The sequence below is a fragment of the Moschus berezovskii genome, chromosome 6, assembly GCF_049115385.1.
Source record: "Moschus berezovskii isolate FMDL1 chromosome 6, NW_MosBer_1.0, whole genome shotgun sequence".
Classification (NCBI taxonomy): Eukaryota; Metazoa; Chordata; class Mammalia; order Artiodactyla; family Moschidae; genus Moschus; species Moschus berezovskii.
Window position 1 is genome coordinate 46,065,025 of NC_142465.1, and position 144,179 is coordinate 46,209,203.

Sequence of the window (144,179 nt, forward strand, 5' to 3'; positions counted from 1 at the left end):
CAGCCAATGAGGGGCCTGAGAGGGAGGAGCTTGGGGCTGCTCCGTGCAGCTTGAGCGTCTGAGGGAATCATCCCCAGTAGACGCGGTGGAGCCTGAGCTCTGAAGCATCTGTCACAGAACAAAATTTTTAAAAATAAAAACAAAAACAGAAGAGGAGAAACGCTGTAAACTATGGAACGCTCTAAAACTTTCTGAAAATTTTGCTGGGGATTCCTGTGGAGCATGATATTTTAAAACCAATTATTTTTGAAGCCGGTTTGGGTAACTGGGAAAATGATATATATGCTAAATGCAGCAGCTGATCGAGTGAAATGGACCAGATCAAGGGCTGCTAAAAGGGCTGCCTGTGTGGTAGCTGCAGCATATGCCCTGAAAACCCTCTATCCCATCATTGGCAAGCATTTAAAGCAATCTGGCCACAGGAAGAAAAAAGTCGCTTATCCGGCTGCGGAGAACAGAGAAATACTGCATTGCACCGAGGCCACTTGTGAAAAACCTTCACCTGGAGTGAACGGAGATTTTTTCAAACAGCTACTAGAACTTCGGAAAATTCTCTTTCCAAAACTTGTAACCACTGAAACAGGATGGCTCTGCCTCCACTCGGTAGCTCTAATTTCAAGAACCTTTCTGTCTATTTATGTAGCAGGTTTGGATGGAAAAATTGTGAAAAGCATTGTGGAAAAGAAGCCTCGGACTTTCATCATCAAGTTAATCAAGTGGCTTATGATTGCCATCCCTGCCACCTTTGTCAACAGTGCAATAAGGTACTTGGAGGGCAAATTGGCCTTGGCCTTCAGAACTCGCCTAGTAGACCATGCCTATGAGACCTATTTTACAAATCAGACTTATTATAAGGTGATCAATATGGATGGGAGGCTGGCAAACCCTGACCAGTCTCTTACTGAGGATATTATGATGTTTGCTCAGTCGGTGGCTCACTTGTACTCCAATCTGACCAAACCTATTTTAGATGTAATCCTGACCTCCTATACACTTATTCAGACTGCTACATCCAGAGGAGCAAGCCCAATTGGGCCCACTGTTTTAGCAGGGCTTGTGGTATATGCCACTGCTAAAGTGTTAAAAGCCTGCTCTCCGAAATTTGGTAAATTGGTGGCTGAAGAAGCTCATAGAAAAGGCTATTTGCGGTACGTGCACTCCAGAATCATAGCCAATGTTGAAGAAATTGCCTTTTACAGAGGACATAAGGTAAGAAATTAAGATGATGGGTGAAATGTGAGATTGTTCAAACTGCCACTGCAGTGCCGGATACCATCTGTTGTATTGTTTTTGTGTTCATTTCTTTAGCATTTCGGATTCTTATGACATTTAAACCTGTATTAAAATTTATGCTTTGTTACCCTTTTTAATCATAAGCTGTTAAACAATTATATGTTAAGTGAAAACTTTTCTAAAGTTTCATGAGAATAACATTTTCACCACTCTAAAAAAGTCTACTTAGCCTCAGTTATCCAAACATGCTCAGAATTATCTCCAAAGAATTTTCTTAAAATTAAAATCCTAACTAAGTAGATGGTTCTAGAACACTGAAGAAAAATATATGTTTAGAAGCTAAGTAAACATGATTCCCCTGAGATGGGAAACTTAGGATAGTATTGTTTGTTTATTTTTCAAAAGAAAAAAAAGTGCTTTCATATGAGAAGACAAGTGTGACAATTTTGCATGACTGGTCAGTGATGGATTTCCTTAGTTCTAAGAAGTATAGGAGAGTGACTTACAAATGGCATTTTCATTGCTCATCATATTTTGAGACAAATAAAAAAAGATAGTGAAATGAAATTTTGCCCAGTTTTGAGGGAAAAGTGAAGATTAGAGATGAAGAAAGAAAAAGGAGTTACAAAATATTTTTATATATTAAAGATTTTCAACATTTAACAGGTTCTGGCGTGCTGTGATTCATGGGGTCGCAAAGAGTCGGACACGACTGAGCGACTGAACTGAACTGAACTAGAATAGTTAACCTAATTATATAAACTTGCAGTCCATTTAAGAATATTAAATATGACAGGAATCTTTAAGGTGATACACCTGAAATCTTAATACAAATGATCTGGCAAATGAAACAGTAAATTATTCTAAAGTTGAAATGGCATTATGATTATGAAGCAAAATCATAGGTCTCAAAACCATCAATTATTTAAAAAAAATTTATAGTACCATTCTGAAGAAGAAAATTTAAAGCAGATTTAACACTTATATTCCCAGTTGAAAATTGGCTACATACATTGTATAAGTCATATTTATTTTGAATCATTGAACTCAGTGATATAAATTATAGCAAGCTGTAGGCTTCCTGTATTTAGACAAAACATAGTAAATTGAGTGCTCAAAAGTGGAGTTAATTACACATATACATGTCATGTGTTTATTTTCACTTATTTTTGGTGTGATCAAGGACAAGGTTCTAACTGTTTATTCATGTTTTATGGATTATCATTTAGTGTTAACATCTTATACAGATAAGTTTGAAACCATAAGTATAAATCACTTGTCTGTATTTATATTTAACATTATATATACTAAATATCAGATATTTAAAAAATAATTTAGATGTGATTACAACTGAAATAATGGCTAATTCTGACATAATCTGTATTTATTGGTTGTTAGAATCACAGATAAGAGTATACTAAGAAAGAGAAAATATGAAATTATCTTTAAAGAAAGTCCTCAAACATACATTATTTATTTTTATAGTTCATAGTAGGTTAATTTTTATCTCTTTTTCTCTCCATAGGTAGAAATGAACCAACTCCAGAAAAGTTACAAAGCTTTAGCAAATCAGATGAACCTCATTTTATCCAAACGTTTATGGTACATCATGATAGAGCAGTTCTTGATGAAGTATGTTTGGAGCAGCAGTGGACTAATTATGGTGGCTGTACCTATTATCACTGCAACTGGCTTTGCAGATGGTGGTAATGACATTTACACTTAATATTAAATATATGCTTCAGATTAATTCTTTTTTAAAGTGTCACTGCTTGAGTTGTGTGAGTAAATTGTGTAGCCATCATTCTATAGTCCTTAATGGTCAGAAACAATGGGAAACTTTGAAACATCCAATAATAAGACCAACTGTTTAAAAGAAGTGACTCAAAAGATCTTTCCACCTCTGCAGTATTTCAGAAAACTCTGATGTAGTGTTTTGGGGGGTTAATCTCAAGCAATTTCAGTTATACTGCCTAATAAAGAATGATTCTCTAGTTTATGTTTAAACTCAACACAAATTAATACCTTCGTGAAAGAGTATAATAGTTCTCACCATGTATTGTAAATTTCAGTTCTGCACATAACATGCTTTTAGTCTATCAATATTCTATAACTGGATCTGCCCTGATTGTAATTTGAAGAGTTGGTTGACTGCCTTAAACAATCAATAATACTGTTTCAGGGAGTGCTTCATTCCATGGAACAGAGTTTCCTCTTCTTGTAGGTAGTATATTAGATAACTTCCTATTTAGTGGTATTGAGGGGATAAGGGTTGTAAAGTTGCACGTGTCTAATTCTATCTTATTACTGTTTCAGTGGGTTTTTTTTTTTTTAGCATTTTTCATCCTTTGGGACAACTAAGAAATGTAAGGACAAGGAGGACAATATTAAAATGTTATGTAATATTTGAGATGGGAGTTTGGGTCTTAATTGGCAGGACAGATGTTATTAATTAAAAAAGAAGAATTTCCCTGTGTCTCTCCAAAGTAAAACATTCACCTTCCTCTTTAAAAACCATTTGACCAAACTTGGTGTTAATATTGAAGGAGCTAGACAAAAACATTGGCTTTGTGGTGAGACAGAGCTTTGCTCAACTCTGCGTTTCTTCTTTTGGCCTGTGTCCTGTTAGTCAAGTTAATTAAACTATCTTAACCTCAGTTTCCTCATCTGTATCAGATGTATTCCTTTGCGTATCAGAAAGACCACTTCAGAGTGCTGTTGTGAGGGTTTAGGAGAATAATGTATCAAGAACATCAGTGTTCTTAATACATGGTGATAATTATTGCCTAGAAAACAAATGTCAACACTAAGAAAAATGTAACAGAATTCACACTATTTACAGTTATTTTTGGTATAGAATTAAGTATTAATAATTGTTTGTTTGAAGTCATCCAATAAAAACAAAAAAATTACCATGTGCTTTAGCATTTTAAAACAGTGCTTTAATGCTTTACCAATTCTTACAAAAACACTTGTCAAATTTGAGTTATTCTCAACTAAACTTATTCATTTTGGTAAAGTAGAATTTGTCAGTCCCTTGTGATAAGTGATACATAAACCAAATGTACTCTACAGCTCAACTGTCTAATAGACAATGTATTTAGACCATGAGGAAAACTGAATTTTACCTGTTCACTTAATGCTTTCAAAATTTGTTTTAATCGTTTAAAAAAGTTTATATTGAAAAAGGCATTGTTAGTATTTTAGATTTAATCTTTTCATAATGAAATAAAATAAATTGCTTTTTCAAAAGAGTATTAGAGAAAAAAAGACACAAAACTGTACAGTCTTAAGATTAGTTCTACTAAGAAATTTAGCAAAATTGTCAAATATTCAAAGTGAATATGTACAAGTTTATGGATATTTTAAAGGTTTGTGGATAAACTATATTAGAAACTACCCCAATAACAAAATTATAGCATTGTTCTCTTAGTCTTTGGAAGAACTGATCTTATTAGAAAACCTTGGAGTATTCAACATAGAGCAGAGAAAATGTAGCTATTAATGGTGACAAATTAAGACCACAGAGACCAGTAAGAAGTAAACAATGTATGCAAAAAATCTAACAGTCTTACTTCTGTAGATGATGTAATAAGACATTTAAAAATAAATACTGTGAATCTAGAAAGTACCATGGTAACTTAAAAAACAGCATTCAAATTTTAGATTGAAATTATGATAATAGTCCCATTGATGCAAGTGAAACAAAATAATTCTTAAAACTCTTTTCAAAAGAAAGTTTTATGAAAAGAAAAGCAATATAATAATTTCATCGAAGAATAAAATGAATTCATATGATGATATTATTATGAAAATATGCATCAGTATGGTAATTTCTAAGATTACTATATATATCCTTATAATATTTGTATGTATATATTTACTAAATATATTTGACTTATAACGATATAATACATTAAAATATTATCATTTTACTCAGACAAAATAATTAATTTTTTTTAGATAATGACATTATTTTTGAGGCTTTGGGTCTTGGAATTAAATACTATGTATTCTAATCTAGTCTTCGATCTTAATTTATGCTTAGGCCCTGAGTTGTCTCTTACATTAGAGATAAATGAAGTGCATGATACTATATATTTTAATGCAAAATAGATTGGGAAAATGGGTGAATAAGAGAATAATAGCAAAGAGAAAAAGGAGAAAAGGTAGAAAACAGGAAAGAAAGAGAATAAAGGATGAAACAGGCTACTGTTCAAATGTTGATTGCTATTTTATTCATCCTTGAGAAAGTTACAGAAACTTTATATGCCTAAATTTTCCTTTCTTAACTGTAGGAATAATAAAGTATTTTAAGAATTGTTAAGAAATTATATATAACATATTTAATGTGCCTTGAAACAGTCCATGGCAAGTAGTAAGAATTTAGGTGGAAGCAATGGTTAATGTTTATTATATTCTTACTCTGTGGGCTCTGGTATCAGATTGCCTGGGTTCAAATCTGGCTTTTTCGTTTATTAGGTTGTGACATGGAACAACTCATTTAACCTTTTTGTGCTTCAGTTTCCCCATTCTAAACTGGGAGAAATTATAGCAGAGTTGTTATGAAGATTAAAGAAGATCACATGTGTAAAATTTAGAACAATGCCTACATCATAGGAATTGTTCAGTAGATGTTTGCTGGTCTGATTATTATTGTTAAAGGGCAAGACATTTGAAAGTGATTAGAAAGTTGGTGGTAAAGATGAAGATAGGAGGAATAGCCTACATAATTTTGGCGGGAGGAGAAAAGAAAAATAGTTGTGTAGTAGATTTATTATACCATATAGCTACAACTTTTAAAATCTTGTGGTAAGAACAAGATGACACTTATTAATATATTGAGGTTCACATTGCAAAATTGCATATTTTATCGTGTCATTTTCACATCAGAAGAGGAGTTTATAAGTGATCTTGTCAGGAGCCCCAAATCTGCCTAAGGTCACACAAATGGTTAGTGAAAGCACTAAGGATAGAAGACTATATAATTCCTTGTGCAATGCTTTTTTTCTCTTTCACTGTGCTGTCTTTATATTAACTATATTGGAGCTTACTCTATAAGGGACTTACTTGAGACCAAGTAATCGTGGGAGCAAATCATTGATAAAGAGGGATTGATTATTAATTACATATAATCTGTTATTTTTATAGAGGACAGTAGTCCTTTATTTGCTTCGCATTAAGAGAAAGACTGAAATTATGTGAAGGAAATAATTACCTGGGAGCTATAATCTCAATTGTTTTAATGCTATTGACCACTTCTATTCATATCAAGAGCAATTCTAAAAAGGCTAGGAAAACTACTTATAAGTCTCTGCTGCCAGACCTTATTACAGGCACCTAACAAGCAAGGAAGAGAGCAGCTAAGCCACTGGTGCTGCCAGGATTGGTAATCAAATAGTGTAAGGTGCACATCAGAAGTGGCGACTGAGAGGTACTGCTCTTAGGAATGGAACTAAATTCTGCCCATCACCCTAGTAACATGGGTGATGTTTTCATCCTCAAAAGTGTACCTGCAACGAGACTATATCTAGGCTCTTGCTACATTAGCATGTCTCATTCTAATGTCAAATTATTTAACTAAAATGTTATATTGTAGGTCAATTTAGATATGATAGGTTGCTAGAATACAAAGAAGAACTATACAAAAAAGATCTTCATGACCCAGATAACCACGATGGTGTGATCACTCAGCTAGAGCCAGACATTCTCGAATGCAAAGTCATGTGGGCCTTAGGAAGCATCACTACGAACAAAGTGAGTGGAGGTGATGAAATTCCAGCTGAGCTATTTAAATCCTGAAAGATGATGCTGTGAAAGTGCTGGACTCAATATGCCAACACATTTGGAAAACTCAGCAGTGGCCACAGGACTGGAAAAGGTCAGTTTTCATCCCAGTCCCAAAGAAAGACAATGCCAAAGAATGCTCAAAGTACCACATAATTGCACTCATCTCACAGGCTAGCAAAGTAATGCTCAAAATTCTCCAAGTAAGGCTTCAATAGTACGTGAACCAAGAACTTCCAGATGTTCAAGCTGGATTTATAAAAGGCAGAGGAACCAGAGATCAAATTTCCAACACCCGTTGGATCATAGAAAAAGCAAGAGAGTTCCAGAAAAAAGCATCTACTTCTGCTTTATTGAGTATGCCAAAGCCTTTAACTCTGTGGATACAGACAAGCTATGGAAAATGCTTCAAGAGATGGTAACACCAGACCTCCTCACCTGCCTCCTGAGAAATCTGTTTGCAGGTCAAGAAGCAACAGTTAGAACCAGAGGTGGAACAACAGACTGGTTCCAAATTGGAAAAGGGTTACATCAAGGCTATGTATTACCACCCTGCTTATTTAACTTATATTCAGAGTACATCATGCGAAATGCCAGGCTGGATGAAGCATAAGCTGGAATCAAGACTGCCGGGAGAAATATCAGTAACCTCAGATATGCAGATGACACCACCCTTATGGCAGAAAGTGAAAAGGAACTGAAGAGCTTCATGATGAAAGTGAAAGAGGAGAGTGAAAAGGCTGGCTTAAAACTGAACATTCAAAACTAAGAAGATGGTATCCGGTCCCATCACTTCATGGCAAATTGATAGGGAAACAATGGAAACAGTGACAGATTTTATTTTCTTGGGCAAATTCACTGCCGATAGTGATTGCAGCCACAGAATTAAAAGATGCTTGCTCCTTGGGAAAAAACCTATGACAAATCTAGACAGTATATTAAAAACAAGAGACATCACTTTGCCAAGAAAGGACAATCTAGTGAAAGTTATGGTTTTTCCAGTAGTCATGTATGGATGTGAGATTTGGACCATAAAGAAAGCTGAGTGCCAAAGAACTGATGCTTTTGAACTGTGGTGTTGAAGAAGACTCTTGAGAGTCCCTTGCACTCCTAGGAGATCAAACCAGTCAATCTTAAAGGAAATCAGTTCTGAATATTCATTGAAGGACTGATGCTGAAGGTGAAACTCCAATACTTTGGCCACCTGGTGTAAAGAACCAACTCATTAGAAAAACCCCTGAAGCTGGGAAAGCTTGAAGGTGGGAGGAGAAGGGGATGACAGAGGATGAGATGGTTGGATGGCATCACTGACTCGACACACATGAGTTTGAGCAAGATCCAAGAGTTGGTGATGGACGGGAAAGCCTGGTGTGCTGCAGCCCATGGGGTCACAAAGAGTCGGACACGACTTAGTGACTGAACTGAACTGTCCTATTGACCAATCATCGTAACAGCAATTATCAATATATATCAGACATACTTTTAGCTGTAAGTAGCTATGCATCTGGAGAAGGAAATGGCAATCCACTCCAGTGTTCTTGCCTGGAGAATCCCAGGGACAGGGGAGCCTGGTGGGCTGCTGTCTATGGGGTCGCACAGAGTCAGACACGACTGAAGCAACTTAGCAGCAACAGCAGCAGCAACAGCTATGCATCTAAGTAGTTACACTTGTAAAGTATAATACATATGTCAACAGGACATAGTCATTAGTGTACCACTCAATGACTTGTCATAAAGTTAACACATACATAATCACCACTCAGAAGAAATAGAAGCTTACCTTCATCCCAAAAGTCCTCATACCCTTTCCCAGTCCTATCCTCATCCTAAGGCTCCCACCCCCATCCCTACTTACTCCTGCCCCTGCCATGCCACATCAAAGGTAATTATTTATTAGTATTAGACCATTTATCTGCTGGTTTTGGAATCTTCCATAAGTAACCTTGTATAGTATGTATAAGCATTCTAGTTGTTCCATTCTTTGTCGATGTTTGATGTCAGTGTTTTTCACTCAGGTATTTTTCATTTTAGGCATATGGTAAGTTTGTAGTGATACTTCATTGTGGTCTTTTCATTTCTTTGTTGACAGATGAGATTAAGCACTTTTTTTCATTTGTTGGCCATTTGGATAGCCATTCTTATGAAGTGTTGATAATTTTTTTGATTAATTTTAGATTGTTTTTAAATATGTTTTTTCTCACTGATTTGTAAAAGCTGTTATGTATTCTGTAGTAAGTCTTTTGTCAGACACACACGCAAAATGTCCAATATTTTTCCCAGTTGATTCTTCCTTTTTCAGTCTCTTAACAGCTTGTCTAAGTAATCATTTTAATATAATTCCATTTGTCAGTTAATTCTTTGTGGTTAATGGCTTTATGTCCTGTTTAAGAAATATTTGTCTAACCCAAGGTCATAAGATATTGTCCAATTTTATCTCTTAGAAATTATTTTTCATTTCACATCAGTCTACTCAAAATTGATATGTGGTATGATGTTCAATAAGGCTGTAAGTTTTTGCTGAGATTTTTCAAGATGTCACAGGTAAAATATAAATAAAAAGAAAGAAACTCAAGTATAAATCAAAGGATAAAAGTACAAAAGAAGAGCCTGCTTTTTCAACTTTTAAAAAGTTAACAATTTTCTTAGAACAGTTTTCGCTTTATGGGCGAATTTATCAGGACGTACAGTGTACCTCCCAGAGTTCCCCCTCTTATTTACATCTTGTGTTAATGTTGCACATTCATTACGACTAACAAGCCATTATTCACACATAGTTAACTGAAGTTCACAGTTTACACTAGGGTTCGCTCTTTGCATCGTACAGTTCTACAGGATTTGAGAAATTATGACATAACCTTCGTTTTAAAATCCTTTTTCATCTTTTCAGTGAAATAGCAACTGATGTGACTATGTTTCAATGTAAACTTATTATTATCAGGCCTGAAAAGTACTAATAAGATGAGAATATAATGCTATTAAATCCTTAAATGCATAACTTTTGAAAAAATATTGAAAATATTTGGTGAGGAAAATGAAATGTGTCTACCTAGCATACAAAAGAGGTGAGGGCTTTAGGTTGTGAGTTTCTATGTCTAACAGACACTAAAAAATCTGACTTTGTCATAGAAGTCACATAGTTCCCTACTGTGTGTATGATAAAACACTCCTGCACTGCTCTTAAACCACCTGCTTAAGAACAATTAGTAGAATAAAAATGTCAGATGAAGTCTCCAGAGCTATTTGTAATTTTGTTACAAATTTGCAAGTTTAAAAGCTTGGAGAAAAACCAGTAGGTATTAGTCTGCCAAAGTAGCATAGAAAGTACCATCCTATACCAAACTGTTTGCGCTAGTGTTCTCTCTTTAATACAGACTGGCAGTGAAAGCTGTTATTCAAACCCCTTTTAACCCAAATTGATAAAATCTCATAATTATTTTAGGTTCTCTGAGTCAAAACTATTCTTAGCGCTTTAACTGATATAGCAATCACTATTTTGGTAGCTTGCTGAGAATCCTTTATTAATTTTTTGTGGCTGTCTAAATTTTGTCACACATTTAAATATTCTTAAGTATATGAAGATTCTGTTCCCAGTTTATCCAATCTCGTCTTTCTTGTCTTAGTTACACTAACTCTTATAGCCTTTCTTTGTACAAATAACTTCAAGGGAAACAAAAATAATTCTCTAAAGCAGTGCTCAACAGCCAAAACAGGAGGTTCCCATGAATTCATGGTTATTCTGATTCTCAAAATAAAATCAGTGCTTGACACCAACCAATACTATAACTTGACCAAGTTATTTATTCAATTGGCATTGCTTGGAATTTCTGTTCTCTGAGATATTGCTTATGCTGTACTTGCGATCTTTTAAAATTGTATGCAGTCTTCAAGCCCTCACTCACAGTCTATTTCTCCATGAAGCTTTCCTGTCTCTTGCAGCAAGAAATTATATTTGTCTCTTTCAAATGTATCACAATAACTCTCCTCATAGGTTGCCCTGCATTGTTATTTGGGAACTTGTCTTCTCTCCTACCAAACTGTAAGCTCTCTAAGGAAACAGTTTGAAAAGCACATTTAATCCTTGCATGTCCTGTGGCACCTTGCCTAATTTCTTGTAAATCTTGCTGTTCAGTAAATATCTGCTAAATGAATTTACCTTCTATTATGCATGGATCCCTTTCAAACTCAGCTGAGCTGTCTATGAGCAAGTAAAGGTGAAAGTATCTGGTAATTATATCTGGGCACATGTTAAATATTTGCATTGTCAGGGAGGAAAAAAAAGTCCTTTTTTTGCTGAGATAAATCCAGGTGAAATAAATATCAAAGTGGCTATGATATACGGCTATATTATTCTATTTTCTTCATTCATTTATAGCTTTCAATTTAGAAATTTGGTGATAGTCTGTAGAAAGACTGGATAGAGAATCAAACTGATGGCAAGATAAAAGTAATGACCTCGAGAGAATAATTTTGAAGAGCAAGACTAAACTGAGTAGATATAAAATGGCAACACTTACAGAAAATAATAATGTCTAACATTTAAGAGAAATTATTATAAGCTACAGATTAGGCTAGCATGGAATACTATGTTCTAAACACTCTGGTGAGTACTCGGAAGAATGAATAAAATACAGTTTTGCCCCTTAAATAACTTATAGTCCACTGGAAAAGCCAGACAAGGATTTCCAGGGAAACCTGTGTTAAAAAGTTAACTCTTTAAGAAAGAGCTCGGCAAAAAGGGAAGTATATTAAAATCAGGAGAAATTATATATACAAATACTAGAGAGTAAACAGAATTTTACATGATTGGGTGTTGCTGAACTGCAGGGTGAAAATTGAAACAAGTAGACAGAGGTAGATTATGATGGTCAGCTACTTTGCATTTCTTTTAAAATAAATCACACCAGAAATATTTGCTTAGATTCAGTTAGTGGTTTTTTTATTGACTGAATCAGTAGTATTTTATTACCTAGCTGTAATAGAGCAGGGAGTTGGAGTTGGTGATGGACAGGGAGGCCTGGCGTGCTGTGATTCATGAGGTTGCAAAGAGTCGGACACGACTGAGTGACTGAACTGAACTGAACTGAACTGAAAAGAATGCTAAGTGAAAATTGTCTTAATACCTATAGATTTAATTCTTCTAACTCTCCTTCTAGAAAAATAAGACAAAGGAAGATTTGAATAAAATCTGGTACAAATACTATATTTGTAATAATTCATTAATTTCTAGGAAATCCTGATACTAATGAAAAGTTCACATATGATTGAGTCACAGCTTGAATCAAAACTCGGTATAAAATAAAACATTGTTACTTAAAAAATTCAATAGTTTTTAATTTGCTTTTAGATCTAGAGGATGGTCAGAAACAAGCTATGGTTAGTGAACGGACAGAAGCCTTTACCACTGCTCGAAATTTACTGGCTTCTGGAGCTGATGCTATTGAAAGGATTATGTCTTCATACAAAGAGGTACTTGCATTTCTTGTCAGTTTGATTTAAATAAGATGTATGAAAATCAAGCAAAATTGTAAATTAATACGTATGTTTATTATTTTGAAAACACCTATTCTCTAGCAAAAACTGCTAAGAGTATAATCAAGATAAAGGACAAGTCCCAAATGTATTATCTTTCAGTTTTTATACTCTCAATTGTCAACAACTCTTTTTTTATCTGTAGTATAACATATTTGTTTTTTAAATTTTACTGTGAGGACTTTTGGTATGCATTCTGGAGTGAGAATGTCTAAATTTAAATTCCTGCTCCAGTGTTTGCAAATTATTTGAACTCAACCTGTTTGTGTCTGTGTCTTCATTTGTAAAATAGGGATAATGAAGATGATGACTTTGTCAAGTTATGATAGTAAGCACTTTTATAAATGTTAGCAAATAATATTACTTATATACCTTTCAAACTTTTACTTATCCTTAAAGTCGACCACATGTAAGAAACCCTTTTGTGATTCCATTTTCTTTTTGAAGCCTCGGTCTTCCTTCTGTGTGCTCATAGTGCATCTGGTTCTTTACCACATTATAATTGTTTATTCCTGCTTGAGACCCTGAGTGGAAAGCAGGAATTATCTTATTCATCTTTACATTCTTAATATCTATTTTAATGTTTGGAATATCGTATATGGTCAGTAAATGTTTCCTGAAAGAATGGTAGTACGATCTACAGATAGACCTACAGATATCACAGGGTTAAGATTAAAAGTCGTTCTTTTCAACTCAGATATTAAATAATATTCCCATGGATAGTCATTCTTGCTATTAATGACTCCTGTGGCTGTTGTATCAATATAGATTGCCAGAGCATCATTATAAATTTATCTGCCTATTAAATTATCCTTGAATAAATTATATAAGATAGTTGCAGAGTTTGTGATTTGCTGACAGAATTTTTCAGTCTCTTTCAACAACTGATTTATTGAATTTTTTTTTAAAAAAGATAAAACCAGTTGTTTAGGGCCATAAAGCAAAACAGCTCAAATTTTTTTTTCAAATAGTAATTTGATAATCTGGAGACATAGCTTTGAGGGTAGGTTTTTTTATCTAATACATTTCTTATTAAAATTAAATGACAAATCAAAATTTTATACAACTCACATTCAAACACTTTGCTAAGTCACAGAGAGAATATCAATTTGTTTTTCTAGATTGTCTGCAACACAAGAAATGATTGCATTTTATTTTATTTTGACTGTATGTGAATTGAATCATAGAATTTTCACTTCTAAAGAGTGTTATTATTGCTGTGCAAGTACATGAAAACATCATGGTTTTTCACTAGCTCTGAAGGGAACAAGATTTCTTTTTAAAGAAACCCCCTTTTATATCTTGAAGTAATTTGTCGGCATTCACATTCTCTCTTTTTTTTTTTTTTTACACTCTTGGCCCATTCAACTCTGCATCCTGGTATACTAACTCAGTGCCTCCTGCCTTTTTTAATTGACCTCCAAATATGTTTAGATTTGTTTTACACAAATATATTTTCCTAGATTTCTTTTGGATCCATATTTTGTTAATCCTTAGCCCTGTTTACCTCTACTTGGGAACTCAAAAAATTCTTCTAGGAAATGTTTTAGAAACTATCCTATATAATAAGTATAACAATATATAGAAATGAAATACTCATCTAATTATAGACCTCTCACATGGTAGAGACAAGTGGCAGAAGGCTTTTAGCAATAATACCTGTTCATTCCTTGCTTTAGTTTTGTATTCACAAAAATCTTACACAAATATTGGTATTATATTAGTCCACAGTTTACTGTTTAAGAGACATTTATTAGTGACATGCCTTGCTTATTGATACCAATATCCTACTAAACAATTCTATAAGGGAAGGTTTTTCATTGCCTCCTTTACACTGAGAAAGATAGTCAAAGAGGACATGAATCACCTTTCACATGAGTCACCTTGATAAAGAAGTGTTCTTTTAATAGAAAAGTAGCAGAGATTCAACCTAAATTGGACAACTGGCAGAATAGGAGCAAGACACCATTTTATTGAGTCTTTTAACTAAAACAAAGATTTATCTCATTATCTCATCTAGAAAAAAGTCATATTTAATATTTCTCTTTGGGCATATCCATCATGTTTGGCTTGAAAAGAAGCTGAATCTTGGGACTTGGACTGAAAAGAATTTAAAGTTTTTCACTGAGCTGACTCAAGGTTGATATCTTCTAGCAGGGGTAAATTTAGGAATTTTGCGCCTAATTTAGGAATTTTGATAATCACTTTGACTTAGAAACATTATTTCTTAAGAAAAAATGCATTTTTCTTCTTAAAATCTTCTATTTTAAATTGAAAAAACATATCAAAATAATTTCATTGAATGAATTTAAGCTTTACACAAAACTTCTAATTTCTGGAAACCAAGTGTTCATGTAAATGGAGCCAAGTCAAAAAATCGATTGAAAGATTTTGGAAGATTTTTAAGTCTCACTAATATTCTGAAATCTTTACATGTCACTCTGAATCCTGACTTGAAGAAATAATTTTGATGAGTTTTATAATTCCAATCAAGCTTAAGCTGTGAACTTGCTATGCCGCTTCTTGGTAAGCTTTTTAGTGCTACTAGTTTTAGTTATCAGATATACTTACCTATTTTTCACATAATAAAATAAAACCTTTAACATTAAATCAAGAATCCTATATGATTGCATATTTGTTTAAAAGTCTGTCTTGAGTATATTAACTATTTTATATCACTGCGTTGGTTTTAGATAACTGAATTAGCAGGCTATACTGCTCGAGTATACAACATGTTTTGGGTTTTTGATGAAGTAAAACGAGGCATTTATAAGAGAACTGCTGTCTTGCAAGAGTGTGAAAACCGTAGCAAGGGTGGAACTAACATAGAATTACCCCTCAGTGAGACGTTGGAAATCAAAGGTATTAAACTCAAATGTTTTTGTACTTCTATATTTTAAGTGTTTATCAACAGAACCAAGATATTTTAGAAGATAGCTAAGGAACCAACATTTACTTATTTAAACAGTTATTCCTAAAGTTAGTGCTGTATTTTGAGGAGTAGTGACTAAAATTATCGTAAAAAAGACTATGCTACTTTTATTTAGGACAAAATGTCTAGAATAATTTCTGGAAACTGTACATATTGCAGAATGATTTTTTTTTTTTGCTTTTAAAATTCAAGTAATAGAATTAGAGTTAATGTTATATTGTTCTCCTTTATTCTATCATTTGATTTGGTTATTATAGTTTTAAAGATTGTGTTTTTCTGTCTTTGTTTCCTTTCTGCAGCATTGGTATTTTTTCTATAGGAAAGTTTAATTTAGAGAAATAAGTAGTTATAAGCAATGTAGCTGATACCAGATAGAGTTTATCTTTGCTCTCATTTTGATGTCAGCATCATATTATTGTAGAATAATATTTCTGGGAAAGATAGTCCAAATAGATACATCAAAATGTGCAAGTTTACATTAGGCTTTGTTTTAGATATAGATATCTATATTTGCATTTATTTCTATAACTTATTACTGTGAATTATCTTTATAATAAATTTATCTGTTATGTGGCATTATACTTTAAATTATTTAATTGGCAATAACACATGATACCTTTTGAAATGTAAACTGTTCCTTAACTTATAGGAAAAGTTATTGATGTGGAGCATGGAATTATTTGTGAAAATGTTCCCATAATTACACCAACGGGAGAAGTGGTGGCTTCCAGACTAAACTTCAAAGTAAGATGATATTCAAGAATCTTCTGATTTTTGCCAACACACTAATACAAAAGAACTCAGAATTCTTGTACCTTATATTAAATACTTGGAGGAAGCATATGGAAAGGAGGGGAAATCAAGAAAGGTAGGCATAGTGAATCAATTACAGAAGCAGTTACTTCCTCAGAAAGCAGAAAGAAAGAGAAATTTAATTTCTACTGCTTTATTGCCTGGTTGAAAATCAAATTACAGTACCCTGAGAGCCTAAACAAGGTAACTTTGGGGAGCAATAGGAAATTTCCTCAGAAATTAATATCTAGAAATAGATTCTAATTTGTTTTCCTTATAGGAATTACTCAAGTAATACAAGCCTGTATTGTTACATATTTACTAAAATATGAGAGAAGAGGTAATCAGCAAGTTTACATTAAATTTATGTTTAACTTATATTTTCATTAACTACATCTTCTATTAGGAAAATATAATCAGAAGAGTCACAAATTTGAATTTAGTTCTTAATTCTATTGAGAATAATAGTTATTTATTGTTTAATACTCTGTCTTGATTATAAAAACTAAGGTGTAAAGATAGCTAATAAATCTGAGACCCTGATTTAAAGCATTATAAGATTCAAATATGCTTTTGGAATTCAAATGCAAAATAATTGGTTGATAATTAGAATGAAGTTATCTGCGCTTAGTTCAAACAATGACATGATTAGACCTAATAACAGAATTAGAAACGTGACCATATATGTACATTTAATGATTTTAATGTGAACCTTAGTCTAGGTTTAATAATTTAAAGATATATTTGCAAATTCATTAGGCTGCTGAAAGAGGATAAGAAGTACTAAACAGGGGGAAAGTTTGTGTTAATAAATGTGAGAGAAATTGTGTTTTAACTGCAATTTGGTTGGGCTCTGTTTTTCAATTTATAGACCTTTAGAGCAACAATATGGAGAAGGCAATGGCAACCCACTTCAGTACTGTTGCCTGGAAAATCCCATGGATGGAGGAGCCTGGTGGGCTGCATTCCATGGGGTCGCAAAGAGTCAGACACCACTGAGCGACTTCACTTTCACTTTTCACTTTCCCTACATTGGAGAAGGAAATGGCAACCCACTCCAGTGTTCTTGCCTGGAGAATCCCAGGGATGGGGGAGCCTGGTGGGCTGCCATCTAAGGAGTCGCACAGAGTCGGACACGACTGAAGCAACTTAGCAGCAGCAGCAGCAGCAGAGCAGCAATAAGGGGCCTCCCCAGTGGCTCAGTGGTAAAGAAACCTCCTGCATTGCAGGAGATGCAGGAGATGGGGGTTCAGTCTCTGGGTTGGGAAGATCCCCTGGAGTAAGGCAGGGCAACCTACTCCAGTATTCTTGCCTAGAGAATCCAATGGACAAGAGGAGCCTGGTGGGCTACAGTCCACAGGGTAGCAAAGAGCCGGACACCACCGAAGTGACTGAGTCACAGAGTAGTGATGAGTGCTAATGATGCAACATAGTCTTAAATAGATTTAACATGAAACCTTTGAAGAGTCCTCTGTTGCATATTTAACTATTTATCAATACTTTAGCAATTTATATTTTATGGTTTTTGCAACCTAGAGGTTTTCATCAGGTTGGATTTCATAATATCAATTCTGGTTGCTCCATTTATTAAATAGAGGAAGAGTCTTGAATTCTGCCACCTACTAACTACATTATTGTGGACACATCGCACTCTTTCTGTGAAAAATTTCAGAACTCAGTATATTTTTATATAAAATGAAGTTTTAAATCTAGTGAAAGTGTCATGAATTTGGAGGTTGTGCAAAGTTATATATAGTATACTTTTATGATAATTGTTTATTTCTAAGTCAGACAGTTTTATTGAAAGTCTCAGGTTGCTAAAGTATAATAGAAAATTCTGTTCCCACTACATGGATTAATAAATAAACAGGTTTCTAGAGGAAAATGTACTCTTTTTTATGTTTGCCGTTTGGAATTGAAAAACCATTTGGAGAAGAAAATTTTGGTAAATGTAGGAATTATTTTGCCTAACACTCACTGTTTACTAAACATTAAAAAACTTATGCTAAAAATAATATGAATGTAGAAAAGTCTTCTATAAGACTCAAAATGTGTTACATTTCTGAGAATTCCCAGTAGAGAATGATTCTATTAAATATTTTGCTGACATACCTTTTGTCATGGCACATACCTTTAAAAATCATTTAATAACTATATATGCTTCTACAAAGTTAAACTTTCTTAATCCTCTTTCTATTGAAAGAGCAGTGCAAATTTCAAAAATAATTCTTTCTGGGTTCTTTCCAGGATATTTTTTAAACTTTATTCTATCAAAATAGCATTTCAGTTTGGCTACAATTAGGGAGAAAAAACATCTGCAGTTAGATTTTATAGATTCAAGCTTACTCCCATCTCATGTCCTTGTGTTAGCTATCTTTATTGCCTGGAATGCTCTTCTGCCAGATCTGACTGGTTGCTTGTTGTCAACAGGCTAAACCAAAATATTACCTCCTCAAAGAGGACTTCCCTGAAGCACCTAATCAAAAGAAGCCCCACCCCACCAGTTTCACAATGCCACTGTCTTTCCCTAATACATCATCCTTTTTTGCTATCACAATAGCATTTATAACTCGTTAATTTTTTGTTGTAATCTTTGCCATTGAAATGCAAGCTACACAAGAACAGAGACTTTGTCTTGGTCAGCACTATATCCTCTGTGCCTAGAAGAGTGTCAAACACATGTCAATATTTGCTAGGGAAATGTCTAACTACTTAGAATGTGAATTTGAACCATTTTTGCTTTACATGTGCTTATTACATACATTATTAGTTATTTTACCTAACCTTCATATCAGCCCTTTTCCCTCCCATGCTCCCTTGCTCTCCCCACTACCTTCTTTCAACAAAAAGATTTTACCTTATGTTATACACAACAAATAGGTAATGGATATATATGGAACTGGTTCCTTATACTGACTTTATACAAGTAATATGATGTTCTTTTACCTTTGAGTATTAAACATGATGTATTCTACATCATGGACACTAGATATTTGTATCTATACTGTATGAAGCTACTTCTACAGACATACTGTAAATTGCTGCCTCTTGTATATTCATGCTATATTAATTTTTAAAATCTTTTTCTTAAAAACGTATATTTTATTGAAGTATAGTTGACTTTCAATGTTTCAGGTGCACAGCAAAGTGATTCAGTTATACATATACACAAATATTATTTTTGAAATTATTTTCTATTATAGGTTATTACAAGATATTAACTATAGTTCCCTCTGAAAAGAAAGTGAAAGTTGCTCAGTCTCATTTGACTCTTTGTGACCCCATGGACTATACAGTTCATGGAATTCTCCCGGCCAGAATACTGGAGTGGGTAGCCTTTCCCTTCTCCAGGGGATCTTCCCAACCCAGGGATTGAACCCAGGTCTCCTGCATAGCAGGTGGATTCTTTACCAGCTGAGCCCCAAGGGAAGCCCAAGAATACTGGAGTGGGTAGCCTATCCCTTCTTCAGCGGATCTTCCCAACCCAGGAATCCAACCAGGGTCTCCTGCATTGCAGTTGTATTCTTTACCAACTGAGCTATGAGGGTAGCCCATACTATATAGCATAGTTCCCTCTGCAATACGGTAAACCTTTGTTGCTTATTGCATATCTATTTTCTTAATTAGAAATCTAGCATTCAATCCATACAAAGTCAAAGAAGTGGAATCAAAATGTTATAAATTTTTTAGTTAGGCAAAAATTTGAAAGTTTAAAAAAAATTATATATATATATATACACACACAAAAGCTTTTCAACTATGCTTAATAAAGGCTTGAGAAAAAACATCAAGAAAAAAAGTAGACATGGAAAAGTGATAAACATAAACTAAATGAAATGGGAGCACTGGATATGAAATAGAAAAAATGAAACAAACTAGATAAAAGTAAAATATCATCATATAGTCCAGTTGGTTTTAAACATGACCGCTCATTAGAAACGTATCTGGAGATCTGGATAAAAAAAGCAGTGCAATACCTGGGCATTTGTAATTTTCAAACGATTTTAAGATAATTCTGATATGCATCTGGATTTTAAAAAGTGATTGCAGTTTTTTCTATTAAATCCTAACTTTGGTGATATAGAATTCCATTATTTTTCTGTTGACCAATCATGATACAATGGTATTAAGTGAGTAATGGTTACATAGTCACAATAATAAAAAATAATTATCAGTTTTCACGGTCAGTATCCAGACAAAAAATAAAAGAAAATTACAATTGCAAGTCATAATGGGAACATGAATAACTTAACAATATTAAAAAAAAAATTTGTTCAAATTGAGGGAAGAGGTGGTCAAGCAGAGTGTGTGATAATTGGAAGTGCATACATGCACATGTTTTCATCCGCCCAACCAGTCTGTGTCTTTCGGTTGGTGCATTTAATCCATTTACAAAAGTAATTATTGATATGTATGATCCTATTACCATTTCTTAATTGTTTTGTTTTGTTTTTTTTCTGTAGGTCTTTTCCTTCTCTTGTTTCCTGCCTAGAGAAGTTCCTTTAGCATTCATTTTAAAGCTGGTTTCGTGGTGCTGAATTATCTTAAATTTGCTTGTCTGGAAAGCTTTTGATTTCTCCATCAAATCTGAATGAGAGTCTTGCTGGGTAGAGTATTCTGGTCTGTAGCCTCTTCCCTTTCATCACTTTAAATATATCATGCCATTCCCTTCTGGCTTGTAGTATTTTCATTGAGAACTCAGCTGATAGTGTAATGGGAGTTCCCTTGTATGTTATTTGTCGTTTTCCCATTGCTGATTTGAATATTTTATGTCTTTAATACAATTTTGTCAGCTTGATTACTGTATGTCTCAGTGTGTTCCTCCTTGGATTTATTCTACCTGGGATTCTCTGTGCTTCTTGGACTTGGTTGACTATTTCCTTTCCCCTATTAAGGAAATTTTCAGCTATTATCTCTTCAAATATTTTCTCAGATCCTGTCTCTCTCTCTTCTTCTGGGACCCATATAATGCAAATCTTGGTCTGTTTAATGTTGTCCGAGGGTCTCTTAGGCTGCCTTCATTTCTTTTCATTCTTTTTTCTATATTCTTTTCTGCGGCAGTGATTTCTACCATTCTGTCCTCCAGGTCGTTTATCAGTTCTTCTGCCTATTATTTTGCTATTAATTCCTTCTAGTATATTATTCATCTCTGTTTGTTTATTTTTTAGTTCTTGTAGGTCTTTGGTAAATATTTCTTGCATCTTCGCCATTGTTTCCCTGAGATCTTGGATCATCTTCTCTATCATTATTCTGAATTCTTTTTCTGAAAGTTTGCCTATCCCAACTTAATTTAGTTGGTTTTCTGGGGCTTTTATCTTGTCCCTTCAATGGGGACATAACTTTCTGCTTTTTCATCCTGATTAACTTTCTGTAAGGTGGATTTTGTTTAGCTGCTAGGGATTGCTTCTTCTTGCTTCTTCTGTCTGCCCTCTGATGGATGAGGCTAAGAGGCTTGTGTAAGCTTCCTGTTGGGAGGGATTGGCAGTGGGTCTTGCTCTCGAGGACAGGGCCTTGTTCAGTAAAGCTTTAATCTAATTATCTGCTGGTGGGAGGGGTTGGTCCCTCTCCCTGATAGTTGGTTCTAAGTGATCTAGCCCTGGGGTCTATGATCTCTCTGATAGGGTTAAACCCCAAGAGGGCTTACACCAAGGGAGACCTTCTGAACCTGCTGCTGCTAGTGCCCTCATCCTTGTAGTGAGTCCCTGCTGACCCAGGCCTCCACAGGAGGCCTTCCAACTCTAACAAGTAGTTTTGGTTCAGTCTCCTGTGGGGTCACTGCTCCTTTTCTCTGAGTATTGGTATGCACAAGACTTTTTTTTTGCCGTCCATTACTGGAGTCTTTGTTTCCCTCAGTCCTGTAGAAGTCCTATAATCAACTTCTACTGGCCTTCAAAGCCAGATTCCCTGGGGATTCCCAGTCCCTTTGTCAGATTCCCCAGACTGGGAAGCCTGATGTAGTAATCAGAACCTTCCTAACAGTTGGAGAACTTCCTTGATATTATTGTTCTCCAGGTTCTGGGTCACCCACCTGGCAGGTATGGGATTTGATTTTATCACGATTGAGCCCCCCTCCTGCTGTCTTGCTGTGGCCTCTTCTTTGTCTTTGGTTGTGGGGGTTCTTTTTTCAGTGAGTTCCAGCATCCTCCCCTCGATGGTGGTTCAACAGCTAGTTGTGATTTTGGAGCTCCCATAGAAGGGAATGAGCACGTGCCTTTCTACTCTGCCATTTTGAACTGGAAGCCTATAGTCATTTTTTAATCACTGATTATAAAATATCATTTATTTTAAAAAGTAAATACAATTTCTGAATTATGTTTCTTTTCCTTGATCTTCACAATACCTTTTAAATAGCAAATTGATAACTTCTTGATTCTATTGGTTGGAATGGGAGCTCATGAAATTTATTGTTTAAATTTAAATGATAAATAAGATGAAAGATTCTAAGAAAAGTATCAAATCAACATGGATATGTTGTTTTTTTATGTGTGTGTATATTTGTTTTAATTCATCCATAGGCATTAGACTATATTACAGTCCTCGTGCTTATTTCTGTCTTAATTTGGTAAACCTATCTTCTCTCTGTGTGAATAAAGAAAAATTAGGTTCATTTTATACTTATTATGTTCTTGGATCATTTGTATAATATTTCAGACTACTGAACTAAACAACCCAGCCAGCTCTTAGAAAAACTAGTTTGTAGCTAATTAACTTCAACTTACAAATACAGCAAAGTTGTATTTTAATTAAAATAAGTTTCATCAAATATTAATATTAAATAAATTTATTCTAATTTAAATTAAATTTTTGCAGTTTCTTATTCCCACATGATAATGTTCCTTCATATCTGTGTAATGTGTGAAGATAAAACCTCAATGAAAATTTTGGGAAGTGAGTGCTCATTTCAAGGAGATCCATTATCTTTGGAACTGGACTGTTTTATGATGCTTTTAGCTTCAGAGCCAAATTTGATATTCTCAATCCTGATATATTTATCTTTGATTTATTTTCCTAGGTTATCATGTGTTTAAAAGTTTTTAAAAATCACTTTTAAATGCTGACAGATGAAATAATTTGTAAATATTGTAATTCCTAATTTTATTTCTTATCGTAGGTAGAAGAAGGAATGCATCTTTTGATAACTGGTCCCAATGGTTGTGGGAAAAGTTCTCTCTTCAGAATTTTAAGTGGACTCTGGCCTGTATATGAAGGAGTCCTATATAAACCACCTCCACAACATATGTTCTATATTCCACAAAGGTGGGTAAAGTTTTTTATAGCACAAGGAAAAATTTTCTTTTGCTTTTGAATTATCTTGATTCCTTAAGCTCTTCTGCAAGTAATCTTTCAAGCATTTTTTTGAGAGAAACTATTAAGGAAATAAATATTATCCTAAAAAGTTTTATTACTTCTTTGACTACAATAGTTTCCAGGAAAATACCAATTCTTTTCATTTTCACTTCTCATTGTAATGAACATTCAAAAGACTATAGACGTTGGCCTCAAGAAATAGTAGGCTAGTCCAAAGAATAATTATATTGCTTTAGATATAATCTCTATTATCTCTTCTCACAGAAATGAGTGGTACTTGAATAGTATGCTAGTCTTTTCATAAAGCTGCATATATTTATATGTTCTGAAATTGTTCACTTATGTTTTTAGAGCCTCTGTATAGTAATCTTTATCACAATTCTATGTAATTAATTAATGATTTAGAACTACTTTAATTAAAATATTTTACTTTAAGAATGAATATAAAAGTAAGCATAGAAATATTTAAAAGATTGTTTCATCTATAATTTTTAGCTATCTTCCTTCATAACAATGTACAGATGTCTAAACAGAAACTTATACCTGAAAATTTGGAATATTCATTGTGGATGAGACAGTGAAATTTAAAGAAACAGATCTCATGTTCATCCAACCCAGTAATTTTTCCCACCTTAGGTTAGGTTGACATCATAAAAGTACTTCTACCGTGCTAGAGGACAATTCTGTGGGGCCTAATCAAGCACCTATGCTGGAATTATAGTACAGGAGCAAATATAAAAGTTCCATTAAATGTGTGCTATCACATCTCTTTTGTTCCTTTTCTTTTGTCAGAAAATGTTTGTACCATCCTGCCCACTGGACTAATTTTTAGATCTTATATTACAGCTATGCAGATGAGTTTTTGTAGGACTTTTTCCCTGAAGTAAAACCTATCGTAGTGGTATTAAGCTATCTGAAGTGTAGAATGATGAACTGTATTAGCAATAAGAACATATTGGATGTGAGCAGTGCTGTGAATACTTGTGTTTAACACAAAATAGATAACATCTGTGATACCAGAATTATTGAATCTTTCTGTCTGTGCTTTAGATTTCTTTTGGGAAAGCTTCTGGATCTGAAAACTAAATAGTAGTGCCAAAGTTTAAGTTTCAGGTATTAATACATTAAGTAGACTGATTTTGATTTTCTATTTATGTTATAAAGCATAAAATTGTGAGGAAAATATTCTGTTATAGCATGGAATCAACTCCTTTAATGCAAATAGAATAATATACATAAATTTTATGTTTTGAGCTATTTTAGATTTCATTTATAGTATAAAAACAGTTCTTGAATATAGCTATAACCTGAGCAATAAAAGACATTTCCAAGACTAAGAAAGTTCCTAATTAACAAAGTCATCCTTCAGAAATGAAGGAAAAAGACTTTCCCAGACAAACAAAAGAGGAGGGAATTCATCTCCATTAGATCTGCTGTACAGGAAATGAGAAGAAGAGTTTTTCAAATTGAAATGAAATGATGCTAATTAGTAGCATGAAAACACACAAAAATATACAGTATTAGTAAATGTAAATATATACTCAAATTCATAATACTTGAATACTGTATTATGGTGGTGTGTTAACTATCTAACTCTTAGTATGAATGTTAAAGGATAAGAATATTAAAATTACTATAGCTAGTATAATTTATTAATGAACACACAACATAAAAAGAGGTAAATTGTGATGTTATAAACATAAAAGGGGGAGACTAAAAGGGTAGAGGTTTTATATGCAATTGAAGTAGTTAATATAAAACTTGTAAAATGTTTTATTTATGCCTCATAGGAACCACCAGGGTTTCCCCAATGGCTCAGCAGGTAAAGAATCATTCCGCAGTGTAGGAGACACAGGGGACTGCATTCAGTCCCTGGGTCGGGAAGATCCTCTGCAGGAAGAAATGGCAACCCATTCCAATATTCTTGCCTGGAAAATCCCATGGACAGAGGAGCCTGGCAGGCTGCAATCCATGGGGTCGCAGAGTCGGACACAAATGAGCATGCACAAATGCATAGGAACCACAAAGTACAAACCTAAAGTAGATTCACAATAGATAAAGATAAGGGAATTAGAGCATTCCACTATGGAAATCACCAATTCACAAGGAAAGGCTGCATGAGAGGAAGAAAGGAACAAGGGACAAAGCACCCAGAAAGCAATAACATGGCATTAGTAAGTCCTTATCTGTCAATGATTAGTTTAAATGTAAATATACTGACTTATCCAACCAAAAAACATAAATGGCTAGAAGATATACTTTACACTGGTTACAAGACAACCACTTCAGCTTTAAAGACACACATAAACTGAAAATGAAGGGATGGAAAAAAGGTATTCCATCTAAATGGAAACCAAAGGAGAACAAGGGTGGTTACACTTATATTAGAAAAATTAGATTTTAAGCCAAAAATGCTAAAAAGAGACAAAGAAGGTCATTATACAACAGTGGGATCAATTCATCAAGAAGATATAACAGTTGTAATATATATGCACTCTATATCAGAACACCTTAATATATTAAGCAAATACCAACAGATCTGAAGGGAGATAGACAATAATACATTAATAGCTGGGAACATCAGTACCCCACTTTTGACAGTGGATAAATCATCCAGACAGAAAATCAACAGGGAAATATGGGACTTGAACCATATTTTAGACCAAATAGACTTAACAGACAAATATAGACATTCTATTCAACAGCAGTAGAATACACTTCTCAATCATGTACAGAACATTCTCTAGCATATTTTATGATATGAGACAAAATAAATCTTAGCCAATTTAAGAAGACTGAAGTCATACCAAGTATTTTTCCCATCATAATGCTATGAAACACAACCTATAAGAGGAGGAGGGCTGAAATTTTTACAAATATGTGGAAATTAACACACTCCAGACCAACCAGTGAGTCAAAGAAGGAATCAAAAAAGAAATTAAGAAATATATTGAAAAAAACGAAAATGGAAACACAATTTATGAAAATCTATGGAATATGGCAATAGCAGTTCTGAGAAGGATGCTTATAGAAATAAATGTCTAAATTAAGAAAAAAAGAGATTTCAAGTAAACCTAATATTTCAAGGATCTAGAAAAAGGGTAACAAAGTCCAAAGTTTGAAAGAGGAAGGAAATAACAAAAAGGGAAGAAATAAATGAAATTGAGACCAGAAAACAAAAGGAAAAGATCAATTAAAAAATCAATAAATAAATGAAATAGAGACCAGAAAACCAATAGAAAAGATCAATAGAAACTAAGAAATAATTATTTGTAAAAATAATATTAGTGAACTTTATCTCTGCTAACAAAGAGACAAAAAGAATAAATAAAATAAGAAAGAAAAGATGAGAGTATTACCACAGAAATACACAGGATCATTAGACTACTATAATAATATGAACAATAATGTGCCACAAAGTAGAAACCTAGAAGAAATGGATAAATGCTTACAAACAGAAAATTTACCAAAACTGAATCATGAAGAAGTAAAAAAAATATCAGTAACAAGTACGGAAATTGAATCAGTAATCTAAAATCTCCCCAAAACAAAAGCTAGTTGGTTTCTAATAGTTGTTCAGTTGTTAATTTCTGTCTGACTCTTTGTGACCCCATGGACTGTAGCATGCCAATCTTCCCCGCCCTTCACTATCTCCGAGTTTGCTCAGACTCATGTCCATTGAGTCAATGGTGCCATCCAACCATCTCATCCTCTGTCACCCCTTTCTCCTCTTGCCCTCAATCATTCCCAGCATGAGGGTCTCTTCCAATGAGTCATGGCATCAGGTGGCCAAAGTATTAGAGCTTCAGCTTCAGCATCATTTCTTCCAATGAATATTCAGGGTTGATTTCCTTTAGGATTGACTGGTTTGATCTCCTTGCAGTCCAAGGGACTCTCAAGAGTCTTCTCCTGCATCACAGATAGAAAGCCCCAATACTTCTGCACTCATCATTCTTTATGTTCCAACTCTCACATTGGTACACGACTATTGGAAAAACTATGGTTTTGACTGTATGGATCTTTGTTGGCAAAGTGATGCCTCTGCTTTTTAATATGCTATCTAGGTTTGTCATTTCGGAGAAGGCAATGGCAAGCCACTCCAGTACTCTTGCCATAGCTTTTCTTCCAAGGAGCAAGCATCTTTTAATTTCATGGCTGCAGTCACCATCAGCAGTGATTTTGGAGCCCAAGAAAATGAAATCTGCCACTGTTTCCATTTTTTCTCCATATATTTGCCATGAAGTATGGGAATAGATGCCATATTCTTAGTTTTTTGAATGTTGAGTTTTAAGTGAGCTTTGTCACTCTCTTCTTTCATCTCTATCAAGAGACTCTGGTTCCTCTTCACTTTCTGCCATTAGGATGGTATCATCTGCATATCTGAGGTGGTTTTTTCTCCCAGCAGTCTTGATTCCATCTTGTGATTCATCTATCCTGGCATTTTGCATGATGTATTCTGCATGTAAGTTAAATAAACAGGGTGACAATGTACAGTCTTGACCTACTCCTCTCCAAATTTTGAACCAGTCCTTTGTTCCATGTCTGGTTCTAACTGTTGCTTCTTGGCCTATATGCAGGTTTCTCAGGAGACAAGTATGGTAGTCTGGTATTCCCATCTCTTTATGATTTTCCCACAGTTTGTTGTGATCCACACAGTGAAAGGGTTTAGCATGGTCAGTTAAGTAGAAATATATGTTTTTCTGGAATTTTCTTGCTTTTGCTATGATACAATGGGTATTGGCAATTTGAAATCTGGTTTCTCTGCCTTTCCTAAATCCAGCTTGTACATCTGGAAGTTCTTGATTTAAATACTATTGAAGTCTAGTTTGTAGGATTTTGAGCATTACCTTACTAGCATGTGAAATGAGTGCAATTGTATGATAGTTTGAACATTCTCTGGCTTTGTCCTTTGGGATTGGAGTGAAAACTGATTCTTTTCCAGTCCTGAAGCCACTGATGAATTTTCCAAATTTGCTGGCGTATTTAGTGCAGTACTTTCACAACATCATCTTTTTGGATTTGAAATAGCTCCACTGAAATTCCATCACCTCAACTAGTTTTGTTCATAGTAATGCTTCCTAAGGCCCACTAGACTTCATACTCTAGGATGTCTGGCTCTAGGTGAGTGACCACACATGGTTATCTGGGTCATTAAGACCTTTTTTTGTATAGTTCTGTGTATTCTTGCCACCTCTTCTCAATCTCTCCTGCTTCTGGTATGTCCTTGCTTTTTCTCTCCTTTATTGTATCCATATTTGCATGAAATGTTCCCTGGGTATCTCTAATTTTCTTGCAGAGCTCTCTTGTCTTTCCCATTTTATTTTTTTCCTGTGTTTCTTTAAATTGTTCATTCAAGAAGGCTATGTTATGTTTCCTTGCTATTCTTTGGAATGCTGTATTCAGTTGCGTATATCTTTCCTTTCTTCCTTTGCATTTCACTTCTTTTCTCAGCTATTTGTAAGGACTCCTCAGACAACCATTTTGCCTTCTTGCATTTCTTCTTCTTTGGGACAGTTGTGGTCACTGCCTCCTGTACAGTGTTATGAACGTCATCCATAGTTATTCAGGCACTCTATCAAATCTAATCCATTGAAAATATTTGTCACTTCCACTGTGCAATCAGGGATTTGATTTAGGTCATACCTTAATGGCCTAGTGGTTTTCCCTAGTTTCTTCAATTTAAGCCTGAATTTTGCAATAAGAAGGTCATGTTCTGAACCACTGTTAGCTCCCAGTCTTGTTTTTGCTGACTGTATATAGCTTCTCCATCTTCGGCTGCAAAGAATATAATCAATCTGATTTTGATACTGAGTATCTGGTGATGTTCATGTGTAGAGTCATCTCTTTTGTCATTGGAAGAGGATGGTTACTATGACCAGTGTGTTCTGTTGGCAGCACTCTGTTAGCCTTTTCCCTGGCTCATGTTGTACTCCATGTCTAAACTTGCCTGTTATTCCAGGTATTTCTTGACTTCCTACTTTTTCATTCTAATCCTAATTCTAAACCATTCTATGATGGTTTCACTGGTGAATTCTAACAAACATTTAAAGAAGAATTAATAATAATCTCCTCAAATTCTTCAAAAAAATTGAAGATAAGGGAATACTCCCAAACCCATTTTATGAGGCCAGCATTACCTTTTTACCAAAGCCAGTTAAGGACATGGCAAGGTAAGAAAGCCACAAACCAATATCCATGCTGAATACAGATGCAAAACTTCTCAGCAAAATATTAGAAAACTGAATGTAACAACCATTAAAAGGAAGATACCCTGCTCAACTGGGACTTATCCCTGGGATGCACAGGTAGTTTAACATTGCAAATAAAGAAATATGATGCTAGAATGAAAGACCAATATCATATGTTCATCTCAATAGAGGCTGAAAAAGCATTTGACAAAATGTACATTCTTTCATAATAAAAACTCAGCAAGCTGGGTGTAGAAGGAACATACTTCAGCGTAATAAAGGCCATACATGACAGACTCAGAGATTATATCACATTCAATGGTGAGAGATTGAAAGCTTTCCCTCTAAGATCAGGAGCAAGACTCGGGTGCCTGCTCTGACCATTCTCATTCAGCAAAGTACTGGAAGCTCATAGTAATCAGGCAAGACAAAGAAAAGGCACTCAAATCAGAGAGAAAAGGTATTATATGTGTTTATGATCTTTACATAGATAAAGTCCTAAAGATTTCACCAGAAACATTTAGAACAAATCAATGAATTCAGTAAAAATTGAAGGATACAAAATCAGCATACAGAAATCAAGTGTGTTTCTGTATGCTGACAACAGCTCTTGAAAAAGAAATAAAGAAAAACAATTCCAGTTATTGTAGTATCAACAGCAATAAAGTTTTTTGGAATAAATTTTACTGAGGAAATGAAAGATCTGTATATTGAAAACTATAAGGAAACTAAAGAAAGTGCAAACAAATGGAAAGATGTCCCATGTTCATGAACTGAAATAATATTATTAAAATGTCCATAATGCACTAGATCATCTATAGATTCAACGCGATTCCTATGGAAATTCCAGTGGCATTTTCCACAGAAAAAGGAAAAACTATCCTAAAATTTTTGTGAACGCGTAAAAGACCCCAAATAGCCAAAGCAGTCATGAGAAAGAAAAATATTGCTGGAAATCTAACCCTTCCTGTTTCCAAATGCTGTTAGAAAGCTATAGTCTTGAAAACATTATGGTACTAGTATAAAAATAGACATAGACCAATGAATCAGAATGAAGGACCCAGAGATAAATGCCTACATATGGTCAATTATCATTTGCCAAGAGAGTAAAGACTATTCAAGGATAATCTCTTCAATAAATGGATTGGCAAAATAACTATATGCAGAAAATGAAATTGAACTTCTTCTTTACACCACTCACAAAAATGAACTTGAAATGGATTAAATGCCTAAATGTAAGGCCAGAAATTATAAAACTCTTAGAAGAAAATATTGGAAAAAGTCTTTGACATTGATCTGGCAATAATTTTTTAATATAACACCAAAAATGCAAGAAATAAAAGCAAAAGTCAATAGGTAGAACGACATCAAATTAAAAGTCTACACAGTGAAGGAAACTATCAACAAAATTAAAACCAACCTATGGAATAGGAGGAAATATTTGCAAATCATATCTGGTAAGCTGTCAATATACACAATATATAAGGAGCTCATACAATACAAAAAGGAAAAAAATTGTAGTTTAAAAATGGACAGAGGTTTTTGAATAGACATTTTCCCAAAGAAGATACACAGTTAATCCAACAGGTACATGAAAATGTACTCAATCTTACTAATCATCAGAGAAATGCAAGTCAAAACCACAATGAGATATAACCTCACACCTGTCAGAACGGCTCATCTCAAAAGATAAGAAATAACAAGTGTTGGCAGGGATGTGGAGAAAAGGAAACGTCTATCCATTCCTAGTGAGAATGTAAGTTGGTGGAGCCACTATGGAGAATAGTATGGAGATTCTTCAGAAAATTAAAAATAGAGCTGCTATGTGGTCTGCGCTCCCATGTTCATTGAGGCATTATTCACAATAGCCAAAACATGAAAACAATTAACAAATGAATGGAAAGATGTGGTATGTATTTATATACAATGGAATACCCTTAGGTCATGAAAAAGGAAATCCTGCCATTTGTGACAACGTAATGGCATAGGTCTGACAGAGAAAGATAAATACTATATTGATATCATCTATATATGGAATCTAAAACAGCTAAACCTGTATAAACAGAGTAGAATGGTGGTTACCAGAGGCTGAAGAGTCTGAGGGATGGGGAGATATTGGTTCAAAGTACAGACTTACAGTTAGAAGTTGAATAAGTTCAGTAAATTTGACTGACATCATTGTGATTAGAGTTAATAGTAACAAATTATATACTGGAAGTTGTTAAAGAGTAGGCCTTTAATAGTCTCACCACAAAAGAAGTGGCAATTATGTGAGTAACAGATGTGTCAGGTAATGCTAAAATGATAATTATTTTGCTATATGTAAGTGTATGAAATCAACAGGTTTATAACTTGAACTTACATAAATTGTATGTCAATTTTGTCTCAGTAAACATGGAAAAAATGCCACTGAGCTGTATAATTAAAAATAGTTAATATGGTAAATTTTATTTTATATGTATTTTATTGCAGTTTTTAAAGTGGAAAAAAAAAGAGAAAATAGTACTTAAATTCCAGTCTTTGCTCTCAGGATAACTAACTATGTCATTCTGCAACAAACATAAATCACTAGGAAACTTTTTCTTAGTTATGAAATTTACTGTTCCCTAGGCAAAAAATCGGGCTTCCCTGGTAGCTCAGAGGTTAAAGCATCTGCCTGCAATGCAGGAGAGCTGGGTTCAGTCCCTGGGTTGGGAAGATCTCCTGGAGAAGGAAATGGCAACCCTCTCCAGTATTCTTGCCTGGAAAATCCCATGGACAGAGGAGCCTGGTGGGCTACACTCCATGGGGTAGCAAAGAGTCAGACACAACTGAGTGAATTCACTTTCACAGGCAAAAAATCAACTACAACTTAGTTAAGAACAAATGAGAATGAAATTCTATTTCTTAAGGTTAAAATTTTCAAATAATTAATGTTAAAATTAGTTTTATCTTGATTACAGAGTTTCTAGAAACTTGAGAATTTGTATTTATGTTTAGAATTCTACAGGGCCAATATCTTGCAAAAGAGCATAGAATTTATTTAAATGTATATGTAAACTAAGAGGGCCTAAACGTAGTATTTACGTTTAGTATTCTAAAAGCTACTGATTTTTCAAAAAAGTTTCAAAATAATCTTATGAGTCTTTATGATTTAAAAGAAAGCTGCTATGACCTATTTCAAAATATTTGTTGATAGATAATCTTTTCTTGTTAGGATATTCTCATTAATGAATATTATCTAGTATCTTATTGCATAGACACTATATAATTTATAGCAATAGAATGTAGCTTAAGTACTAATTTGTCAGGAAAAAAACTAAATTAAATGTAAAATTAAGTCTTATGTACCTATAGAACAAATTTCATAAGTCATAAACAGACCTTTGTAATAATCCCCCTGTTTTCACTTTTTGTGATTCAGATTTCTTGGTAGAGGATCAGTCTCCTTATACAATGATCAAATAAATTTGTTGTTATTTTCATGCAGAAAAAGAGTGGGTTTTGTTAAAGTGGATTTCTAACAATGCCATGTAATGTACAGAAAAAAAGTAAACAGGGTAAAAATGTTCTGAATAAGTATATTAGGACTACTTATTTTTGTAATGAAATTTTCAGAGAATTTGAAGAGCTTCTGTCCAGTCAGTTTACAAGTTGGGAGACCTGAATTCCTAAGAAACTGTGAAATCAGCTCAATATTTTCCCAATTAATGTATTCTGATACTTCAGCAATGTTAATAATGAGAGTCAGATAAAAGAAAATCAGGGTCTTGGGTTCATGAATACAAAAAAAAAAATTTATACTAGGTAAATTAGTTTCAAAGCAGTTTCCTCTCATCCCATAATCATCAAATGATTGGATATGAAAACTGTTTGAGCATTTGATACATTTTAGCAAAGAACATTTCCTCTATAATGTAGATTTAGCCACTTTAAATCTGTGGAATGGTGGATAATAAAATGCTTAGCTTTGCTCAGATAGTACTTAAACTATTTTGGAAATTTTAGGCTGTTTAAGGGGTTTTCTGGGTAGCTCAGCCGGTAAAGAATCCACCTGCAATGCTGGAGACCCTAGTTCGACTCCTGGGTTGGGAAATTCCCCTGAAGAAGGGATAGTCTATCCACTCCAGTATTATTGGGCTTCCTGGTGGCTCAGATGGTAAAAAATATGCCTACAATTCAGGAGACTTGGATTTGATCCCTGGGTGGGGGAAGATTACCTGGAGGAGGGCATGGCAATCCACTCTTGCCTGGAGAATCCCCATGGACAGAGGAGCCTGGCAGGCTACAGTCAATGGGCTGCAAAGAGTTGGACATGACTGAGCCACTAAGCACAGCACGGGCTGTTTGAGACTGAATTTCCTGAGCAGTGTGACTGTCCCCTTTAAATTGTTAATTGAAATTCATTGTTCTCCACTGTATTAGCCATCTGATCCTCAGGAAAATTCTTACACTTGAATACAGATCCTGAATTTCTTTTGTCAATTCTTGAGGCACTTTCACTGTCTTCTCACCACTAAAAGGCTGATTTATCATCTCTTTACCAGCTGAGTTATCAGAGAAATTATCAGGGCTTCCCTAGTGGCTCAGTTGGTAAAGAATCTGCCTGCAATGCAGGAGACCCAAGTTCGATCCTGGGTTGGGAAGATCCCTTGGATAAGGAAATGGCAGCCCACACCAGTATTCTTGACGGGAAAATTCCATGGACAGAGGAGTGGGACAGTCTGTAGTCCATGGAGTCCCAAAAAGTCAGACACGACTATGCAACTAACTTTCACTTTTATGATCTCTTGCTTTCACTAACCTACAATTTTATGGCTTATTAGTTACTTAGTTGCTGCTGCTAAGTCACCTCAGTCGTGTCCGACTCTGTGCGACCCCATAGACGGAAGCCCACCAGGCTCCCCCGTCCCTGGGATTCTCCAGGCAAGAACACTGGACTCTGAATCCCAACCTTCATTTGTTTAGTTCACTTGCTAACAAAATACTGGGAAAGGTTGGGGGTGGGAGGAGAAGGGGACGACGGAGAATGAGATGGCTGGATGGCATCACCGACTCTGTGGACATGAGTTTGAGTGTACTCTGGGAGTTGGTGATGGACAGGGAGGCCTGGCGTGCTGTGATTCATGGGGTCGCGGAGAGTCGGACACGACTGAGCGACTGAACTGAACTGAACTGAACAAAATACTATTATATGCTAACACTTAGCAAAATAGAAAATTGAAACATTTGATGGGGTTAAGGAAACAGTGAGTGAAGGAGAGGAAGGGAAGAAGGGAAGAAGGAAAGTAGGAAGACAGAGATGGAGGATGGAGGAGAGTGCAGGAAGCAAGACAGAGAAATAAGGCAGGAAAGCCTTGGGTTCCTTTGTACTACTTTTTTTTTTTTCTCTCCATTTCCCAGGGTATCAGTTGTATACATCACATATTTCTCCCCAGCAACAGTCTCCAGTTTGGCAACAACCCACCATGTAATTCCGTTCCCAAAGCTCCTGCTGTCACTGCCCTTTCTTCTTAGAAGTATCCAGGGAGAGAAATGTTGATCATGATCTTCCTACTATTGTAGACTTTATACCGAAATACACACTAAGGTCAACAGATTTAAAGTGGATTCAGACTTCCCACAATTTTGCATGACATTTGTACAAATTTGTACAAATTTTTTCTGCCCATACTTCACTTTGGAGTCTAAAAAGTAACAGGTTAAGAAAGTGAAAGTATTATAAGGATTGAATTAAATTTGACTAAACATTTTTTAAAAGAAAAGAGAAAGAATTGAGGGTGGAATGGTAGGAATATCATACTTCATATCTTGGGAAAATTATTTTTGTAAATGCTATACTCTTATTTTTTTTAAATCAGCATTTATTAAAGCCCTGCTTCAGCTGTTAGTGTTAACTAACTTTAGATGTTAGTAAGATGCTTTAGAGGTTAGTGAATAAAGAAAGACACAGTCACTCTCAACGTGAGTTTTGTTTCTTTAGTTTTCAGATACTTTCTAAGCAGAGTTGTCCTATCCACTGTCCTAATACACCAACCTGAAGACAGCAAATATTTATTAGACTCATCTCTATTAATAAATATGTCATTGGTACATACTGAAAATAATAGCATCCAACCCCTAGGTCCTTAACCATCGCTAAGATGTTCTTTCCATTGAAGTTCTTTGAATTACTTTTTAAAATTCTCTAGTCTTTGGGTCTGCCATCTCCTTAATTTCCACCTAAGAAGATCATCTCCTCTTTTTGAATAAATACATAATGCTAAAATTAGGTTAAATTTTAGTCTTTTAGTGCTTCCTGAAAACAGAAAAAGAAGTACCTTGTTTCTATACAACTCTCATTTCTTTTTGTCAGAGATATTCTGAAATTATAAATAACATTATATATCCACTCAGTTTTTGTTTACTAACTACTTCAGTCACAATATAGTCTATCCAAGTATCATGTTACTTAATCCTTTAAATGCAAATGTGACTTAAAAATCCAATACTTTGGCCACCTCATGCGACGAGTTGACTCACTGGAAAAGACTCTGATGCTGGGAAGGATTGGGGGCCGGAGGAGAAGGGGACGACAGAGAATGAGATGGCTGGATGGCATCACCGACTCGATGGACATGAGTTTGAGTGAACTCCGGGAGTTGGTGTTGGACAGGGAGGCCTGGCGTGCTGTGATTCATGGGGTCGCAAAGAGTCAGACACAACTGAGTGACTGAACTGAACTGAACTGAAAGTAGTTATGAATAATAGTTTTAAATGAAAAACACATTAAAATCCTAAATTTGGTTGTTCACAGGGATAACAGCATGACTAATTAGATTAATTAGATTGAACAGAGAATGAAATATAGATAATGTTGCTTGTATCTTTTAAGTATAAATAGTACCTATTGATTTAGGTCATATCTGAAAGGTCTAGTGGTTTTCCCTACTTTCTTCAATTTAAGTCTGAATTTAGCGATAAGGAGTTCATGATCTGAGCCACAGTCAGCTCCTGGTCTTGTTTATGCTGACTGTATAGAGCTTCTCCATCTTTGGCTGCAAAGAATATAATCAATCTGATTTCGGTGTTGACCATCTGGTGATGTCCATGTGTAGAGTCTTCTCTTGTGTTGTTGGAAGAGGGTGTTTGTTATGACCAGTGCATTCTCTTGGCAAAACTCTATTAGCCTTTGCCCTGCTTCATTCCATGTTCCAAGGCCAAATTTGCCTGTTACTCCAGGTGTTTCTTGACTTCCTACTTTTGCATTCCAGTCCCCTATAATGAAAAGGACGTCTTTTTTGGGTGTTAGTTCTAAAAGGTCTTGTAGGTCTTCATAGAACCATTTAACTTCAGCTTCTTCAGCGTTACTGGTTGGGGCATAGACTTGGATTGCTGTAATATTGAATGGTTTGCCTTGGAAACGAACAGAGATCATTCTTTCGTTTTTGAGAATGCATCCAAGTACTGCATTTCGGACTCGTTTGTTGACCATGATGGCTACTCCATTTCTTCTAAGGGATTCCTGCCCACAGTAGTAGATATAATGGTCATCTGAGTTAAATTCACCCATTCCAGTCCATTTCCAGAGATCAAATAGCCAACATCCGCTGGATCATGGAGAAAGCAAGAGAGTTCCAGAAAACCATCTATTTCTGCTTCATTGACAATGCCAAAGCCTTTGACTGTGTGGCTCACAATAAACTGTGGAATATTCTGAAAGACATAGGAATACAAGACCACCTGAACTGCCTCTTAAGAAACCTGTATGCAGGTCAGGAAGCAACAGTTAGAACTGGTCATGGAACAACAGACTGGTTCCAAATAGGAAAAGGAGTACGTCAAGGTTGTATATTGTCACCCTGCTTATTTAACTTATATGCAAAGTACATCATGAGGAACGCTGGGCTGGAAGAAGCACAGGCTGGAATCAAGATTTCCGAGAGAAATATCAATAACCTCAGATATGCAGATGACACCACCCTTACGGCAGAAAGTGAAGAGGAACTCAAAAGCCTCTTGATGAAAGTGAAAGAGGAGAGTGAAAAGGTTGGCTTGAAGCTCAACTTTCAGAAAACAAAGATCATGGCGTCTGGTCTCATCAATTCCTGGGAAATAGATGGGGAAAGAGTGGAAACAGTGTCAGACTTTATTTTTTTGGGCTCCAAAATCACTGCAGATGTTGATTGCAGCCATGAAATTAAAAGACGCTACTCCTTGGAAGGAAAGTTATGACCAACCTAGATATCATATTAAAAAGCAGAGACATTACTTTGCCAACCAAGGTCCATCTAGTCAAAGCTATGGTTTTTCCCGTGGTCATGTATGGATATGAGAGTTGGCCTGTGAAGAAAGCTGATCGCCGAAGAATGGATGCTTTTGAACTGTGGTGCTGGAGAAGACTCTTGAGAGTCCCTTGGACTGCAAGGAGATCCAACCAGTCCATTCTAGAGGAGATCAGTCCTGGGTGTTCATTGAAAGGACTGATGCTAAAGCTGAAACTGCAATACTTTGGCCACCTCATGCGACGAGTTGCCTCACTGGAAAAGACTCTGATGCTAGGAGGGATTGGGGGTGGGAGGAGACAGAGACAACAGAGAATGAGATGGCTGGATGGCATCACTGACTCTGTGGACATGAGTTTGAGTGAACTCCGGGAGTTGGTGATGGACAGGGAGGCCTGGCGTGCTGTGATTCATGGGGTCGCAAAGAGTCAGACACGACTGAGCAACTGAACTGAACTGAACTGACTGAGTACCTATTGATCATGCTGTGCATAAATCATATTAAATAGAATATGTTAAATGATTAAAGTTCAAGGGATTATAAACTTTACTACTTAGAGTTGCACAGCAGTTTAAAGCCAGGGTCAAAATTCACCAAATCTTTGGATACAAATCCTCTGTATTCACTGCCTCTTATTTAGGATTAATAAGATAGACATATTAAAAACATCTACCCCTGATTGAAAAAGAAAAACCTACTATTTGATCTTAAATATTTTCTCAGAGAAGATGAATTCATTTTCTCTTAATAAAATAAAAAGCTTCTCTAGCAAAGCCCCAAATTTATGGGGAATAACAAACTATTATTCTTTTACAGTTTGCATTCACTTTAAAAAATTTCTATATTCTTCAAATGTTTTTCTTAGAAGAGCTTGAGACATGAAATCTCATCTTTTAGAAGTGCCAACATTTAAGTCATGTTTTCTTTTATGGAATTTCCATTCATCTCTTTAATGATATAGTTTTTGTATTTTTAAAATAAAGCAAATTAATATTTATTTTTGATCATCTAATGATATCCTGAGATAATTGGTGAATTCTAGGGCATCTTGCGGAGAAGGCAATGGCAAGCCACTCCAGTACTCTTGCCTAGAAAATCCCATGGATGGAGGAGCCTGGTGGGCTGCAGTCCATGGGGTCGCTAAGGGTCGGACACGACTGAGCGACTTCACTTTCACTTTTCACTTTCGCACATTGGAGAAGGAAATGGCAACCCACTCCAGTGTTCTTGCCTGGAGAATCCCAGGGATGGGGGAGCCTGGTGGGCTTCCGTCTATGGGGTCACACAGAGTCGGACACGACTGAAGTGACTTAGCAGCAGCAGCAGGGCATCTTGAGCAAAGACTGATCATCTCTAGGCTATTACTATTAACACAATCTATTGCTGTGTATTAGTCACTGTTCTACACATATTACATGTTTCTAATTTTTGTATATGACAACCCATAAAGCTGTTGTTAGTATCCTTATTTTATAGATGAGAAAGCTTGGAGAGACTGCAGTCATTCCATTGATAAATTTTGGAGCCAGCATTTGAACTTAGGCATGTCTGACTCTAAAGTCACTTTGTCCTGCTTATTGCCAGCAGCAGGGGACATGTTTCTGAAAAATTACTACTCTCTTGCCTGCCCTTGAAAGTGAGTATTGCCAGTTAAGGTTGTTTGCTGGGTTGCTAGTTGTTGCTGAAATTGTACTAATATCAAGCTACTGTTTGGAAGCAGAAATCCTTATAATGCTTGGAATACAGGGCAATCCAAGTCAATTTAAACATAAAGGTTAGCACAGATACTTGGCTATCATTTATGTTAATGTGAAAGAAGCTATATTCTTGTATAAAAGTGAAATTCATTTAAACTGTGTTCATATCACTTTCAAAATAGAATATGTTCTCTATTTTTTCCTATTCTTCTAAAATCCATTTCTTTATAAAATATAAATTAATCTCTCAAAAATATGCTGTTAGTTTTAAATCAGTCTTCTTGCAAAAGTATAAAATAAGCAAATCTTAGTTTTCATGATGCATTGTGATTTAAAAATTATTATTTACCATTTATTTTGTCAAAAGAGGAGATTATCTTACTCATCAGAACATACTGTGTTATGTTTTAGGAAAGTCAGTAGAATGGACAAAATACTTAAATAATACCAGTAATCTAATATAATAATAAATAAAACAAAGTTGACTTTTAAGAAGTTTGCATTCTTCTTAGTCTGGGAGTACTTTGATTATTACACTAAGAGTATTCTTATTACTGCTTGTAAATAACACTATCCCTCCTCTTTAAAAGGTGTGCACATGTCTCCTGTAGTACCTAGAAGTATCTTTTCTTAGAAACATAATTTCAGTTAAGTATATATTTTCAGTTGAATATTTCTTCTTTTTTGCTGCATATTTATTTTAAGAATATTGTGAATGACATGCATTGAGGACTCAAACCTGGTTCTTGCTGTTCAAGAAAAAAGTCTGATGATATAATTGGTCCCAAAATGTGCATTTATATGAATTATTAATAGCTAGATTTTATGGCTTTCAGATTGCTAACTTATTACTATGGCAACACAGCAGTACTTCAGTTCAGTTCAGTCGCTCAGTCGTGTCCGACTCTCCGCGACCCCATGAATCACAGCACGCCAGGCCTCCCTGTCCATCACCAACTCCCGGAGTACACTCAAACTCATGTCCACAGAGTCGGTGATGGCATCCAGCCATCTCATTCTCCATCGTCCCCTTCTCCTCCCGCCCCCAACCTTTCCCAGCATCAGAGTCTTTTCCAGTGAGTCAGCTCGTCGCATGAGGTGGCCAAAGTATTGCAGTTTCAGCTTTAGCATCAGTCCCTCCAATGAACACCCAGGATTGATCTCCTTTAGAATGGACTGGTTGGATCTCCTTGCAGTATAAGGGACTCTCAAGAGTCTTCTCCAACACCACAGTTCAAAAGCATCCATTCTTCGGCGATCAGCTTTCTTCACAGTCCAACTCTCACATCCATACATGACCACGGGAAAAACCATTGCCTTGACTAGACGGACCTTGGTTGGCAAAGTAATGTCTCTGCTTTTTAATATACTATCAAGGTTGGTCATAACTTTCCTTCCAAGGAGCAAGCGTCTTTTAATTTCATGGCTGCAATCAACATCTGCAGTGATTTTGGAGCCCCAAAAAATAAAGTCTGACACTGTTTCCACTGTTTTTCCATCTATTTCCCATTTAGCTGTACCTTATTCTTAAACTTATCATACTTTAAATACATGAGTATCGCTATAAAATTTTGATCAGTACTGTTCACAGTTAAATTCTGGATGGCTATCCCCGGTGGCCGAGATGGTAAAGAATCTACCTCAAATACAGGAGACCCGGGTTCAATCCCTGGGTCAGGAAGATTCCTTGGCAAAGGGAATGATAACCCACTCCACTAATCTTACCTGGAGAATTCCATGGACAGAGGAGCCTGGAGGGCTACATTCCATGGGGTTGCAAAGTGTAGGACATTAACTGAGCAACTAACGCACATGAACTATTTAACATTTTGGGTGATCATTCCAGAGACTTTCAAGTTCAGAGTTAACATTTCTTAATCTTTCTTTTTCATTCTACTTTGTCTTCTTTAAAGAGAAAAATAGAGAATGGTATAAAAATGAGTATTAACCTTAATAAATGTAAATCAGTTCAGTTCAGTCATTCAGTTGTGTCCGACTCTTTGTGACCCCATGGACTGTGGCATGCCAAGCTTCCCTGTCCATCACCAACTCCCAGAGCTTGCTCAAACTCATGTCCATTGAGTCAGTGATGCCCACCAACCATCTCATTCTCTGTCATCCCCTTCTCTTCCTGCCGTCAGTCTTTCCCAACATCAGGGTCTTTTCCAATGAGTCAGTGTCCAAACAACTTCAGCTTCAGAATCAGTCCTTCCAATGACTATTCAGGACTGATTTCCTCAGTCCAAGGGACTCTCAAGAGTCTTCTCCAACACCACAGTTCAATAGGATCACTTCTTCAGCCCTCAGGTTCCTTTATGATCCAACTCTCACATCCATACATGACTACTGGAAAAACCATAGCTTTGTCTAGATGGATCCTTGTCAGCAAAGTAATGACTCTGCCTTTTAATATGCTGTCTAGGTTGGTCATAGCTTTTCTTCCATGGAGCAAATATCTTTTAATTTCATGGCTGCAGTCACCATCTACAGTGATTTTGGAGCCCAAGAAAATAAAGTCTCTTAAACTGTTTCCATTGTTTCCCTATCTATTTGCCATAAAGTGATGTGATCAGATGCCATGATCTTAGTTGTTCGAGTGTTGAGTTTTAAGTTAGCTTTTTCACTCTCCTCTTTCACTTTCATCAAGAGGCTCTTTAGTTCCTCTTTGCTTTATGCCATAAGGGTGGTGTCATCTGCATATCTGAGGTTATTGATATTTCTCCCAGCAATCTTGATTCCAGCTTGTGCTCTACCCAGCCCAGCATTTTGCATGATGTACTCTTCATATAAGTTAAATAAGCAGGGTGACAATATATAGCCTTGATGTACTCCTTTCCCAATTTGGAATCAGTCTGTTGTTCCATGTCCAGTTCTAACTGTTGCTTCTTGACCTGCATACAGATTTCTCAGGAGGTAGGTCAGGTGGTCTGGTATTCCCATCTCTTGAAGAATTTCCCACAGTTTGTTGTGATCCACACAATCAAAGACTTTAGCATAGTCAATAAAGCAGTAGATGCTTTTCTGGAATCCTCTTTCTTTTTCTATGATCCAGCTGATATTGGCAATTTGATCTCTGATTCCTCTACCATTTCTAAATTCAACTTGAACATCTGGAAGTTCATGGTTCAGGTACTGTTGCAGCCTGGCTTGGAGAATTTTGAGCATTACTTTGCTAGTGTGTGAATAAATGTCAATACATTTTCCCAAAAGTCATGTATTGTCAAATATTTAATATAGGAAAGTAGAGAGTATAATACAAATTTTAAAAGTACCCTGAAACATTTGTAATATAACTATAAAAAGCCATAATCCCTGTATGTGGATTTGATCTCTAATAATTCTACTTATAATTTACTATTATAATTAACAGTTTTAAGTATAGATGCATTCCAAGTAATTTCAGATAACAAAATAAATTTTGATAATTGCTTAATTCATGATAATAATTTAAATTATATTGGTAGTAGTACTCCTAGGTGGTGCTAGTGGTAAAGAACCTGCCTGCCAATGCAGGAGACATAAGAGACGCAGGTTCAATTCCTGGGTTGGGAAGATCCCCTGGAAGAGGACATGGCAATCCACTCCAGTGTTCTTGCCATGAGAATCCTATGGACAGAGCAGCCTAGCAGGCTATAGTCTGGGTCAGCACAAAGTGGAACACGATTGTAGCAACTTATCTCAGCACAGAACATGATACCTATAGATTTATTCCAAAATCCTTCCCACAAGAAATAGAGTTAATTCTGGATTTTACTTAGGGAAAGTAAATTGAAGCTAGATAGTGTTTCCTTTATGATATCTACTAATTATATCTATTTCTTTTGTTGTTTGTACAAGGTATATTGCCTGATATACTTTCTGTTGGGCCAGAGTATGCAAGCTAATAACTTTCTGACATAGTAATTGACCTACCTGAAATATTTAGAAGTTAGTCTGACTAAGTCTATATATCTAGAAAAGAAAGTTTAGTAAAGAGTACTTTAAGTGCTTATCAATTATGTATAATTGTCATAGAACTAGAGTAACTTGAGCTAGATTAAAATGTTAAATTCCAAGCCTTTGAAAAGGAAAAAGGATCATATACAAACTAATCATATAGATAGTTGGATATACATTCAACATCATCCCAAATGTCTTTGATATGCCTTTCCAGAGAATTCAGTTGTAACTTTAACTTTATAACAGTATTTTTAAATAATTATATTTATATAATTTACTAGAGTATTCTTTTTTTTTATTTTATTTTATTTTTTTTCTTTATTCAGTTAAAAGTATTTTTATTAAAAAAGCACAAATGCAAAGAAATGAACAGAGGAAAATCCATGCGTATTCTTAGGTGCTGGATACCTCAATAAAAACATATAGAATATGTTATTTTTTATCATTTCATGTGAGTATAAAACAAGTGAGAGAAAAATAGAACTTTAATATTTGTTGGGTCCTTAATGAATATAAACTTTTATGAAATATTTTGTATGATTTCATCAGTATTTCCTTCATATAAATTTGCAAAATAGCAATTTTGATATTTTGTTAAATCATTTTAATAAAAATAAATCAAATAACAAATTATTTTATTTAAATTTCATCCTGATTGAATTTTTAAAATTTAGTAGAAGAATATTTTTTGTTTTGTTTACTTTTTAAAAATTTTGAGAATGCGTGTTCATCATATGGTTAGGCTTATAAATGCAATAAGAAATTAAACATTGCAAAAATAGAACTTAATTATAATTAGAAGTTCTTATGAGATAAATTTCCATATCTGTTCATCAAAGAGAACTGACAGATTTCTGAAGTCATAAAGAAATCATAAATAATATTAAATTAACCTTTTAAAGAAGTTACAAAATTTTGCTTCTCCAAATGTCTCCTACAAAGAAAATATTTGACAGCCTTACGAAACCTTTGTGTGTTTAGCCTCTAAATTTTGTCTGACTGTTTTGCAGCCTCATAGACTGTTGCCCACCAGGCCCCTTTGTCCATGGGATTTCCCAGGCAAGAATGTGGGAGTGGGCTGCCTTCTCCATAGGCAACCTTTGAGGTTCCATCTATTGCTACAATGAGCTAAGTGGTTCTCCAGTTACTAAAAGAAATATTTCTAGGTAAACTTGAGATACTTTCTTATATGTTTAACAGGATATACTCTCTAAAAATCTAGAGAATTAGATATTGATTATTTTTTAATGATGTTGACAATTTTAAAAAATTACCTTTGGAATAAAACCACATAACTTTTAACTGGCTATATAGAAATTCTTTTGTATCTGTTTTCTTCTTCTTTTTTAAATTGAAGTATAGTTGATTTACGGTGTTGTATTAGTTTCTGATTCAGTTACGTCTATGTATATTTGACACATATATATTTGATTCAGTTACATTTATATAAAGTGATTCAGTTACATATGTATATTTTCATATTCTTTTATAAATTGACATATAGTTAATTAGCAATGTTTTGTTAATACTGCTGAACAACAAAGAATTTCCAATATGTGTATATATATATATATATATTCTTTTTGATATTATTTTCCATTATGGTTTATCATAGAATATTGAATATAGTTCCCTGTGCTATACAGTTTTGTTTGTTCAGTCACTAAGTCATGTCTGACTGTGACCCAATGAACTAAATCACTCTAAGCTTCCCTGTCCTTTGCTATCTCTTGGAATTTGCTCAAATTTGTGTCCATTGAGTCAGTGATGCAAACCAACCATCTCATCCTCTGTTGTCCCCTTCTCCTCTTGCCCTCAATCTTTCCCAGCATCAGGGTGTTTTCCACTGAGTTGGCTCTTCATATCAGGTGGCCACAGTATTGGAACATCAGCTTCAATGTCAGTCCTTCCAAAGAATGTTCAGTGTTGATCTCCTTTAGGATTGACTGGTCTGACCTCCTTACAGACCAAGTGAATCTCAAGAGTCTTCTCTAGCACCACAATTGAAAAACATCAATTCTTCAGTGCTCAGCCTTCTTTATGGTCCAACTCTCACATCTATACATAACTACTGGAAAAACCATAGCTTTGACTAGATGGACCTTTGTTGGCAAAGTGATGTCTCTGCTTTTTAATATGCTGTCTATACTTGTCATGACTTCTTTTCCAAGAGCAAGCCTATTTTAATTTCATGATTGCTGTCACTGTCTGCAGTGATTTTGGAGCCCAAGAAAATAAAATCTGTCACTGTTTCCACTTTTTTCCTATCTATTTGCTGTATGCCATGATTTTCATTTTTTGAATGTTGAGTTAAAAAAGCCAGTTTTTTTACACTCTTCTTTCACTCTCAACAAGAGGCTTCTTAGTTCCTCTTCACTTTCAGCCATTAGAGTGGTGTCATCTGCATATCTGAGATTGTTCTCCTGGCAATCTTGATTCCAGCTTTGAGTCATCCAGCCCAGCGTTTCACATGAGGTACTATGCATGTAAGTTAAATAAGCAGGGTGACAATATACAGGTTTGATGTACTCCTTTCCCAATATTGACTTAGTTCATTGTTCCAACAGTCCAGTTCTCACTGTTGCTTCTTGGCCTGCATACAGGTTTCTCAGGAGACCAGGTAAGTTGATTTGGTACTCCCATATCTTTAAGAATTTTCCATAGTTTGTTATGATCCACACAGTCAAAGGCTGTTTATCCATTCTATATGTAAAAGTTTACATCTGCTAGCCCCAGTCTTGCACTCAATCCCTCCCTAAAACTCTCTCTTGGCAACCATAAGTCTCTTCTCCATATCCCTGAATCTGTTTCTGTTTCATAGAGGGGTTCATTTGTGTCATATTTTAGATTTCACATATAAATGACATCATATGGTATTTGTCTTTCTATTTCTGCTTTACTTCACTTAGTGTGATAATCTCTAGTTGCATCTATGTTGCTGCAGTAGGCATTATTTCATTCTTTTTAATGGTTGAGTAGTACTCCATTGTATTGATATATATGTACCATATCTTCATTATCCATTCATTGGTAGATGGACATTTATGTTGTCTCTGTGTCTTGGCTATTGTAAATAGTGCTGCTATGAACACAGGGTATATATATCTTTTGTAAGTGTAGTTTTGTCCAGATATATGCCCAGGAATGGGATTTCTGGATCATATGGTAATTCTATTTTTAGTTTTCTGAGGAACCTCCATACTGTTTTCCACAGTGACTATACCAATTTACATTCCTACAATCAGTGTAAGAGAGTTCCCTTTTCTCCATATCCTTTCCAGCGTTTATTATTTGTAGACTTTTTAATGACTGGTGTAAGGTGGTACCTCATCATAATTTTGATTGTGTCCCTCTAATAATTACTGATTTTGAGCATCTTTTCATGTGCCTTTTGGCCATCTATATATCTTCATTGGAGAAATGTCTATTTAGGTCCTCTGGCCATTTTTGGATGGATTTTGTTTTTGAGTTGAATGAGCGCTAGGCCATTCGTGTATGACCTAAATCAAATCCCTTATGATTATACAGTGGAAGTGACAAACAGATTCAAGTGATTAGAACTGATAGAGTGCCTGAAGAACTATGGATGGAGGTTCATGACATTGTACAATGGGCAGTGATCAAGACCATCCCCAAGAAAAAGAAATGCAAAAAGGCAAAATGGTTGTCAGAGGAGGCCTTAAAAATAGCTATGAAAAGAAAAAAAGCTAAAGGCAAAGGAGAAAAGGAAAGATACACCCATTTGAATTCAGAGTTCCGAAGAATAGCAAGGAGAGATAAGAAAGTCTTCCTCAGTGATCAGTGCAAAGAAATAGAGGGAAATAATGAATGGGGAGACTATAGATCTTTTCAAGAGAATTAGAGATACCAAGGGAACATTTCATGCAAAGATGGGCACAATAAAGGACAGAAATTGCGTGGACCTGTTAGAAGCAGAAGATATTAAGAAGAGGTGACAAGAATACGTAGAAGAACTATACAAAAAAGATCTTCATGACCCAGATAACCACGATGGTGTGATCACTCACCTAGAGCCAGACATCCTGGAATGCAAAGTTAAGTGGGCCTTAGGAATCATCACTACAAACAAATCTGGTAAGGAGATGAAATTCCAGCTGAGCTATTTCAAACCCTAAAAGATGATACCATGAAAGTGCTGCACTCAATACGCCAGCAAATTTGGAAAACTCAGCAGTGGCCACAGGACTGGAAAATGTCAGTTTTCATCCCAATCCCAAAGAAAGGCAATGCCAAAGAATGTTCAAACTACTGCACAATCACTCATCTCAACGCTAGTAAAGTAATGCTCAAAATTCTCCAAGCCATGCTTCAACAGTACCTGAACCGTAACTTCTAGATGTTCAAGCTCATTTTAGAAAAGGCAGAGGAACCAGAGATCAAATTGCCAACATCCACTGGATCATCAAAAAGCAAGAGAGTTCCAAAAAAAATCTGCTTTATTGACTACACCAAAGACTTTGACTCAGTGGTTCACAATAAACTGTGGAAAATTCTGCAAGAGATGGGAATACCAGACCACCTCAGACCACCTTACCTGCCTTCTGAGAAATCTGTATGCTGGTCAAGAATCAACAGTTAGAACCAAATGTGAAACAACAGACTGGCTCCAAACTGAGAAATGAGTACACCAAGGTTGTATATTGTCACCCTGCTTATTTAACTTATATGCAGAGTACATCATGCAAAATGCTGGGCTGGATGAAGCACAATCTGGAATCAAGATTGTCGGGGGAAATATCAGTAACCTCAGATATGCAGATGACACCACCCTTATGGCAGAAAGCGAAGAAGAACTAAAGAGCCTCTTGATGAAAGTGAAAGAGGAGAGTGAAAAAGTTGGCTTACAACTCAACATTCAGAAATGAAGTGGTCCCATCACTTCACAGCAAATAGATGGGAAAACAATGGAAGCAGTGAGAGTCTTTATTATTTTAGGCTCCAAAGTCACTACAGTGGACTGTAGCATGTATATTATCATAAGTGACCAGTCCAGGTTCGACGCATAAATTTTCCTCTGTTCATTTCTTTGCATTTGTGCTTTTTTAATAAAAATACTTTTAACTGTATTAAAAAAATAAAATAAAATAAAAAGCTTAAAAAAAAAAACAACAAAGTCACTACAGATTGTGACTGCAGCCATGAAATTATTTTCTTTTCTTTATTTATTTTTTTAATTGGAGGCTAATTATTTTACAATATTTTATTGGTTGGTTTTGCAATACATTGACATGAATCCGCCCCGGGTGTACATGAGTTCCCCTTCCTGAACCTCCCTCCTCCCCTTATCCTCCTTCTGGGTCATCCCTGTGCACCAGCCCCGAGCATCCTATATGCTGCGTCGATCCTGGACTGGTGATTCGTTTCACATATGATAATATACATGTTTCAATGCCATTCTCCCAAATCATCCCACCCTCGCCCTCTCCCACAGAGTCCCAAAGACTGTTCTATACACCTGTGTCTCTTTTGCTGTCTCGTATACAGGGTTATCATTTCCATCTTTCTAAATTCCATATATATGCGTTAGTATACTGTATTGGTGTTTTTCTTTCTGGCTTACTTCACTCTGTATAATAGGCTCCAGTTTCATCCACCTCATTAAAAGATACTTACTCCTTGGAAGAAAAGCTATGACAAAACTAGACAGAATATTAAAAAGCAGCATTACTTTGCCAACAGGAGCCTGTCTAGTCAAAGCTATGGCTTTTCCTGTAGTCATGTATGGATGTGAGCGCTGGACTATAAAGAAGGCTACGTGCTGAAGAACTGATGCTTTGAATTGTGGTGTTGGAGAAGATTCTTGGGAGTCCCTTGGACTGCAAGGAGATTCAACCAGTCAATACTAAAGAAAATAAGCCCTGAATATTCATTAAAAGGCTGATGCTGAAGCTGAAACTCCAATACTTTGGCCACCTGATGTGAAGAACTGACTCATTGGAAAAGACCATGATGCTAGGAAAGTTTGAAGGCAGGAAGAGAAGGGAACGACAGAGGATTAATTGGTTGGATGGCATCACTGACTCTATGGACATGAGTTTGAGTAAACACCGAGTGTTGGTGATGGACAGGGATGCCTGGTGTGCTGCAGTCCACAGGGTTGCAAAGTGTTGGACATGACTGAGTGACTGACTTGTTTCATTTTGTTTTTGAGTTGAATGAGCAGTTTGTATATTTTGGAAGTTAAGCCCTTGTCTGTTGCATCATTTGGAAATATTTTCTCCCATTCTGTGATTTCTTTTCTGTTTTGTTTATGGTTTCCTTTGCTGTGCAAAAGCTTATAAGTTTGACTAAGTGCAATTTGTTTATTTTTGTTTTTATTTCTATTACCTTGGGAAACTGACCTAAGAAAACATTAGTACAATTTATGTCAGAGGGTGTTTTACCTATGTTATCTTTTAGGAGTTTTATGGTGTAATGTTTAATGTTTAAGCCTTTAAGCCATTTTGAGGGTTTTTTCGTGTGTATAGTGAGAAGTTATGTCCTATCTTCATTGATTTGCCTTTGGCTGTCCAATTTTCCTAACACTGCTTGCTAAAAAGACTGTCTTTTTTTCGCTGTTTGTTCTTGCCTCCTTTGTTGAAGATAAATTGACCATAAGTGTGTGGTATATTCTTTTCCAGTAAAGGTTGTGACAAGATATTTAATATAGTTCCCAGTGCTATCCTGCTTAATAGTTAAATAGTATATAAACTTACTGTTTATCGATTTTGTATACAATAGATTTTATGTTCTAATTTCAAACTCCTAATCCATCCCTCCCCTTCCTCTTCTACATTTGGTAACCATCAGTTTGTTTTCAAATGAACTTTCAACTTTCAATTGAACTTTCCTGTTACAAAACAGAAACAGACTCAGACACAGAAAACAAACTTAAGTTCTTTTTTTAAATGTTGCCTTTTTAATGAACTTTTTTGTCTCCATAATGGTTTATTGAATGCCTACTGTGTGTCTGTCATACTGTACTAAGTTGCTTCATGTGAAAGTGTTAATCACCCAATGCTGTCCAACTCTTTGTAGCATTGCCTCAATATACTGTAGCCTGCTAGGCTCCTCTGTCCATGGAATTCTCCAGACAAAAATACTGGAGTAGGTAGCCATTCCTTTCTCTAAGGGATCTTCTTGACCTAAGGATGAAACCCAGGTCTCCTGCATTGCAGGCAGATTTCTTCACTGTCTGTCGTCTGGCTATATTGCTTTATAAAAACCCACTCCTTCATTTTATCCTCATAACAAATTCAATAAGTAAGTTGCTTTACAATGAGGTAAGTGTAGCTCAGGATTTGGTTCATATTGCTAGTAAATGGCCAGATCAGGATTCTAGTCCAGAACTATCTCTCCAAAACCCATTATCACATCCATGTCTCTATACTGTCTTCCCCGAAATGTAGATATAAAATGGTATTTCATCAAATATTGCTGGTTAGGACTGATGCTAAAGCTGAAACTCCAATACTTTGGCCACCTCATGCGTGAAGAGTTCACTCATTGGAAAAGACTCTGACGCTGGGAGGGATTGGGGGCAGGAGGAGAAGGGGACGACAGAGAATGAGATGGCTGGATGGCATCACCGACTCGGTCGACATGGGTTTGAGTGAACTTCGGGAGTTGGTAATGGACAGGGAGGCCTGGCGTGCTGTGACTCATGGGGTCACAAAGAGTCGGACACGACTGAGTGACTGAACTGAACTGAATCAGATCTTACAGTGGAATCCTGTAGAAAAACCTTTGAAATGAGTGTTCAGATGTATTTTAATCATTGTAGTCTCATGTATTGTCATGGCTGTTGGCTGTGGATTGAATTTATTTGGGTTTTATGCTGAGGATATCTCTGCCTCTGATTTACATTAAATTGGAACAGACATTGCTTTGTAAGTTAGCAAAAGTACTGACTCTTAATATTTCCTTGTATTTCTTCTTAGTCTCAGGGTGCCAACTAAAAAATTGTTCCCTGGTCCTGAGGGCCACTGTATATTTTGTGCTACTGTTGTTATTATGAGAAAATATCACATTATATAAATGCTTAAAATGATGTAAATAGGTAAAATTGTATCCTTATTCTGTTTTTTTTTTTTTAAAATATGGTTAAACTGGAGAGGGAAGATAAAGCAGAGACCAGAAAGAAAAGACATAGGGAATACAAAAAGTGAAAATGTTAGGCACTCAGTTGTGTCTAAATCTTTGCGACCCCATGGACTGTAGCCTGCCAGTCTCCTCTGTCCATGGAATTCTCCAGACCAGAATACTAGAGTGGGTAAGCCAAGGCAGAAGAAAAGTGACTAGAAATGCTGCAGCCACTTGGGAAAAACAACTGATCAGTTCCTCAAAAAATTAAACAGAGTTAGCATATGCACCACTCCAAGATGTATACCCACTGTTCATAATGGCCAAAGAATGAAAACAACTGAAATATCCAGATTACCAAAATGTGGTGTATCTATGTAGTGGAATTTAATTCAGACATAGAAAAGAATGAAATACTGCTACCTACTACAACATGGAATAACCTGAAGACTTTATGCTGAGAGAGAGAAGACTACATATTGTGTGATTCCATACATATGAAATCTCCAGAATAAACAAATCCACAGAGACAGAAAGTAGGTTAGTGATTGCCAGGGAGGAAGAAAGAACCAGGAGTATCTGCTGAATTTCTTTTGGGATAAAGGAAATCTTCTATAATTAGATAGTGGTTATATTTACATGAGCTTGTAAATATACTAAAAATCATTGAATTTTATACTTTAACAGTACAAATTTTATAATGTGGATTATATTCTCAGTTAAAAAATTATGACTAGAGATTCCTTATATTGCAAAGACTCCATTGAGAATCTTATTATGTGAATGCATACATGTGTAATTGAAATATAAATTATTTTTATTTTCAAATATTAGTTAAACCTGCTGTAACCTCATGGTATCTATCCTTAAACTAAATCATTTTAATGGTGTAGGAATATAGGTAGATAACTGATCTACAAAACACATTTTGTATTTCAGACCTTTAATTCTCTCTCTTTGTACACTAAGATCTTTGATTCTTTCTCTCTTTCTTTGTACACCTACACACATACACACCTTATTATTATTTTAAGTAAGTTCCAGTAAATAAATCACGCATAACTTCTTTAGTATATGCAGTTGACCCTTGAGCAATACAGAAGTTAGAGGAGCTTACACCCCAGGCATTTGAAAATCCATGTATAATTTATAGTTATTTAACTACAGATAATGTAGTTAATGTAATATTTCCTATAATAATTTATATATTTTTTAAAGCTGATATAATATTATCTGAACATACTTTTATTGGTTTTTATACTGTCCCTCATACACAGAGGGCAAGAAGAGACCAGGGAAAGGCAGACCACTCTAGACTGGTGGGTGGCAGGTTTAATAAGCAGGGGAGGTTACATCTGAGGCTTGGATGGGCAGCCTCAAGATGAGTAGATCTCTAATTCCATCTATCAGAATCATAAAAATTTGTACAGACTTTAATGGAATTCAGTCATGTATACTGTCTCAACACTACATTGCTCTCTCAGGCAGTCTCCTTTTAAAATTCTTGGTGGCTGTGGGAACTGTGGGTTGAACATAGGCCAGAGGAGAGGGTCAGGAGCATCAGATTGCCTGAGTCCAACTCATTGGACAACTGACAGTGAAGTCCTCTTGATAACCTCCAACAACTTTCTACACTGAAATGCTGCCAATTGATACATTGTTATTCTTTATAATAACTTATTTTTCTCAGTCCATCATCATACATTGCATTTTAGTTGCCATTTGCTCTAGTTTCTTTAAACCTGAATGAATTCCTCAGCATTTTTTTTATGATTTTTTTTATTGATATTTGTAATGAGTACAGAACTATTGTTGGTTATTCATATAGTCCCTAAGCTTGGGTTAATCAGATAGTTTCTTCATGATATTTTTGTTTAAAAAAATATGAATTCATGGTGATACTGTAAATCAAACACTACAGTTTTGTTTTGTTTTTGCTTTTCCTCCCACATTTCATATTTATATCTTCCTTCTTCCACCATGAGAACCCTACCTTGTGACATTATTAAAATTTACTTCCTTGGTCTTTCCTACAACATAGTTTCAGAATTTCTACACCTGCAGCAATAAGAAACATGAACAGTTAATTTCACAGTTGCTTTGTGGTTCTTTTGGTTTTCAACAGAAATTTTGTAGCCAAATTTGAAAGTTACTTGGATCAGTCTCTCTTCCCCTTTCAATATGGTTATGTTGTTCATTTGATATACTTACAGTTTATTTGTTTCTGTTTGTATTCAATTTTAGGGTTTCTTCCTTCATCTTTATTAGCTAGTTAAAATGATAACATTTAACATCAGTCTAAGAGTAAAAATACACAGAGAGGATATTTAGAGAGGAGAAGGCAATGGCAAGCCACTCGAGTACTCTTGCCTAGAAAATCCCATGGATGGAGGAGCCTGGTAGGCTGCAGTCTGTGGGGTCGCTAAGGGTCGGACACGACTGAGCGACTTCACTTTCACTTTTCACTTTCACACATTGGAGAAGGAAATGGCAACCCACTCCAGTGTTCTTGCCTGGAGAATCCCAGGGACAGGGGAGCCTGGTGGGCTTCCGTCTATGGGGTCACACAGTCGGATACGACTGAAGTGACTTAGCAGCAGCAGCAGCTCCCTTCCCTATCTATTCTGCTTTGTTCCTCCCATCTCCTATAGATAAGTGATTTCATTAGTTTCTGGTTTACTGTATTTCTTTTTGTAAATATCAGCAGATAAATTTATGTTTTCTTATTTTGCTTTCATTTTACATGAAAGTAGTATATTGCACATTGGTGGGTCTATCAAATGGGGACGGTTTTGTCCCCTGGAGGATAATATTTGAAAACTTTTTTTGTCTCTGCCACAGTGAATGCTACTAACATCTAGTCATCTAGTGGGTAGAGACCAAATGTGCTGTTAAACATCCTATAATACAAATAATGTACCTCAGTAACATATAATTATCTGGTTAAACATATCTATGATACCACTGTTGAGAAATTCTGCTATACATCTACTTTGTACTTTGCTTTTCAACTTAATATATTATAGAAATCCGTGTCCAACTCTGTGTGACCCCATAGTCGGAAGCCCACCAGGCTCCCCCATCCCTGGGATTCTCCAGGCAAGAACACTGGAGTGGGTTGCCATTTCCTTCTCCAATATGTGAAAGTGAAAAGTGAAAGTGAAGTCGCTCAGTCCTGTCCGACCCATAGCGACCCCACAGACTGCAGCCTACCAGGCTCCTCCATCCATGGGATTTTCTAGGCAAGAGGACTCGAGTGGCTTGCCATTGCCTTCTCTGATTATAGAAATCACTCTATATCAATTCATAGAGATCTTCCACATCCGGTTTTATAGCTGAATGGTACAGGTACTATTGTTTATTTAATCAGTCTCCTTTGTATGTGCATTTAGTTTTTCTCAATATTTTGCAATTTCAAATAATGCTGTAATGGATAACTTTACATACTTTTTTGTTGTTGGTGGTACACTTTTGAAAGTATATTTTTAGAATAAAGTCCTAGAAGTGGATCAAACACCAGATGATATATTGGTTTGCCAAATCCTCTCCAAAGGGTTGTACCAGTTTGCATTTTCATGATTGTAAGAAAGTACCTGTCTCTCCATAGACTTGCCAATTGAGTGAATTGTCAAGTTTTTTAACTTCTACCAATCTGATAAGTAAGAAACTAAGTATATTGTTAGTTTGCATTTCTCTTATTTTGAATGATATCTTTAAAAAGTTTTGTTTGTTCATATTGTCAAAGTCTCAAATTTTATAATTTTTAACCCAAATAGTTTTAGATGAAATACAGAAGCAACGTTTATAAAATATAAACAGAGCACATCTTTCAAGATTTGAAATATCTCAACTGGAATTCCATCACCTCCACTAGCTTCGTTCGTAGTGATGATTTCTAAGGCCCACTTGACTTCACATTCCAAGATGTCTGGCTCTAGGTCAGTGATCACATTATCGTGATTATCTTGGTTGTGAAGATCTTTCTTGTACAGTTCTTCTGTGTATTCTTGCCACCTCTTCTTAATATCTTCTGCTTCTGTTAGATCCATACCATTTCTGTCCTTTATCGAGCCCATCTTTGCATGAAATGTTCCCTTGGAATCTCTAATTTTCTTGAAGAGATCTCTTGTTTTTCCTATTCTGTTGTTTTCCTCTATCTCTTTGCACTGATCGCTGAGGAAGGCTTTCTTCTCTCTCCTTGCTATTCTTTGGAACTCTGCATTCAGATGCTTTATCTTTCCTTTTCTCCTTTGCTTTTCGCTTCTCTTCTTTTCACAGCTATTTGTAAGGCCTCCTCAGACAGCCATTTGCTTTTTTGCATTTCTTTTCCATGGGGATGGTCTTGGTCCCTGTCTCCTGTACAATGTCACAAACCTCCGTCCAGAGTTCATCAGGCACTCTATCAGATCTAGTCCCTTAAATCTGTTTCTCACTTCCACTGTATAACCATAGGGATTTGATTTAGGTCATATCTGAATGGTCTAGTGGTTTTCCCTACTTTCTTCAATTTAAGTCTGAATTTGGCAATAAGGAGTTCATGATCTGAGCCACAGTCCACTCCTGGTTTTGTTTTTGCTAACTGTATGCAGCACAAGCTGGAATCAAGATTTCTGGGAGAAATATCAATAACCTCAGATATGCAGATGATACCACCCTTATGGCAGAAAGTGAAGAGGAACTCAAAAACCTCTTGATGAAAGTGAAAGAGGAGAGTGAAAAGGTTGGCTTGAAGTTCAACATTCAGAAAACAAAGATCATGGCATCTGGTCCCATCACTTCATGGGAAATAGATGGAAAAACAGTGGAAATAGTGTCAGACTTTATTTTTGGGGGCTCCAAAATCACTTCAGATGCTGATTGCAGCCATGAAATTAAAAAACACTTACTCCTTGGAAGGAAAGTTATGACCAACCTAGATAGTATATTAAAAAGCAAAGACATAACTTTGCCAACCAAGGTCTGTCTAGTCAAGGCTATGGTTTTTCCTGTGGTCATGTATGGATGTGAGAGTTGGACTGTGAAGAAAGCTGATCGCCAAAGAATGGATGCTTTTGAACTGTGGTGCTGGAGAAGACTCTTGAGAGTCCCTTGGACTGCAAGGAGATCCAACCAGTCCATTCTAAAGGAGATCAATCCTGGGTGTTCATTGGAAGGACTGATGCTAAAGCTGAAACTCCAATACTTTGGCCACCATGCGATGAATTGACTCACTGGAAAAGACTCTGATGCTGGGAAGGATTGGGGGTGGGAGGAGAAGGGAACGACAGAGAATGAGATGGCTGGATGGCATCACTGACTCTGTGGACATGAGTTTGAGTGAACTCCGGGAGTTGGTGATGGACAGGGAGGCCTGGTGTGCTGTGATTCATGGGGTCGCAAAGAGTCGGACATGACTGAGTGACTGAACTGAACTGAACTGAACAGAGCACATGGAAACTTACAATGCCATATGTAAAATAGATAGCCAATGGAATTTGCTGTATGACCCAGGGAGCTCAAACAGGGGCTCTGTGACAATCTAGAAGGGTGGGATGGGGAGGGAGATGGGAGTGAGGTTAGGGATGGAGGAGATATGGGTGTACCTATGGCTGATTCTTGTTGATGTTTGACAGAAAATAACAGAACTCTGTAAAGCAATTATCCTTCAATTAAAAAGTAAATAAAGTGGCAAATAATAATAATATATCTTATAGTATTATCCTCCAAGTATGTCTTTATATGATATAGTCATAAATCGTTTTTGGATGAAATAATCAAAATGTTATGGGCAACTGTTACTCAAGTTTTTCACTGATTGAATCAAATCCCCTAAACAGAATCCTTGTCCTCTTGGAAAGGACTTGCCTTTTCAAGTATTTTGAAGAATTAAATTCAGAGTATAAAACTTAAAAAAAAATACAACAGAACAAGTATGTATTTCTGTACTGAAAATATTCAAGTGTTTCTTATAGAAACTTTTCTTGTGGCATGTCTCAATATGCTTTTTTACATGAATATAACAGCATATTATCCTGCCACATCTGAGAGAGAAATACTCATCACCTGGTAATAAATATAATCCTAGAAATAGAGTATTTAAAGTCTCCTCTAGAGTTTTCAGGCTACTAGGATGTCACAATAAGTAAACTAAACTTATTTTGTCATGGATTCTTATGTTTTACAGGCCATATATGTCTCTTGGAAGTCTTCGAGATCAAGTAATTTATCCAGATTCAGTGGATGACATGCATGACAAAGGCTATACAGACCATGATCTAGATTGTATTCTAAACAGTGTTCATCTCTATCATATAGTTCAAAGAGAAGGAGGTAAAGTCTATAATTCATGGCTTTTTTCGTATATTTAACATAACTTTAAAAAATTAAGTTGGGTTTAATTTTGATGTATGCCGTTGTTGGAACATAAGCAGACAAGAAAAGATGGAGTTTATGGCTTTTGTTGCTTTTGCATTGTTAACTTGCTCTTTTCTGTTTATGCTATGTTTCATTCAGCAAACTAATCTTTTTCCTAAGTCTGAAGCTAGCATTTGAAGATTTTTTTCATATTTGGATGAACATGTCTTCCTGAAGTCATAGTCAATCTAAATGTATGTAAGGTTCATGACAGAAATATTCTCCTGTTAATCCCTCAGCTTACATTAAATATAGTAATTTGAGAAGTAGGTATCACAGAACTTTTTTTATTTTCAGACCAACAGTCTTACCAATACATTTTTTTTCTCTACAGCAACACATAGAGAATTAGATAAAACATAGCAACTTCTGTTTGGTAGTTTTTCAGCATAAAACATACTTTAAAAAAAGTAAGAATAGGAGTTATACATATCAGCTCAAGAAAGAATTACTTTCAGAACACAGAATTATTTTCAAATAAATTGATAACACATAATTTGATAGCCTAGAAAAACTACTGAAATAGCAAGCTGGAATTCTAGTTTTAATTTTGCACGTGCTTTATGTTTTATTTTTTTAGCCCACTTAAATGATCAGAAGAAGCAGGGTAGTACAGTAGTTAAGAATGTAGGTTTTGAAATCAGAATTCCAGAATCAAATCTTTAATAGCTCTGTCTCTGTATCTTTGTATCTTCACCTGTAAAATGGAGATAAATACCTTATAAAGATGCTGTGAAGATTTAATAAGACTTTATTTTAAGTATTTAGAACAGTGACATATCATTTTATAATATCATAATTCATAAGTTCTATAAATATGGAAAGCTGGTTGTGTTTTTGTGTCATATGGTCAGCTTCTTCCCAGTTTTAAAACAGTGTGGCAAAATAGCAACTACCTATTAATTTGGGGTAAGTTATTTGGATAAGTTTGAAATCTATTAGTCCAAATAGAAATTTATAATAATTTTTGACATATTCTATTCTTTTAGAAGTTATCAAGAAATTCTAGAACTAGTTTTAAGAATTTTTAAACCTTAAAAATATATGATAGTAATTGTTATGGTTTATTGAGTGCTTGCTCTGCAGAATATAACATGTTACTCAGTTTATACTGTCATCTTATTTAATATTTGTACCTGCCCAATGATGTAGATTTTACTAACTCCCCCTTTACAGATGAAATTCAGAAGTTTAGCAGTTTCCCCAGGGGTCCTCAGCAAGTGGTGGAACAGGGATTCCAACACAGATGAGACTTGAATGTCAATGTTCTATGTAAGATATGCCACTGTGCTATGCTATCTCAACATCTTAGGTACTAATAGGCTTGTTATATCCTTATACATAAAAAATGCTAAGGAAATCCACTTTACTTGCCTAATTCTTAAACCATGAAACATACTTTTAAGCACAGCAAGAAAACAAATTTGCAGTTACTCTGGAAGAAGCCTTCTGAAGTTCTAGTAAGACTATTAACGATTTGAAGCAACACTAGTTCCAACACTTAAAGAAATTTGCTTAGAGAAATTCTTTACTTTAGTATAAGATAGATTTTAAAACTATGTTTTATTCCATCAAACAAATTACAGAATAGAAAAGTGTAGAATTGTTAACAAATAGATGTGAGCTAAAGCAGTTTGTACATCTTGAGGAAGCAAGAAATCTTCACTTCTTAGCTGACTTAGTCTCATTGTTTCAGCATCAGAAGTATCATGACTCAGAGTTTTGATCTGTATGGTCTGTGATCAAGAAAGATTGCCTGTTAAAGTTTTTGGGTTTATTGAAACAATGAAGATAATTTATTTAAATACATAAAATTTAAGGATTCTTTGACCCAAATACTTTTGTCTTGTGCGTTCCTATTTCAAGGAGGGAGCTATTTTTTTAAGTCCAGAATATTTCTCCACTGTGTAGCAATCTAAACCTAGTTTTTAAATCCCCACTTGTTTCATAAATGCTATAAAAGTCACAGAGGAAATTTTAATTCATAGTTTTCACTAGAAGCAAGAACTTTGAATCACATGGCATTTAGATATTATTTTCCCTAATATAAAATTATGCTTTTAAATAGTTGAAAAATTCCTGGAAGTTTGCCCAGGAATGAACACTGGTCCCTTTTGGGGAGTATTATTGGGAAATTGGGAAAGTCTTTTCAATCCAGTGCACAAGAAACAATGAAACTCTAGTTCTCATTTCCTTTCCCTTTGACCAAGTTTATTTAGAAATTTTAGTAAAGATGAAAATTCAATTGAGAAATAATAAAGAAAGCAAAGGGCCTGGATTTTTTCCAAATGGGAAAATTAAGCCTGGATTACTTGGGATTTGGTAATGTCCTAAGTGTATATCTGTGTGTTTGTGCATGTGTATATTTGCGTGTGTGTGAATATGTGTGTGAGAGTTTTGAACTCTCATTTTCCTCTTTGAAAATCGGATTTGCTTAGTCTGCTCTGTTTTCTGATATTCTTACTTCAGAAAAATATCTGATGTGGCTACCTTCCTAAAAGACCCAATGATTTTGTTTCTAAGTGACTTTTCTTATTAAAAATTGAGACAGGCCATAAAAATAATATAAAGATAGTAATTTTTCAAATATTATAAAAATGTACATCTTAGAAAGTAAAAGCCTCATAATTCCATTCCCAGAGATGTATATGTTTATTTATAGAAATGCAATTATAATTTATAGGGCTTCCCAGGTGGTGCTAGTGATAAAGAACCCACCTACCATTAGTGGAGACATAAGAGACACAAGGTTGATCCCTGGGTTGGGAAGATCCCCTGGTGTAGAAAATGGCAACCCACTACAGTGCTCTTGCCTGGAAAATTCCATTGACCGAGGAGCCTGATGGGCTACAGTCCATGGGGTCACAAAGAATCAGACACAACTGACAACTGAGTACAATTATAATTTATATACATTTATGTGTTCTTACTTCTAATAAAAACTGTTGCAAAACATTTTTTCTCTGTGACTTAATTTTATAACATTTGTGAAACACAAATGAGATTTTGAAAAGTAGGTTCAGATTGCTACACAGTGGAGAAATGTTCTGGGCTTAAAAAATTTCCCCTTACTAACTGAGAAGGCAAAAGAGAAATGCATTCGGGTCAAAGGCAGCTTTAATTTTAGATATTTAAGTAAACCATGTCCTTTTGTTCCACTGAACTCAAAAGTTTTAGCAACCAATTGAAAATCTGAATATAACTTATAGAAGGCCCTCATATTCATGGTTCTTTCATATCTGCTGTTCTGCAGTTGTGGGTTAAACAAACCACAAACTGTATAGTACCACAGTATTTACTGTTGAAAAAAACGTGTGTGTAAGTATTTCACAGTACAAAATTATATTGTTTAAGGGTGATCTGTATACAAACACACAATTTTGCAATTTGGTTTTCTATATAAAAAAGTATTCTAAGTATATTTTTATATCAGTATGTATTTTTTAAAAACTTTTATTGAAGTATAGTTGCTTTGGACATCCCAAGTGGTATGAATTGTAAAGAACCTTCCTGCCAATCCAGGTGACATAAGAGACACGGGTTTGATCCCTGGGTTGGGAAGATCCTCTGGAGGAGGGCATGGCAATCCACTCCAGTATTCTTGTCTAGAGAATCCCCTGGGCAGAGGAGCCTGGTGGGCTACAGTCCATAGGGTTGCAAAGAGATGGATACAACTGAAGTAGCTTAGCACACATGCACACATAGTTGCTTTACAATATTGTGTTTCTGCAAAGTGAATCATCAATATGTATACATATATCCCCCCCTTTTTTAGATTTCCTTCCCATACAAATCACCACAGAATATTGACTTCCCTGTGCTACACAGTAGGTTCTCATTTTATGCATAGCAATGTGCGTATGTCATTCCCAACCCCAATCTCCCAATTCACCCCACCCTCCTTTCTCCCACTTATATCCATAAGGTTGTTCTCTACATCTGTGTCCTGATTTCTGCTTTGCAAATAAGTTCATCTGTACCATTTTTCCAAGTTCCACATATAAGTGATATTACACGATATGTAGTTTTCTCTTTCCAACTTACTTCGTTCTATATGACAGTCCCTAGGTCTCTTCACATCTTTGCAAATGGCACTGCTTTGTTCCTTTTTATGATTAATATCCCATTGTAAATATGTACCACGTCTTTATCCATTCCTCTGTTGATGAACATTTAGGCTCCTTTCATGTCTTGGCTATTGTAAATAGTACTGCAATACTGGGGTGTGTGTGTCAATTTTAATTATGGTTTTCTCCAGATATATGACTGGAGTGAGATTTCTGGGTCATATGGTAGTTCTATTTTTAATTTTTTAAAAAACCTCCTTATTGTTTTCCATAGTAGTTGGACCGATTAACTTTCCCACCAACAGTGTAGGAGGGTTTCCCTTTTCTCCACACCCTCTCCAGCATTTATTGTTTATAAATGTTTTCATGATGGTCTTTCTGAAAAGTAATTTTGATTTTCATTTCTCTAATAATTAGTGATGTTGAGAATCTTTTTTATGTGCTTTTTGGCGATCTGTATGTCTTCTTTGAAAAAATGTCTGTTTTGGTCTTCCACCCACTTTTTCATTGGATTGTTTCTTTTATTATTGAGCTACATGAGCTGTTTATATATTTTGGAGATGAATCCCTTGTTGGTTGTTTTGTTTGCAAATATTTTCTCCTATTCTGAGGGTTGTCTTTTTGTTTTATTTATTGTTTCATTTACTGTGCAAAAGGTTGTAAGTTTAATTAGATCTCATTTTGCTTATTTTTGTTTTTATTTTCACTATTCTGGGAGATGGATCCAAAAAGATCTTTCTATAATTTATGTCAGAGAGTGTTCTGCTTATGATTTTCTCTAAGAGTTGTAATTGCCCAGCCTTACATCTAGGTCTTTAATCTATCTTGAGTTTATTTTTGTGTATGGTATTTGGAAGTGTTCTAATTTCATTCTTTTACAGATAGCTGCCTAGTTTTCCCAGCAGCACTTATTGAAGAGACTGTCTTTTCTCCATTGTATATTCTTGCCTCCTTTGTCATAAATTAGGTGAACATAGGTGTCTGGATTTATCTTTGGGCTTTCTGTCTTGTTCCGTTGATCCATTTGTATTTTTTTGCCCAAGTGCCATATTGTCTTGATTATGTAGCTTTGGAGTATAGTCTTAAGTCAGAGAGCCTGACTCCTCCAGCTCTGTTTCTTTTTTTCAAGATTGCTTTGGCTATTTGGGGTCTTTTGTGTTTCCATACAAATTAAAAAATATTTTAATCTGATTCTGTGGAATAATGCCATTGGTAATTTGATGGGGATTGCATTGAATCTGTGGATTGCTTTGGGTAGTATAATTATTTTTACAATATTGGTTCTTCCAATCCAAGAACATGGTATATCTCTCCATCAATTTGTGTCATCTTTGTTTTCTTTCATCAGTATCCTATAGTTTTCTGAATCAAGGTATTTTTCCTTCTTAGGTAGTTTTATCCCTAGATAGTTTCATCTAGGGATGCAATCATAAATGGAATTTTTTTCTTAATTTCTCTTTCTGATCTTCTGTTAGTGTATTGTAATGAAAGAGATTCCTGTGTATTAATTTTGTCTGGTTTTGGTATCAGGGTGATAGTGGCCTCATAAAATTAGCTTGGAAGTGTCCTTCCCTCTGCAATTTTTGGAAGCATATGAGAAGGACCTGTTAGCTGGTCTCTAAAATAGAATTCACCTGTGACACCATCTAGACCTGAACTTTTGTTTCTTGGAAGATTTTAATTGCAGTTTCATTTCAATTTCATTACCCATGACTGGCCTGTTCATATTTTTGTTCAGTTAAAATAAAAAAAAAATTTATTTACTTATTTGGCTGCATTGGGTTTTAGCTGTGGCATGTAGGTTCTTTGTTGTGGCACATGGGCTTCTCTCTAGTTGTGGCATGTGGGCTTAGTTCCTCTCCGGCTTGTGGGATCATAGTTCTCCAAGGATCAATCTGTATCCCCTGCTTTGGGAGACAGATTTTTTTTTTAAACCTTTATTTATTTTTTTCAGTTGTTACTGTATACTTTTTATTTTATTTATTTTTTATTGGAGGCTAATTATTTTACAATATTATATTGGTTGGTTTTGCCATACATTGACATGAATTCTCCCCGGGTGTATATGAGTTCCCCTTTCTGAACCCCCCTCCCACCTCCCTCCTCTCCTTATCCTCCCTCTGGGTCATCCCTGCACACCAGCACCGAGCATCCTTTATCATGCATTGACCCTGAACTGGCAATTTGTTTCACATATGATAATATACTTGTTTCAATGCCATTCTCCCAAATCATCCCACCCTCACCATCTCCCACAGAGTCCCAAAGTCTGTTCTATACATCTGTGTCTCTTTTGCTGTCTCATATACAGGGTTATCATTTCCATCTTTCTAAATTCCATATATATGCATTAGTATACTGTGTTGGTGTTTTTCTTTCTGGCTTACTTCACTATGTATAGATTTTTAACCACTGGACCACCCGGGAAATCCCTGTTCATACTTTCTATTTCTTCCTAGTTCAGTCTTAGAAAGTTATACCTTTCTAAGAATTTGTCCATTTCTTCAGGTTGTTCATTTTATTGGCATACATCGAGTTGATCAAAAAGTTCACTCAAATTTTTCCAGAAGATGTTACAGAAAAACCCAAACATTTTGGTCAACTTAGTAATTGCTTGTAGTAGTCTCTTATGATCTTTTGTGTTTCTGTGGTGTCAGCTGTAACGTCTCCTTTTCCATTTCTAATTTTATTGATTTGAGTCCTCTCCCTTTCTTTTCTTAAGGAATCTGGCTAATGGTTTTATCAATTTTGCTTATCTTCTCAAAGAACAATTTTTAGTTTCATTGGTTTTTGCTATTCTCTGTTTTATATCTCATTTATTTTTGCTCTGATTTTTATGATTTCTTTCCTTCTACTAACTTTTGGGTTTATTTGTTCTTGTTTCTCTAGTTGCATTTGGTACAAGGTTGTGTTGTTTATTTGATATTTTTCTTGAGATGGATTGTATTGTTATAAACTTCCCTCTTAGAACTGTGCTGCTTTCCATAGGTTTTGGGTCACCATGTTTTAATTTTCAATTGTTTCTAGATATTTTTTTATTTCCTTTTTGATTTCTCCAGTTATCCATAGGTTGTTTAGTAGCATATTGTTTAGTCTCCACATGTTTGTGTTTTTTATAGTTCCCCGCACCCCGTATTTGCTTTCTAATCTCATAGCATTGTTTCAGAAAAGATACCTGATACAATATCAGTTTTCTTAACTTTACTGAAGCTTGATTTGTGACCCAAGATGTGATCTATTCTGGAGAATGTTCCATGTGTTCTTGAAAAGAAAGTATATTCTGCTGTTTTCTGATGGAATGTCCTGTATATATCAATTAAGTCTATCTGGTCTAATGTTTCATTTAAGACTTGTGTTTTCTTGTTAATTTTTTTGTCTGGATGATCCGTCCATTGATATAAGTGGGGTGTTAAAGTCCTCCATTATTAATCGTGTTCCTGTCAGTTTCCCATTATATGACTGGTAGCATTTGCTTTATCTCTGATATTCTCCTAGGTTGAGTGCATAAATATTTACAATTGCTTTATCTTTTTCTTGAATTGATCCCTTGATTATTAGGTAGGATTTTTCCTTGTCTTATTAACAGTCTTTGTTTTAAAGTCTATTTGGTCTGATGTGAGTATTGCTACTCCAGCTTTTCTTTGCTTTCCATTTTTATGGAATATCTTTCTCCATCTCCTCACTTTCAGTCTGTATGTATCCCTAGGTCTGAAGTGGTTCTCTTGTAGGCAGCATATACACGGGTCTTGTTTTTTCATCCATTCAGCCAGTCTGTTTCTTCTGGTTGGAACGTTATTCCATTTACATTTCAGATAATTATCAATATATATGTTCCTATCGCCATTTTCTTAATTGTTTGGGGTGTGGTTTTCTTTGTATATCTTTTTACTCTTTGCTTTCCTTTTTCATTCTCCTTTCTAGTGTTTTTTGCCTATAGAAGTTCCTTTAGCAGTTGTAAAGCTGGTTTGGAGGTGCTGAATGCTCTTAGCTTTTGTGTGTCTGTAAAACTTTTGATGCTCTGTCAAATCTGAATGAGAGCCTCCCCGGTTAGAGTATTCTTGGTTATAGGCTTTTCCTTTTCATCATTTTAAATATATCCTGCCACTCCCTTCTGACCTGCAGAGTTTCTACTGAAAAATCAGCTGATAACCTTTTGGGGTTTCCCTTTTGTGTTATTTGTCGCTTTCCCTTCGTTGCTTTTAATAATTTTTGTACTTAATTTTTGTTAGTTCAATAATATGTGTCTCAGTCTGTTCCTTCTTGGGTTTATCCTTTATGCAACTCTCTGCTTTCTAGGCTTGTGTGATTATCTCGTTTCCCATGTTAGAAAAGTTTTTTACTGTGATCTCTTGAAATATTTTCTCAGACCCTTTTTCTTCTTCTTCTGGGACCTCTATAATTCAAATGTTCATGCATTTAATGTTGTTCCAGATGTCTCTGAATTTATTCACATTTCTTTTCATTTTATTATTATTATTCTGTTCTACGGCAAAGATTTCTACCACTCTGTCTTCCAGGCCACTTATCCATTCTTCTGCCTCATTTATTCTGTTATTGATTTCTTCTAATATATTTTTCATTTTCAGTCCCTGTCTTGTTCATTTATGTTTATTTGTGTTTTAATTCTTCTAGGTCTTTGCTAAACTGTTCCTGTATCTTTTCAATCCATGCCTCCAGTCTGTTTCTAAGATCTTGGATCATCTTTACTATGATACTCTGAATTCTCTTTCAGATAGATTGCTTATCTGCTCTTCATTTAATTGTTCTTGTAGGTTTTAATCTTGCTCCTTTGTCTGCAGCATATCTGTTTGTTACCTCTTTTTTTTTTTTCCCTCAAATTTTTGTGTTTGTGATCTGCTTTCCAGGCTGCAGGGTCATAGTTCCTCTTGCTTCTGGTATCTGTCCCCTGGTAGGTGAGGCTGATCCAGAGACTTGTGCTGCTATCCTCTTAATGAGGGTTAGACTATTGTTGTGGTGACCAGAGCCTGCCCTGGATATTGAGTGGGGCCTCCCCTTTGCTCTTTGGTTGTCACTGCCCTGTCAGGGGTGGAGTCGGCTTCCTAGTTGTTGTAGTAGAAGCCCCAAGATTTGCTTGCTTCTTAGCTGTGTTTCTGATCTGTGGTGCAAAGTAGGCAAGGTTGAAACACTCCTGGTGCGAGGGAAACTACTGAGTATCCCTTCTTTGAAACTACTCTCCTGTGGTGTACTCTGTTGAGTGATCTTTCACCCATTGTGCAGACCCTCAGACTACACTGATATTAGCATTGCCACACTATCATTTGACCCTGGTGTCTCTTAGAGATTTCTTTCACCAGGCCATCAGAGTAGAGCCACTGAAGTCCAGCCCCAGGACTGCAGTAATCATGGATCTGGACCAGTTGTGGGTATTAGGTGCTCAGTCATGCTCAGTTGCTCAGTCATGTCTGTCTCTTTGTGACCCCATGGACTGTAGCCCACCAGGTTCTGCTCTCCATGGAATTTTCCATGCAAGAATATGGGAGTAGGTTGCTATTTCCTTCTCCAGGGATCTTCCTGAGCAAGGGACTGAATCCTCGTCTCTTGCATCTCCTGCATTGGTAGGTAGTTTCTTTACCAATGCACCATCTAGGAAGCTACCAGATGTTATAGGGGCAGCTCAGACTTTAGCCTGGCACAGGCTTCCATGTGTACATGCATGTTAAGTCACTTCAGTTGTGCCTGACTCTTGCAACCCTATGGACTATAGCCTGCTAGACTCCTTTGTCGATGGGATTCTCCAGACAAGACTACTGGAGTGGATTGCCCTATTTCCAGGGGATCTTCTCAACCCAGGGATTGAACCCACATCTTTTAGGTCTCCTGTATTGGCATGTGGGTTCTTTACCACTAGTGCTACACCTGCTAAAACTAGGTCTGTCTTGGCTGTGGGAGCACTTATCTGTTCAGATGTTTTGTAAGTGCTGAGTTTTTACCAAGCTGTTTGTGAGGGTTTCAATTTGTGCAGCTGCAAGGAAAAATTTCAGTTTTTCTTCTTACATTGAGTGGCCCCTGGGACTTAGCTGTGGTTTTAGCTCCACCTCTGTAAGTTGCACACAGGGATCTACTCCCAAGGCTGCCCTGGAGCACTTTGGTCTGCCCCAGTGAGGACAAGGCACGGAGGTGGCACAGCTGCCAGCGTCATGGGAGGCAACAGGTGCACAAAGGGGTTGGAAGTTGTAAGAGATCTGGCCCAGTCACAAGTTCACAGGGGAGCTGATGGCCGTGATGTGGGAGATCCAGCCCTGGTGGGAGTCTTTCCTAGTTCCCAGCCACAGGCACAAGATGGCCAGCCCCAGTGGGAGCCTTTCATACCACCAGGTGGCAGGCACATGAGGGTTAGCCCTGGGTGATCTTTCCAAGCAATCAGCCACTGGTGCATAGAGCCAGCCCTGGCAGGGGCCTTTCCTAGTTCCTAGCAGCAGGTGATTGGGGCCAGCCCTGGCAGGGGCTTTTCCTAACTTTTGGTCACAGGTACAAAAGGGTTAGCCCCAGCAGGAACCTTTTCAAGTGCCCAGTGGCAGGCATGAGACAGCTCACCCTGGTGGAAACCATTTTTACCACCTGGCGGGGTATAAGTAAGGGCTTACAGTGTGGGGAGAGAGGCTACAATGACAGCTGCACCCCCTACATGTCACTCAATAATGGTTCCTTGCTTCTATGGTAGTCCAGGTTTCCTCCACAAGTATTCCCAGTTGTGGATTTTCTCATTTCCATCCCTCAGGCTGTCCTGTCTACTTGCATCCAGCAGCAGTCCTCTCCTCAGCTTTTCTCTCCATTGCCTATGTTCCAGCACCCAGTGCCCATGCACACTGACATACACAAGTCCCAGGCTCGGAGGTACAGGGCTGTGGCATAGACCATCTATGTAGGTCTCACTTTGTCCTGCCTGCCATAGACCGGCTGTTTCACTCCCCTCCGACAGGCCCAGATGATTTCCTCTGTCCCAACCAATCTGCCCCTCCGTGAGGGGGTTTCCCGGGATACAGGAACTTCTCAGATTCTTCAGATCCCCTACCTGGAAGCAGATCCTATCCCACTTCCTGTCCTCTTCTTTTTCCCTTCTTTCTTTTGTCTTACATGTTTCCACATGGATCTTTCTTGTCCTTTCCAGTGTCCAACATCTTCTCCTAGTGTTCAGCCAGTGCTCTGTGAGAACTGTTCCATTGGTAGATGTATTCTTGATGCATCTATGGGGAGAGATGAACTCCTTGTCCTCCTACTTCTCTGCCATCTTGCTTTTCCCTATACTAGTATGTATTGACGGAGAAGGCAATGGCAACCGACTCCATTACTCTTGCCTGGAAAATCCCATGGACGGAGGAGCCTGGTAGGCTGAAGTCCATGGGGTCGTGAAGAGTCAGACATGACTGAGCGACTTTACTTTCACTTTTCACTTTCATGCATTAGAGAAAGAAATGGCAATGCAACCCAGTGATCTTGCCTGGAGAATCCCAGGATCGGCGGAGCCTGGTGGGCTGCCGTCTATGGGGTCGCACAGAGTCAGACACGACTGAAGCGACTTAGCAGCAGCAGCAGCAGCAATAATAAGTATTGATCTAACATTTTTTTTTGATCTAACCTATTTTTTGGAAAATAAAAGACTTGCTTTTTGAATAAATAACTAACATAAAGTATTTACGATGTTCTCAGAGATGGAATAAGTAAATTGTAAAACATGAAGATACACCTACATATAAATTCTAGCTCTGATATATAGTTGTATAAATTTTTATATATTAATTTCTTCATGAATTTCAGTCTATCTACTTATAAAATAACACTAATAATAGACACCTCATAAGGTTGTGAAATATACAATGATAAAACTCATATAAAGTGCCAGGCAGATGGAAGCCATTTAAACAAGCTCCTTTCATATCTTTTGTAGACTTTGTAATGTGTGTGTGTGCTCGGTCACTTCAGTTATATCTTACTCTTTGCAACCCTGTGGACTGTATCCTGCAAAGCTCTTCTGTCCATGGGATTCTCAGGCAAGAATACTGGAATAGGTTGCCATCCCCTCTTCCAGGGGATCTTCCAGACCCAGGGATCAAACCTTTGTCTCTTGCACTGCAGGCAGATTCTTTACCCACTGAACCACCCAGGAAGCCCAGACTTTGTAATCAGTTCAGTTCAGTCGCTCAGTCGTGTCTGACTCTCCGCGACCCCATGAATCACAGCACGCCAGGCCTCCCTGTCCATCACCAACTCCCGGAGTTCACTCAAACTCATGTCCAGAGTCGGTGATGCCATCCAGCCATCTCATTCTCCGTCGTCCCCTTCTCCTCCCGCCCCCAACCTTTCCCAGCATCAGAGTCTTTTCCAGTGAGTCAACTCGTCGCATGAGGTGGCCAAAGTATTGCAGCTTCAGCTTTAGCATCAGTCCCTCCAATGAACATCCAGGATTGATCTCCTCCAGAATGGACTGGTTGGATCTCCTTGCAGTATAAGGGACTCTCAAGAGTCTTCTCCAACACCACAGTTCAAAAGCATCGATTCTTCGGCGGTCAGCCTTCTTCACAGTCCAACTCTCACATCCATACATGACCACGGGAAAAACCATTGCCTTGACTAGACGGACCTTGGTTGGCAAAGTAATGTCTCTGCTTTTTAATATACTATCAAGGTTGGTCATAACTTTCCTTCCAAGGAGCAAGCGTCTTTTAATTTCATGGCTGCAATCAGCATCTGCAGTGATTTTGGAGCCCAAAAAAACAAAGTCTGACACTGTTTCCACTGTTTTTCCATCTATTTCCCATGAAGTGATGGGACCAGATGCCATGATCTTTGTTTACTGAATGTTGAGCTTCAAGCCAACCTTTTCACTCTCCTCTTTCACTTTCATCAAGAGGCTTTTGAGTTCCTCTTCACTTTCTGCTATAAGGGTAGTGTCATCTGCATATCTGAGGTTATTGATATTTCTCCCGGCAATCTTGATTCCAGCTTGTGCTTCTTCCAGCCCAGCGTTCCTCATGATGTACTCTGCATAGAAGTTAAATAAGCAAGGTGACAATATACAACCTTGACGTACACCTTTTCCTATTTGGAACCAGTCTGTTGTTCCATGTCCAGTTCTAACAGTTGCTTCCTGACCTGCATACAGGTTTCTCAAGAGGCAGGTCAGGTGGTCTGGGATTCCCATCTCTTTCAGAATGTTCCACAGTTTATTGTGATCGACACAGTCAAAGGCTTTGGCATAGTCAATAAAGCAGAAATAGATGTTTTTCTGAAACTCTCTTGCTTTCTCCATGATCCAGCGGATGTTGGCAATTTGATCTCTGGTGCCTCTGCCTTTTCTAAAACCTGCTTGAACATCTGGGAGTTCACGGTTTACCTACTGCTGAAGCCTGGCTTGGAGAATTTTGAGCATGACTTTACTAGCGTGTGAGATGAGTGCAATTGTGCGGTAGTTTGAGCATTCTTTGGCATTGCCTTTCTTTGGGATTGGAATGAAGACTGACCTCTTCCAGTCCTGTGGCCACTGCTGAGTTTTCCAAATCTGCTGGCATATTGAGTGCAGCACTTTCACAACATCATCTTTCAAGACTTGAAATAGCTCAACTGGAATTCCATCACCTCCACTAGCTTTGTTCGTAGTGATGCTTTCTAAGTTGTGGATGTGACCAGTGATAGAAGCAAGGTCCGGTGCTGTAAAGAGCAGTATTGCATAGGAACCTGGAATGTTAGGTCCATGAATCAAGGCAAATTGGAAGTGGTCAAACAGGAGATGGCAAGAGTGAATGTTGACATTCTAGGAATCAGTGAATTAAAATGGACTGGAATGGGTGAATTTAACTCAGACGACCATTATATCTACTACTGTGGGCAGGAATCCCTTAGAAGAAATGGAGTAGCCATCATGGTCAACAAAAGAGTCCGAAATGCAGTACTTGGATGCAATCTTAAAAATGACAGGATGATTTCTGTTCGTTTCCAAGGCAAACCATTCAATATTACAGTAATCCAGGCCTATGCCCCAACAAGTAATGCTGAAGAAGCTGAAGTTAATCGGTTCTATGAAGACCTACAAGACCTTTTAGAACTAACACCCAAAAAAGATGTCCTTTTCATTATAGGGGACTGGAATGCAAAAGTAGGAAGTCAAGAAACACCTGGAGTAACAGGCAAATTTGGCCTTGGAGCATGGAATGAAGCAGGGCAAAGGCTAATAGAGTTTTGTCAAGAGAATGCACTGGTCATAGCAAACACCCTCTTCCAACAGCACAAGAGAAGACGCTACACATGGACATCACCAGATGGTCAACACCGAAATCAGATTGATTATATTCTTTGCAACCAAAGATGGAGAAGCTGTATACAGTTAGCGAAAACAAGACCAGGAGCTGACTGTGGCTCAGATCATGAACTCCTTATTGCGAAGTTCAGACTTAAATTGAAGAAAGTAGGGAAAACCACTAGACCATTCAGATATGACCTCAATCAAATCCCTTATGATTATACAGTGGAAGTGAGACTTTGTAATAGGCCTGTGCAAATTTTTTGGTCTTTTCTTCTAACCCCCTGCAAAATAAGTCTAAGTATACCAACTCTTTGGAGACATTATAAAGTAAATACCTTTTCAAAGTGTCAGTATTTAGTTTTTCTTAGAATATGTTCTGTCAATATAAGTAATTATTACCATTTAAAAATATCAAATCTAAGACCAAGTGCTTAAACATAAGGCATTCTGATCTATCCAGGCATATGTTTTGTGAAATATCAGGTTCTTTATGTAATAGCTTAAACTTGCTAAGAATCACTCGTCTAGGTAAAAACTGTAAAAGATACTCTCTTTGGTTAAAAGATGCGTTATAAAATATGTTTTTTTTACATATTTTAAAGGATGGGATGCTATTATGGACTGGAAAGATGTCTTATCAGGAGGGGAAAAACAAAGAATGGGCATGGCTCGCATGTTTTATCATAGGTAAGTGTATTATACTCAAGTTACTATTGATATACTCTATTGTAATCAAAAAACGTTTGGATAGGATCCCTTGTCCTCATTTGCTTTGAAAATATATTTCTGAAAAGCTAGTGCTTAGAATTTATAGTATTTAAATTTCTTAGGTTATTTTTTAATGTGACAGAAATCTCCAAGTGTTTGTTCTATTTGAGTAATGTTAGATGCAACCAGTCCATTCTAAGGGAGATCAATCCTGGGTGTTCATTGGAAGGACTGATGCTAAAGCTGAAACTCCAATACTTTGGCCACCTCATGCGACGAGTTGACTCACTGGAAAAGACTCTGATGCTGGGAAGGATTAGGGGCGGGAGGAGAAGGGGACGACAGAGAATGAAATGGCTGGATGGCATCACCGACTCTGTGGACATGAGTTTGAGTGAACTCTGGGAGTTGGTGATGGACAGGGAGGCCTGGTGTGCTGTGATTCATGGGGTCGCGGAGAGTCAGACACGACTGAGCGACTGAACTGAACTGAACTGAATGTTAGATGACAAAATTAAATTTTTATGTGTCCTATGTTTGAAAGTGGGATTATTGCTAATTTTAAAATGCGGAGAATAGATAACCACTATTATACTGTTGTGAACGCAGTAGGTAGACATTCAGTGAAAGTGAAAGTCACTTAGTTGTGTCCAATTCTTTGCAACCCCATGGACTGTAGTCCTTCAGGCTGCTCTGTCCATGGAATTCTCCAGGCCAAAATACTGAAGTAGGTAACTGTTCCCTTTGCCAGGGGATCTTCCCAACCCAGGGATCAGACCCAGATCTTCTGCATTGCAAGCAGATTCTTTACCATCTGAGCCACCAGGGAAGCCCAGATATTCAGTAATACTTCTCAATTAAATTATTAAATTAAAACTAAATTAACTTTCTAATCAGTCAGTGGCCTATAAAGCTCAGTAGTGTTCTTCTTGAGAGGAGGCATATCTAATGGTAAAAGGAACCAACCAGCATAAGTCTTAATGGACTCAGAAATAAAGAGATTCAGGAAATAATTTCTCTTGATAAAAATTTTCTATTTCTAACCAGCTTCATAGCCTTTTGGTTCAAAGTATCAAGCACAAGACACTGGAAAGAAATATTGAAGTTATTATGATTTGTTCCTTTTTTTTTTAATCCTATTCTTCTGTGAAAAATAAATTCCCATTTTAATGTTAGGCGTCTGGCAATGAGAACCTAAGTTGTTACTTTCAATACTTATATCTCGGGCAATAAAGTTATGTACATGGATGGCTGAGTGGACCATAAGCTAGGGCACATGCAATACTCTTGAAGAACTTGCAGTGGAAGCAATAAAACTTCTGTAGGGAGCTTTTAAAAGCTGATAAAAAATGCAAAAAAAAAATTAAGTAAGCCTCATTAAACACTTAGCAACAAGTTGACTATCAATTTTTTAGAAATCTTTTATTATGGAAAAGCCATTAAAAGTTCATCAAAACAGAGAATATTGTAAGATGAACCCTATATTCCCATCACACTGATTCAACAAGTCTAATATTTTACAGCACCTGTTTTATCTATTTTTTTAATATAAAGCATTGTGAAGCAAATCCAAAATCATGGAATTTTTCATGAAATATTTTGACATCAATCTATGAAATATTAGGATATTTTCTTATATTATATACCATAATCATCATTAATGCAATTGACAATAATAATTTAAAATTATTTCATACCTGGTTCATATCCAATTTCCCTGATTGTCTCAAAAATATCTTTTTATACTTGGCTCGTTCAAACCAAGATCCAAACAACTTTTATGTATTGAATTTTGTTGTTATATATCTCTTAATTATTTCCTAATTTAAAGAGTTGTTTCTTCTCCCCGCCACTGTGCCCCTCCCATCTTTTATACTATTGACTTGTTGAAGAAACTCAGTCAGTTGTCCTTTAAGAATGTTGTCCCTTCAAGATTGAACTGATTGCTTCCTCTTGAGATCCCTTTACCACTTTCCTAATCTACTTTTTTTCTTATAAACTGGAAATTAGAGCTAAAAACTTGATTATATTTAGGTTCAACCTTTTTGATAAGAATGTAACATGTAATATTTATCACTGAAAAAATAATGTATAGTTTAAACAACTTTATTAAATATTATTATGTGTTTATATTATAGAAGTAGAAAATTTAGATGAGTAAAAAGAAGAAAAACTTCTGTTTTACTACTTGTAGCACATAAAATTTTAGTATAGTTTTTTCCCTATTTTAGTATACAAAAGTTGGTTGTTATTTTTAACTTTTTAATATGTAACTATTTTCATAAAGTGTATTACGGTTTATATTCCTCTTTTTTTTTTTTTTAGCCATACCACATGGCTTGTGGAATCTTAGTTCCCTGACCAGGGATTGAATTCAGGCCCCAGCAGTGAAAGCACTGAGTCCTAACAACCAGACCACAAGGAAATTCCCTGTATCCCTCTTTTTATTTTTTATCCTATTATGTGTATTACTATGAAATAACTAGGCAAGGTTTGTTTATTATTATCATTATTATTATTATAACATTCATGTACCAAATGCATAAATGTATTTAACTATTCAATTCAATGAATTTTGATAAATGTATATACAATATATAATCAATATCCCAATTAAGATAAAGAATGATTCTATCACCCTAGAAAGTCCCTCATGCCCCTTTCCAGTCAAATCTTTCCATAGACAATTTCTGTTTCCATTTCTGTTGAATAAATTAGTTCTCCTGTTCTATAACTTCATATAAATTAATCGTGTGTGTGTGTCGCTCAGTTATGTCCAACTCTTTGTGACCCCAAGGACCGTAGCTCACTAGGCTCCTCTCTCCATGGAATTCTCCAGGCAAGAATACTGGAGTGGATTGCCATTCCATCCTTCAGGGGATCTTCATGACCCAGGGATCAAACCCAGGTCTCCCACATTGTGGGCAGATTCTTTACTGTCTGAGTCACCAGGGAAGCCCCCAAATTAAATCATACAATGTGTATTATTTTGTGTTATAGCTGGAATTTATAAATGAGAAAAATGTTGTGTAATAGCATGGTATTTTAATAAAACATACATGGTTAGTTCAAGGATAAGGCAAACTAAAAAATATAAACCAAAATTTGGAAACTCTGAATTTTTAGTGAAGTATATTTTGCAATGACATTTTTGAGATAATGTGGTGAGATTCAAGAGTAAACTTTGTAGTATGAAATGTATGACTAGCTGTTAACCACCATTACCTTGAATCTGTTTGTGCCTTGTCCATAAATATTCAGTAATATGATCCCCCGTATAGTTGGTGAAATGTGACATGGTGGTGGTTTACCTGCTAAGTCATGTCTGACTCTTGCAATTCTATGGACTGTAACCTGCCAGGCTCCTCTGTCCATGGGATTCTCCAGGTGAGAATACTGGAGTGGGTTGCCATTTGCTTCTCCAGTTGAATCTTCCCAACTCAGGAATCAAACCCAGGTCTCCTGCATTGCAGGCAGTTTCTTTACCAACTGAACTGCAATTGAAGCCTGAAAATGGCCACCTCATGCAAAGAGTTGACTCATTGGAAAAGACCCTGATGCTGGGAGGGATTGGTGGCAGGAGGAGAAGGGGACGACAGGGGATGAGATGGCTGGATGGCATCACCGACTCAATGCACATGAGTTTGGGTGAACTCGAGTTGGTGATGGACAGGGAGGCCTGGCGTGCTGTGATTCATGGGGTCGCAAAGAGTCAGACATGACTGAGCGACTGAACTGAACTGAACTGTACATGGCTGCAAATTTCTCATTATGTCAGTGTGTTAATAAGATAAAAAGCAAGTGGCATTAATAAAAGATGCTAACTTAAAGAGATTTTTAAGTGCCTATAACTTAAATACTTGATACTCATATATCTAAAATATTTTGGGCATAAAATGATACTGAATAAAAATAAAGTTCTAAGTGTATTTATGTAAAAAATTTAGTGATCCATGGGAAGATGAGCAAGTTGAAAAGCAAAATCTATTTAGAAAAAATAAAAGGAAATAGAAATACTAAAGCCAGTGAGGGCTTCCCTGGTGGCTCAGAGGTTAAAGCGTCTGCCTCCAATGCGGGAGACCCGGGTTCGATCCCTGGGTCGGGAAGATCCCCTGGAGAAGGAAATGGTAACCCACTCCAGTATTCTTGCCTGGAGAATCCCATGGACGGAGAAGCCTGGTAGGCTACAGTCCACGGGGTCGCAAAGAGTCGGACACGACTGAGTGACTGAACAGAACAGAACAGAAAGCCAGTGAAGGACCTACACTGTTGGTGGAAATGTAAGTTGGTGCAGCTACTGTGGAAAACAGAGTGCAGGTTCCTTAGAAAACTAAAACTAGGATTACCATATTCCTGGGCATATATCTGTACAAAACTATAATTCAAAAATATACATGCGCCCCAGTATTCATAGCAGCACTATTCACAATAGCCCAGACATGGAAACGACCTAAATGTCCATGTACAGATGAAAGGATAAAGATGTGGTACATATATATAATGGAATACTTCTCAGCCATAAAAAAAAATGAAATAATGCCATTTGCAGCAACACAGATGCAACTAGAAGTTATCATACTAAATGAAGTCCAAAAGGGAAAGCAAGTACCATATGAGGTCATTCATATGTGGAATCTAAAATATGACACAAATAAACCTATCTATGAAGCAGAAACATATTCATTAACAGAGAGAACAGATTACTGCTTGCTTGGAGAGAGGATTTGTGGGGACAGACTGAGTAGAAGGTGGGGGTTAGCAAATGTGATCTTTTATATATATAATGGATAAACAACAGGGTCCTGCTGCATAGCAAAAGGAACGATGTTCACTATCCCATGATAAGCCATAATGGAGAAGAATATAATAAAGAATAAATGTATATGGATTATATTTTATTATAGTTGATTTACAATGTTATATTAATTACTCCTGTACAAGAAAGTGATTCAGATATATAGGTATATGTACATGTATATGTATATATATATACATGTATATGGAGAAGGAAATAGCAACTCACTCCAGTATTCTTGCCTGGGAAATCCCATGGACAGAGGAGCCTGGTGGACTACAGTCCATGGGGTCACAAAGAGTCAGATATGACTGAGCAACTAAACACACACACATATATATATCTGAATATATATACACACACACACACAGATATATATCTGAATCACCTTGCACAGGGAAAGTGAAAGTAAAATCGCTCAGTCATGTCCTACTCTTTGCGATCCCATAGTCTATAGCCTACCAGGCTCCTCCATCTATGGGATTTTCCAGGCAAAAGTACTGGAATGGGTTGCCATTTCCTTCTCCACCTTGCTCTACAGGAGTAATTAATGTAACATTGTAAATCAACTTTAAAAAAAATTTAAAAGCCCAGTGAAGGAAAAGTATAATAATGAAAAATTGCCTCCCCTCTTTCTCAAAGGATTAATAAGAAGATTTGACTTATAATGAGAAAGACTTGAGCTAAGAACTAAAGTGGAGAACTTTAGAAAGGAGAATTATGTGTCACAATCTTAGTCTTGTTGAGAGTATTTTAATTTTAATGTTTAAAAATGATTGGAAAAGCCCCATCTTATAGGAAATAGATTAGATCCTTCTTAAGCCTCACTCTTCTGATGATGCACCAAAAGTAAAATCTGAGAAACAGTGTTATCTAATGTTTTACTTAGTTATATCAATTTCAGCTTAGTCACTGCTTAATATATTTGCATGCATGTACACATGCGTGTACACATGCGTGCACACACACACACACCACAAAACCAGTCCTACCAAGGAAACAAAATATCTTACATCTGCTAAGCTAAGAGTTGCTATGACAACAGAGTGTAAGAAATATACGTTTTTTTCTAATTCTAAAATGGCATCTCGTCTGTTTACGTCAAAGCACTCTAAAAAATAAGACATAATACAGTAACTTATTACTAAAAATAGTTACACAAAGAAATAAAATTTTACCCCAAACCTCTCTTTTTTATACTTCCTTTTCTCCTCTATCATTTTCACTTAAGAAAATCATCCACAAACAGAAATAAACTCTAAGACAAATAATCCTTAATACTTTAATGTGAACAATAACCAAAAGCTAACCAGTTAAACCACTTCTGTTGTCAAGGGGAAACTGCAGTGATCTTTATTTCTTTGTGTGGAGAGCTGATATTAAAATCAAATGTAGTGTTACAGTTGGCTTTGACTCCTATATCTATTATCCTTACATTTAGTTATTTTTGGCTATGCTGGGTCATTGGTGATGCAGAAGGGCTTTCCCTAGTTGTGGTGAGCAGGGGCTACCCTTTGTTGCGGTGCATGGACTTCTCATTGTGATGGCTTCTCTTGTCGCAGAGCACAGGCTCTAGGCACATGGGCTTCTGGAGTGCAGGCTCAGCAGTTGCGGCTTATGGGCTTGCTGCTCCACGGCATGTGGGAGCTTCCTGGACCAGGGATAAAACCAGTGTCCCTTGCTTTGCAAGGTGGACTGTTAACCACTGGACCACCAGGGAAGCCCTCTATTATCCTTGACAGGTGCCCCCCCCAAATAGGAAACAGGATCCTATTAATAAACAATCAGTCAAATTACTAGGAAAACAGTTTTCAATGCCAAATATTTTTGCTGAAAGAGAAATTACTACTGGTTTCAATTTTTATCTTTTCTTTGTCATTTTATTTTATTCTTTTACAGTATATTTTTTCCTGAAGCATAGTTCATTTACAATGTTACATTAATTACTCCTATACAACAAAATGATTCAGTTATACATATATATGTGTTCAGTTCAGTTCAGTTCAGTCGCTCAGTCGTGTCCGACTCTCCGCGACCCCATGAACCACAGCACGCCAGGACTCCCTGTCCATCACCAACTCCCGGAGTACACTCAAACTCATGTCCACAGAGTCGGTGATGCCATCCAGCCATCTCATTCTCCGTCGTCCCCTTCTCCTCCCACCCCCAACCTTTCCCAGCATCAGAGTCTTTTCCAGTGAGTCAACTCGTCGCATGAGGTGGCCAAAGTATTGCAGCTTCAGCTTTAGCATCAGTCCCTCCAATGAACATCCAGGATTGATCTCCTTTAGAATGGACTGGTTGGATCTCCTTGCAGTATAAGGGACTCTCAAGAGTCTTCTCCAACACCACAGTTCAAAAGCATCGATTCTTCGGCGGTCAGCCTTCTTCACAGTCCAACTCTCACATCCATACATGACCACGGGAAAAACCATTGCCTTGACTAGACGGACCTTGGTTGGCAAAGTAATGTCTCTGCTTTTTAATATACTATCAAGGTTGGTCATAACTTTCCTTCCAAGGAGCAAGCGTCTTTTAATTTCATGGCTGCAATCAGCATCTGCAGTGATTTTGGAGCCCAAAAAACAAAGTCTGACACTGTTTCCACTGTTTTTCCATCTATTTCCCATGAAGTGATGGGACCAGATGCCATGATCTTTGTTTTCTGAATGTTGAGCTTCAAGCCAACACATATATATATGTATATATTCTATTTTTTAAAAATTGGTCTCCATTTTATGGTTTGTCATATGATACTGAATATAGTTCTCTCACTATACAGTAGATATTTCTGTTTATCCTTTCCATGTATAACAGCTTATATCTGCTTAACCTCAACCTCTCACGCCTTCCCTTCCCCAATCCCTCCCCCTTGGCAGCCATAAACATGTTCTCTATGTCCATGAGTCTGTATTTCACAGACAGGTTCATGTTAATATAAAATATAATAGCATATGGTATTTGTCTTTCTCTGGCTGTCTTCACTTAGTATGATAATCTCTGGTTGCATCCATGTTGCTGAAAATAGCATTGTTTCATTATTTTTTATGGCTAAGTACTATTTCATTTTGTGGAATACACCAAATCTCCTTTATCCATTCATCTGTCCATATTCATTTAGGTTGCTTCCATGTCTTGGCTACTGTAAATAGTGCTGCTTTGATCATAGGAGTGCGTGTATCTTTGCAAATTCTAGCTTTATCTAGGCATATGCCCAGGATTGGGATTGCTGGATCATATACACTTCCCTGGTTGCTGAGACTGTAAAAAATCTGCCTGCAGTACAGGAGACCCGAGTTTGATCCCTGGGTCAGGAAGATCCCCTGGAGAAGGGAATGGCAACTCACTCCAGTATTCTTACCTGGAGAATTCCATGGACAGAAGAACCTGGCAGGCTGCAGTCCATGAAATAGCAAAGAATCAAAAATGACTGAGCGACTAACACACACAAATAGAAACTCTAATTTTAGCTTTTGAGTAATCTTAATACTGTTTTCCATAGTCACTGTACCAATTTACATTCCTACCAACAGTATAAGTAATATGTTTGCACTTTTCTTCACACACTCTCCAGCATTATTCGAAAACTTTTTCACGATAGCTGTTCTGACTGATGTGAGTTGGTACCTCATTGCAGTTTTGACTTGCATTTCTCTAATAATTAGCGATAATGAGCCTCTTTCCATGTACCTATTTCCCTTGGGTATATCTTCTTTGGAGAATTATCTGTTTATGTCTTCTGCCCATTTTTTTGGTTGGGTTAATTTTGTTGTTGTTATTGAATCATAAGAGTTGTTTCTGTGTTTTAGAAATTAAGCCCTTGTCAGTTGTATCATTTACAAAGACTTTTCTCCCAGTCCATAGATTGCCTTTTAATTTTGCTTATGGTTTCCTTTGCTGTACAAAAGCTTACAAGTTTGATTAGGTCTCATTTGTTTATTTTTGCTTTTATTTCTATTGTTTTGGGAGACTGACTTAAGAAAACATTGATTTATGTCAGAGAATGTTTTGCCTTTGTTCTATACTAGAAGCTTTATTGTGTCTTGTCTTGTATTTAACTCTTTAAGCCATTTTGAGTCTGTTTTTGCATGTGGTGTGAGGGTGTGTTCCAATTTCATTGATTTATATATGGCTGTCTAACTTTCCCAATACCACTTGCTGAAGAGACTATATTTTCCCCATTGTGTATTGTTGCCTCCTTTGTCAAAGATTAATTATCCATAGATATGTGAGTTTATTTCTGGGCTCTATTCTGTTCCATTGACAGAAAGAAGACAGAGAAAGGAAAAAATGATAAAGAGCTAGAGGGTGAAAATTAAAGAGAGTAAACAGAAGTATATGGTGGCAAATGTCAGGTGCCTCTGATAGTAGTAGATAGTCATTTACAGAGGAAAAATCTGAGCTTGAGAAATAAAGTGTTGAGTGCAATCAGAAAATTATATATAGATTTTTTTCCCAAAGAAAATGGTCGCATTGTTACCAGGTTAAATGCCTGCTCTAAATTTGTCAGATTAGCCATACTTACTTTTGCAGTCTTGTATCAACAAAATTCTATCAATAGTGATTAGATACTTACATTATTGATAAAATTATCTCTTAATAAATTTTTGCAAACAGAATTGTGACATAATTGATAATTAGCTACTAAAATGTATTTTTCATGTAATTAGAACCTTGTCACCAAGAATGAACTGTCTTTTGCAGCAAGGTTCTTTCAGTGACCTGTCCTCTTTCTTCTGCCTCATAGTCATGATTCACCAATCTGCAATAAAGCTTATTGTATTATGAGCAGAAATAAAAATTCTATTTAAAATCTAAGAAGAATATGAAATTCTATTCCAAAGAAAGGGGAATGACTGCTTTTTTTGCTTTATCATTTTTCATCTTAAACATGTCATTACTCTGTTTTCTCCTTTAAAGTTGTTAACATTGCAGTTCCTATCGCCAAATAAAGATTTATAATTCAAAATGAAAATTATTAATTTATTTGTGCTTATTTTTAAGACCAAAATATGCATTGCTAGATGAATGCACCAGTGCTGTCAGCATTGATGTTGAAGGAAAGATATTTCAGGCTGCAAAAGGAGCTGGAATTTCCTTACTTTCTATAACACACAGGCCTTCACTTTGGTAAGTGTTTCCAATGCTCATTTATGATAAATGATTTTTCTTTTTGTTTCTTAAAGAATGACTTTGCTAAACTTTTTATCATAGAGCATAAGACATTTCAGTTATTTTCCACCTGCATTTCAGTTAAGGTTAAACTATGCCTAAGAGAGGGAAATCACTCTTAAGCTAAAAGTTGAAGTTCCGGTACTTGATAACATATGACAGAAATTAGTGATCTTTTCCATATGCTTTTCAAAATTGTATTTATTCACTTAATTTTTGGCTGCACAAGGTCTTTGTTGTTGCACACGGGCTTTCCCTAGTTGCGGCAGGAACTAAGCGGGCTACTCTCTAGTTGTGGTATGCGGACTTCTTGTTACAGTGGCTTCTGTTGTTGCAGAGCATGGGCTCCAAAATGTGCAGGCTTCAGTAGCTGCTGCTCGCAAACTCAGTAGTTGTGTGCCCGGGCTGTAGAGCACAGCCTCAGTAGTTTTGGCACACAGGTTTAATTGTTCCACAGCATGTGAAATCTTTCTGGATCAGGAATTGAACCAGTGTGCCCTGCATTAGCAGGTGGATTCTTAACCATTAGACAACCGAACAAGTCCTTTCATATACTTTTGAGTAACTCTCTTTAGGTTTTAAGTTTTCCAAAACTTTGGCCTCCCAATGGGTGGGACCTTACCAACATTAAATTGAAAACTATGTCAAGGGAAAAATTACAGTGTGTAAACAGAGCTCTTTTTTTTTTCCTTTGTTTTAACAAAAAAAAATGAACAGACATTTTTTATAAATAATATTTCATAAAACCTAATGGAATTTTCTCTTTTTAAAAAAACATCACTATTTTTATCATCCCCTTATGTTTTTATTGATTCATCATCATCATAAGAGTCACTAATGCAGATTCAACACCTATTCTATTCCAAGCTTATTTTATTTAAGCCTAATAGCAACCTTATAGAGTATAGGTAGCCTAATTTTTCCCATTATACAGATGAAGAAACTGAGAGCTAGAAAATGAGGAACATAATTTTCTATGATCATATTCTCTATACCCGCCTCTATTGCACTACTTATTATAAGGAACCTAAAGAGTATCTCATGCATGATTCATAAAAAACTTTAATTCTCACTATAATCTAATGTCTACATTTGCATTTCTGTGTCATCAATCAAAATCTTTTCCTCTGACATGTTAGTAGGTATATGGTGGACTTTACATGCTATGGCTTCCTATTTCCCAAGGGATAGGCAAGATTCCTCCTCTCTCTCTGACTGGAGCATTCTGTAGCATATGGCTGATCACATTTGTGCCAAAGCTATAATTATGTACATGACTTCAAACCTAGACTAAATAGCAAGCTTTAAGTTAATACTTAAAGCATTTCCAGCCCTTTACCTTATAGAGAATGTTTACTTTAAGACTCTGAGTAAGTCAAGTGTTCCGTTCAGATCAGATTTTAATTGTTCAAAGTTCTTTGACTCTGAATTCTACTTTTGAGAGGATAATCTATTTCACACTTTATTTAAACATTCAGATTTTTAATATTTTTCTTTCTCAAATTTTACCTGCAAATAGAGAATTTCATGAAGTGATCTTTTCTATAGAATCTTGTAGTTTGTCTCTCTGTTGTTAAAAATATTAATCAGCATCTGGAGTGATAGGACCCTGATTTGCCAATCTCCCCAGAGGCAGTCTGGATCTAGTCCAGGATGAGTTAGAGTCCATGTCAAATGTGTGATATCTATGACCTTCTCTTAGAGAGAACCAACATGAACTGGTTTAAGACAATTATGACATATGCCTGTGGAGCCAGACTAGTAGAACTATTCAGTCCTTTCTAAGGCAGTCCCGGTGTTTTTCTAACCTCTACCAATGAGTTAATTATGCTCTCTTTTCATTTAGTTCCTATTCAGGTAGCCTACTTTGGCCACCTCATGCGACGAGTTGACTCACTGGAAAAGACTCTGATGCTGGGAAAGGTTGGGGGCGGGAGGAGAAGGGGACGACCGAGAATGAGATGGCTGGATGGCATCACCAACTCTGTGGACATGAGTTTGAGTGAACTCCGGAAGTTGGTGATGGACAGGGAGCCTGGCGTGCTGTGATTCATGGGGTCGTGGAGAGTCGGACACGACTGAGCGACTGAACTGAACTGAACTGAAAGTGGTGTTGGAAGCATGTTTAGCTGTGTTTTTTTTTTTTCTTTTCTTCATTTTAAAACAAAGAGGTTTTTGTTGTTGCTGTTTCTAAGACTTTTCTTTTTTAAAAAAGTTTTAGGTTCATAGCAAAATTGAACATGCAGAAATATGCCCATACTCTCTGTATGGCTATACATGTATAGGCTACATGTATAGTCTCCTCCGTGATCAATATCCTCTTCCAGAGTGGTATAATTGTTACAATTAATTAACCTATATTGACACATTCTTAGCATCCAAAATCCATAATTTTCCTTACGATTCACTTACTGTTGTGCATTGTATAGGTTTGGACAGATTTAAAATTACATGTGTCTACCATTATAGTCATACATGACTGAGCCTGCACATTCTCAGGCTCAGTTCAGTTCATTTTCAGTTCAATTCAGTCACTCAGTCATGTCCAACTCTTTGCAACCCATGGATGCAGCTGCATGCTGGATTTCCCTGTCCTTCACCAACTGCCAGAACTTACTCAAATTTGTCCATCAGGTCAGTGGTGCAATTCAACCATCTCATCCTCTGTCATTCCCTTTTCCTCCTGCCTTCATCCTTTCCCAGCATCAGGGTCTTTTCCAATGAGTCAGTTGTTTGCATCAGGTGGCCAAAGTATTGGAGTTTCAGCTTCAGCATTAGTTCAATTCAGTTCACTAGCTCAGTTGTGTCTGACTCTGTGACCCCATGGCCTACAGCACGCCAGGCCTCCCTGTCCACCACCAACTCCCGGAGTTTGCTTAAACTCATGTCCAGTCAGTTGGTGATGCCATCCAACCATCTCATCCTCTGTCATCCCGTTTTCCCACCTTCAATTTTTTCCAGCATCAGGGACTTTTCAAATGAGTCTGTTCTTTGCATCAGGGGGCCAAGGTATTGGAGTTTCAGCTTCAACATCAGTCCTTCCAATGCATATTCAGAACTTATTTCCTTTAGGATGGACTGGGTGGATCTCCTTGCAGCTCAAGGGACTCACAAGAGTCTTCTTCAACCCCACAGTTCAAAAGCATCAATTTTTCAGTGTTCACCTTTCTTTATAGCCCAACTCACATCCATACATGGCTACTGGAAAAACCATAGGTTTGACTAGATGGACCTTTGCTGGAAAAGTAATGTCTCTGCTTTTTAATATGCTGTCTAGATTGGTCATAGCTTTTCTTCCAAGAAGAGAGCATCTTTTAATTTCATGGCTGCAGTCACCATCTGCAGTGATTTTGGAGCCTAAAGAAAAAAGTCTCTCAGTGTTTCCATTGTTTCCCCATCTGTTTGCCATGAATTGATGGCACCAGATGCCATGATCTCTGTTTTCTGAATGTTTTAAACCAGCTTTTTCACACTCCTCATTCACTTTCATCAAGAGGCTCTTTAGTTCTTCTTTGCTTTCTGCCATATGGGTGGTATCATCTGCATATCTGACATTATTGATATTTCTCCCAGCAATCTTGATTCCAGCTTGTGCTTCCTCCAGCCCAGTGTTTTGCATGATGTACTCCGCATAAGTTAAATAAGCAGGGTGACAATATACAGCCTTGTCATACTCCTTTCCCGATTTGGAACCAGTCTGTTGTTCCATGTCCAGTTCTAACTGTTGCTTCCTGATCTGCATACAGATTTCTTAGGAGACAGTAAGGTGGTCTGGTATTCCCATCTCTTGAAGAATTTCCCACAGTTTGTTGTGATCCACACAGTCAAAGGCTTTGGGTAGTAAATAAAGCGGAAGTAGATGTTTTTCTGGAACTGTCTTGCTTTTTCAATGATCCAATGGATATTGGTAATTTTATCTCTGGTTCCTCTGCCTTTTCTAAATCCAGCTTGAACATCTAGAATTTCACAGTTCAGGTACTTTGAAGCTGGCTTGGAGAATTTTGAGCATTACTTTGCTAGCATGTGAGATGAGTGCAGCTGTGCATCAGACCTTCCAATGAATATTCAAGACTGATTTCCTTTAGGGTTGACAGGTTTCATCTCCTTGCAGTTCAAGGGACTCTCTAGAGTCATCTCCAACACCACAGTTCAGAAGCATCAATTCTTCAGTGCTCAGCTTTCTTTATAGTTCAATTCTCACATCCATATGTGACTACTGGAAAAGCCACAGCTTTGATTAGATGGACCTTTGTTAGCAAAGTGATGTCTCTGCTTTTTAATACACTGTCTAGGTTGGTCATAGCTTTTCTTCCAAGAAGCTAGCATCTTTTAATTTCATGGCTGCAGTCACCCTCTGCAGTGATTTTGGAGCCCTAAAAAATAAAGTCTCTCAGTGTTTCCATTGTTTCCCCATCTATTTGCCATGAATTGATGGCACCAGATGCTATGATTTCTGTTTTCTGAATACTGAGTTTTAAGCCAGCTTTTTCACTCTGCTCATTCACTTTCATCAAGAGGCTCTTTAGTTCCTCTTCACTTTCTGCCATAAGAGTGGTATCATCTGCATATCTGAGATTATTGATATTTCTCCCGGCAGTCTTGATTCCAGCTTGTGCTTCCTCCAGCCCAGCATTTTGCTTGATCATTCTGCATATAAGTTAAATAAGCAGGGTGACAATATATAGCCTTGACGTACTCCTTTCCTGATTTGTAACAAGTCTGTTGTTCCATGTCCAGTTCTAACTGTTGCCTCTTGACCTGCATACAGATTTCTCAGGAGGCAGGTCAGGTGGTCTGGTATTCCCATCTCTTGAAGAATTTTCCACATTTTGTTGTGATTCACACAGTCAAAGACTTTGGCATAGTCAATAAAGCAGAAGTAGTTGTTTTTATGGAATTCTCTTTCTTTTTCTATGATCCAACTGATGTTGGCAATTTTATCTCTAGTTCCTCTGCTTTTTATAAAACCAGCTTGAATATCTAGAAGCCACGGTTCATGTACTGTTGAAGCCTGGCTTGGAGAATTTTGAGCATTATTTTGCTAGCATGAGATGAGTCCAATTGTGCAGTAGTTTGAGCATTCTTTGGCATTGCCTTTCTTTGGAATTTGGATGAAAACTGACCTTTTCCAGTCCTGTGGCCGTTGTTGAGTTTTTCAAATTTGCTATCATTTGAGTGCAGCACTTTCCCAGCATCATCTTTTAGGATTTGAAATAGCTCATAGGGGACTGGAATGCAAAAGTAGGACGTCAAGAGATACATGAGGTAGCAGTCCATTTTGGCCTTGGAGTACAAAATGAAGCAGGGCAAAGACTAACATACCATGTGAACGCAGTGGTCATAGCAAACACCCTCTTCCAACAACACAAGAAAAGACTCTACATATGGATATCACCAGATGGTCAATACCAAAATCAGATTGATTATATTCTTTGCAGGCAAAGATGGAGAAGCTCTATACAGTCAGCAAAAACAAGACCAGGAGCTGACTGTGGCTCAGATCATGAACTTCTTATTGACAAATTCAGACTTAAATTGAAGAAAGTAGGGAAAACCACTAGACCAATCAGGTATGACCTAAATCAAATTCTTACACAGTGGAAATGAGAAATAGATTCAAGGGATAAGATCTGATAGACAGAGTACCTGAATAACTATGGCAGTTCATGATATTGTATAGGATGCAGGGATCAAGACCATCCCCAAAAAAAAGTAATGCAGAAAGGCAAAATGGTTGTCAGAGGGGACCTTACAAATAGCTGAGAAAAGAAGAGAAGCTAAAGGCAAAGGAGAAAAGGAAAGATATACCCATTTCATTGCAGAGTTCCAAAGAATAGCAAGGAGAGATAAGAAAGCCTTCTTCAGTGATCAATGCAAAGAAAGAGAGGAAAACAATAGAATGGGAAAGGCAAGAGGTCTCTTCAGGAAAATTAGAGATACCAAGGGAACATTTCATGCAAAGATGGGCACAATGAAGGACAGAAATGGTATGGACCTAACAGAAAAAGAAGATATTAAGAAGACATGGTGAGAATACACAGAAGAACTATATAGAAAAGATCTTAATGAACCAGATAATCATGATGGTGTGGCCACTCACCTAGATCCAGACATCCTGGAATGTGATGTCAAGTAGGCCTTAGGAAGCATCACTGTGAACAAAGCTAGTGGACGTGATGGAATCCAGTTGACTGTTTTAAGTTCTAAAAGATGATGCTGTGAAAGTGCTGCAGCTCAATATGTCCTCAAATTTGGAAAATGCATCTTTAAGTGTTATACAAAATATTTAGATTGCTCTAAAAATCCTCTGTGCTCTGCCATTTTATCCCTCTCCTCAACCCATGGATCATGAGTTCCAATCCCAAAACTTCATGACAAATAGAAGGGGAAAAAGTGGAAGCAGAAAAGATTTTATTTTCTTGGGCTCCAAATCACTGCAGACGGTAACTGCAACCATGAAATTAAAAGACCTTTGTTCCTTGGAAGAAAAGCTATTACAAACCTAGACAGTATATTAGAAGTAGAGACATCACTTTGCTAACAAAGGTCCATCTAGTCAAAGCTCTGTTTTTTCCAGTAGTCATGTATGGATGTGAGAGTTGGACCATATAGAAGCCTGAGCACTGAAGAATTGATGCTTTGAATCATGGTGCTGGAGAATATTCTCGAGATTCCCTTAGGCTACAAAATGATCAAACCAGTCAATCCTGAAGAAAATCAACCCTGAATATTCACTGGAAGGACTGAGGCTGAAACTGAAATTCTAATATTTTGTTCACCTGATGCGAAGAACCAACTCATTAGAAAAGACCCTGATGCTGGGAAAGATTGAAGGCAGGAGGAGAAGGGGACCACAAAGGATGAGATGGTTGGATAGCATCACTGGCTCAATGGTCATGGGTTTAAGCAAACTCTGAAGATAGTGAAGGACAGTGAAGCCTGGTACAGTGCAGTCCATGGAGTTGCAAAGAGTTGGACACAACTTAGAGACTGAACAACAACAACGTCAACCCCAGAAACCACTCATCTTTAATGTGTCCACGGTTTTTCCTTTCCCAGAATATCGTGTACCTGGAACCATACAGTATGTAGCCTTTTCAGATTGGTTTCTTTAACTTAGTGATAATCATTTATTTCCTCCTTGTCTTTTCACAGCTTGATACCTCATTTCTTTTTAGCGTTAAATAATATTTCATTGTTTCAATGTACACAGTTTGTTTATCCATTCACCTACTGAAGATAGGCTTGGTTGTCTCCAAGTGTTAGCCATTATGAATAAAGATGTTATAAACATTCATATGCAGGTTTTTGTGTGGACATGTGTTTTCTCAAGTCCTTTAAGTAAATATCAAGAAGTGAAGTTACTGGATTGTACTGGTAAGAGTATGTTTAGTTTTGTTAGAAGCTACAAAACTGTATTCCAAAACAGCTATACCATTTTTCATTTCCACTAGCAATAAAAGCCCCTGGAGAAGGAAATGGCAACCCACTCCAGTATTCTTGCCTGGAGAATCCCATGGACAATGGAACCTAGCAGGCTACAGTCCATGGGTTTGCCAGAGTTGGACACAACTTAGCAACTAAACCACCAAAAAACAATGAAAGAGAGTTCCTGTTGGTCCACAGCTTTATCAGCTTTTGAAGATGTCAGTGTTCCGGATTTTGGCCATTTCAAACAGGTGTGTAGTAGACAAATTTTTAAATAAATAATAAAATCTAATTTCATACTTTCTAACCAAAACACAAACAAACATATTTTTAATTGTAGCTACCCATAGTGTATCTCCCTATAAACTAATAATCATGTTAGTTCTGATTTATGAGCTAGTTTAGTCATTTTAGGTTATAGAAATCTATCATTTCTGATTATCCTTTCTTCCTACATGAAATTCTTATTTTCCCTGAAAAGATTCCAGAAGAGGAAAAATATGTATTATATTTTCCTCCATACGACAAATGGGTAATTGTTGAATATAAAGAATAAAATCAATACTGTATCTGAAGACATCAAAAATTATAAAAGCTTATTAAATTATATGATTCCTGAATAGAATTATAATTTTATAATTACCACTATCCAATGCTTTATCTTGTTTGTACAGAAAATCTGCAGATTATTTCCAATAAACTTCTGTTAAAATAGTTTTATTTTAAATTCTTCTGATAAAATAAACCCTGAAATAGTATTTTAGCATATAATATAGAACATAGGTCATGAAACACCAATATAGTTTCTTCCCCCATGTAGAAACCAAATAATGTTGTAGGACTTGAATGATGAGCCAAACCTTCAATATACACTGAAAGTGGAAGTTGCTCAAGATCTGAACTACTGCATTCTGAAATTGCTCCTGGTTGAAGATTCATGGTTAGGAAAGTCCAAGAGAAGTTGACAATGAAATAAACAAATTATATTCTTTTCCTATTAATTCTCTTTCCTGTATCACCATCCTTCTTTTGTTTTTCCATTACTTTTGTTTTCTGGTGGTGGTGGTTTCGTCGCTAAGTCGTGTCCGACTCTTGCGATCCCACGGACTGTAGCCTGTTAGGCTCCTCTGTCCATGGGATTCTCCAGGCAAGAAGAGTGGAGTGGGTTGCAATTTCCTTCTCCAACTTTTGTTTTAGCTCTCATATTTTAATAGCAATGTTGTCATTTAAAAAAATTTTCCCTTGATGTAGGAACACATTGTTTTAAATTTTATTTTTGCAAGGTCCCACCTGTTGGGAGGTCAAATTTTTGGAAAAGTTGAAACCCTAAAGATATACTCAAAAGTATATGGAAAAGATTAATATCTTTCATATGATATCAAACATACGAACGTCAGTCTTCAGCTTAAGAGTGATATTTACCCTTTTGGACATAATTTAATTTAGTTTAGTTTCCCCATCTTAATGGTAAAACCATCCAATCAAAACGTAATGAAACCCAAATTTCTATCAATTGATAAATAGATAAAATGTATAGTACCATACAATGGAATATTATTCAGCCATATAAATGAAGTACTAATACTACAATTAGATGAACTTTTAGATCATTTGTTGGGTGGAAGAAGTCAGTAATAAAAAGCCATTTTGTATGAGTCTGTATGTATGAAATATCCAGAATAGACAAATCTGCAGAGAGGAGCTTGGTAGTAGGCAGGGACTGAGCTGAAGAAGAAATGGAGATGGACTGCTAATGGGTATGAGGTTTCTTTTGGGAATGAAGAAAATGTTCTGGACTTGGATAGTGCTGATGGTTGTATGAGGGTGTGACTATACCAAAAATCACTGAATTTTGCATTCTAAAAGAATGAATTTATAATATATAAATCATATTTCAATGTTAGAAAGGAGGCTAAAGTGATCTGATATATCCACACTGATCATAGTAACTAATAACAATGAGCACTTAAAAGAAATTAAGAAGTGAGAAAACCTGTAAGGTAAAGGCATAAAAACTGAGGACACATAAGAACATGTGTCATTTCAGCATAGTGACAAGATGCAGTGGCCCAGCCATGTGAGGCCAGAATGCCAGGACTACCTTCTTTAAACATACACCCCGCAATTCCCAAAGATTGGTAACCTTAACTTTCACTTAGGAAAAGGTTGTTTACCTCCTGTCTCATCAGTAAAATCATCTATATGCCTCTCTGAAATTCCTAGTTATGAACTTGAACCATGAGAAAAAGAGAGCAAATTATATGAAAGCATGAAACTGGCTTTAGAGGATTTCTATAGGTTCATTTTTAAAAAACATTTTAAAACTTTGACTTTCAAGAAAATTTTCTTATGTTGACTAACTCATTCCCAAAGGATAGTGTATTTCCTTTATTTTTCTTAGTTATTTTCTTAATAACCTTTAAAATTTTTACTTTCTTGCCTCAGCTTCCTGTTCTTATTCCCATTCTAATTCAGTTCAGTTCAGTTCAGTCACTCAGTCATGTCCGACTCTTTGTGACCCCATGGACTGCAGCACGACAGGCTTCCCTGTCCATCACCACGTCCCAGAGTTTACTCAAACTCATGTCCATCAAGTTGGTGATGCCATCCAATCTTCTCATCCACTGTTGTTCCCTCCTCCTCCCACTTCAATCTTTCCCAGCATCAGGGTCTTTTCCAATGAGTCCGTTCTTCTCATCAGGTGGCCAAAGGATTGGAGTTTCAGCTTCAGTATCAGTCCTTCCAATGAATATTTGGGCCTGATTTCTTTTAGGATGGAATGGTTTGATCTCCCTGCAGTCCAGGGTACTCTCAAGAGTCTTCTCCAGCACTGCAGTTCAAAAGCATCAAGTCTTCGGCACTCAGCTTTCTTTATAGTGCAACTCTCTTTGTAGTCCAACTCTCATATCCATACATGACTACTGGAAAAACCATAGCTTTGACTAGATGGACCTTTGTTGGCAAAGTAATGTCTCTGCTTTTTAATACACTGTCTAGGTTGGTGATAACTTTTCTTCCAAGGGGCAAGCATCTTTTAATATCATGGCTGCAGTCACCATCTGCAGTGATTTTGGAGCCCCCTGAAATAAAGTCTCACTGTTTGCATTGTTTCCCCGTCTATTTGCCATAAAGTGATGGGACCAGACATCATGATCTTAGTTTTCTGAATGTTGAGTTGTAAGCCAACTTTTTCACTCTCCTCTTTCACTTTCATCAAAAGGCTCTTTAGTTCTTCTTCACTAAGTATTCTTATATTTATTCAGGAGCTATACTAGGCTATGAATATAAATAAATGTAATAGTATGTCTTCCTTTGCAATTCACATATATTCAGAATATAAAATAAATCTAATACAAACAATAGAATTTCCTAGAGACTAATGATTTTGGGAGTGAAAACAATCACAATATTTTACCTCTTGAGGGATTCTTGAAAATCAAAGTAAAATAGACACCTTACTTAAAATTTGCCTTTGAGTATCAATTAGAATGATAAATCTGTAAGTAAAATGGCTTTTTGTAATTATCGCTAATAATATGATTTCATTTTGATTATGCAGGAAATACCACACTCATTTATTACAGTTTGATGGTGAAGGAGGTTGGCGCTTTGAACAACTGGATAGTGCTATTCGTTTAACACTAAGTGAAGAAAAACAAAAGCTGGAATCTCAGCTAGCTGGAATTCCCAAAATGCAGCAGAGACTCAATGAACTATGTAAAATTTTGGGAGAAGACTCAGTGCTGAAAACAATAAAAAATGAAGATGAAACATCCTAATTTAGTCTGATATGTTTTAAATGTTCATTTTTAGTTAAAGGCTCAGAGACATGGTTACAGTTCATGCATTGTGTTAAGCTAAGCACGGAAGAAAGGTAGCAAGAAATGTTTTATAAGATTTTAGGATCAAGGAAATATATGAGCTGACTTTTCAGAAGAAAATAAATGCATTATGTAAGACTGGCCATTATGACTTATACTAATTCCTAATGAAAGACTAATTCACATGTAAAACAGGATTTTCTAGGTGAGTTAGCAAATTTGCTATGTGTATGTGATGTGTCTGAAATTCTTGACAAACATGAGACCTATCTTGAGGATGGACAACTTAAGAACAATGTTTGGGTTGAAACCATGTGCATAAAATTAGAAGTTTGAGTGACATTTTTGTCCATTTATGGTTGTTAGATTTAACAGCTAGAATTGATAGTGGTCAGCTAAACCTGTATACACGATAGTTTGATCGATTTCAACATGAAAAAATTCTTTTAATGACGGTGGTTGAATGAAAGAAGCATGGCTACGCTTCTTTTATATGTAAAAATATTTTATTTTTAATTTTAAATTTTGAGCATCCCAATGTGGGCACGTAACAAGTTCATTTTAATGAGAATCTTACATATTTGTTAGTAAACTTTTTCATTTTAAAAAGAGAACTGCCAATATAGAAAAGGAGTATCCAAACAATGTTTGTCTCAGCCTATTATTTTACTTGAAAGGATTATTTATTGCAAATTCTGCCCAGAAATACTTAGCTTGGTTTTATGTTCAAAGGAGTCCACCACACTTTAAAAATAGCAGTGCTGTAAGAATAGATTTTCAAAATCAGAGTAATAATATACACTGAAATAGTACTTTATAATTTGCAATTTATAATAATATAATTTACAATCCTCATTTACATCATTTCATTTTAATCCTTATGGCAAACTTTTGAGGCAGATATTATTTTTCCTAGTTTGCTTTTGGGAAAATTGACACTCATATTTTCCCTAATCATGCAAATTTGTTTAAGGGCAAATCCCAGGCTCAAATAAAGTTTTCCTGTTTCCCTCATTCAGTGCTATTTTCACTATTATCCTTGAAATTCAACTGGGCTGTAATAGCAATAAAAGATGAGATGTTGTAAAGAGAATAAATTTAGTAATGCTAGTATTGTCATTATTTGATTATTGTCTATAAGATATGGAAATTAAGTATAAAATGGAAAGGTCATTGGTCTGTGGCTTAAAATGGGGCAGAAATATTAGAAAAATCTTTCAACCACTGTGCACTCTTACTCAATATTAATGTACCCCTACACCCAGCATTCAAAAGGGGAGCTATTATGTCAATTTAATATTTATTGAACATAATGAGAAATAAATGGAATAGTCTTATGAGATAAATCTTACATATTCGATTGCCCTGGAATTAGTATGAAAGCCAGGACTAGCATTTTAATCTCCTACTGCCTGTGTGGCCATTGATAGGCCAGGAAAAATGGAAATACTCAGTTATTAGTGGTTTAAGATTTTATTTGCTTACTTAGACACAGCCATAATAGACGCTAAGTCAGTGACTCTCAGTTGACTTTTTCAACTGGTAAAAGTTGACTTTTTCAACTGGTAGAAGACCTGGATGTCATTCATGATGCCTGTAATGGAACACCATAACATTTCACATTTTCAATTTTTTGACACTGACATTTTTAATTATCAATAAATGTAACCACATTACTTGAAAGAATGTAATATAAAAATCAAAACCATTACATCTAAGTTTTTCTGTTAGTATCATTAACTGCTCATTTATTCATTTGCCACTTACTACTACTTACTATTAGAAAAGTGAGGCAGGCGTCAAAGGTTTTATTAAAAATGCATGGAACTAAAACTTGAGAACTGTTATTCATTTATCTAAATTATGCATTAGTAGTTATCCAGTTTATACCACTGTAGGGAAAAGTCTAGGGCAGTTATCTGAAGTTAATTTTTAAAGGTAGAAGAAGAAAATGAAAAGTTCTCATTTGAAACGTGCATAATTTTTATGCCTTAATTTTCTTAATTTGAAAATAAAACATTTAGGGAAAATATATATTGTGTTTGCAACTTTGAAAAAAATGCCAAAGCAAATATTAGATTTTTAATTAGCCCTTATTTAATATATCCTCTGATTCATGGGGTCGCAGAGTCGGAAACGACTGAACGACTGAACTGACTGACTGACTGACCAACTGGCTGAAGTGAAGAACTCATAATTTATAATGTACAGGATTCAAGGATTTTTAAAATTCTGTATTAAAAGCTGTACACATTGTAAAAGTTTAAATGTTAAGAGCTCTAAAAGAAACGTATTTTGCATGCACATTTTGTGTCCATTTATTTTCTGAATTTTCTTCCAGGACTGATATCCCCTAACTTGGAGGGGAAAAAACTGTACTTTGAATTTGTATTTATGTTTCATTTAAGTGTTTACAAAATGGTCCAATGAGTATAACATGTTTTACTATTCTTATAGTTAAATTTTGCAAAATATGTAAGATTGATAAATAAAATAGCCATCTTTGAATATAGCATCCTTGAATATAGCCATTTTTGATTTGTGGGTGAGGAATGGAAAAAGGATATTTAAATTTTCAAACAAATCTATTTGTCCAAATTATTTTGACATCTGTTTTGTTTTGGTCAAAAAAGCCTATGAGTTTATAGAGATTTATTTTTAAATGTGTTGTCTTTGGTTAACTTATGAACTTGGAAAGTAAGTTGCATTTTATGAAAATGTTGCATTATATTTCTACAGCATGTAATGTTATGCCAAGCATGAGTCTAAAATAGTGTGTGTTCTTGTAAACAAGATCATGTGTGAAAATCTCTCTCCATTAATCTCAAGGAGAATGATATATCTTGAAATTCAACTGGAGTTTACATTTGTTTCTGATAGGAATAGTTTTCCCCTGATAATAGTTTAGTTTTTGTGTCAAATTTTGTTCTTCCAGTAAAGGTATAAATGACTGTTAATTTTGTTTTGAGACTTTGATTCCAAGCATAATTTCATGTTTTGCAATAGTCTTAGCCTATTTTAATAGATTTTAATCTATTTGGAATAGTTTTTTGACTCAATAAGCCTAGAAAAGTTTGTTACATATTGGAACCCCTATCCAGAGAATGTTACATATTTCTGAGATATGCATAAAGTGGTAATTACTTTTATTAAAAGAGATGTCTTTGATATAACTACTTTATGGCAAAATTACATTCATTTAGAAGTGTAAAATACTTTCACATAGCTCAGAGTATTTACAAGTCTGATGATGTAGGTATGATTAAGAGGTATGATTTAGGTATAATTAAGAGTTATACTTGCAGCGTTTGCCACATGACAGCTTGCAGATGGATGTAGAGAATATTTTCATTAAAAGCAAATTCTTTCTTCAGAATTGCTGATGCCTTTCTTGATTACCAAATACAAAAGGCTTTACAGTTTTTGTTGTGAAATTTTCAAAACCAATTATCTACACTTATAAGCAAGCATTGTATAGTAGGAGTTGTACTAATGAAACCAAATGAGAAAAATTCCTTAATGGTAAAAATCACCATGTGGTTACTTAAAGCTACAATGTGGCTATGGTGTGAATACACTGTAATGTCGTCTCCATCCGATACACAGTTATTTGAGCTCACCATTACTTGGGAGTTCCTAAATTATCATAGAAAATCTTGACTAATCAAAGGAATTACAGATCATTCCAGTAATAGAAAATATCCTATTTCTATATTGTAAATGACTCTGTTGAGTGTTTTCATACACTTCAGTTACAAGTTATATGATGTTCCATGCACAATAGTCACCAAACAGTTGTTTAAATATTTATTTTCTTTATTAATTCAACACATATTTATTTATTAAGTACCAACCTCTGCCAGATACTGTGCTAGGCTCCAGGAATAAATAAAATATGGTCCCTGCCCCAAGAAGCTTGCAGTCCACTGAAAATTAGGAAAGTGAATACCATCATTCAGAGAAAAATTCAATAGATACTATTTATTATTTATCATGTAGACACAAGGGCTTCCCAAATGGCTCAGTGGTAAAGAATCTGTTTGCCAACACATAAGATGCAGGAGATGAAGATTCGACCGTTGGGTCAGGAAGATCCCATGGAGAAGGAAATAGCAACCCGCTCCAGTTTCTTGCCTGGGATAATCCTATGGACAGAAGAGCCTGGCGGGCTACAGTCCATGGGGTTGCAGAGAGTCAGACACGACTGGGAACAAAGGCACTACATGTAGGCACAAAACACTGTGTATACATTGACTCATTAAATCTTTACAAAACTCTAATTTAATAAAAGGAGAAAGTGAGAACAGACGTTAAGCAATTCATCCAACCAGATGCAGCTGTTAAACTGTAGAGCTGAAATTTGAGCCTAGCAATATTTGATTACCAAGTTTTTGCCACTCCCCATTACCTTCCTTTCAATTAGTTTAGGTCACTTTTCATTATTACAGTTTTTAAGTCCAAAGTTGTAGTATATTTTTTAACTGGCTCAGGGTTTCTGGTTAAGCAAAAAGAAGCATTTGTTTTCCTCTAAAAAGGAAATTTGTCACACAAATTATATTTTTCCTTGTTTTTATTGTAAATGATAGATATATGGTCCTATGGAAGAAGGAGGACAAAGGCAAGTTTTCAAATATTTTGAGGAAGAAATTCCAAACTGGTGAACATTTATTAATTCAGTAAACAATGACACATTTAAGGTCAGTTACCATGCTAGGGACTCAGAAGTGAAAGAGGCAAACCTCATCTCAGCCCTCATGAAACCTTTTAGTACATCAACACTAAACAACTTATCCTTCTTAGATGTGTTTCCATCTAAATAGTGTGTTTGTTTATGGAGTTTTCTTAGTTCTTGTATTTCTTGCCTAAGTCCACTCTCGTGCAATATTTAAGCAATAAGCATTTTTTGGCAGCAGGATTCCCTTGATTATACACGTAAGGGCTTCATCATCCTCATACTAAATTACAAGGTCCAATAGCAGCAGGACTATATCAGCTTTCACCAGTAGGTGCTCCCATACATTTAACTTGTCTTGAGACCTGAGAAATAGGAGCTTCTCAAGTTCAGATCATGTAAAGTGAGCCAGTTTTGCACAATGAAAAGCATCCCTCTTGTGTTAACACAAAACTCAGGTAACTATAGCAAAAAAGTTCTAAAAAGCAAAAAGCAAAACAAAAACAACCAAAAAATTTCCAGCAATTATAAAAGTAAATAGACAAGGACTCCAGAATTAAACACATCCATTGGAAGGACTGATGCTAAAGCTGAAACTCCAATATTTTGGCCACCCCATGCAACGAGTTGACTCACTGGAAAAGAGTCTGATGCTAGGAGGGATTGGGGATGGGAGGAGACGGGGACGACAGAGAATGAGATGGCTGGATGGCATCACCGACTCAATGGAGGTGAGTTTGAGTGAACTCCGGGAGTTGGTGATGGACAGGGAGGCCTGGGGTGCTGTGATTCATGGGGTCGCGGAGAGTCGGACATGACTGAGCGACTGAACTGGACTGAACTGAACTGAAAATTATATATGCTTTATCTCAGTACTCATGTCCTAATGCAGGTGATATAGTGATTAAGTATTTAGTTTATGTATTTTTATGTAATTTAATATCTGTAAAATAGAAAATGCATCAAGAAACAATGAAATATTAAACACTCAACAATATTCACTTGGATCTATCATTTAATTGTAGTTTAATCTGTATAAAAGAGGAGACAATCATATATCCAAAATAATTTTACATATTAAATATATTAAACTTAATAATTAAAATATATTGGGTTTAGAGATTATGCAAATATATAAAGCTAGAAAAGTGTCCAAGAGCTCACACAGGGATGGGGCAAATGAAATCCTATAATCATATGGCATCTTATTGGGGAACTAATGAGACCTTTTGCAACACACAGATATTGATAAAACCAGAGGAACAAAGACTGATGAAACAATAATCGACATCCCCTTGTTTAGGATAGCTTATTGATCAATATGGGAAAAATTTCCAAGATACATACAACTGGGATTTAGATGAATGAGGTTAATGTAGATCCAAGCAGATACGTATATTTTCCTGCCATGTAATATACAGACATGCGCATGCACACGCACACACACACACACCCCTTAGAAGTTTAATACAAAAGCAGCATAACAATTTTGAGTACTTAACTGAAGAATTTTATTTTTAAATTTTTTGTGATGAAAAGCATTTACTATCTCAGCCATTTTCAAATGTACTTCTCAGTAGTGTTAACTACATTCGCATTGCTGTTAAGTAGATTTCTAGGATTTTTTTCATGTTAAAGGTATGACATTTTATATCCTTGAAACAATAGCTCCTCTTTCTCCCTCCCCGTAACTAACCCCTGGTAACTATCATTCTACTTTCATGAATTTGCCAATGTTAAATGTATCATTTAAGTAGAATCACACAGAATTTGTCTTTTTTAAATGGCTTATTTCAGTTAGTATGACATCCTCAAGTTTCATCCATACTGTGGCACATGAAAGGATTTCCTTCCTTTTGAAGGCTGACTAATATTCCATTGTATGTATATACCACACTTCATTCATCTTTTCACCTAATGAAAGAGTAGATTGCTCTTGGTTACTGTGCATAGTACTTCTATGAACATGGCTGTGAAATAGCTCAAGATCCTCCTTTCAAGTCTTTTGGATATGTAGCCAGGAGTGAGATTGTTGTTTCATATGGTAGTTCTGTTTTTAATTTTTGAGAAACGTCCATCATATATTCCATACTGGCTGCACCCATTTACATTCCTGCCAATAATACACAGGGGTTTCCTTTTCTTCACACCCTAATCAACACTTGCTATTGCTTGTCTTTTTGGTAACAGTTATTCTAACAGATGCAAGTTGGGTGTCATTTGTGATTTTGATTTGCATCTCTCTGATTATTAGTGATGCTGAGCATTTTTCCACATGCTTCTTGGTCATTTGTATATCTTCTTTGGAGAAATGTCTATTCAAATACTTTGCCTGAAGAATTTTTTAATTAAAACTTGTTTCAAGATGTTGAAGACCACAGTCCGTTTCCTCTACTTCCAAAAAGCTGCCTCCCCTACCCCTCCTCCATTCTTCTGCACCTAATTCCCTTGGCTGAACATGGCAGGTGTTCCCTTTTATTTCTTCTCTTATTCGTTTTCTTTTCTCAAACCCGAAATGTCTTTATTTCACCATCTTCATCTACCAAAACTCTAACTTTAAGGATGCCTTAAATTCTGTCCAGTTATACGTAATTTTTTCTTTTTTTTAATGCTTACAGAGCTCTTTATTTAAAATCCTGTCATCATGTTCATCACATGCTAACTTTTGTTATTTATGTGTGTACCCTTCTTCTTTACTCATTCAATCATTTATTCATTTGTCACGTAATCTAAAATAACTCCCCAACCAGTTCCTCTCTATCACATCAGCCAGTTTTATTTCTATAACTTATTTCTCCATTTATTTGTTAGTTGTTTCAGTCTGTCTACTACATTTGCCCTCTTTAGACTGTAAACTCTGTGGACCAGGAATCTTTGCTTGTATTATTTATTGCAATATTCATAATACTACAGCTCAATGAACATGAGTCTGAGCAAACTCCAGGAGACAATGAAAGACAGGGAAACCTGGTGCACTGCAGTCCTTGGGGTCACAAATACTTGGACACAACTGAGTGACAGAACAACATAGTACCTATGGCAACACATGGAAGATGAAAGACATTTAAAAAGTATTTGTTCAGTAGGTTCATAAATGGATGAGTAAACAAATGAATAAAAAATGGTGCAAGAGAACAAGTATATGAATGAAAGAATGAAAATGAATTAATGAGAATGAGTGAAATCACTGAGAAAGATGTGAAAAGAAGGGCACTCTCTCCTTCATATCCTTGTAAATTAAACCCACACTATTAGGTAAAAATATAATGTGCATTCTTTTTTTTCTCTGTTGAAAACAATTGAGCATCTTGAGACTTCACAATATTTACTTCACCCACCTTCTTTCCTTTTCTCTAGAATAAGTTAAGAAGTAATAAACTGGTCTTAATCTTCCCAACAGGATGCTGAATATAAAATTCTACAAATATTTCTTCTTATTCACTGATTCAGTAAAAATTAGATATCACATTAACTGTCTAATTGGATCACCTAGATCCATGTTTCTTTCTTTCTGAGCTACCATAAATGTATATCCTTCCTCTTTCTACTTCTCTGGGTAGGTCGCAATACCCCTAAAACAGGGAGAATAGACCCAGAAATTTGTAGATCCTACAGCCTCATTATTAGCAGTCCCAATGACCATGAGGTCTTTCCTCAAATTAGAGACATGGATAGACTTTTGCTTTCTTCAATGTTTACATAAAATTCAGCGGCAACTGAACATTTTAATGACCATTAGACTCCTAATGGTAAGAACAAAAGGGTGAATTTATAGCAGAAAGCAGTTCAATTCCAATCCATAACAGAGTCTATTAGAATATAGCACTTCTTCTTGCCTCACCACAATCCTAAGGCATAGACTGTCTTGGGCAATGATGAGCAAACAGAGCTAGACCCTGTGGGGCCCAGTTCAGTTCAGTCAGTCAGTCGTGTCCGACTCTTTGTGACCCCATGGACTGCAGCACACCAGACCTCCCCGTCCATCACCAACTCCCAGAGCTTGTTCAAACTCATGTCCAATGAGTTGGTGATACCATTCAATCATCTCATCTTCTGCCTCCCCTTTTCTTCCCACCTTCAATCTTTCCAGCATCAGTGTCTTTTCAAAAGAGTCAGTTCTTTGCATGAGGTGCCCAAAGTATTGGAGTTTCAGTTTCAGCATTAGTACTTCCAATGAATATTCAGGACTGATTTCCTTTAGGATGGACTGGTTGGATCTCCCTGCAGTCCAATGGACTTGCAAGAGTCTTCTCCAATACCACAGTTCAAAAGCATCAATTCTTCAGTGTTCATCTTTCTTTATACCCAACTCTTACATCCATACATGACTACTGGACAAACCATAGCTTTGACTATACAGACCTTTGTTGGCAAAGTCATGTCTCTGCTTTTTAATATGCTGTCTAGGTTGGTCATAAACTTTCTTCCAAGTAGCAAGCAACTTGAGTTACATTGCTAAAGTCACCATCTGCAGTGATTTTAGAGTCCCCCAAAATAAAGTCTCTCACTGTTTCCATTGTTTCCCCATCTATTTGTCATGAAGTGATGGGACCAGATGCCATGATCACCATTTTCTGAATGTTGAGTTTTAAGCCAACTTTTTCCACTCTCTTTTTTCACTTTCATCAAGAGGCTTTTTACTCTTCTTCTCTTTCTACCATAAGGGTGGTGTCATCTGCATATCTAATGTTATTGATATTTCCCTGGCAATCTTGATTCCAGCTTGTGCTTCATCCAGCCCAGTGTTACTCATGATGTACTCTGCATATAGGTAAATAATCAGGGTGACAATATATAGCCTTGCCATAACCCATCCCGATTTGTAACCAGTCTGTTTTTCCATGTCTGGTTCTAACTGTTGCTTCCTGAATGTCATACTGATTTCTCAGCAGGCAGATCAGGTGGTCTGGTATTTCCATCTCTTGCAGAATTTCCCACATTTTGTTGTGATCCACATAGTCAAAAACTTTGGCATAGTCAATAAAGCAGAAGTAGATGTTTTTCTGGAACTCTCTTGCTTTTTTGATGATCCAACGGACGTTGGCAATTTGATCTCGGGTTCCTCTGCCTTTTTAAAATCCAGATTGAACATCTGGAATTTCCCAGTTCACATACTATTGAAGCATGGGTTGGAGAATTTTGAACATTACTTTGTAGCAGTGTGAGATGAGTGCAATTGTGTGGTAGTTTGAGCATTCTTTGGCATTGCCTTTCTTTGGGATTGGGATGAAAACTGACCTTTTCCAGTCCTGTGGCCACTGCTGAGTTTTCCAAATTTGCTGGCATATCTAGTGCAGCACTTTCATGGCATCATCTTTTAGGATTTGAAATAGCTCAACGGGATTTCCTTCACCTCCACTACCTTTGTTCATAGTGATACTTCCTAAGGTCCACTTGACTTTGGATTCCAGAATATATGGCTCTAGGTGAATGGTCAAACCATCATGATTATCTGGGTTGTGAAGATCTTTTTTGTATAGTTCTTCTGTGTATTCTCGCCACCTCTTAGTATCTTCTGCTTCTGTTAGGTCCATACAATTTCTGTCCTTTATTGTGCCCATCTTTGCATGAAATGTTCCCTTGCTATCTCTGATTTTTTTGAAGCGATCTCTAGTCTTTTCCATTCTATTGTTTTCCTCTATTTCTTTGCATTGATCGCTGAGGAAGCCTTTCTTATCTCTCCTTGCTATTCTTTGGAACACTGCTTTTAAATGGGTATATCTTTCCTTTGTCTTTTTCGCTTCTCTTCTTTTCTCAGCTATTTGTAAGGCCTCACCTGACAACCATTTTGCCTTTTTGCCTTTCTTTTCCTTGGCAATGGTCTTGATCCCTGCCTCCTTTACAATGTCACGAACCTCCGTCCAGAATTCATCAGGCACTCTATCTATCAGATCTAGTCCCTTAAATCTATTTCTCACTTCCACTGTATAATCATAAGGGATTTGATTTAAGTCATACCTGAATGGTCTAGTGGTTTTCCATTCTTTCTTCCATTTCAGTCTGAATTTAGCAATAAGGAGTTCACGATCTGAGCCACAGTCAGCTCCCAGTCTTGCCTTTGCTGAATGTACAGAGCTTCTCCATCTTTGCCTGGAAAGAATATAATCAATCTGATTTCAGTATTGACCATCTGGTGATGTCCATCTGTAGAGTCTTCTCTTGTGTTGTTGAAAGAGGATGTTTGCTGTGACCAGTGCGTTCTCCTGGCAAAACTCTATTAGCCTTTGCCCTGATCCATTCTGTACTCCAAGGTCAAATTTGCCTGTTACTCCAGGTATTTCTTGACTTCCTACTTTTGTATTCCAGTCCCCTATAATGAAAAGGACATCTTTTTTGGGTGTTAGTTCTAGAAGGTCTTATAGGTCCTCATAGAATTGTCCAACTTCAGTTTCTCCAGCATTACTGGTTGGGGCATAGACTTTCATTACCGTGATTTTGAGTGTTTACCTTGGAAATGAACAAAGATCATTCTGTAGTTTTTGAGATTGCATCCAAGTACTACATTTCGGGCTCTTTTGTTGACCATGATGGCTACTCCATTTTTTCTAAGGGATTCCTGCCCACAGTAGTAGATATAATGGTCATCTGAGTTAAATTCACCCATTCCAGTCCATTTTAGTTTACTGATTCCTAAAATGTCAATGTTCACTCTTGCCATCTCCTGTTTGACCAATACCAATTTGCCTTGATTCATGGACCTAATATTCCAGGTTCCTATGAAATATTGCTCTTGACAGCATCAGACTTTACTTCCATCACCAGTCACATCCACAGTTGGGTGTTGTTTTTGCTTTGGCTCCATCTCTTCATTCTTTCTGGAGTTATTTCTCCACTCTTCTCCAGTAGCATATTGGGCACCTACTGACCTGGGCAGTTCATCTTTCGGTGTCCTCTCTTTTTGCCTTTTCATACTGTTCATGGGTTTCTCAAGGAAAGAATACTGAAGTGGTTTGCCATTCCCTTCTCCAGCGGACCAAGTTTTGTGGTGCCCTCCCAGATATAAATTCTTTCTGTGTCCCCCATACTTGTCTGTAGGATCTAAGTTTTGTTCATCCTCCTTGACTTTCCCCCAAGTCTCAACAGGAAGATTCAAACAGTTGCTTACCAGAAACCTGAGGGAAATCAGAAACAAAAGAGGAACAGTGAAGAAACAACAGTGCAGCTGTGGGGCAGGATCCTGGTTCCTCCTCAAGGAATATACATAACAGAATACTTTTGAATTTTTCTATAGGAGCAAAGGCCCCACGCAGGTGAAAGATGATAATTTTAGGCTGAGCATAAGAGTCCTGGAACACTTATCTCTTACCTCAGTTCAGTTCAGTCGCTCAGTCGTGTCTGACTCTTTGCAACACCTTGGACTGCAGCACGCCAGCCTTCCCCGTCCATCACCAACTCCCGGAGTTTGCTCAAACTCATATCCATCAAGCCAGTGATGCCATCCAGTTATCTCATCCTCTGTCTTCCCCTTCTCCTCCTGCCTTCAATATTTCCCAGTGTCAGGGTCTTTTCCAATGAGTCAATTCTTTGTATCCGGTGGCCAAAATATTGGAGCTTCAGCTTCAGCATCAGTTCTTCCAATGAATATTCAGGACTGATTTCCTTTAGAATTGACTGGTTGGATCTCCTTGCAGTCCAAGAGTCTCAAGAGTCTTCTCCAACACCACATTTCAAAAGCATCAATTCTTTGATGCTCAGTTTTCTTTATGATTAAACTCTCACATCCACACATGACTACTGGACACATGACCCAGTAGCTTTGACTAGACAGACCTTTGTCGGCAAAGTAGTGTCTCTACTTTTTAATATATTGTCTATGTTGGTCATAGCTTTTCTTCCCTATTGTCTCACCAACCAATCAGAAGAAAGTCTGCACACACAGAAGATAACAATGACTCTGACCCATTTCCAGATGATTCTTCCTTTAAAAACATATTCATAGTCAAGCAGAATATTTGGAGTTGGTTTGGGAAATGAGTTTACCTTCTTCTAAGATTGCTGCCCCCTGAATAAAGCTACTTTTCCTTTCCAAGCAGCATTCATCTCTTGAGTATTGGCTTCCAAGTGGTGAGCAGCTGAACCTAAGTTTAGCAACATAAGGAAAACAGATTTTGGAGAAAGACTATTGTTCAGTCCTGACTCTGCCACCTTGCTGGTGAACATGTTAGTTAATCTCCCCATCCCTAGGGTTTCTCATTTTTAAAGTGGACATAATAATAGTACTTATCTCATAATGTTTTGGGAAGATAAAATGTATTCATACTTATAAAATTTTTAGGAGGGAATTTGGCATATGTTTATAGTTACTACAATATATGTATATATTGATATGTGTTATTTAAATAGAAATCTAGTCATATGTGAAATGAATCACCAGTTCAGGGTCGATGCATGTTACAGGATGCTCGGGGCTGGTGTACGGGGATGACCCAGAGGGAGAATAAAGGGAGGAGGGAGGTGGGAGGGGGGTTCAGGAGGGGGAACTCATGTACACCCGGGGCGGATTCATGTCAATGTATGGCAAAACCAACCAATATAATATTGTAAAATAATTAGCCTCCAATAAAAAATTAATTAATTAATAAAAAAATAAATCTAATTAATATTCCTCAGGAAATGGTTAGTTTTGATTACATCATAGAAAAGAGGGTTAATTTAGGATAGAATGCAGGTCCTTTTGGATTAAGAGACTCCCCAAATATGGCTTGTTAGGACACAACTATGTTAGTGTCTGATGTATTATTATACATCAGTAGTTATTTAATATGTTGTGGAATAAATGACTGAGCAACTGAATGAATAAATTAACTATTAGTAAAAGAAAGAGAAAGGGAGATAGGTATGTGAAAAAAAATAAAAATGCTTTCTTTTGCAATTTTGACTAGTGCACAAATATTGGTTGACATATGTCTGAAGTTGTATAGACTTTGCACTGGTCTTTACAACAGGTCCCCTTGGTTACTAAAGCCTAAAATTATACATAAACTTCCAAAAATCTAAAACACTAATCTTCCTCTCAATTTAGTTTCTCCATTCCCAAGTCTGTCAGGGTCCAAACATACTTTTCAGCAGGTACACTTCATTTATTTTTTTCTATGGGAAATAGATGGGGAAACAGTGGAAACAGTGTCAGACTTTATTTTTTTGGGCTCCAAAATCACTGTGGATGCTGATTGCAGCCATGAAATTAAAAGACGCTTACTCTTTGGAAGGAAAGTTATGACCAACCTTGGTAGTATATTAAAAAGCAGAGACATTACTTTGCCAACCAAGGTCCATCTAGTCAAGGCTATGGTTTTTCCCATGGTCATGTATGGATGTGGGAGTTGGACTGTGAAGAAGGCTGATAGCCGAAAAATGGATGCTTTTGAACTGTGGTGCTGGAGAAGACTCTTGAGAGTCCCTTATACTGCAAGGAGATCCAACCAGTCCATTCTAAAGGAGATAAATCCTGGGTGTTCATTGGAAGGACTGATGCTAAAGCTGAAACTCCAATACTTTGGCTACCTCATGCGACGAGTTGACTCACTGGAAAAGACTCTGATGCTGGGAAGGATTGGGGGCGGTAGAAGAAGGGGACGACAGAGAATGAGATGGCTGGATGGCATCACCGACTCAATGGACATGAGTTTGAGTGAACTCCAGGAGTTGGTGATGGACAGGGAGGCCTGGGGTGCTGTGATTCATGGGGTCGCAAAGAGTCAGACATGACTGAGCGACTGAACTGAACTGATACAATCCCCTAAGGGGACTTGGAGAAAAAGAAAAAGATAAGAAGGAAAAATGGTAATTTGTGATTGTGATTGCAATGACAATGGAAAGTATATTTAGTAGTAATGATTCGGAAGACCTATGACTTTTATCACACTGTCTTCCTTCAGTTACTGTCTCAACTGAATTTCCATATTCCCAGGTGTGGCCAAAATCTCTGTGCACTGATATTGAACAGAAATACATAGAGTTATGGAGAAGAAAGAAAGAGTGGCATTATTTCTTTGCCAGGCAAAGGGGGAACACCGTAGGCTAGCATCTCATGAACTGTGCCCCTGCTTCCCCAGGAAATAGGAAGAGGTTATGTAGTCAGGCAGTGGTTTGTGATAAAGAACAAGGCAGTAACAATCTCTTTCTTCTTTCTTCTGCAAAGTTTCACAAGAGTGGGGTTGCTGACAAGATTAGGGTATATGTAGGGTCTTAGGTGGTCTCCTAATCCTGATTTTCTCTGGTCCCTTTTATCTTGTCTCAGGTGGTTTTGTGGCTGCTCCTCCTTTGATTAGTAGCTGTTCAAATATTCTCTTTGGAACTTGGGAAAGGTCATGCGGGCTGAAGTCTTACCTACCAGAAATGGAAAACAGACAGGCCTCCATGCCCAGAAGCCCTACGTGGTCCTGCTCATCATCACAGGAAAGTCTTGAATAGGTGCCCATTGAGATCCTCTTTCGTTATGATGAGGATGGAAGGTTCAGATTTACCCCAACTCTTATTGATCTATTTGACTTATCATTTTACCCAAAAACTGTATTGATCGTTTCTGTCTGACAAAACTCCAAATATGTGTGATTCTAATCATTAGTTCTCTCTTGCCTGGACAAGAGTAGCTGAGTCTTGACCAAAAAAGTCACTTTTCATGGTAAAATGCTCACTATAAATTCATGATGATCAACTTAAAACATTTTTTTCAGTACCTTTCTGTAATTCTATTTCTTTAGTTTATTCACTCTCTCACTCTCCACAACTCTGCCTCTGTTCTCTGAACAAATGCAACACTACCTCCTTCTTCTTTCCTCCATCTTCCTTGGTGGCTCAGACAGTAAAAGCATCTGCCTAAAATGCAGGAGACCTGGGTTTGATCCCTGGGTCAGGAAGATCCCCTGGAGAAGGAAATGGCAACGCGCTCCAGTACTCTTGCCTGGAAAATCCCATGGATGGAGAAGCCTGGTGGGCTACAATCCATGGGGTCGCAAAGAGTCGGACATGACTGAGTGACTTCACTTTCTTTCTTGCTTTCTTTCTTTACTCCTTTCCTCACAGCTCAGTCATTCTACCCCTTATCTCTTCTCACAAATAGAGGAATGCCTCTTTTGTTTCCTAAATCAGTTGCTCCAAGGAACACTCCTTATTATTTCTTCATTCCTCATAGGCCATATCTAATTCATCACCAAATTCTGTTCATTTTGCCTCATAAATAATAGCTCTCGAATAAGTCTTCTTTCCATATTCAATTAGCAAGTTTCAAGGAGAAGTCATTTCTCCCACTTGAACTACTGCCATTGCTTCCCAACCAATCTCATAGAATCCATTCGTGCATGCTGCATACTAAGTCACTTCAGTCATCTGACTCTACAAACTTAGGGACTAGAGCCCACCAGGCTCTTCTGTCCATGGAATTCTCCAGGCAAAAATACTGGAGTGGGTAGCCATTCCCTTCTCCAGGGGATCTTCCCAACCCAGGGATCGAACCCAGGTATCCTGCATTGCTGGCAGATTCTTTACCATCTGAGTCACCAGGGAAGTCCCAGCATCCATTCAATAACTCCTAATAATATAGTCTATTCTTTTGGGCTCCAAAATCACTGCAGATGCTGATTGCAGCCATGAAATTCAAAGACGCTTGCTCCTTGGAAGGAAAGTTATGACCAACCTAGATAGTACATTAAAAAGCAGAGACATTACTTTGCCATCCAAGGTCCGTCTAGTCAAGGCAATGGTTTTTCCCGTGGTCATGTATGGATATGAGAGTTGGACTGTGAAGAAAGCTGATCGCCGAAGAATGGATGCTTTTGAACTGTGGTGTTGGAGAAGACTCTTGAGAGTCCCTTATACTGCAAGGAGATCCAACCAGTCCATTCTAAAGGAGATCAATCCTGGATGTTCATTGGAGGGACTGATGCTAAAGCTGAAACTGCAATACTTTGGCCACCTCATGCGACGAGTTGACTCACTGGAAAAGACTCTGATGCTGGGAAAGGTTGGGGGCGGGAGGAGAAGGGGATGACAGAGAATGAGATGGCTGGATGGCATCACCGACTCTGTGGACATGAGTTTGAGTGTACTCCGGGAGTTGGTGGTGGACAGGGAGGCCTGGCGTGCTGTGATTCATGGGGTCATGGAGAGTCGGACACGACTGAGCGACTGAACTGAACTGAACTGATTCTTTAAAAAAGTTTTAAAATGTTTTTCATTGTAATATTGTATTGCTTTTTACTGAAAACTGCATGAAGTGTAAATATACAGTGAAATACATTATCACAAATCCAGTACCTCTTTAACCACCACCTAATAAATAGGACATTGACAACACTGAAGCCCACCTAATGCTCCCTTACTCTTCCCTTCTTCCTCACTCGTAGTAAAACTACTATTCTAACACCTAACACCATACATTAGTCTTGCCTGCTTTTAACTTTATGCAAAGAGAATGATACTGTATGTGTCTTTCTGGGTCTGGCTTATTTTATTTATTTAACATTATGTGTTTGAAGTTCGTTCATGTAGTAGTGTTCAGTCATAGTCTGTTCATTCTCCTTTTATTTAGAAACTCATTGTAAACTTTAGTGACAATTTAGTTATTCATTCTACTCTTGATGAACATTTGGTCTGTATCTACATTAGAGCCATTAAGAACAGTAAACTACTATTTATGTCTCATGCTGCTGCTGCTGCTGCTATGTCTCTTCAATCGTGACGGACTCTGTGTGACCCCATAGACGGAAGCCCACCAGGCTGCGCCGTCCCTGGGATTCTCCAGGCAAGAACACTGGAGTGGGTTGCCATTTCCTTCTCCAATTCATGAAAGTGAAAAGTGAAAGTGAAGTCGCTCAGTCATTTCCGTCTCATGCTACACATGTACAAAATTTCTCTTCGGCCCATTCATTCTAGTCACAATAAAGTGACTTTTCTTAATGCAGCTCTAATTCTATTCTTCTTCTCTACTTTCAATAACTTTTAATTTGACCTACAAAATCCTGCATAATCTGGATTCTCTCCTTCCAGAGCCTCTTCTTGAATCATGCCTTCTTTGCTCCGCGTTCTTTTTTATTTTCTGAAATGGGAAGCATACCTTCCTGTCACAGGGTCTTTTACAGATCCTTCTTCTTGACCACAGAGTTACTCTTCTGCCTTCTCCCCTAGCTTAGTCTGTTTTTGTTTCGATCTCAATTATGTCCTCAGCCCTACAGGGAAGCTTTCTCTAACACCCATCTCCAATTAATTTTCATAGCATCACAATTTTCTTTTATTTTGACCTCACTGCATGGAATGTGGGATCTTAGTTCCCCAATCAGAGGTCAAACTTCTGCCCTCTGAAGTAGAAGCATGAAGTCTTAACCACAGGACTGCCAGGGAGGTCCTGAAACTGTCTTTCTTATAATTTTCTCACTATTGTAATTTAGTCCTCTTTGATTAATATCTGTCTTTCCCTCCCCAACACTAGATCATCAGTTTCAAGAGAACAAGGGTTGTGAAATTTGCTTCTGTTTGTTTGGGCTCTAGATTTTATCATAGCCTGCTGCTTGGACCAAACAGCTCAATCAATCACTCAAATTAAAATTGAATGAATCAAATTAAAATTGAGACCAAGTATCATAGAACCAGAGTTAGAATCAACTAAATCAGTTTCTGAGAGGCTTATCAAAACAAGGACAACAATATAGAACTCTCCTCCTCATTTTTCTATTTTCAAGAATCTGTCACCAAGCTCATTATATCACTTAAAATCAGGATTGTTTTGTTTCATATACATAATTGGTTTTTTTGTGGTATAATTGACATATATTAGTTTCAAGTGTACAACATAATTGGAGAAGGCAATGGCAAGCCACTCCAGTACTCTTGCCTAGAAAATCCCATGGATGGAGGAGCCTGGTAGGCTGCAGTCCATGGGGTCGCTAAGGGTCGGACATGACTGAGCGACTTCACTTTCACTTTCACACATTGGAGAAGGAAATGGCAACCCACTCCAGTGTTCTTGCCTGGAGAATCCCAGGGACGGGGGAGCCGGGTGGGCTTCCGTCTATGGGGTCACACAGAGTCGGATACGACTGAAGTGACTCAGCAGCAGCAGCAGCAGCAGTACAACATAATGATTGATATTTGTATACACAGTGAAATAATAACCACAATGTGTAGCTAACATCTATTACCATACAATATTATAAGATTGTTTTCTTGTGATGAGAACTTTTGAGATTTACTTTTTAGCAACTTTCAAATATGCAGCACAATGCTATTGACAATAGTCACAATGCTGTACATTATATCCCCATGATTTATTATTTTGTAACAGGATGTTTGTACTTTTTGACTCACTTTACCCATTTCACTCAACAACACTGCCATCCCCCAACAACCTCCCCTTGGGAAACCAACAATCTGTTCTATATATGAGTGTCACTTTGTTTTGCTTATTCATTTATCTTTAAGTTTTACACTTCACATATAAGTAAAATCATATGCTGTTTGTGAATCTTTGTCTATTTCATATCCCATTACACCCTCAAGTTTCATCCATATTATTGAAAATAAGATTATTCTTTTTTTGTGGCTGAACAGTGTTCCATGTTATACATAATCACATCTTCTTTATCTACATTTATTGATGGACAGTTAGGTTGTTTCCATATCTTAACTTTTTGAACTGAAGAGTGCATGTATCCCTTTGAATTAGTGTTTTTCCCTTTGAATTAGTGTTTTTGTTTTCTTTAGATATATAACCAGAAGTGAAATTGCTGGATCATGTAGTAGTTTTTTTTTTTTTTGAGATTAACATTTTATGCATTTTATTTGTGAACAATTAGTAAAAAATTAACCTATTTAGAATTTTAATTAATAAATCAGATTTTTCTTTACATTAAATAATAAAAATCAAAGCACTATTGTTCCAAACAGTATTTTTCTTACAAAAGATATCTGTGGATTTGGAAAAAGAAAAGATTTTACTTTCTTCCTCAGAAAAAAAAGTTACTGAAATTAAAATTCATAATTAAAATTTAGAAACATTTAAAACATGGATTCCTCTCATATGATAGTTCAGTTCAGTCGCTCAGTCGTGTCCGACTCTTTGCGACCCTATGAATCGCAGCACGCCAGGCCTCCCTGTCCATCACCAACTCCCGGAGTTTACCCAAACTCATGTCCATGGAGTTGGTGATGCCATCCAGCCTTCTCATTCTCTGTCGTTCCCTTCTCCTCCCGCCCCCAATCCCTCCCAGCATCAGGGTCTTTTCCAATGAGTCAACTCATCGCATGACGTGGCCAAAGTATTGGAGTTTCAGCTTCAGCATCAGTCCTTCCAATGAACACCAGGACTGATCTCCTTTAGAATGGACGGGTTGGACCTCCTTGCAGTCCAAGGGACTCTCAAGAGTCTTCTCCAGCACCACAGTTCAAAAGCATCAATTCTTCAGCGATCAGCTTTCTTCACAGTCCAACTCTCACATCCATACATGACCACGGTAAAAACCATAGCCTTGACTAGACGGACCTTTGTTGGCAAAGTAATGTCTCCTCTTTTTAATATGCTGTCTAGGTTGGTCATAACTTTCCTTCCAAGGAATAAGTGTCTTTTAATTTCATGGCTGCAATCAGCATTCGCAGTAATTTTGGAGCCCCCCAAAATAAAGTCTGACACTGTTTCCACTGTTTCCCCATCTATTTCCCATGAAGTGATGGGACCAAAAGCCATGATCTTCATTTTCTGAATGTTGAGTTTTAAGCCAACTTTTTCACTCTCCTCTTTCACTTTCATCAAGAGGCTTTATAGTTCCTCTTCACTTTCTGCCATAAGGGTGGTGTTATCTCCATATCTGAGGTTATTGATATTTCTCCCAGCAATCTTGATTCCAGCTTGTGCTTCCTCCAGCCCAGTGTCTCTCATGATGTACTACTACATGAGGGACTGCTATCCCTTTATGGGAAGGAGACAAGGTCTGAAGTTTGTTTCCCAAAGAGCTGCCAACTGAAGACACTTTACCTGAAGGAGCACCTACAACAGCTTTGCTAGTGCCACTTGGTTGTGGTAATCGTGATGAACCCGATGAGGTGGTCCCAGGAGAATTCAACTTTTTAAGTGCAGGCGGCTTCTACTGTGTCCGAGAAGTTGATTTTCCTTTGGTATCAGTAGAAAATTTGCCTTTATTACTAATACATGCTGCCTGTTCTTTACAAAAATTTATATGTCTATCAGCTGCATTTTCATTAAATCTTCTCTGGCAATATGGACACTGAATATAGTCAGAATCATAAGACGGTGGAGGAGGTGGAGGAAGTTTGCCACCCTCTTTCAGCACTTAACCAAGGCCTTTAGCTGCTCTTATTGTGGCAATGAACTCCTCATGCTTTCTTCTCCAATTAGATGGCTTCGTTGGTGGTTCAGGCCTAGGTTTAAGAGGTTTTACTGTTGGAATATCAGTTCCTTCAGCTCTTTGTCTGCTTGAATCAAAAGTCTTCCGTTTTTTAGTGGCAGTTTTCTGGCAAATAGGTCCATGTTTTTTCAATGCCACTGGAAAGAATGTTCTTCCACAAATCTTGCAAGGCAACAATTCTCCAACTTGGACACTTCCATTTTCTTCCAGTCCCTCCATCGCCCCAATGCTTCAGGTTCCACCGGACTCCTAGAGCTGCACCCACCACCACCGCCGCCACCCAGCTCCCACTGTAGCAACCCGGTCGCGCCTCCCACCTGCTAATATTCCTCATGTGGTAGTTTTATTTTTAGTTTTTTTTTAAGAAACACCACAATGTTTTCCATAATGGCTGCATCCCAACAGGGCACAAAATTCCCTTTTCTCTACTTCCTTGCTATTACTTTCTATTTCTTATCTATTTGATAATGATAGTTCTGACAGGTGTGAGGTGATAGTTCAATGTGGCTTTGATTTGCATTTCCTTAATTATTAGTGATATTAAGCATCTTTTCATGAGCCTGACAGTCATCTGTATATTTTCTTTAGAAATATGTCTATTCCTCTGCCCCTTTTAAATTGGATTGTTTGTTTATTCATTGTTGAATAGTATGAATTTTTTATATGCTTTGGACATTAACCTCTTCTCAGATACATAATTTCAAAATTTTTCTCCCTTTCTGCTTTTTTGTTTTGTTGATGGTTTTATTTCCTCCACAGAAACTTTAGCATTATATAATCTCACTTGTTTGCTTTTATTTTTGTTGCCTGTACATTTGGAGTCAGATTCCCCCCAGAAAACATTGCCAAGATTGATGTCAAAGAGCTTATCACCTATGTATTCCTCTAGGACTTTTATGGTTTCAGGTTTTATATTCAAGTCCTTAATCAACTTTGGGTGAACTTTTGTGTATTGTGTAAGACATGTATGCATGCATGCTCAGTAGCTCAGTCATGTCCAACTCTATGCTACACCATGGACTGTAGCCTGCCAGGCTCCTCTGTCCATGGTATTTTCCAGGCAAGAATATTGGAGTGGGTTGCAATTTCCTACACCAAGGTGTCTTTCCAACCCAGGGACTGAACTGACATTTCTTGCATTTCCTGCAATGGCAGGTGGATTCTTTACACTGCACTATGGTAAGACAGTAGTCTAATTTTATTCTTCATATGTAACTGTCCATTTTTAGCAACACCATTTAGTAAAAAGACTATCCTTTCCCCATTATACAATCTGCACACGTTTGTCATAAATTAATTGACTGTATATGCATGGGTTTCTTTCTGTGAATATTTATTGGTCTACAATCTGTTTTTAGTCAATGCCATATTGTTTGATGACTATAGCTTTGTCATATTATGAAATCAAGAAGTATAATGCCTCCATCTTTGTTCTTGCTCAGTACTGCCTTGGCTATTCAGAGTCTTTTGCAGGTTCATACAAATTTTAGGAGTGTTTTCTTTAATAGTTCTGTGAAAAAAGACATTGGAATTTTGATAGGGTTTGCATTAAATATGCAGATTTCTTTGAAAACTATGGTCCATTCAATGATATCAGTTCTTCCAATCCATAAGCACAGAATACCTTTCCATTTATTTTTGTCTTCTTCAGTTCCTTTCATCAATGTCTTATAAATTTTAGTGTACAAGTCTTTTATTTATTGATTAAAATTTGGGGGTAAATTTTTATGCAATTATAATTATTTATTTATGACTTCACTGGGTCTTCGTTGCTTTGTTCTGGCTTTCTCCAGTTGCTAAGAACTGGAGCTGCTCTTCACTGAGGTGCACCCGCTTCTCATTGTGGTGGCTTCTCTTGTTGTGGAGCACAGGCTCTGCGTGCATAGGTTTCAGTAGCTGTGGCATGCAGGCTAGGTAGTTGAGGCTTGCGGGCTTTACCGTGCAGGTTCAGTAGTGATGCACAGGCTTTCTGCCCCAAGACATGTGGGATCTTCTCAGATCAGAGATCAAACCCATGTCCCCTGCCTTGGCAGGCAGATCCTTATCCACTGAATCACCAGAAATGTCCATATGCAATTATAAATGGGATTGTTTTCTTCATTCTCTTTTTGCTGGTTTGCTATTAGTGTTTAGAAATGCAACACATTTTTGTATATTGATTTTGCTCTCTGGAATTTTAGGGAGTTGGTTCATTAGTTCTAAATATTTTTTGGTAGTAACTTTAGTGTTTTCTATATGTAAAATAATGTCATCTGCAAATCTGTCAGTGGGGTGTAAAAATCCACTACTATTATTGTATTGCCAGTTTCTCCCTTTAAATCTGTTAGTATTTCCTTTATTTATATAGGTGCTCTTGTATTGGGTACATAACTGTTTACAAATGTTGTGTCTTTTTGTCGTGATCCACTTATCTTTATGTAATGCCCATCTTTATCTCTCATTACAGTCTTTTATTTTAGTCTATATTGTTTTTTCTAAGTATAACTAACCAAACTTTTTTTTGGTTTCCATTTGTAAGAGATACCTTTTCCCATCCCTTCACTTTCTATTTGTGTGTGGTCTTACATCTCAAACAACTGTCTTGTAGACAGTATAGATGGGTCTTCCTTGGTGGCTCAATGGTAACAAATCTGCCTGCAATGAAGGAGACCGGGGTTTGATCCCTGGGTAGGGAAGATTCCCTGGAAAAGGAAATGGCAGCCTACCCCAGTATTCTTGCCTGGAAATCCCATGGACAGAGGAGCCTGGTGGGCTACAGTCCACAGGGACGCAAAGAGTTGGACATGACTGAGCGACTAAGCAGTAGTATCCATTCTATGTCTTCTGATGGAAGAATTTATTACATTTGCATTTAAAACAATTATTAATAGATATGTACTTACCACCATTTTATAACTGTTTAAAATGTTATTTAAATATTGCCAATTGCTCATGGTATTTTATGGGCAAATTTATGTGTCTTTTCTTAAAATGTAACTTAAGCATGAGAATATATTTGTCTACTTCCCTCTTGATGACATGATAATCTTGGAGCCTCCAACTATTTTGTCCTCTCCAGTACAGTTCTTAGGTAGAGACAGAATTCTCACTGCCAACAGTTTTCCTGTGGTAAAACTGTGCAGGGCTTAGATCGTCCTCAAATTATCATAGCAATATTTTTTTAGAATCTAGATAAATATAAATATTTTTGCATATTTTGCATATGTTTTAGAATGAATGGATGTTCAAAGTTAAGAAATTACTTTAATTCTTGGGCTACTTAGATACCTAAGTAGAGACTACTTTTAATTATTAAATGTTAAAGTAAAAATTAAAACACAACACAATTAATACAATATATTAAATTATATATAATTATATATTATACATATAATTTAATATAATATAAACTATAATTTAATATATAATATAATATATAATTTAATAATATAAGAATAATTTATATATATATATTTACCAGATCTTCTTTAAACATTTCTCTGTTGATAGACATTTAAGTTGCTTCCATGTCCTGGCTATTGTAAATAGTGCTGTAATAAACATTGGGGTGCATGTATTTTTATTTTTTTAATTATGGTTTTCTCTGGGAATATACCTAAAAGTGGGATTGCTGGTTCATATGGTAGTTCTATTTTTAGTTTTTTAAGGAACTCCACACTGTTCTCCCTAGTGGCTGTACCACTTTACATTTTCACAAAGTGTCGGAGGGTTGCATTTTCTCCACACCCTCTCCAGCATTTATTCTTTGTAGATTTTTTTCATGATGACCATTCTGATCAGTGTGAAGTAATAACTCATTGTAATTTTGATTTGCATTTCTCTAATAATTAGTGATGTTGAACACCTTTTTACGTGCTTTTTGACCATCTATCTTTGCTGAAGAAATGTCCACTTAGATCTTCCAGTTTTTTATTCAGTTATTTGTTTTTTGATATTGAGTAACATGTATATTTTGGAGATTAATCTCTTGTCAGTTGCTTCATTTGCAATTTTTCTCTCCGAGAATTGTCTTTCTGTTTTATTTATGATTTCCTTTGCTGTGCAATACAGATTACACATAGTTGAATACATGCATTTATTTTGAACTTTAAACTATTTGAGTTAATTACAAACTGGCTTTGTTGCTAAAGGTTTTTTTGCCCTCACATGTGACTGTTGTCTTTAATTTTTCCAGAAAATGGTTTAAAAGGAAGTTTTCAAGGAAAATAAAATATATTTTTTAAATTCATATATTGTAGAGGTAATAATTTGAAAAATGTAAAGATTACCTGGATAACAGTTAATCCATCATCTTTAATATTATTTGTTGTATTAGATATTTTCTAATACCTCTTTAACATTCTATACTTCTTTGATTCTTTTTTGATTTTTAGCCTCTGATCCTATTCATATATTGTAGAGGTAATAATTTGAAAAATGTAAAGATTACCTGGATAACAGTTAATCCATCATCTTTAATATTATTTGTTGTATTAGATATTTTCTAATACCTCTTTAACATTCTATACTTCTTTGATTCTTTTTTGATTTTTAGCCTCTGATCCTAATGAGATCAAGGTGAGTGGAATTGTATCTTACTATATATCCCTCTGGAGGAGGGGATGGCAACCCACTCCAGTATTCTTGCCTGAAGAATCCCCATGGAGAGAAAAGCCTGGCAGGCTGCAGTCCACGGGGTTGCAAAGAACTGGACATGACTTTGCGACTAAGCACATATATCCCTCTAGTGGCTAGAATTTAAAAGAAGTGCAATACTAAGAAAGAAAAAGAATCACAATTGTTTCAAAGAAAGAATATGCCTTTAGAGAAGGAAAAGGACCAAGAAGAGCAGAAAGTAAGTGAACTAGCAAGTGAGGGGAAAATTAGATAAGAAGTCATGTAGGTAGAATAGGTAGACGAGAGGATCTAAGGATTCAGTCATTTCCAAGCAGACATTTCACCAGGAACTTATCATGTATTTTCTCACTTAATATTCACAAAAGCTCCACAAAGAGGATACAGACAAAAAAGTTGAATCTTAGAGGGTAAAATAACATAATCAAATCATACTGTTAGAATAAACATTGATGATTAAGTGAATGGAAGTTTTCCTTTATTCTTTATAAGGTGACAATTTCCTGTTGATTCAACAACTGGATAAGCAGGAGTATGATAAATGAGTTTGACAGGGCCACCACCCTAACACACACCTATCTACCTACTTATAGTTCTTGTAGAACTGGAAGTAAGGGGTGGAGTTCATTGATGACATCTAGGTTCTTTGCTCCAAACACGAAGCTTAAATAGGTGGACGAAAAAAAACAAACAGCAAAAAAAAAAAAAAAAAAAAACCCACAACCCAGCAACACCCTGACAATTTGGACTAAAGAAATAGTTCATATATACCAGTTCTATAAAATGCAATATTCACATGCAGGGATTCTTCATGATCTTGGATTAAGAGAGATAATAATTTCATCTATCATATATGCCTGCTGTTTCTTTTCTTTAGCTATTTTCATGACCTGTAATACTGTATCTATAGCCAAAGGCTAGGGATGGGCTGTTTAGGAAAACAGTACACTGGTTCCAGGCAATATCTAGACACTATGAAGAGTTTCAAAGACATGTCTTAGGCAATGAAATAAGACAAGTGCTATGGAGTGCTTTTTAAATTCTGAGAACTGCTTTCAAAATCTAGAGCTTAATGCTTTCTAATTTTTTTTTTTTTAGTTTTTAAAGGAGCTCCTAATACACATAAAATTTTTTTTTTTTCCTGTAAGGTAGATCTTGCTAGTACATCTTTGCTAGTCTAACTGGATATCAAACTTAGGATTTTGAATAGGTTGATATTTTTTCTTTAAAATGCCATTAACTATGAAAAAAATTTTATGGAGTTCTTTCCTTAGACTATGTCCTCAATGGGTTATTTATTGATATTTCAAGGCTCATCAATTGTTCTGCTTCTTGGTACTATTTGTATACTTCTTTTATCCTTTTATAAGATTTTAATTCCTTTTGAAGAAATTGTTCTATTATTATGATACTTTTATTTTTAAAAGTAAAAGTAGTACTGACAAGTCAAAAAAGTCAAAGTGTATAAGGAATACACTCATAATCTCTCTATCTTCTCCCTTTAATCCTGTCCCAAAATATAACTCATATGATCAAACTGGAGGGTAATCTCCAAACCTTTCTTTCTTTTCATACAAATATATACAGAATTTATTTCCTTTTTATTGCTTCCTCCACATAGAATTCTGTAACTCAAAAAAAAAAAAAAAAAAACACTTACTTATTGTAGATATCTGCCCATAAATCACTTACATCTAACTTCTTCTTAGTAGGAGCATATTATTCCATACTATGGATGCTTTGTTGCTGTTATTGTTCAGTCACTAAATTATGTCCAACTCTGAGATCCTATGGGCTGCAACATGCCAGAATTCTGGATCCTTCACCGTCTCCCAGAGTTCACTCAAATTCATGTCCTCTGAGGTGGTGATGCTATCTAACCATCTCATCCTCTGCCACCCCCTTCTCCTTTTGCCTTCAGTATTTCCCAGATTCAGGGTCTTTTCCAATGAGTCAGATCTTTTCATCAGGTGGCCAAAGTATTGGAGCTTCACCTTCAGCTACAATCCTTCCAATGAATATTCCAGGGTTGATCTCCTTTAGGGTGGACTGCTTTGATCTCCTTGCTGTCCAAGGGACTCTCAAGAATCTTCTCCAGCACCACAATTCAAAAGCATCAATTCTTTGGCACTCAGCCTTCCTTATGGTCCAACTCTCATATCCATACATGGCTACTAAAAAACTATACCTTTGACTATGTGCACCTTTGTTGGCAGAAATCATTCTGTCGTTTTTAAGATTGCATCCAAGTACTGCATTTCAGACTCTTTTGTTGACCATGATGGCTACTCCATTTCTTCTAAGGGATTCCTGCCCACAGTAGTAGATATAATGGTCATCTGAGTTAAATTCACCCATTTCAGTCCATTTTAATTCACTGATTCCTAGAATGTCTATGTTCACTCTTGCCATCTCCTGTTTGACCACTTCCAATTTGCCTTGATTCATGGACCTAACATTCCAGGTTCCTATGCAATATTGCTCTTTACAGCACCGGACCTTGCCTCTATCACCGGTCACATCCACAACTGGGTTTTGGTTTTGCTTTTGCTCCATCCCTTCAATCCTTCTAGAGTTATTTCTCCACTGATCTCCAGTAGCATACTGGGCACCTACTGACCTGGGGAATTCCTCATTTAGTATCCTATCATTTTGCCCTTTGATACTGTTCATGGGTTTCTCAAGGCAAGTATACTGAAGTGGTTTGCCATTCCCTTCTCCAGTGGACCACATTCGGCTGTGGTCCATGTGATCAGATCAACTAGCTTCCTGTGATTATGATTTCACTGTGTCTGCCCTCTGATGCCCCCTCGATCGTTTCCAAGGCAAATCATTCAATATTACAGTAATACAGGTCTGTGCCCCAACCAGTAACGCTGAAGAAGCCGAAGTTGAACAGTTCTATAAAGACCTACAAGACCTTTTAGAACGAACACTGAAAAAAGATGTATTTTTCATTATAGGGGACTGGAATTCAAAAGTAGGAAGTCAAGAAACACCTGGAGTAACAGGCAAATTTGGCCTTGGAGCACAGAATGAAGCAGGGCAAAGGCTAATAGAGTTTTGTCAAGAGAACGCACTGGTCATAACAAACACCCTCTTCCAACAACACAAGAGAAGACTCTACACATGGACATCACCAGATGGTCAACACCGAAATCAGATTGATTATATTCTTTGCAGCCAAAGATGGAGAAGCTCTATACAGTTAGCAAAAACAAGACCAGGAGCTGACTGTGGCTCAGATCATAAACTCCTTATTGCCAAATTCAGACTTAAATTGAAGAAAGTAGGGAAAACCACTAGACCATTCAGATATGACCTAAATCAAATCCCTTATGATTATACAGTGGAAGTGAGAAATAGATTTAAGGGACTAGATCTGATAGATAGAGTGCTTGATGAACTCTGGACGGAGGTTTGTGACATTGTACAGGAGACAGGGACCAAGACCATCCCCATGGAAAAGAAATGCCAAAAAGCAAAATGGCTGTCTGAGGAGGCCTTACAAATAGCTGTGAAAAGAAGAGAAGTGAAAGGCAAAGGAGAAAAGGAAAGATATAAGCATCTGAATGCAGAGTTCCAAAGAGTAGCAAGGAGAGATAAGAAAGCCTTCCTCAGTGATCAATGCAAAGAAATAGAGGAAAACAACAGAATAGGAAAAACAAGAGATCTCTTCAAGAAAATTAGAGATTCCAAGGGAACATTTCATGCAAAGATGGGCTCAATAAAGGACAGAAATGGTATGGACCTAACAGAAGCAGAAGATATTAAGAAGAGGTGGCAAAAATACACAGAAGAACTGTACAAAAAAGATCTTCACAACCAAGATAGTCACGATAACGTGATCACTGACCTTGGTATGTGAAGTCAAGTGAGCCTTAGAGAGCATCTCTACAAACAAAGATAGTGGAGGTGATGGAATTCCAGTTGAGCTATTTCAAATCTTGAAAGGTGATGCTGTGAAAGTGCTGCACTTAATATGCCAGCATATTTGGAAAACTCAGCAGTGGCCACAGGACTGGAAAATGTCAGTCTTCATTCCAATCCCAAAGAAAGGCAATGCCAAAGAATGGTCAAACTACCACACAATTGCACTCATCTCACACGCTAGTAAAGTCATGCTCAAAATTCTACAAGCCAGGCTTCAGCAATATGTGAACCATTAACTCCCAGATGTTCAAGCAGGTTTTAGAAAAGGCAGAGGCACCAGAGATCAAATTGCCAACATCAGCTGGATCATGGAGAAAGCAAGAGAGTGCCAGAAAAACATCTATTTCTGCTTCATTGACTATGCCAATGCCTTTGACTGTGTGGATTACAATAAACTGTGGAACATTCTGAAAGAGATGGGAATACCAGACCAGCTGACCTGCCTCTTGAGAAACCTGTATGCAGGTCAGGAAGCAACAGTCAGAACTGTACATGGAACAACAGACTGGTTCCAAATAGGCAAAGGAGTACGTCAAGGCTGTATATTGTCACCTTGCTTATTTAACTTATATGCAGAGTACATCATGAGGAACTCTGGGCTGGAAGAAGCACAAGCTGGAATCAAGATCTCTGGGAGAAATATCAATAACCTCAGATATGCAGATGACACTACCCTTATGGCAGAAAGTGAAGAGGAACTAAAAAGCCTCTGGTTGAAAGTGAAAGAGGAGAGTGAAAAGGTTGGCTTGAAGCTCAACATTCAGAAAACAAAGATCATGGCATCTGGTCCCATCACTTCATGGGAAATGGATAGAAAAACAGTGGAAACAGTATCAGACTTTATTTTTTGGGGCTCCAGAATTACTGCAGATGCTGATTGCAGCCATGAAATTAAAAGACGCTTACTCCTTGGAAGGAAAGTTATGACCAACCTTGATAGTATATTAAAAAGCAGAGACATTACTTTGCCAACAAAGGTCCGTCTAGTCAAGGCTATGGTTTTTCCCGTGGTCATGTATGGATATGAGAGTTGGACTGTGAAGAAAGCTAATCGCCAAAGAATTGATGCTTTTGAACTGTGGTGTTGGAGAAGACTCTTGAGAGTCCCTTGGACTGCAAGGAGATCCAACCAGTCCATTCTAAAGGAGATCAATCCTGGGTGTTCATTGGAAGGACTGATGTTAAAGCTGAAACTGCAATACTTTGGCCACCTCATGCGACGAGTTGACTCACTGGAAAAGACTCTGATGCTGGGAGGGATTGGGACGGGAGGAGAAGGGGATGACAGAGAACGAGATGGCTGGATGGCATCACCAACTCAATGGACATGAGTTTGAGTGAACTCCGGGAGTTGGTGATGGACAGGGAGGCCTGGCGTGCTGTGATTCATGGGGTCGCGGAGAGTTGGACATTACTGAGCGACTGAACTGAACTGAACTGACCTTTGTTGGCAAAGTGATGTCTCTGCTCTAATACACTATCTATGTTTGTCATCACTTTCCTTCCAAGGAGCAAATGTCTTTTAATTTCATGGTTGCAGTCACTGTCCATGGTGATTTTGGAGACCAAGAAAAGAAAATCTGTCACAGATTCCACTTTTCCCCCTCTATTTGCCATGAAGTGATGGGACCAGGTACCATGATCTTTGTTTTCGTAATAGTGAGTTTTAAGCTAGCTTTTTCACTCTCATCTTTCATCCTCATCAAGAGGCTCTTGAGTTCCTCTTTCAGTTCAGTTCAGTTCAGTCGCTCAGTCGTGTCCGACTCTCTGCGACCCCATGAATCACAGTACGCCAGGCCTCCCTGTCCATCACCAACTCCCGGAGTACACTCAAACTCATGTCCACAGAGTCGGTGATGCCATCCAGCCATCTCATTCTCTGTCGTCCCCTTCTCCTCCCACCCCCAACCTTTCCCAGCATCAGAGTCTTTTCCAGTGAGTCAACTCATCACATGAGGTGGCCAAAGTATTGCAGTTTCAGCTTTAGCATCAGTCCTTCCAATGAACACCCAGGATTGATCTCCTTTAGAATGGACTGGTTGGATCTCCTTGCAGAGCAAGGGACTCTCAAGAGTCTTCTCCAACACCACACTTCAAAAGCATCAATTCTTCGGTGATCAGCTTTCTTCACAGTCCACCTCTCACATCCATAGATGACCACAGGAAAAACCATTGCCTTGACTAGACGGACCTTTGTTGGCAAAGTAATGTCTCTGCTTTTTAATATACCAGCAAGGCTGGTCATAACTTTCCTTCCAAGGAGTAAGCATCTTTTAATTTCATGGCTGCAATCAGCATCTGCAGTGATTTTGGAGCCCCCAGAAAATAATGTCTGACACTGTTTCCACTGTTTTTCCATCCACTTCCTATGAAGTGATGGGACGAGATGCCATGATCTTTGTTTTCTGAATGTTGAGCTTCAAGCCAACGTTTTCACTCTCCTCTTTCACTTTCAACCAGAGGCTTTTTAGTTCCTCTTCACTTTCTGCCATAAAGGTAGTGTCATCTGCATATCTGAGGTTATTGATATTTCTCCCAGCAATCTTGATTCCAACTTATGATTCATCCAGTCTGGAATTTCACATGATATACTCTGCTGCTGCTAAGTCACTTCAGTCGTGTCCGACTCTGTGTGACCCCATAGACGGAAGCCCACCAGGCTCCCCCGTCCCTGGGACTCTCCAGGCAAGAACACTGGAGTGGGTTGCCATTTCCTTCTCCAATGTGTGAAAGTGAAAAGTGAATATACTCTACATGGAAATTAAATAAGCAGCCTTGTCTTACCTCTTTCCCATTTTGAGTGAGTCAATTATATGACACAAATAAATAGATATCCCATGTTCTTTGGTTGTAAGAATTAATACTGTTAAAGCGGCCATACTACCCAAAACAAACTACAGATTCAACCCAACTTCTATCAAAATACTCATGACATTCTTCATAGAACTAAAACAAACAATCCCAAAGTTTGTATAGAATCACCAAATATACAAAGCATCTTGAGAAAGAACAATAAGAAAGAGATATCACATTCCCTGACTTTAAATTATACTACAAAGCCACAGTCATCAGAACAATAGGGTGGTCAGTGGGTCTCGAGGCTGTGGCTGCAGAGGAAGCACCTGAGGAGGAGCTGCAAAGATGCTGTCCATGCGCATCGCCACAGCCATACCCACACTCTCCCTCTGTGAGCCGGGCTGGTCTCCAAAAATGCTTTGGGATCATCCTTCATTGCTTCAAGGAACCTCCATGCCTCTAACTCTTGTCTTCAGAAGACTGGCACTGCTGAGGTGTCCTCTGTTCTTGAAGAGTGTATTCTTGGAGCTGATACCTCTGTTAACCTTGAAGAGACTGGGCATGTTTTAAGTATTGGTGATTATATTGCCTGGGTACTTCGGCTAAGAAATGTTCAAGCAGAAGAAATGGTAAAATTTTCTTCAGGTTTAAAGGGTATGTCTATGAACTTGGAGCCTGACAATGTTGGTGTTTTCATGTTTGGAAATGATAAGCTAATTAAGGAAGGAGATATTGTGAAGAGAACTGGGGCTAGTGTAGATGTTCCAGTAGGTGAAGAGCTGCCGGGTCATGTGGTCGATGCCCTTGGTAATGCCACTGATGGAAAGTGTTCAATTGGTTCAAAGGCCCAAAGACGAGTTGGCTTGAAAGCCCCTGGGATCATTCCTCGAATCTCTGTGCAGGAACCAATGCAAACTGGCATTAAGGCTGTGGACAGCTTGGTGCTGATTGGTCATGGTCAGTCTGATCTGGTTATTGGTGACTGATAGACTGGCAAAACATCAGTTGCCAGAAACACCATTAACCAGAAACGAATCAATGATGGAACTGATGAAAAGAAGCAGTACGGTATCCATGTTGCTATTGTTCAAAAGAGATCCACTGTTGCCCAGTTGGTGAAGAGACTTACAGATGCAGATGCTGTGAAGTACACCATTGTGGTTTCAGCTACTGCTTCAGATGCTGCCCCACTTTAGTACCTGGCTCCTTACTCTGGGTGTTCAATGGGAGAATATTTTAGGGATAATGGCAAACATACTTTGATCATTTATGATGACTTATCCAAACTCCGGGAGTTGGTGATGGACAGGGAGGCCTGGCATGCTGTGATTCATGGGGTCGCAGAGAGTCGGACACGACTGAGCGATTGAACTGAACTGAACTGATCCAAACAGGCAGTTGCTTATTGTCAGATATCTATGCTGCTCTGCCAACCCCCCAGTCGTGAGGCCTATCCTCATGATGTGTTCTACCTGCACTCCTGTATACTGGAGAGAGCAGCTAAAATGAACGATGCTTTTGATGGTGGCTCGTTAACTGCTCTACCACTCATAGAAACACAAGCTGGTGATGTGTCTGTTTACATTCCAACAAATGTCATTTCCATCACTGACAGACAGATCTTCTTGGAAACAGAATTGTTCTACAAAGGTATCCGCCCTGCCATTAATGTTGGTTTGTCTGTGTCCCGTGTCAGATCTGCTGCCCAAACCAGGGCCATGAAACAGGCGGCAGGTACCATGAAAATGAAGTTGGCTCAGAATCGTGAGGTTGCTGCTTTGCCCAGTTTGATTCTGACCTTGATGCTGCCACTCAACAACTCTTGAGTCGTGGTATGCATTTGAGCGATCTGCTGAAGCAAGGACAGTATTTTCCCATGGCTATTGAAGAGCAAGTGGCTGCTATCTATGTGGGTGTTAGGGGGTATCTTGACAAGCTAGAGCCCAGCAAAATCATAACATTTGAGAATGCTTTCTTGCCTCTTGTTATCAGCCAACATCAAGTCCTGTTGGGTAAAATCAGGACCGATGGAAATATCTCAGAAGAGACCGATGCAAAGCTGAAAGAGATTGTAACAAACTTCTTGACTGGATTTGAAGCTTAAACTCCTGTGGATTCACATCAAGTGCCAGTTTGGTTTTGTCATTGCTTCTTCTAGTTCCACTTGTAAAAGGATTACTCCAATACTGCAGATGTACAGTAATCACATTAAAATAAAGGTTCCACGGTAAACAAAGAAAAACTATATGGTATTGACACAAACAGACAGATGACAATAGAACAGAATAGAAAATCCAGAAATGAACCTATGCTCATATGGTCAATTAATCTATATTGATGGAAACAAGCATATACCATGAGGTAAAAACAGCCTGTTTAATACATGTTGTTGAGATAACTGGACAGCTACATGCAAAGAATAAAAATGGACCACTTTATCATGTCATATACAAACATAAACTAAAAATGAATTAAATATTTAAATGAGACCATAAATCTCCTAGAAGAAAATATAGGCAGTAACCTCTCTGACATCAATCTCGGCAATATTTTAAAAATTTGTCTCCTCAGGCAAGGACAACAAAAAGCAAAAATAAACTAATAGGACTACATCAGACTAAAAGCTTTTCACAGCAGAGGAAGCCACCAGCAAAATGAAAAGGCAACCCACAGAATGGAAGAAGTTATTTGTAAATGATATCTCTGGTAAGAGATTGGTATCCAAAAGTACAAAGAAATACATAAACTTAACATCAAGAAAACAATTAAAAATGGGCAGAGGATCTGAATAGTCACCAAAGAAGACATGTAAGTGGTCAACAAGCACATGAAAAAGAGTTCAACATTACTAGTCATCAGGGAAACACACATCAAAATCACAATGAGATACCATCCCACAACTGTCAGAATGACTTTTATCAAAAAGGTATAAAACAACTGCTGAAGAGGATTCAGAGAAAAGGAAATCCTTGTATTTGCTAGTGCAGTTATAAATTGATACAAATCTTATGGAAACAGTATGAAGATTCCTCAAAAAACTTAAGATAGATTATATATTATCTAGCAATTCCACTTTGGGGACTTTACCTGAAGAAAACAAAAACTCCACTTACTGGAATATATATACATTCAATATACACTATATTCACTGCAGAATTATGACAGTCAAAATACTGAAGCAACTTAAGTATCCATCAATGGATAAATTGATAAGGAAGATGTAATAGTTGTATATACATGCATACATACATACCTCAATGGACAATTATTCTAGTATAAAAAATAATAAAATCAGAGAGAAGGAACAAGATGGCAGAGGAATAGAACCGTAAGACCACTCTCTCTCCCACAAATTCATCAAAAGAACATTTGAACACGGAGTAAAGTCCACAAAACAACTTTTGAATGCTGGCAGAGGACATCAGGCACCCAGAAAAGCAGCCCATTGTCTTTGAAAGGTGGTAGGAAAAAACATAAAAGATAAAAAGAGAGACAAAAGAGGTAAGGCGGAGCTCCATCCCGGGAAGGGAGGCTTTAAAAAGAGAGAAGTTTCCAAACACCAGGAAACACTCTCACTGGCTAGTCTGTGGCGAGCCTTGGAACCTCAGAGGGGCACATAACTGGGAGGAAAAAGAAAGAAATAATTAAAACCTACAGATTACCTGCCAAACAGTAACTCCCAGCGGAGAAGCAGCACAGACGCCTGCATACACCATTAGCAAGTGGGGGCTGGGCAGGGAGGAGCCGGCTGAACTGCTTAGAGAGAGGACTGGGCTTGAATGCCGCGAGAACAGTCTGAAAGATCTAACAGGGGATAGCAAAGCAGACTGGGATAGCTTCCCCATGAAAAGGCGGAAAGCTCTAACCTAAGACTCCGCCAGCCCCACTCACAGAACAAAGGACTTAGCGAGTGAGCTGGCTGCGGGCGGCCCATCCCCCAACCCCCGCTGAGACAGGCAGGGAGGTCAGCCAGAGCCGGAGGGGGCAACCGTGACCCCAGAAAGGCATCTGATACAAACTGCAGGCAGGCTTGTTGCTAATCAAGACTTCCTGGGCTTGGGCCGGTCTATATCTGCCTGAGAAGGTGTGCCAGTTGTATACCCAGAAAACCGAGTGGCAGGGACTGGGGAGGTGATAAGTCACAGTGTCCGCGCTTGCCAAACACCTGGTCACCTGAGCTGTTCATATTAGGGAAGGCACAAAATGCAGACCCAGCCAAGTCTGCGCCTTTGTGGAGTACCCGATAAAACTGAACTTGAGACGCTCAGACCTGGGAAGTGCATACAACCCAGCGCCGGCCTAGGGCAGTTCCTGGCAGAGCAACCTAGAGCCTGTGCAGTGTAGACTGGGACAACACATGCGCTGTGAGTGGGGGCAAACCCAGTGTGGCCGAGATGCTGCGAGCACTCTCCACAGACGCCAGAGATATTTGTCTGCAGTGTTCCTCCCTTCCCAGAACAGGACTGAGCAACTGAGCCTTAAAAAGTGTCCACCCGTCCCCTAGTATCAGGGTGGAAATTAGACAATGAAGAGACCAGCAAACAGAAGAAGCTAAAACAGAGGGAATCACCTTGGAAGTGACAGATAGAGAAGTCTAGAGACTACTCCAAGAATAAGACCAAAAACCAGAGGCAAGAGGTTTAAGCCCGAATTATGAAAACACCAGAGAACTCCTGACTCCAGGGAACATTAATCGATAGGAGCTCATCAAACGCCTCCATACCTACACTAAAACCAAGCACCACCCAAGGGTCAACAAGTTCCAGAGTAAGACATACCACGGAAAATCTCCAGCAACACAGGAAAATAGCCCTGAGTTTCAATATACAGGCTGCCCAAAGTCACTCCAAACCCACTGACATCTCATAACACATTACTGGACACTACATTGCACTCCAGAGAGAAGAAATACAGCTCCACCCACCAGAAGACCGACACAAGCTTCCCTAACCAGGGAACCATGACAAGTCACCCCTCCAACCCCACACACAGCGAGGAAACTACATAATAAAGAGAACTCCACAAACTGCCAGAAGAGGGAAAGGCCACCCCAAACACAGCAATATAAGCAAGATGAAGAGGCAGAGAAATACCCAGCAAGTAAAGGAACAAGATAAATGCCCATCAACACAAACAAAAGAGGAAGATATAGGGAATCTACCTGCTAAAGAATTTCAAATTTTGATGGTGAAAATGACTCAAAATCTTGAAAGCAAAATGGAGTTACAGATAAATAACCTGGAGAAAAGGATTGAGAAGATGGAAGAAAGGTTTAAAAAGGACTTAGAGGAAATAAAAAAGAGTCAATATACAATGAATAATGCAATAGATGAGATCAGAAACACTCTGGAGGGAACAAACAGTAGAATAACAGAGGCAGAAGACAGGATAAGCGAGCTAGAAGATAGAATTGTAGAAATAAATGTAACAGAGAGGAAAAAAGAAAAACGAATTAAAAGAAATGAGGACAATATAAGAGACCTCTGGGACAATGTTAAACACTCCAACATTCGAATCATAGGAGTCCCTGAAGAAGAAGACAAAAAGAAAGACCATGAGGGAATACTTGAGGAGATAAAAGTTGAAAACTTCCCTAAAATGGGGAAAGAAATAATCACCCAAGTCCAAGAAACCCAGAGAGTCCCCAACAGGATAAACCCAAGGCGAAATACTCCTAGACACATATTAATCAAATTAACAAAGATCAAACACAAAGAACAAATATTAAAGCAGCAAGGGAAAAGCAGCAAATAACACACAAGGGGATTCCCATAAGGATAACAGCTGATCTTTCAACAGAAAATCTTCAGGCCAGGAGGGACTGGCAAGACATACTTAAAGTGATGAAAGAAAGTAACCTACAGCCCAGATTACTATACCCAGCAAAGATCTCATTCAAATATGAAGGAGAAATCAAAAGCTTTACAGACAAACAATGGCTGAGAGAATTCAGCATCACCAAACCAGCTCTCCAACAAATGCTAAAGGAACTTCTCTAGACAGGAAACACAGAAAGGGTGTATAAACTCGAACCCAAAGCAATAAAGAAAATGGCTACGGGATCATACTTATCAATAATTACCTTAAACGTAAATGGGTTGAATGCCCCAACCAAAAGACAAAAGCTGGCTGAACGGATACAAAAACAAGACCCCCATATATGTTGTCTACAAGAGACCCACCTCAAAATGAAGGACACATACAGACTGAAAGTGAAGGGCTGGAAAAAGATATTCCATGCAAATAGAGACCAAAAGAAAGCAGGAGTAGCAATACTCATATCAGATAAAATAGACTTTAAAACAAAGGCTGTGAAAAGAGACAAAGAAGGAAACTACATAATGATCAAAGGATCAATCCAAGAAGAAGATATAACACTTATAAATATTTATGCACCCAACACAGGAGCACCTCAATATGTAAGACAATTACTAACAAGTATGAAAGGGGAAATTAACAACAATGCAATAATAGTGGGAGATTTTATACCCCACTTACATCTATGGATAGAGCAACTAAACAGAAAATTAACAAGGAAACACAAACTTTAAATGATACTTTAGACCAGTTAGACCTAATTGATATCTATAGGACATTTCACCCCAAAACAATGAATTTCACCTTTTTCTCAAGCACACACGGAACCTTTTCCAGGATAGATCACATCCTGGGCCATAAATCTAGCCTTGGTAAATTCAAAAAAATTGAAATCATTCCAAGCATCTTTTTCTGAACACAATGCAGTAAGATTAGATCTCAATTACAGGAGAAAAACTATTAAAAATGCCAACATATGGAGGCTGAACAACACGCTGCTAAATAATGAACAAATCATAGAAGAAATCAAAAGAGAAATCAAAATATGCATAGAAATGAATGAAAATGAAAACACAACAACCCAAAACCTCAGGGACACTGTAAAAGCAGTGCTAAGGGGGAAGTTCATAGCAATACAGGCACACCTCAAGAAACAGGAAAAAAGTCAACTAAATAACCTAACCCTACATCTAAAGAAACTAGAAAAGGAAGAAAATGAAGAGCCCCAAGGTTAGTAGAAGGAAAGAAATCGTAAAAATTAGGGCAGAGGTAAATGCAAAAGAAACAAAAGAGACCATAGCAAAAATCAACAAAGCCGAAAGCTGGTTCTTTGAGAAGGTAAATAAAATTGACAAACCACTAGCCAGACTCATCAAGAAACAAAGGGAGAAGAATCAAATCGATAAAATTAGAAATGAAAATGGAGAGATCACAACTGACAACACAGAAATACAAAGGATTATTAGAGAATACTATCAGCAATTATATGGCAATAAAATGAATAACCTGGAAGAAATGGACAAATTCCTAGAAAAGTACAACTTTCCAAAACTGAACCAGGAAGAAATAGAAAATCTGAACAGATCCATCACAAGCACGGAACTAGAGGAAGTAATCAGAAATCTTCCAGCAAACAAAAGCCCAGGTCCAGACGGCTTCACAGCTGAATTCTACCAAAAATTTAGAGAAGAACTAACACCTATTCTACTCAAACTCTTCCAGAAAATTGCTGAGGAAGGGAAACTTCCAAACTCATTCTATGAGGCCACCATCACACTAATCCCAAAATCTGGTAAAGATCCCACAATAAAAGAAAACTACAGGCCAATATCACTGATGAATATAGATGCAAAAATGCTTAACAAAATTCTAGCAATCAGAATCCAACTACACATTAAGAAGATCATACATCATGACCAAGTGGGCTTTATCCCAGGAATGCAAGGATTCTTCGATATCCACAAATCAATCAACGTAATACACCACATTAACAAACTGAAAAATAAAAATCATATGATTATCTCAATAGATGCAGAGAAAGCCTTCTACAAAATTCAAAATCCATTTATGATAAAAACCCTCCAGAAAGTGGGAATAGAAGGGATATATCTCAACATAACAAAAGCTATATATGACAAACCCACAGCAAACATTATCCTCAACGGTGAAAAAATGAAAGCATTTCCCCTAAAGTCAGGACAAGACAAGGGTGCCCACTCTCACCACTACTATTCAACATAGTTCTGGAAGTTTTGGCTACAGCAATCAGAGCAGAAACATAAAAGGAATACAAATTGGAAAAGAAGAAGTAAAACTTTCACTGTTCGTTGATGACATGATCCTCTACACAGAAAACCCTAAAGACTCTACCAGAAAACTACTAGAGCTAATCAATGAATACAGTAAAGTTGCAGGATATATAATCAACACACAGAAATCACTTGCATTCCTATACACTAATAATGAGAAAATAGAAAGAGAAATTAAGGAAACTATTCCATTCACTGTTGCAACGAAAAGAATTAAATACTTAGGAATATATATACCTAAGGAAACAAAAGATTTATACTTAGAAAACTATAAAACACTAGTGAAAGTAATCAGAGGACACTAATAGATGGAGAAATATACCGTGTTCGTAGATTGGAAGAATAAATATTGTCAAAATGAGTACACTACCCAAAGTAATTTATACATTCAATGCAATCCCTATCAAGCTACCAACGATATTTTACACAGAACTAGAACAAATAATCTCACAATTTGTATGGAAATACAAAAAACCTTGAATAACCAAAGCAATCTTGAGGAAGAAAAATGGAACCGGGGGAATTAACCTGCCGGACTTCAGGCTCTACTACAAAGCCACAGTCATCAAGACAGTATGGTACTGGCATAAAGACAGAAATATAGATCAATGGAACAAAATAGAAAGCCCAGAGATAAATCCACGCACCTATGGACACCTTATCTTTGACAAAGGAGGCAAGAATATAAAATGGAGAAAAGACAGTCTCTTTAACAAGTGGTGCTGGGAAAACTGGTCAACCACTTGTAAAAGAATGAAACTAGAACACTTCCTAACACCATACACCAAAATAAACTCAAAATGGATTAGAGAGCTAAATTTAAGGCCAGAAACTATAAAACTCCTAGAGGAGAACATAGGCAAAACACTCTCCAACATAAATCACAGCAAGATCCTCCAAGACCCACCTCCCAGAATATTGCAAATAAAAGCAAAAATAAACAAATGGGACCTAATTAAAATCAAAAGCTTCTTCACAGCAAAGGAAAGGTGAAAAGACAGCCTTCAGAATGGGAGAAAATAATAGCAAATGAAGCAACTGAGAAAGGATTAATCTTCAAAATATACAAGCAGCTCCTGCAGCTCAATTCCAGAAAAATAAATGACCCAATCAAAAAATGGGCCAAAGAACTAAACAGACATTTCTCCAAAGAAGACATACAGATGGCTAACAAACACATGAAAAAATGCTCAACATCCCTCATAATCAGAGAAATGCAAATCAAAACCACAATGCGATACCATTTCACACCAGTCAGAATGGCTGCTATCCAAAAGTCTACATGCAATAAATGCTGGAGAGGGTGTGGAGAGAAGGGAACCCTCTTACACTGTTGGTGGGAATGCAAACTAGTACAGCCACTGTGGATAACAGTGTGGAGATTCCTCAAAAACTGGAAATAGAGCTGCCATATGATCCAGCAATCGCACTCCTGGGCATACACACCGAGGAAACCAGAATTGAAAGAGACACATGTACTCCAATGTTCATTGCAACACTGTTTATAATAGCCAGGACATGGAAGCATCCTAGATGTCCATCTGCAGATGAATGGATAAGAAAGCTGAGGTACATATACACAATGGAGTATTACTCAGCCATTAAAAAGAATGCATTTGAACCAGTTCTAATGAGGTGGATGAAACTAGAGCCTATTATACAGAGTGAAGTAAGCCAGAAAGAAAAACACCAATACAATATACTAACGTATATATATGGAATTTAGAAAGATGCAAATGATAACCCTGTACACGAGACAGCAAAAGAGATACAGATGTATAATACAGTCTTTGGGACTCTGTGGGAGAGGATGAGGGTGGGATGGTTTGGGAGAATAGCATTGAAACATGTATACTATCATATGTGAAACGAATCTGCAGTTCATGGTCGATGCATGTTATAGGATGTTCGGGGCCGGTATGCGGGAATGACCCAGAGGGAGGATAAGGGGAGGAGGGAGGTGGTAGGGGGGTTCAGGAGGGGGAACTCATGTACACCTGGGGCAGATTCATGTTAATCTATGGCAAAACCAACCAATATAATATTGTAAAATAATTAGCCTCCAATAAAAAAATAAATAAAATCTTGCCTTTGTGGCAAGAGAGATAGATCTGGATACTAAGTAGTATACTAGGAAAATGAACAGTGTATGATTTCACTTATATGTGGTATTTAAAAAAACAAATGAATAAACAGTACAAAATGGAAAAAGAGACTGTTATATACAGAGAATAAACTGTTGGTTGTCAGAGGAGAGAAAGATGGGTGAAACAGGTAAAGAGGATTAAGGGATGCAAATGTCCAGATATAAAATAAAAGTCATGAAGTTGTAATGTACACATAGGAATATAGCCTACTGTAACAACTTTGTATGATAATAGACTGTAACTGAACTTTATTGTGGTTATCATTTTATAATGTGTAAATAAATTGATCCTAAAGGAAATCTTAAAGGAAATCAGTCCTGAATATTCATTGGAAGGACTGATGCTGAAGCTGAAGCTCCAATACTTTGGCCAACCTGATGCAGAGGACTGACTCACTGAAAAAGATCCTGATGCTGGGAAAGATTAGAGGCAGGAGAAGGGGACAACAGAGGATAAGATGGTTGGATGGCATCACCAACTCAATGGACATGAGTTTGAACAAGCTCTGGGAGTTGGTGATGGACAGTGCAGTCCATGGGATCCCAAAGAGTTGGACATAACTGAGTGACTGAACTGAACTGAAATAAATTGAATCATTATGTTGCATACCCCAAAATAATACAATACTTTATGTTAATTATAACTTAAAAAGCAGATTTTTAATAAGGTCCTACAGAATAGCTTCTCAAAAATGGGATGGGTGAATTAATAGATATTTTCAAATATCTAATCAAAAGGATAGTAGCATTCACTTCAGGAAAACATAAGAATATCTGTTTGCCTATTTAGGCCTCTATGCAAAACATCTTTTCAGTTCAGTTCAGCTCAGTTCAGTCGCTCAGTCGTGTCCGACTCTCCGCGACCCCATGAATCACAGCACGCCAGGCCTCCCTGTCCATCACCAACTCCCGGAGTTCACTCAAACTCATGTCCACAGAGTCGGTGATGCCATCCAGCCATCTCATTCTCTACCGTCCCCTTCTCCTCCAGCCCCCAACCTTTCCCAGCATCAGAGTCTTTTCCAGTGAGTCAACTCACCGCATGAGGTGGCCAAAGTATTGCAGTTTCAACTTTAGCATCAGTCCTTCCAGTGAACACACAGGATTGATCTCCTTTATCTTTTAATGTTTACCAAATTGATAAAAACAAAAAAACTAGTACCCTATTATTTTCTAATTTGCTTCTTCCTGAGTATTGAAGTTGGCAAATATATTTTCACAGGTCCCTTTTTAAGTCTTGATGATCTTACCTAGTTTGTCCCAAATCCTGCCATCATTCTGAATCTTTTCAACATACATGTGAATAAATCACCCCCAAAATGGCAATTTTGTTACTTAGCATCTTCATCTTTAATGATATTCACTTCCACCCACATAAGCCATCCATTTCCATTTCTACAAATGAACTTGTCACCATATGGAACTAGTTGAACTTCTAAATTAAATTTGAATATCTTATTCAGATTATCACATTCTTTCTACTACTTTGTGTCTCTTTCCCAGATACTCCCACATTACTTATTAATCCACCTAATTAAGATTTTCAGTCCTTTTTATTCTCTGTAAGAAGATCATCCCATAAGCAAGTTCAGTCACTCAGTCCTGTCTGACTTTTGCAAACCCATGGACTGCAGCACACCAGGTTTCCCTGTCTATCACCAGCTCCAGGAGCTTGGTCAAATTCTTGTCCATGTAGTCGGTGGTACCATCCAATCCCTTCTCCTCCTGGCCTTCAATCTTTCCCAGCATCAGGGTCTTTTCCAGTGAGTCAGACCTGCTCATCGTGGTGGCCAAAGTATTGGAGCTTCAGCATCAGTCCTTCCAATGAACACCCAGGACTGATCTCCCTTAGGATGGACTGTTTGGATCTCCTTGCAGTCCAAGGGACTCTCAAGAGTCTTCTCCAGCACCACAGTTCAAAAGCATCAACTCTTTGGTGCTCAGCTTTCTTTATGGTCCAACTCTCACATCCATATATGACTACTGGAGAGACTATAGCTTTGAGTAGACGGACCTTTGTCGGCAATAAGCAAGAACACTTCAGAAAATGAAGCATTTGGAAAGCTATGTCTCTTACTCTTCTTTGGGATAATAACGTATCCACACAGAAAAAACATCAACAAGTATACTAAACTTTCTTCTCCTCAAAATTAGGTACAGGTTTTCTTCTGTCCTCAATTAGATAACTAGAAATTGCTTTTTATTCTAATATGGTTTAAGTTCCATTAACCAGGTCATCTCATTTTCACATGCCTGCACTCCTTCGCTTCTATCCTGTTAGACTAGGCACCATTTCCTGAATTTGAAGTGTGATTTCACATTCTCTGTTTTTTTGTCATACTGTTTATTTATTTATTTTTTTACTCATTCTATCAGCAGAAGCGTAGTCATCCTTCAAAACCCAACTTAACATTATGTTGTCCATAAATATTTTCCTGATTAACTACAATCAGAGTTATTTAGGGATTTTTCATTTCTACATTACATAATTTTATCTCTTCTGTGTTTTTACTTAATTCTGTCCCATGTAGTTAATTATACATTTAATGTATGACTTTCACTAGATAGTAAACTTCTGGTGATCATAACTATCTCTTTTTCATATTTGAGTCCCTGTCTTATAGGACACAGTACCATGCCTTGACTACATCTAAAATACCTGCCTTTTTATTCCTTTAACAATACTATACTCATTTTCCCTTTGGAAATTATCATGGTCTGTATTTATTTGCTTTATTTATATACACATTCACTGCCTGAATCTTTCAATAGAATGTAAATTCCATGAGGAAAGGGATCATGCTTAACCTAGTTATCATTGTTTCTCCAGATAAAAAAATATATAATCAATAACTGCTTGTTTTCCCATAAATTCAGCCTCTAGATTATCAGCATTTTGATATTATGGAATATTTCACATTTAAATTCAGATTATTCTCTAATATTTAGTAAGTAATTTCTAGTTAAAACCATACATGGAGAAAGGAAGTGGTCAATATGATAGAGTAGGAAGACACTAAATTCAGTTCCTCCCACAGACACACCAAAATTCCAAATACTTGCCCCTTCCCACAAAATACCCAAAACAAAAAACAAAGTTACATTACTTAATGGAGCAACTAGCTATAAGAGTAATCTTTATTCCAGTAAAAGATTTTTTACAAATAAAGATATGGAGAAGGAAACGCAGTTAGATTAAGTAGGTGGGAGAGAGTCACAGTATAATTAAGACCCATACCCCTGGGTAGGCAATGCACAAAGAGAAGAATAATAAAAACTGCAGAAGCTCTCCCCAAGAAGCAAGGGGTTCAAGTCAGATCGAGGAAGCAGAGAGTTCCAAACAAGAAGAACCCAAAGAGGTCCACACCAAGACACATTATAACAAAAATGGCAAAAATTAAAAAGAAAAAGAAAGTTTTAAAGGGAGTGAGGAAAAAGAATCTTAAAAGAAGCACAAAGGAACTCTCATAAGAACATCAGCTGGCTCTTCAGGTGAAACTGCAGACCAGAAGGATATAGTGTAATATAGTGAAAGCAATGAAACAGAAAAGCTCTATGATCAAGAATACTCTACCAGGCATATTTAATATTCATATTGGAAGAAGAGAAAAGTTTCACAGACAAAAAAATTTTAAAGAATTTATCACCTGTGTACCAGTTTTAAAAGAGACATTAGAGGAATTTCTTTAAGCAGACAAGAAAAGATCACAATTATAAACATAAATAGTATGAAGGGGAAAAAATCACCTTGGTAAATAAAAACATATAGTTAAGGTAACAGATCATTTATAAAACCAGTGGGTGGGTAACATAATCATCAATGTTTATAAAAAGTAGTTAAGGAATACACAAAACAGAAAGATATAAAAATGTAGAGTGATTTGAATGTGTTCAAAACGAAGAAACCATCAACTTAAAATATATAACAAATATAAAAATAAAGAATAATCATCAAATTACAAGGGTAGAAAGCAAAAGTAAAGAAGATGAAAGGAACAAAAGAGAACTACAAAACCAAAAACATGGCTGTAGTACATACCCATCACTAATTAATTTAGATGTAAATATATTAAATGCTCCAGTCAGAATATGTAGGGTAGCTGAATGGCTTTTTTTAAGAAAAGGAATTATATATATACATGCAAATAACTGATCTAAAGACACACATAGACTGAAAGTGAGGAGACACAAATATATGTTCCACGCAAATGGAAATGAAAAGCTGACAGCAATACTTAGATAAAAACAAGCTTTATAACCCTATATCAAGAGACAAAGAAAGGCATTACATAATAATAAAGAGATCAAGTTTTAGCAGGAAGAAGTAACAATTATAAATATAGATATTCCCATCATAGGCACACCTAAATACATAAAACAAATATCAACAAATATAAAGGGAGAAATTTACAGTAATACAATAATAGGAGGGAACTTTAACACCCCAGATACATCAAAGGACATGTCACTCAGACAGAAAATCAGTTAAGGAAACCCTAACCTTAAATACCACATTAGCCCATACAAAGTTATAGATTATATACAAAATATTTCACCAAAACCAGCAGAATATACTTTCAAGTGCACATGGGCTATTCTTCAGCATAGATCTCACACTAGATCACAAAAGAAGTATCAATACATTTAAGAAGATTGAAATCATATCAAAAATCTTTTCCAACCACAAAGTATGAAATTAGAAATTACCTACATAAAAAAAATAAGAAACAAAAAAAACACAGACACTTGGAGGCTACTCAACATTCTTCTACACAACCAAAATGGTCACTGAAGAAACTAAAGAGGAAATTTTAAAATACCTGAAGCTATGAAAATGGAAACACAATGTTCCAAAATCTATGGAGTGCAGCAAAAGTGTTTCTAAGACAGAAGGTCATAGCAATAAGCTTACATCAAGAAACAACACAATCTTAAAGAAATAATCTAAAACTTATAGCTAAATGAATTGTAAAACGAACAGACAAACCTGAAGTTTGTAGAAGGAAACAAACAATAAATATCAAAGCAAGTATAAATAAAAGAAAGACTAACATTAAAATAGAGGGTTCCCTTTTCTCCACACCCTCTCCAGCATTTGTTGCTTGTAGACTTTTGGATAGCAGCCATTCTGACTGGTGTGAAATGGTACCTCATTGTGGTTTTGATTTGCATTTCTCTGATTATGAGTGATGCTGAGCATCTTTTCATGTGTTTGTTAGCCATCTGTATGTCTTCTTTGGAGAAATGGCTGTTTAGTTCTTTGGCCCATTTTTTGATTGGGTCATTTATTTTTCTGGAATTGAGCTGCAGGAGCTGCTTGTATATTTTGGAGATTAATCCTTTATCAGTTGCTTCATTTGCTATTATTTTCTCCCATTCTGAAGGCTGTCTTTTCACCTTGCTTATAGTTTCCTTTGCTGTGAAGAAGCTTTTGATTTTAATGAGGTCCCATTTGTTTATTTTTGCTTTTATTTCCAACATTCTGGGAGGTGGGTCTTGGAGGATCCTGCTGTGATTTATGTCGGAGAGTGTTTTGTCTATGTTCTCCTCTAGGAGTTTTATAGTTTCTGGTTTTACATTTAGATCTTTAATCCATTTTGAGTTTATTTTGGTGTATGGTATTAGGAAGTGTTCTAGTTTCATTCTTTTACAAGTGGTTGACCAGTTTTCCCAGCACCACTTGTTAAAGAGACTGTCTTTTCTCCATTGAATATTCTTGCTTCCTTTGTCAAAGACAAGGTGTCCATAGGTGCATGGATTTATCTCTGGGCTTTCTATTTTGTTACACTGTTGGTGGGAATGCAAACTAGTACAGCCACTATGGAGAACAGTGTGGAGATTCCTTAAAAAACTGGAAATAAAACTGCCATACGACCAAGCAATTGCACTCCTGGGCAAACACACTGAGAAAACCAGAATTGAAAGAGACACATGTACTCCAATGTTCATCAGAGCACTGTTTATAATATCCAGGACATGGAAGCAACCTAGAGGTCCATCTGCAGATGAATGGATAAGAAAGCTGAGGTACATATACACAATGGAGTATTACTCAGCAATTAAAAAGAATACATTCGAATCAGTTATAATGAGGTGGATGAAACTAGAGCCCATTTTGCAGAGTGAAGTAAGTCAGAAAGAAAAACACCAATACAGTATCAGTTCAGTTCAGTTCAGTCTCTCAGTCGTGACTGACACTTTGTGACCCCATGAATCACAGCATGCTAGGCTTCCCTGTCCATCACCAACTCCCAGAGTTCGCTCAAACTCACCTCCATTGAGTCGGTGATGCCATCCAGCCATCTCATTCTCTGTCGTCCCTTTCTGCTCCTGCCCCCAATTCTTCCCAGCATCAGAGTCTTTTCCAGTGAGTCAACTCATCGCATGAGGTGGCCAAAGTATTGGAGTTTCAGCTTTAGCACCAGTCCTTCCAATGAACACCCCGGATCGATCTCCTTTACAATGGACTGGTTGGATCTCCTTGCAGTCCAAGGGACTCTCAAGAGTCTTCTCCAACACCACAGTTCAAAAGCATCAATTCTTCAGCGATCAGCTTTCTTCACAGTCCAACTGTCACATCCATTCATGACCACGGGAAAAACCATAGCCTTGACTACATGGACCTTGACTGGCAAAGTAATACTAATGCATGATGCTAAAGCTGAAACTCCAATACTTTGGCCACTTCATGCGACGAGCTGACTCACTGGAAAAGACTCTGATGCTGGGAAGGATTGGGGGTGGGAGGAGAAGGGGACGACAGAGAATGAGATGGCTGGATGGCATCACCGACTTGATGGACATGAGTTTGAGTGAACTCCGGGAGTTGGTGATGGACAGGGAGGCCTGGCGTGCTGTGATTCATGGGGTCTCAAAAAGTTGGACACGACTGAGCGACTGAACTGAACTGATATATGGAATTTAGAAAGATGGTAACGAAAACCCCGTATACTAGATAGCAAAAGAGACACAGATGTATAGAACAGTCTTTTGGACTCTGTGGGAGAGGGCAAGGGTGGGATGATTTGGGAGAATGGCATTGAAACATGTATATTATCATATGTGAAATGAATCGCCAGTCCAGGTTCGATGCATGATACAGGATGCTTGGGGCTGGTGTACTGGGATGAACCAGAGGGATGAGATGGAGAGGGAGGTGGGAGG

The 144,179-nt window shown here is 37.0% G+C and overlaps 1 protein-coding gene and 2 pseudogenes across 5 annotated transcripts; 2 read left to right on the forward strand and 1 right to left on the reverse strand.

Annotated features, from left to right (window-relative positions):
* The first annotated feature begins 235 nt into the window (after positions 1 to 235).
* On the forward strand, positions 236 to 94,420 carry ABCD2 (ATP binding cassette subfamily D member 2). 5 transcript variants are annotated; one of them, XM_088836692.1, is made up of 11 exons: positions 236 to 1,209; positions 2,759 to 2,939; positions 7,704 to 7,751; positions 12,389 to 12,486; positions 15,243 to 15,411; positions 16,131 to 16,225; positions 23,385 to 23,530; positions 57,895 to 58,040; positions 73,052 to 73,136; positions 82,957 to 83,082; positions 94,112 to 94,420. In XM_088836692.1, exons 1-11 carry the CDS (start codon positions 274 to 276, stop codon positions 94,329 to 94,331), a joined length of 2,250 nt encoding a protein of 749 aa, XP_088692818.1. In that variant the 5' UTR covers positions 236 to 273; the 3' UTR covers positions 94,332 to 94,420. The 5 variants fall into 5 exon arrangements, with proteins under 5 accessions (XP_088692818.1, XP_055251204.1, XP_088692819.1 ...); XM_055395229.2 differs by lacking the exon at positions 7,704 to 7,751 and having other exon boundaries at positions 12,365 to 12,486; XM_088836693.1 differs by lacking the exon at positions 7,704 to 7,751 and having other exon boundaries at positions 12,371 to 12,486.
* Positions 94,421 to 108,923: 14,503 nt separating this feature from the next.
* Positions 108,924 to 115,657, reverse strand: LOC129536024 (zinc finger C2HC domain-containing protein 1A pseudogene; annotated as a pseudogene).
* An 11,431-nt stretch (positions 115,658 to 127,088) lies between these two features.
* On the forward strand, positions 127,089 to 128,961 carry LOC129536693 (ATP synthase F(1) complex subunit alpha, mitochondrial-like; annotated as a pseudogene).
* Positions 128,962 to 144,179: the final 15,218 nt, after the last annotated feature.

Excerpts from the sequence above, each read along its gene's own strand:
- ABCD2 (XM_088836692.1), top strand. The coding sequence starts at position 274 with ATGATATATATGCTAAATGCAGCAGCTGATCGAGTGAAATGGACCAGA. Across the intron at positions 2,940-7,703 it reads AACTGGCTTTGCAGATGGTG|AAAGTGAAAAGGAACTGAAG; the intron begins GTAATGACATTT and ends CCCTTATGGCAG. Across the intron at positions 7,752-12,388 it reads GATGAAAGTGAAAGAGGAGA|CTATGGTTAGTGAACGGACA; the intron begins GTGAAAAGGCTG and ends GTCAGAAACAAG.